The sequence below is a fragment of the Camelus dromedarius genome, chromosome 24, assembly GCF_036321535.1.
Source record: "Camelus dromedarius isolate mCamDro1 chromosome 24, mCamDro1.pat, whole genome shotgun sequence".
In the NCBI taxonomy this organism is placed as follows: Eukaryota; Metazoa; Chordata; class Mammalia; order Artiodactyla; family Camelidae; genus Camelus; species Camelus dromedarius.
The window spans coordinates 32,327,032-32,463,701 of NC_087459.1; the positions used below are offsets into that span (position 1 = coordinate 32,327,032).

Here is a 136,670-nt window from a genome sequence, read left to right on the forward strand (position 1 = left end):
GCAGGCATGCTGGGGATGGCATCAACTTAATGGTTCCTAGCCCATTAGAAATGCAAACCTTTTTTATTTCCTTGTAAATAAATCTCCGCTTATTTCCAAAGCCGCCCGAAAGGGGTGGGGCTGCCAAGGAAGGACTTTGTACTTTCTCCACAAGGTTATTCGCCGTTTCTTCCCAGAAAGCAGGAGAGCTCTGTGCCGTGGGGAGGGGGGCGGGGAGCCACCCAGCAGATCTTTTCAGTGGGCTTGTCACGAGCTGGGAAAGCAAGCCAGGCGAGGTCCTTGCCCCCGTGGGGTTACAGGGCCACCCACGGTGCCCAGGGAGGGCAGTGCTATGGGGAAAAGCCAGGAGTCTCTGGGCAACCACAGCAGGGACACCGCCTTAGGCTGGGGATCCAGACAGAGGCTTTCCGAGGAAGTGACATTTCAGCGGGGGACAAAAATCCTGACTCTCGCAGCCAAGATCAGGGTTTTTCTGTCAGACTCAGACCAGAGAGTCCCACCCGCTTTACATCTAATATGTGCAGATTTCCTGGGGAACAGCATAAACTTTGGAAGCCACGTCTCTCAAAACGCTGTGGCTAGATTCTGATTTTTCCATCGGACTTGATGTCAGGGAACCTCATCTTCATCTCTGAGAGCTGCTTGGCAGGACCCCCTAACTCTTTATTTCTGAGTTTCCATCCCTCTTCACCTCCAAATCACTCGGACCTGAAGTTCAGGTTTTTACACTCAGAACGAAAATGCTTAATAATCCTCCAGGTTGATTGCAAAAATGACCCCACTTCTCCACCCCCCACCTCGAAACCCACCCGCTTTGCCCCTCAGCTCCATGGCATCTCCCATCAAGAAGTGGGGTCTAGTTCCCACCCCCGGAAGCAGGGCTGGTCACGTGATTTGCTCTGGCCAATGGGATGTGGCAGAAGTGGTCGAGTGCGAGTCAGGAGTCCGGGCCTCAAGTGACCTGCCTGCAGGCTAGTTCTCTCCCTCCCCCCTCTCTCCTTCCCTATCTCTCTCCCCCGTCCCCCTCCCTCCTGCGCTCTCTCTCCCCCCCTCTGCCCCGCCCCTCCTCCCCGTTTCCCCCTCCTCCTCCCTTCCCCTCCCCCTCTCTGCCCTCTCTCCCCCCTCCCTCCCCACTGCCGTCACCATGACTACCAGCCCAGTCTCCCTGCTGGAGCCCCAGAGACCACCATGTGGCACAGCCACACTGCCGCTCCCAAATGAGCCACGGAGGACCCACAGCCAGCCAGCCCTGACACAGGTGAGCTCAGCTAGGCTCAGCAGAACCACCCAGCCCACCTGCAAGCCCCGAGCAATAATAAATGGTCAGACTGGGCGCCTTAGACAACAGAAGTTTACTTTCCCACAATTCCAGAGGCTGAGAATCCAACATCAAGGTGTCCGCAGGGTTGGTTTCCTCCAAGGCCTCCCTCCTTGGATTGCAGGCGGCCGTCTTCTCCTGGGGTCCTCACAGGGTCTTTCCTGCGTGCGCGCCCTGTCCTAATCTTCTCTCCTTCTAAAGACACTGGTCCTGTGGAATGAGGGTCCCCCCATGGTTCATTTTACCTTAACCACCTCTTTAAAGACCCCATCTCCAAATATATTTGGAGGTCCTGGGGGTTAGGACTCCAATATATGGATGTGGGGGACATAATTCAGCGCGTCACAGGATGCTTTGTCTCGCGGCAGTATGACAGCAGTGGGTAGCAGACGCCCTCGGTCAGGGCCAGGGGCCGCGTCTGCACTGGGATCCCAGGCCAGCACAGGGCAGGACGCGCGCCCCACCCAGCAGCTCACAGCCTGTGGGTTTTCTTCCTCAGTCGCCCTGCGCCCAGGGCCAACCACATACACGACCACATGCGCACCCCAGTCTGGAGCCATCCATCCCCGGCCGGCAGACTCACACCCAGCCTTTGCCAAACGGACTCCAAGACCGAAGCGGGGAGAGAGAAAACATTACCCTCCCCGTTGTTTCTTAACATTCAGTCATGTAAGAAGCAGTTACATTTTGCTGCCCCAGGCAACAGCATGTTTTGTTTTAATTAACTTGCCTTTTATTGAATTTCCATATCCGCCACCGAACACCAGCGCACCTTCACGTGCGTCTGCGGTGATCACAGCCCGAGGTGGTCTGGGGCGCGCGGGGCCTCTGATGGGGGAGGAACGCCTGGCTCACGTCCGGGAGTTTATTCGCTGTTTGATTGGCATGATTGGGGTGGGGGCTGCGGGAAGCAGGGGTGAGGAGGAGAGGAGAGCCGTGGGCGAGCGCGGAGGCCGAGGGTGGGGCGCTCCGCGGGGGGGGGGCACAGCACCTGTGGCTTGGTGAGGCGGCATAAGGGATGAGACCCGCCTGGCGCTGGCAGCTGCATGGAACGTGCACTTGATTTCTGCTTGTAAGAGCAAGAAACCAGAGGCCGCGGGGAAACAGCACAAACCAAACAGAAGCCCGGGGCCGCCTTCTCGGGTGCCTGCCAAGGCCTCGTGGGGCGCGGCTGGACTGACAATGACCAGGCACGGACCAGATGAGCGGTACAGACACGCACGGTCCACCCGGCCTCGGAGCGCCTCCCTGCTGGGCCGAACGTGAGGGTGCCAGCCCACAAGCAGAGGGTGCTGCCTGCCGGCGCCGGCGCCCCATCTCCAAGGCCGAGAAATGATGCTCTGCACCCAGCAGGTGCTCGGCGTTTCTTCCAGTGATTGCAGGTGACTGCAACACGCCCGGCCCCCCTCGCGCAGCTGAGTCTGTCTCAGGTTGGGCTTACCAGAAGCCCATCCGGAGATGAGGATTTGAGTGCTTGCAGGAGAAACTGGGGAGGGAGGGAGTAGGGTGAGTGGGGAGCCGGCAGGGAGAAGGCGAAGGAATCCAGCAAGGCCGGGGCTTGGGGGAAGCTCCAGACCATGGAGGGTGGCCTATGCCTGACCCCACGAGGATCGCAGAGAGTGAGTCAGGCCTCCAAGATGCCTCAGCCTGAGAGGGGGCTGGGCTTCTGGCTCTTATCCCCTTGGGTCCTGGCCAAGGGCCACTCCAGGGAACAGAAACCCCAGGTCAGGCAGGGCAGCTCTGAGGGCAGGGGCCGCAGCAGGCAGAGCTGCCTGGAAACAGGAAACAGATCCAAGGGCATCTGGGCGGAGCATGGACAGGACTGTAATTTGGGAGACTGCCTGTCAGTGAGGGGTCACTCACGGTCAGTTCACTGCCCCTGTGAGGGTTAACTGTACTTGTCAACCTCACTGGGCCACGTTACCCACACATGTGGTCAAACACCAGTCCAGATGTTGACAGGGTATTTTTCTAGATGAGATTAATATTTAAATCAGTAGACTTTAAAGAAAGCAGATTATCCTCCATAATGTCGGTGGGCCTCATTCAATCAGCTGAAGGCCATAAGAGAAAAGATGGACATCCTGGAAGAAAGAAGAAATTCTGCCAGCCGACTGCCTCAGGGCTTGAGGGCGTCATCTACTCTTCCTGGGACTCAAGCCTGACGGCCTGCCCTGCAGATTCTGGACTTGTGTAAGCCAATTAATGAATCATTAGATGGGCAGACAGACAGATGATTATATCTACATGTTTATGTAGACAGATACAGATTCAGACATAGATACAGAGACATGTAATATAAACACTATATCTATAGCTATGCCTTTCCAAAAGCTCCACAGGAGGCCAGCTAGAGCCGTCCCCCAGGGCCCGCTGGGGCTGCAGTGCCAGGACCGCTCGCGCACGTGGCTGGCGGCCGCTGCTCCCCGCACTCGGTGTGCCTCCTCACGCAGCTCGGGCTTTCTCACGACGTGGCGTCTGGGTTCTGAGAGGGCATATCCCACCCGTGGAAACTGCAGGTTTCTCAAGGTCCAGACGTGGAGGCTACATCATGTCCCGTCTGTGGCATCTGCTAGTCAGAGCCAATCACGGGGCCAGCCCGGATTTGGCGCGAGGGGGGGCTTCGCAGAACACGAAGCCCAGAAGGCATGGCTCACTGCAGGGAGGAGGGAGGCTCACCCTTGGAAAGCAACTACCATGAAGAAAAGTCAGGTTTGGAATTTTGTAAACCATTGTGTCTGCCCAGTTAATCACCAACTCGCCAAATGTGGTCTACCACCTGCAAGTTTGAAATCTCTGTTTCTGGTCCAACACCCTAATTTTCCCAGAGGAAGCCCCCAAGATCTGGTGGGATATAGAGACGGAAGGAACGTTTTTTAAAATCAAGGTGAAATTCACATAACTTAATCATTTAAAAATGAATGATTCATTGGCATTTAACACATTCACAATATTGTGCAACCATCACCTCTGTCTAGTTCCAAGACATTTGCATCACCCCAGAAGAAACCTCGGACCCATTAGGCTGTCACTCCCCACTTCTCTCTCTCCCCAGCCCCAGGCAACCACCAATCTGCTTTCTGTCTCTGTGGATTTACTTACCCCGAACATTTCATATAAAAGGAACCGTAAGACATGTGACTGTTTGTGTCTGGCTTCTCTCAGCGTCATATTTTCAACATCTCCTTCCTTTTTTGGCTGAGTAATATTCCACTGTATGGATATACCACAATTTGCATATCTGCTCATCCACTGATGGACATTTCGGTTGTTCCCATGTCTTGGCTCTTGTGAACAGTGTGGCTGTGAACATTGACAAACAAGTACAGGAGTTCACTTTTGAGACCATGCAGGCAGTGAGGAGCAGCTCTTCCACCCCCAAAATGGAGGTTCTCTGGCTCCCACCTCACACACGTCCTTAGACCTTGTTCGAATTAGATGCAGCCAACACATACAAGGATGGAGGTGGGCAGCCTGCCAGCTCCTGGCTATTTCTGAGCTGATTTTAACAATGAATCAGAATCAGAAAATTGCTGCCAACTCGGATCCTTCCCAGATGTTCAGACAAGTCTAATATCATACAAATAAAGCCACCTGGCGAAGAGGATTCAAAGAACCAAAGAGAGTTTAATCTTATTCTTTCCTTTTAAAAGATGAGATTGCATGTGTGCATGCACACACACACATACACACACATGCACACACTCCATGCTACCATAAGCTGAGCCTTCACAACAGCACCAAACATTTTAAATGCTTTAAATTGATTCTCAAAAGATTCCTCCCAGCGAAACCCATCCAGGAAGCTCCTTTGGGTCTGGGGATTTCTTTCATCTTCCCAAGCCTGGGAGAGAGCCACAGTAAATGACAGCTACTGAGAAAAGATGAGCATTGTCGCCGGAACGGAAAGAACCCAACGGCTCCAGCTTTAAAACCTCCGCATTTCATGGGCCCCCGGAACTGTCCGTGTCGCTGTATTCTGAAAGAAACGTTATCATCCCCAGGGGCACCGGCAGGTTGCAGGCTCTGACTTACGGCTTTGGATCTTGCTATCGGTTGGGATGCAAAATTAATTCTCTTGGTCATTTGAATGTTTTCCCCCAAACATAATGTAATCTCATTACAGACTGCTCCATCCCAGAGTGAATCTCGAGCCAGATTCCATTTAGGAAATTGGAGGTAGTTTAGAGTTATATGATTTGCAAAAAGAAAAAAAAAAAAAAAAAGAAAAAGCAGCAGCAGCCCCTTTCTCTGCTAAGCGCTAATTTGGTCTGTCTCGATCGTGCAGAAGTGACATTCGTTTGCTGGGGAATTGCTGTAAGTGCATGGAGGACTTGGGGCCACGGAAGGGCCAGCTCAGAATTTCTGAGTGAGTTATCTGAAAATAAATGACCGTGCGTAGGAACTCTGGGATACAGGCTGCGGAGGACAGGAGGCCAGCAGGCTTTGCAGAGGACGGCATTTGTCTGCTGCCAAGTAGGTGAGCCGGGGGAAATACGGCCCTTAGACCCGAGGGACAGCAGTGCAAAGAGAGAAGGCAGGGCTTGTGGGGAGAGCAGAGGGCCCGCACCGTGTGGGCTGGCCAGCTTCAGCTGGCACGGTGCATTATTTGCGGGGGTGGCCTTGGCAAAGCCCCTTAGGCCGGGCGGCAAAGCCCCACAGGCTGGGCAGCTAAGCGACAAATTCATTTTCTCACGGTTCTGGAGCCTGAAAGTCCAAGATCAAGTTGTCCGCAGGGTTGATTTCTCTTGGAGCCTCACTCCTCGGCTTACAGACAACTGTCTTACCCGTGTGTCTTCACGTGGTCAGCCCTCTGGGCACGTCTGGGTCCTAATCACCTCTTCCTATCAGGATACAGTCATAGATTAGGGCCCACCCTTACACCCTCATTTTACCTCAGTTACCTCTTTACAGACCCATTCTCCAAGTAGAGTCACGTGCTGAGGTCCTATGGGGTTAGGAGTTCAACGTGAATTTGCAGGGGACACAGTTCGGACCATAAAGAAGCGTGAAGCCCAAAGCTCTCCATCCAGCCACCGTCTTGTCTCGTCCAGATGTCCAGGGAGCTAAACCTGGCCTCCCCCTTTCTGGTGCTTTCTGCACATGGCAGCCAGAGTGAGCAATGTTCTTAAAACACCTATCAGGTGGTGACATTCCCCCAGGCTTTGGTGGCTTTCCACTGTGTGTTGAATCAGTACGGACTCTCCAGCAGGGGGCCAGCGGGCCCCTGCCTAACTCTCCATCTCTGACGCCCCGTCGCCGTGTCTCTTCCTGGAGCTCCATCGCTTCCACCGGAGAGCCTTCCCTGAACCTCCCTCCTCCTGGTTGAAAGGAGCCCTTCCCCTGCCTGGCCTGGCGTGGCACTTGATAGATTCTTGCTCACAGAAGAGGAGATGAAGGAAAGAAAGGACGAATGGAGCAACTGAGTGAACAATCAAAGATCTCCGAACGGTGCAGTGACTTTCAACCCCTCCAGTCAAGTTGACAACATCAACCATAGGGTCACGGCCTCAGCCTTGGTGTAGCCGAGTCCAAACTCCTGCTCGCCGTACAACAGGCCAATAAATCAGGAGACGAGGTGTTGGGGCAAGGGATAATGACTTTATTCAGAAAGCCGGCAGACTAACAAGATGGGGGAACAATGTCCTAGAGAACCACCTTCCCCAAGTCAGCATTCAGGCTCCTTTTATACTAAAAAGGGGGAGGGGTGTGGTTGCAAACTTCTTGGTGTCAGAATCCTTTGTTCTTGCAGCCGTCCACATAGGTCAAGCCACGATGTTCCTGTAAACCTCCAAGACAATGGTATTCTCTGTTCTGCAATTTTTAATCTCTTTTTAAATGGAAAAGTTTATACCCTCAAGGTGAGAGCCTTGAGAATGGGCTGTCCTGTCTATTTCAGGCTCCAGGCAACATTCTTTTACAAAAGGTGCAGAACCAGCAGGACTCAGCACAGCAGACAGAGCCCGGGGTTAGAGCCAGAGGAGCAGGTCCCATATGGAGTCAGATTTGCTCTTCCCTCTCACACTGGTGCAGAGGAGGCAGTCTTGGGGAACCAGGGGTGTTCACTCTCCCCACCCAAAGGGACCTGCCAGGAAGAGCTCAGCTCTCCCGCTTCTTGCCCTCCACAGCCCCCTGCCAGTGGCAAGCCTCAGCTGCAAGAGCTTGGGCGCTCTCTGGCCAGTGGCCCTCCCACCCAAACTTCTCTCCCACTGGATATATGAAATTAGAAATGTAAACCACGGAGAGTGAGGCTGAGGAAGGTTTCAGGTGGAGCTGAGAGTCCCCCATTAGACTTCTCCCGGATTTTTTCTTAAATTATTATTGTCCAAAAACCGATTCCAGTCAGTCACTCCTTCCACCTTGGAATGACGGCTGTGAGTTAATAAACAGCCCTCAAAGAATGGAACAGCCGTGCTCAGACTCAGTCAGTATAATTGTTAGTGAGATGTGAGGACAACATTAGTAGATGATTCCTTAAAAGAATGAATCTCATTCCTTGTGAAATGACACTGTCAGAAGTGAGGCCCTCACCCTGAGACAAGGAGGTGAGTGTGACTAATTTGCTGGGAAGGTGATTCCCGGAAGGGGAGGGGGTAGGTGGGAGGCTGAATAACGCCTTTGCCCCTGACAAGATCTGCAAGTCCTAAGCCCTGCAACCTGGGGCTGTGACCTTATACAGCGGAAAGAGACGTGGCAGATGTGGTTAAGTGAAGGGTCTTGAAGTAAGGAGACTGTCCTGGATCATCTGGGTGGGCCCTGAATATAATCACATGTACCCTTACACGAGGGAGGCCGAGCGAGAGCTGACTGTGGAAGAGGAGGCCCCGAGGAGACGGAGGCGGAGATTGGGGTGATGAGGCCATAAGCCAGAAAATGCCAAGGATTTCTGACAGCCACCAGAGACCAGAAGCGGCGAGAAGTGACTCTCCTTTAGAGCCTGTGGACGGACTGCAGCCCCACTGACACTTGATTTCAGCCCCATCACACAGATTTCAGGCTTCTGGCCTCCAGAACTATGATAGGACAGTGTCTGTTGTTTGAAGTCACCAAGTCTATGGTCATTCATTATGGAAACCACAGGAAACCAATACAGGAAAAAAGCCAACACCATGCATGGCGCCCAGCAGCTTGCTACTGTGGGCAACTGGGGCTCAGTCCTGCAGGGACAGCGGGACACGGTGTGGACCCCACTCCAGCACCGTCCCAGCTGGTGGAAGCAAAACTGAGGGGTTTACCCCAGTCTCACCCGTCATGGGTGAAGGGTACTCCTAGGAGCTTCCACTCTCTGTCCCACGTATGAACCAAGCAGGTGCCAGTGGCCAGAGAGAGCTGTAGCTCCTGCAGTTCCAAGCCAGCAGTGGGTCAGTGTGTGCAGGAACGAGGAATGCCAAGGGCATGTGGGCGGGACACGCACAATGTCTGCCACACATACGAAACTAAGCAAAAGACTCCAAAGTGGAAACCCAGACCAGGGCGCTGCGTTAAAGCTGCACTAGGGCCCGTTTCAATGAATAATCAGGAAGCTGACAGGCGAAGCTGAATGCCAAGCCACAGCGCCAGCGCCACCGACTGGAACCACCTAGAGTGGCGAGAAGAACTAGCACTGGTCGGGTGTGTGCGTTGATCAGACTCCTGCACCCATCTTTCAACTTACTGCGCCATAACTCTCTCTAGAGCGCTGTGCCAGTTTCCCGGGAGGCTGTATCAAATGACCACAAACCGAGTGGCTTCAAACAACAGAAATACTGTCTCTCACATTTCTGGTCAAGGCAATGGGCAGGGCTGGTTGCTTCTGGAGGCTCCGAGGGAGAGTCTGCTCCGTGCCCCTCCCCAGCTCCCAGTGGTTGCCGGCAGCCCTCGGCATTCCTGGCTTGTAGGCACATCGCTCCAGTCTCTGCCTCCATCTCCACGTGGCCTTGCCCGGCGTGGGTCTCTCTGCATAAGGACGCCTATCACTGGACTGAAGGCCCACCCTAAACCCAGGATAATCTCAAGATGCTCGACTACTACATCTGCAAAGAATCTATTTCCCAAAAGTCCACATTCTGAGGCTCCAGCAGACATGAGTTTAGGGCAGACACCATTTAACCCACTACAAGTACTTACTAGCTTTTGTATTTTTACGAACGAGGTTGTCTAAGGTCACAGGATCGGCGTGTGTGAAGACGGATGACTCTGGTCCAGGTTTGTAGGACCTCGAAGTGCTCGGGCCCTCACTGGCCCTTCTGCGTGGAGGCTGTGGGCTATCTGAGGCCCCGAGAAAAGGCTTCTAGCAAAACTGATTCAGAGTTTTGGCACAATTCAAGCTCAATACATATTTGTCACATAACTGAAAAGAATATTCCAAAAGGACCCTGACTTCCAGGTTCCAAACACAGGGAGTGCACTTCTCTTCCATGTCTACCTGATGGGGACTTCCGCCCCGGAGAACTGAGGTGGGCTGGGGGTGAGGCGTGATCACTGGCCCACAGTTTGCGCTTCTGTCTACTGCGATTGTCCTTGGGGTTAGAAGAACCCTCCACCACAATCAGTTCTATGTCTTATTGCCTGCTCACCTGGCTCTCAGATGGTCTCCAGCACACTGGGGTATCTTTTCTCCTTAATGGTCTGTCCTTCTGAAATTTATTTTTGGAAACAAATGAGTAAACGAAAGAAACCAAATCCAGCTTGATCCCAGTAACTCTGAACAAAACAAATTGGGTCTTCTTTTCCATTTCTTTGCTACTTACAAGGCTTTAGAGGGTCCCATGAGCCATTAATTTGTTGGCTCCTGTGGAAGTGTTTAAGCAGAGCCATTAAGTAGCACAAAGTGTGGAGAGAGGTTGGGATTCTTTATGAACGTGGCCTCTGACCTCACTGCCCGTCTCCTCTTAAGAGAGAAACACAGACAGGACTTTCAGGTCTGGGGCTCTCTGTTCACTGGAGCCTGGTTTTCAATCCCCAGACAACAATTTTCCAGCCGTAACCCCATCTTTAGTCAAAACCAGAAAACAAAACACAAGGGCAGAAGATTTTCGAAGGGGAAGAGCTGGGTCCCTGAGTAATGAATTAGTCACACCTTAAAAAGTGATTTCTCCACCTGAAAATGGAAAGTTCTCATCCAATTTGTATCCTCTTAGCCACGGTACGAGGAGGAGACACGTTATGACGCAATTCTGACGCCAGCTGCCCAGCGCTGGGTCAGATTTCACAAGTGAAGGCCGTCCTCACTTCAGACACTGCAAGCTCAGAAGTCCCCAGGACGCCTGCACTTCTGACCATCTGGCTGCAGATTCAGGGCCCCACACTGGTCCGTCAGGTTTGAGAATTCACTGGAATGCTGCTGATTACTCAGGAACATGCTGTTCAGACTATTACTGTTTTTTTTAAATAAAGGACAGAAATTAGGACCAGCCAAGAGGAGAGACCCACGGAGTGAGGGCTGGGAAAACCCCAAAGGCAAGCGTCCATGTCCTCAGATACTTCAGTCTCCCTGAACAGAGGGGCCTGACCACCAAACACCAGGGCAGTGAGCTCCAGTGGCCAGGGTTTTTACTGAGGTTTCATTACATAGGCGTTATTGTTTGAATCACTGGTCACATGACTTAACTCAGTCTCCAGCTCCCTCCCCTTCCAGGAGGTCAGGCTGATGTCACCTGGCTCAGGGCCCCAGCCCTCTAATCACATGACTAGTCTTCCTGGGGTGGCTGGCCCCCATCCTGCACCGTCTTGTCAGCATTGACTCAGGTGTGGTCTGAGGTGCCCACCATGAACAACAGACGCTCCCCTCACTTGGGAGATTCGAAGGGTTTAGAAGCCACTTCCCAGGAAGCAGAGACACAGGTCAACCAAATTTGTTCTTATACAACACAGCACATTTTTGTTATTGAAGTACAGTCAGTTTAGAATGTTGCGTCAATTTCTGGTGTACAGCACGTTTCAGTCACACATGTACGCACATATATTCCTTTTCCTATCTTTTTCATTATAGGTTACTACAAGATACTGAGTACAGTTCCCTTTGCCCTACTGGGGAAACCTGTTGCTTACCTATTTTATATACAGTTGTTAGTATTTGCAACTCTTGAACTCTCAATTTATCCCTTCGAACCCTCTTTCCTCCTGGTAACCATAAGATTGTTAACTATGTCTACGAATCTGTTTCTGTTTTGTAGATAAGTTCATTAGTATCTTCTTTTTCCTTTTTTTTTAGATTCCACATATGAGTGACATCATATGGTATTTTTCTTTCTCTTTCTGGCTTACTTCACTTAGAATGATGATTTCCAGGTCCATCCATGTTGCTGCAAATGGCATTATTTCATTCTTTTTATGGCTGAGTAGTATTCCATTGTATAAATACACCACAGTTTCTTTGTCCAGTCATCTGTCGATGGACATTTAGGTTGTTTCCGTGTCTTGGCTATGTACATAGTGCTGCTATGAACATTGGGGTGCATTTATCTTTTTGAATTAGAGTCCCCTCCAGATACATGCCCAGGAGTGGGACTGCTGGATCATCTGTTAAGTCTATTTTTAGTCTTTTGAGGAATCTTCATGCTATCCTCCATAGTGGCTGCACCAAACTACATTCCCACCAGCAGTGCAGGAGGGTTCCCTTTGCTGCACACCCTCTCCAGCATTTGTCATTTGTGGACTTTTGAATGATGGCCATTCTGACTGGTGGGAGGTGATACTTCATTGTAGTTTTGATTTGCATTTCTCTGATAATTAGTGATATTGAGCATTTTTTCATGTGCCTATTGGCCATTTGTATGTCTTCCTTGGAGAATTGCTTGTTTAGGTCTTCTGCCCATTTTTGGATTGGATTGCTTTGTTGTTGTTGTTGTTGTTGTTGTTGTTGTTGTTGTTGTTGTTAAGCTGTATGTGAGCCGTTTATATATTCCAGAAATTAAACCTTTGTCAGTCGCATCACTTGCAAATACTTTCTCCCGTTCTGTAGGTTGTCGTGCTGTTTTGCTTATGGTTTCCTTTGCTATGCAAAAGCTTACAGGTTTAATTAGGCCACATTTGTTTATTTTTGCTTTTATTTCTATTGCTTAGGTAGATTGCCCTAGGATAACATCGCTAAGATTTATGTCAGAGAATGTTTTGCCTATGTTTTCTTCCAGGAGATTTATAGTGTCTTGTCTTATATTTAAGTCTTTGAGCCATTTTGAGTTTATTTTTGTGTTTGGAGTGAGGAAGTGTTCTAACTTCAATGATTTACAAGCAACTACCCAGTTTTCTCAACAGCAGTTGCTGAAGAGACTGTCTTTTTTCCATTGTACATTCTTGCCTCCTTGTAGAGGAGTAATTGACCATAGGTCTGTGGGTTTGTCTCTGGGTTCTATTCTGTCCCATCGATCCATACGTCTGTTTTTGTGCCAATACCATGCTGTTTTAATTACTGTAGCTCTGTAGTATTGTCTGAAGTCTGGGAGGGTTATTCCTCCAGCTTCATTCTTTTTCTCCTGTAGTGCCTTGGCAATTCTGAGTCTTTTGTGATTCCACATAAACTTTAGAATTATTTGTTCTAGTTCTGTGAAAAATGTCCTGGGTAATTTGATAGGGATCACACTAAATGTGTAGATTGTTTTGGATAGTTTGGCCATTTTAACAATATTAGTTCTTCCAATCCAAGAGCATGGGATATCTTTCCATTTCTTTAAGTCATTTTTAATTTCCTTAAGCAATGTTTGGTAGTTTTCTGCGTATAAGTCTTTCACCTTCAGGCTTATTCCTAAGTATTTTATTGACACAATGTAATTGATGGGGCCCTTATTAAGAAAGTGTTCTCTTTCCTCTTGAACTGATGAAAATCTGTTTGTCATGGGGTCAGTTTCCAGCACCTAAAGAGAAAGGATTCTTGCTTGCTGGAATCGGGTCTATAGGACAGGCTGGGAAGAGGGAAAAGACGCCTCCCCTGGGCTTTAAGGCCAGCCCACGAGGGTTTTAGGTTGGACTCCCTGTAATATATTTGCAGAAACACAACTTAGGAATAAAATTCATTTAGATTTCTTACGACTGTGGACCTGTGCTTTTAAATATTGTCTCCCTGCAAAGGCTGAGCCACGAGGCTCATCCCCCTGTGTGTTTGCAGCTGACAATGGTGGGACCTTCATACCCAGAGTCATGATATACCAGGGGACTTGAATGGGACACTAGCAGCCTCCTCCTCTTTACAGCATGTTCAAGAGCATGCATTTTCTTTGCAAAAAAAAAAAAATCTTTTTCCCCCTTAGAGATAGCTGATCTCAGTTAGGGGACTCATGCAAGGAAATGATACCCTCTCCATTTCCCCCTAATCTATGCAAAAAAAATTTGAGGTCCATTTTGGCAAGCTCAAGAATGTGAGTCCCTAGAGGGCAGGAAGGAGAAAAGCAGGTGGTTTCTCCCCCTTTTTAGTCATAAGACCTCACTCCTTTCAAAGGTTCGGTAACCCAGCCCCAACTGACAAACGTTCCCCTCCGGGGTGGGCATTGAAGGGGGCGGGGCGAGGTGGTGGCAGCAGGTCGAGACTGCACCTTTGTCCCCATTTTACAGAAGAGAAACCAAAAAAGCTGCAGCCGGGGCCCAGGCTCCCACAATGAGTCACAGCAGAGCCGCGCGTTCTCCCACGCCCTTGCCCCGCCCGAGGCTGCGCAGACTCGACACCGCAGCCCCTGTGGGGCTGGCATCAGGTGCCCTCTGGCCGCCGGTCCCCACGAGCAGCCTTGAGAGTGGGTCCCCAGACCATCTCAACAGACTCGGCAGGCAAGTGTGAAGGGTCTCCTGTGCACGGGACGGGGAGGGAGGCAGAAGTGGATGAGACAGACCCCACGCCTGTGCACATCAGACACAGAACTGTGTCAAAAGCAGGGTTCAGACACTGCCGGAAGAGCCGGGGAGGGCATCGGTACACCGGCGTGGGGCAGTGGGAACCATCTGCCCTGAGGGCACGTGGCAGGGGGCATGCTCTGCACAGAGAATTTAATTTCTTCCTTCATTTCATCGTTGACCCATTGGTTTCTCAGTAGCACATTGTTTAGCCCCCATGCAATCGTTTTTTCTAGTTTCTCTTTCTGTGGTTGATTTCTAGTTTCATGCCATTGTGGCCACAGAGAATTTAAAAGCAACAATAAAACCAACTAAAAACCGGTCTGTTTCTATTATCACAGTCCACCAGCAATTCTGCCCAATGCCGGTGATAAACTGCTCCTCTGTGAAAAACATCGTTGGTTGCTCTAAGTTCTAAACAATAGCGGTGGTTACTGGTGGGTTTTAATAATATATATGGGAGCCTCAGATTAGCACGTTGTTTTTACTTGAACATTAACAAATATTGTATTCTCCAAGGGGTTTAATTTAGTTCTGCAGTCTGCCCCCGACACATACCAACCCAGCTACACAACGTGCTCATTTTAAAAGTAAGTTCCTGTGGGAACGAGACAAAGATGCTTGTCTTGGCCGCTTCTACCAGGGGGACCAGCCAAGGCAATTAGGCAAAAAGAAAAAGAAGTAAAGAAATAAAAGGCAGCCAGAATGGGAAAAAGGGGAGTAAAACTTTTCTATTTGCTGATTACGTTGATTTTGTACATGGAAAATCTCAAGGAATCCACTAAAAAAATATTAAAACTATGTCTGTATGGTTACCAAGGGGGAAAGGGGGGTGGGAAGAGATATAGTGGGAGTTCAAGATGTGCAAATATTAAGTATTATATATAAAATAGATACACAACAAGGTCCTACTGTATAGCATGGGGAACTATATTCAATATCATGTAGTAAACTATATTGAAAAAGAATATAAAAAGGAATATACATATGTATATGTACGACTGAAACATTATGCTGCACACCAGAAACTGACAGAACGTTGTAAACTGACTATACGTCAATAAAAAAAATTTCCTTAAAAAAATATTGGAACTCATAATCAATTTCAGCAAGATGGAAAGATACGAGATCGACATAAAACCAACTGTCACAAAGGAAAGGCAAATTAAAACCACACTGAGATACCACTCCGCCCCCATTAGAACGGCTGCAATAAAAAAGACAGTAACAAGTGTTGACAAAGAAATGGAGAAATTGGAACCCTCACACAGTGCTTGTGGGAATGCAAAATGGGGCAGCTGCTTCGGAAAAGAGTCTGCTAGTTCATCAAAATGTTAAACGTGAAACTTCCATGTGACCCAGCAATTCCACTCTTAGGTATCTTCCCAAGATTAATGAAAACATACAGCCATACAAAAACTTGTACACAAGTGTTCACGGCATTATTCACAATAGCCAAAAAGTAGAAACAACCCAAATGTCCATCAACAGATAAACAGATAAATAAAATGTGGCATGTTTATAGAAAGGAATAATATTTGGCAATAAAAAGAATGAGCTACTGATACATGCTGCTGCAACGTGGTGGAACTTGGAAACAATTTGCTAAGTGAAAGAAGCCAGACACGAAAGTCCACATAGTGTATGACTCTATTTATAGAAAATGTTTCGAATAGGCAAATCTGTAGAAACAGAGAATAGATTAGTGGTTGGCTAAATGTCCATCGACAGATGACTGGACAAAGAAACTGTGGTGTATTTATACAATGGAATACTACTCAGCCATAAAAAGAATGAAATAATGCCATTTGCAGCAACATGGATGGACCTGGAAATCGTCATTCTAAGTGAAGTAAGCCAGAAAGAGAAAGAAAAATACCATATGATAGCACTGATATGTGGAATCTAAAAGATGAAGACACTAATGAACTCGTCTACAAAACAGAAACAGACTCACAGAAGTAGTAAACAATCTTATGGTTACCGGTGGGAGGAAAGGGAGTTGGAAGGGATAAACTGGGAGTTTGAGATCTGTAAATATTAACTACTATATATAAAAATAGATTAAAAAACAGTTTTCTTCTGTATAGCACAGGATTCAGTAAGCATGTGCTGTAATTGATTTGCAGTCCTTCTCTTGAATATGAAAACGAATATATATAAATACATATATACATACATACATACATGACAGGGACATTATACTGAACACCAGAAATTGACACGTTGTAACTAACTGTACTTCAATTTAAAAAAAATGGTTAGTGGTTGGCTAGAAATAGGGAGAGATTTGGGGGTTGTGTAACCGAGCGGGACCCTGTGGGGCTTCCCATGGTGGGACAGACCCTCCCTGTATCCTCTGCCGCAGCTCCTCTCTGAAGGACCCAGATCATAGTATCTTATGTATATTTCCTGAGTTTTTCAGATGCTAAAAACCACCGCCAAAGGGAAGAACTTAACTACTTGATGATGGAGAGCAAGTGGCCTCAGATCTTCTGGCGCCTAGGGGTTGACAGTGTGACACCCTGTTACCTCTACATCAGCCAATCAGAGGATTGTGCACGAGCTGATCACAGACCCTGAGACCCCCCCCCCCCCATGTGGCCTTTAAATAGACTTTGCTGAAACCCTTCGGGGAGTTTGGGGTTTTCTTGAGCATAAGCCACCCCATCCTCCTTGCTCGCCGGCCCTACAGTCAACCTTTCTCTGCTCCAAACTCCCACGTTTCTGTTCCTTTGGCCTCACAGTACATGGGGCAGACCAACTTGCCTTTGGGAATGTGGAGAATGACTGCCCACGGGCACAAGGTTTTAGGGATGAAAACGTTCTAACGTGACCTTATGGTGTGACCACACAACTCTGCAGATTGACTGAAAAAACCCATTGAGTCACACACTTTGAAGAGGTGAACCTGATGATATGTAAATTATACCTCAATAAAGCTATTTAAAATGGAAAAGTTCCTAAAGGTTCGGAATTGTCTGAGCTCATTTCAGACTGGTTTGGTTCCCAACTCCAGCCCCACTCTGGTCTTGAAACAGTAGATTCCAAATAAATGATAATAGCACAGGGATTATACAGAACAAAACGGAGCCCAAGTTACTTCATTTTTGCCATTCCAGCGACCACTTGGAGTTTTTGTTTATGCTTAAAACAGTGAAACAGATCACAAGCTGTCATATTTTTTTCCTTTTAGTTTATATGTGCAACATTTTCCTGAATTTGAATGATAACTTTAACAATGAAATCCATTCTTTCTATAAGTGATCATTATTTTAAAACCAAGAAACAAACAAATAATGATTGTTACTGATTCTGATATCCTTACTGCTGAAAATAATTCTGAAATATAGAGGAGACTGTTAAAAGTGATCTGCTCCACGTGACAAACATGCTGGTGCTCCTGGGGTCGGGCATGTCGTAAACAGGTGGAAGGATGCACTTTAAGGAAACAAGCTATACTCGGGGTGATACATGCAGGTGCAATGGATCTTAGCAGTTATTAATAAGATACTGATATATTTCATGTATCTAGTCAAGTACTGTAGCATTGCATGGACCATTTCCACATCATAATTTAATCTCAGCATCCCCAAATACAAAAGCCAGTGCTAAAAAAAACTGCATGTATATATATATATACACACACACACACACACACACACACACACACACACACACACACACACACACGCACATATATATGCAATATATTACTGGCACGGGTGTGTGTGGTTGTTTGGCTGCTCACGTTCTGTTTCGTTTTGATTTTGCTGTGTGTTTCCCCTCTTACAAGCTCTCAGGGTGGGTGGCTCAGACCGTGTGAAGCCCTCCCACCTCAGCAGTGCTCAGTGTATTTATTCCACATGTTTATCTCTTGGCCTCGGGACTTTGGGCTGAATAGTTTTGACCCTTATTGGTTCTTCCCAACATTGGCTTCTGTCTGATCAATCCTAGAGAGAGTCCTTCTTCCTCTCATTTCCAATCATTCTTTCCTTTGTTCCTCGTCATGTTTCCTTCCCTCCCATTTGCTCTCTCAACTAATCCTTTATTAGCAGTGGCACAATTCCTCCACGATCTTAAGCAATAAACTCATCCATTGCGGTACCAGCATTTCAAATGGACACAATTCTCTGATTAAGAAAATCAAAGGTCAGAGAGACAAATCTTCCAGACGCTCTATGCACGGTTGAGTTCCAAGTAGATAACAATGCACTTAATTCTAGAGAATGTAAACTATTCGAAGACTAAAGGGCGAAAGGATCGCTTAAGAGCACGCTCAGAAATGCATACAATTCTTCCAAACAGTCCTCACGTAACTGTCAGCACTGGTGTCGACATCGATCAAGTGACAGCTGCCTTTCACATCAATCGCGGAGGGCTGGCCTCCTCCGCACTGGCTGGCGTGGGCGTGTGAATGCCGCGCCCAGCTGGCCCCTGGGGACACACACTGACGCAGGATGTACCCACAGATGCTGGGAGCTGCCACATAAACACTGTGGAACAGTCTGAGGACCACTGGTATGTGGGCGGCTGCGTTTAAAGCAGCCAATTCCATAAGCTGCAACATTCGTATTTTTAATGAGCCCTGACTTTCCTGCTCAAACACTGTGCTAAAAACAGACATAACTCAGAGCCATTTACATGCCTTGGGTGTTTCTAGTAGCTTTCTCTAAAAGCAAGGAGGTGGGGGAAGCAGTTGGCAGGCACTGTGATTGATGAGCATAAATATTTTCCATTTTCAAACAGGGGGACCTAAAGCAAACGCCAGGCCACTCCTAAGTTCTGTGCAGAGAGGAACGGACTCCAACGTGACAGAGCACCTTTCAGGCCTCAGGTAACCCAGAGCGTTTTAGAGCCTGATCAGTTCCCTGCTGGTAACACAGTCCCTGTGGACAAACGAAGCATCCGTTATGTGCCGGCCGCGCTAGCTCACGCGCATACGGAGAGTATTCATTATTTATCCAGAGCCGCCAGCACATATACCCACTGCAAAACGGATGTAATGTGCCCATTAGCCTAACGTGGATTAACTGAGAAAGAAAATGGTGGTCGAGTTTTGGAGACTGTCATCCAGCCCCTTGGAGAGGAAGAACAGGCAGGGCCCCGCGGTGCGCCGTGACCCGGGGGGAGGCTGCCTGCTGCACAAGGCGGCGCCCCCACGGCCCAGCACGAAGCCGCCCTCCTGGGCTCCGACCAAAAAGCCCCAAGCTCCGGGCCGCAGCGGTTCCGTCACGGGCCCACCACCGATTTGCACATTTCGGGTAGAAATGTCTCCCCGCCAGCTCTGTGGCAGAGGGAAGTTCAAGGCGCCTTTTCCCCCGTGAGATACCTGGATGGCTTTCATCATATTTCATGACTCAAGCAACTGAAAATTACTGAACGTGCATTACCAGCCTGCAGACGGGAACATTTTCCTCCTGGATTTAAGCCATGTTTTCTGCATTTAAAAAAAAAGTCAAGGGTCATTTAAGGTGTTCAGCATACGAGAAAGTAAATGGACCTTTCACTGGGTTGTTTTGTATTTGTGTGGGATAATGGAGATAGATTGATGCCTTTCTGGAATCACCTCTGCAGAGGGAGACGGCATAAAAAAAAATCCAAAATTAAGAGGAATGAGCTTGACGGGGTGGTGAGAACAGTAACTGTGTGAAAGTATAAAGGACGTGAAGTCAGAGCCCTGGGAGGGTCTGTCTCGCTCTCAGTGCTAGTTTGGGGCGGGAGGTGGGTATTACTGTACACAATGGCAGTGAGGTGTGGCCTCTGGGAAGAAAGCAATATATTCATTCTCAGATCAACCATTTGTGAAATACCTTTCTGCTGTCCTGAGCGTGTGACTGCTGCCCTGATGAGGCAGCCTTCTCAGGAGGTGAGTGCGCGCTGGAGGGGAGGGGAGGGGGCCGGGGGCGCGCGGCAAGGGAGGGGCGTGGAACAGGCAGAAGGCGCCTTGCCCTGGGTTTCTGCTCTTTCCCTTCGGCTCTCAGTGAAACACAGAAATGTCTCAAAACACCGCACTGTGGCTGCAGCCGAGGTTTGGCTCCAGGTAAAATCCATCTCATTTTTCCCCGTCTGATCTCCCAACTCTTCAGCTGCTGGGCACCGTGAAAACTTTCCAAGGGGGGAGGAGAATGAGAGGTGGGGAGCATTGGCAGACATAGCAAGACCTCTTGGAGAACGACAGTGAGAAACGGGCGCAGAAGCAGAGCCGACAATCCCGGGAAGGGGGCTCACTCAGCAAACTGCCTCGAATCGCGCAGCTATGACATGGATCCCTGCCGTTCACGACCTTTCCATTTCTAAGATGCCGGTTCAGGGTGACCCTGTGTTGAGAGGAGCCCTGTAACGCACACCCTTCCCTGGCAGCCCACAGGCAAGGGTTAACCAACCCCTGGAGCTCCCTCTGGGGCGCAAAGCCCCCTCCAGGCCTCCCGGTGGGACCAACTGGGCTCAGGGTGGCATCACCTTCCTGTTCAGCTTTTCCCCTATTGTCTCCTCTCCTCACTTCCCTCTCCCCAAACCATCGCCTCCTGAAATCACTCACACATGAACCCCATCTCAGGCGGCTCCCAGCCACCTCTGTTCAGATGGGAAGGGGAGACGCAGACAACTGCACATAGACGTCCGCTGGCACTGGGGAGAGAACCCCCTTCCCATCCTCAGCCGCCCTGTGAGAGGGAAAAATAAAGCACGCTGCCGCCCAGGATCAGATGGGACTCAGGGTTCTCATCAGCAACACCCAGTTATCTTCCAGCGACGAGATGATAAAGTGATGCTTCGGTGTTCTCAGGAAATTTAAGGAGGCTGGGTCTCCTGGAGCTTCGGATGGAGCAGGCAGAGAAAGGACGCTGAAAGGACCAGACGTGGGTGTGGGGCTGCCCCTCACAAAACCTGGTTGCCACAGCTTGTCCCGCAGAGGGAGGCTTTCCAAGCTCATCCTAAGCTCCAGGCGAGGGAGAGCCGGCTCCAGCTGGCGAGGTGACCCCACAGCCGAGGCTGCAGGTGGCCTTCCAGGGTGGGTAAGACTGGCAGATACTCCCCCAAGTCGAGGGGAAGCAGACCAGGAATCCTACAGGAGCGAGATGTCAGTGATGAGCTCCAGCAGGGTGAGAGGCAACCAGGCGAGAAAGAGGGACCCCCACGTCTTCCTCCAGGTCCTGCAGGCCGCGCTCCGCCAGCACACCCAGGCACCATCTTGGGGGGATCACAGAGGGTGGGGCCGCCGGGAGAGACTGAACGTTTCCATTCAGAATACCTAGAAGTACTGTGCACTTACTGGGTTTGGCGACACTTGAAGGCAGATAGAGCTAGAAGCTTTATTTGTCCAAGTAACATGGAGGGGAGGGCCAGAAGGAAGACAAGATTACTTCCAGATGCAAGAGGTTCTCTCTGAACACCAGTCAGGTGGTGTGAGCGACCCTAGGGCCCCGGCACGTCCCCAGACCACGATGACTCGAATGCAGGGAGATGTGGGAACTAAACTAATCGGTCCCTCCCCGCCGGGTTTTATTATTCAGGGGTTTCCCCACCCCTGTTTCTTGTAGAACTGATTTATTTTTACTATAACAGAATTACCTGATGTGGAAACATACAAAGTGCCTGGCAGGGCAGTGGCGGCAGGGAGGGTAAATTTCCAAGGCCTCCGCATGTCTAAGAACGTGTTTACTTTGCTCTCACACTCAATGGATGATTAGGCGGAATACAGAACTCTACGTTTAAAGTCCATTTCCCTGAGAACGCCGAAGCATCACTTCATTATCTCCTTGCTGGAAGATAACCCAGTGTAGCCAATGAGAACCCTGAGTCCCACCTGATCCTTGGCACCAGTGTGCTTTATTTTTCCCTAACAGATTTTGGAAACATCTCATTATCCATCTTTCCCTTTGTTTCCTTGCAGTGTCTGTGGATGTGTCTAGAGGCAGACCTTTTATTCATTATACAGGCTCTCGTTGCGGAGAATTACATCACTCTTCAGCTCTGACAAGTGTCACGATCATTTTGTAATTGACCCCTCCCTCGAGTAGGTGTCTCTTTCCCTGCTGGGGACGCTTTCTGAGCGGACAAGGGTCTCTTCGAGTTGATCACTTGGGTCTCAACTTTCCTCTCGTGCTTTGCACGTCTTGGTGGGTTTCATTTGTTTCGGCTTTGCAGCCTAGGAGATACGCTCGACAGACATCTTCGTCCAGCCCTTCTATTGAGTTTTATTTATTCATCCCATTATTTTGACAACTGTGTTTTTAATTTCCACGAACCGGCCTTTCTTCAGGCAGCCCGTTTCGCAGCAATCTGTTCTTATTTGATGGATGTGATCTCCGCTTGCGTCTCTCCGAGGATACTCATTAGATGGTTTTTTGGATCATTATGCTCTGTTCTCTCCTCAGTGTTACCCTAGGGAGACAGTTGCCCTATTTGTTCGTCGAGGGTCCCTCTCTTTCCGGCTGCTGATTCCTGTCCGTGTCTGCGAAGGCCCGGTTGACTGATGTCTTCCAACTGCCTCGTCGAAAGGCTGGCCGGGCTCTCGGGGCGGACGTGGTCCGCCAGCAAGGCTGCCTTTCCCCCAAGACAGTGACACACAAAGTCTGGCCCGTGCGCCAGCCCTCGACCAGCCGGATAAGCCCAGAAATCCAGACTGAGCACTTACGTACCTTCACAGCGTTTCGGCATTGCCACGATGACCAAGCTCAGTCAGCGGGCCTGAATCTTGAGTATCTTTTTTTTTAATTTGACTGTCTAGATTCATTTTTATTATATTTTACAAAAGCATCAGTCTGTAACAGATGAGAATATTTTTCAAAGGTAGAGGGTGGGAGGTGTCTTTTACTACAGATAATTCAGAGGGTGCTGCTTTAGGGGCCCAGGCAGAAGGAGGTCTAGGCAGGCGGCCACTCTGCTAGCTGTCACACAGGGAGGGGTGATCCACACACACAGCAAAGCATAGAACTTGGTCTGCACCCCAGAACCCCCTTGCGCCCGCCTACCAGTCGCCCCCGACCGACAATAGGTCACATTCTGATCTCAAACAGCATAGGTCAGATCTTGTCAGATCTCTTGCCTCTGAAGTTCAAAACCTTTATAAATGGCATGTGGATCACTGGGGCGTGTTCACTCTGGGAAAACTCATCAAGCTTTTTGCAGAATTTGTGTCAGTTTTTGTTGTTGTTTTAAGGCATGTCTACCCTCCCTCCCCTGCATAAGGAAGTTCTCCTTTAAACAACACAGCTGATTTAAGAGGCTCACCAAGTGCAGGAGTGACTCCAGCCGGTCGCTGGGGGCTGGGGACCTGGATGCTGTGGGCCTCGGGCGTTTATTTTAGGAACTTTCTCTCTGCGGTTCCTGGTGGCGTTTTTGAGCATGCTGTGCAGAAAGCAAACGCGTGTCTCCCTGAGTGCCTGGCCCAGACTTCAGGTTCTCTGGTGCTCTGGTGCTCGGACCACAGCACCATTATTTATTTACCTTCGTGCTTAGTTGCTTAATTGATCGAATGCCTTTGCCTCCGGGGGCTCCAGGAACTTTACTCAGAAGACTGAGAATGTGCTGGCAGGGAGGGTTCTTCATCTGCAGCGGTGGGGGGTCAAAGAGGGGAGGGGAGAGTGGTAAGCCGAGGCAGAGCAGGAGCCGAGTGGAGGCTGGGGAAACCGGTAACCCTCAGTCCGCAGACTAGAACCCAGTGTTCTCCAGAAGTGCCCAGTTTGTCCAGATCCTCAAGTTCACCATCCGGATAAGCCCTTGGGACCTTCCCACCCGAACAGCCCAGCCAGGGGCCTACGTCACAGCTTTGGGGGCTGAGTTATTAAAACGATGACACCCTGAAGTCACAAGTCCCCTTACAGCGTGGGGTCTGAGAGTGCCAGCCAGGGGTGGGGGTGGCGGAGGGCGTGAGGCTGGGGCGAGGAGGTTCAGGGAGACCTGTCACTATCAAGTGTCCAGGAGGGGTGTGTGAGGTCATCGGAAGGGTGCTGGCCGCCAGGCAAGCCCCAGGAAGCTTTCAGAACAGCCGCAGGGGGAGGGAAGCGGCCTGGGGGTGCCCAGCCTGCAAGACTACTTTGTGGGAAAAGCCTCCCGGAAAATCGCAGCGATGCCTCTGGGAGTTCTTCAAAATGGGGCCAGTTCTTCTAAAAGGTCGGCTGCCTCAATGTCCCACAAAGAAGCTACAGGGGGCGTCGGTTCCCCAGGCCGCTTCTGGGCTCTGGCAGGCTCTCTGAGCCGGGCTGGGGACCAGGTGGGGGGCTGAGGCCCCAGGGAGGGGTCCAGCCTCGCGCCACCCGCCGCAGGGCGCGGCCCCCGCGCCTGCCGGGCTCCCCCGGCCCGGGCCCACCCCTCCGCGTCCCCGCGGCGCCCCCACCCCAGGGCCCGGCCCCGCCCCACCTCATCGCCGCCCTCCCCCCGCGCCCGCCGGGGCCCAGGCCCCGCCCCTCCCCCTCTTCCTTATCACTTTTTCTAACCTTTTGCATTTTTTCAGTCTCATTTCCTGTCGGGTTTTGCATTTCCCTCCCCCTTCCAGCCTATGACACACTTTCTCTCCTTTTTTCTCTCTTTTGCCTCCTCTGGCCTCCGGACTCCTGCCCGGGTGGCGCGCAGCCCCCTCCCGGCCCTGCAGCCGCTGGGCGGGCGGCGCCCCTCGGACGGTCCGGGCGGCGGGGACCGAGGGCTGGGGCTTCGGACGGGAGCCGGTGGCCTGCGCGGAGGAGGCGCCCGCGGCTGGCGGAGCATGAGCGGCCCAGGTAAGCGCGGCGGACGCGGGGGTGGGGACACGGGGGACGGCGGGGGCCAGACTGGGGCGGCGCCGTCGTGGTGGGGGACGCAGCTGCGGCCGAGGGGACGCGGGGGGACAGGAGTCCGCGGCGAGCGGCACCGAGTGGGGGCGGCGGGCCGGGGTCTGAAGTGGCTCGCTCTGCTCGCCCGACGGGACTGGACCCCATCCCTGTCTCACCATCTCTTTCCCCTTTCCCCCCAGCTCCATCTCCCTCTCCGCCCTCCCAGCCTTCCAAACCTTCTTTTTTCCACCTTCCTTTCTTCCTATGTCTCGCCTCCGTGTTTCCCTCGGACCGTCAGTCTCTCAGTGGCTCTGCCTGGCAAAGTCCCCACGCCCCTCAGAGAAGAAAGGGATGAAGCGGGGGGGGGGGGGGGGAGGTCGGGGGCAGTGGCCAGGCAGGGCGCCCCGTGGTGCACCTGCCCCAGAGAGAGGAAAAAGAACTTTTTCTAAGACCTGAAAGGAGAGGAAGTTTCCAGACCACAGCCAGGCCTGACTCGGAGGCTCCTGAGAAGGTGGGGCTCCTGGGAGGGGAGGGGAAAGGACAGCCCCTCCCATGGGGAGAGCGTGGAACCAGGAGGGGCCTAGGTTCCCAGCAAGCCAGGATGAGGTCCTAGTGGGCTCGCACCTGAAGTCCCCTCCCCTGGGACAGTGACCTCCCCCAGGACACTGCCCAGGCTGGAAGGGCCCCCTCCCACGGTCTCCTGAGCTCTCTGCACAGGGAGGGGAGAGGGGTTCTCCGTCCCTTCAGAGTTCAGAGCACAGTTGGAGGGGCCCCAGGGAGACAGTTACGCTGCAGGGAGCAGGGCCCCTTGCTGGGTAGGGACGCTTGTCTGGGATCCCAGCACCCGCTCTGCAGAGCTGCCATCTGCACAAACCCGGTCTCGGACTAAACTAACCTCTGCCCAGCCTGCCCTCCAAGTCTTTGGTAGTATGAAAAAATTCCTCCTGCCATTTACAGCCTCTCCTGAAAGTGTAAGGTGCCCAGCCTCCCAGGAAAGAAAGAAACGTCAGTCTGTCACTGGACGATTATTGGGCGCCTCCTCTGTGGTTCATGTGACCAGAGGTCCCCAGCGCCATGGGTTAATGCCAGGACAGAAATTTAGCTGAAATTCTCCACTTCTGTCCTTGCCCTAAGTCTCCGCTTCTCCCCACCCGCAAGGCAGCTGTGTAGAGATGGTGGTCCCCCGAGGGCCAGGGCTGATCGGGGTGGGAGGTGGGGGACAGAGGGGGCCTGGGACTCAGCCTCGTTACATCCCAGCAAAATGGTTTGGATGTTTGTGGATTTTATCAGCACCCGTATCAAAAAGGAAGGCTGGGAGGCCTCCAACCCAGACAGTCTTGAATCTGTGCACTGATGTTCTTTTTTTTTTTTTTTTAATTGTGGTCAAAATATATAGAACATAAAATTTACCATCTTAACCACTTTTAAGCACACAGTTCAGGGGCATTAAGTACATTCACATCATTGTACAACCATCACCAACAGTCATCTCTGGAACTTTCCGCCTTAAACTGAGCCTCCGTCCCCGCTAAGCAACCCCCACCCCCCTCCTCCAGCCCCTGGCGACCACCACGCGGCTCTCTGTCTCTGTGAGTTTGACTCCTCTAGGGGCCCCGTGTCAGTGGGGTCGTATAGCATTTGTCCTTCTGTGTCTGGCTTATTTCACTGAGCATCACGTCCTCAGGGGCTATCCCTGTTGTAGCAGGTGTCAGAGTTCCCTTCCTTTTAAAGGCTTGAATCGTATTCCATGGCATGGATGGACTACATTTTGTCTATACATTCATGCTTTGTGTGATCTTTTAAAATGACTTGTAAACCTAACTCTTCCAAGAAGAAGGAGACGATCTTGTTTGAATCACTCAGTGGCACTGGGTGACACTGTACTGGGCGCCGTGGAGGGGGGAGGGCACGGAGAAGGAGCGTGAGACCCCGATGGCCTCCTGTAAGTAGTCCGGGCCCCAGAGTCTGTTGCCAGGACCGCCGGGAGGCAGAGACTCAAACTAGAGGGCGAAGGACTGAGGAAGGTGCTGGGACTCAGAGGGCCCAGGGGTGGACGGAAGGTTCCAGGCTGAGATGGTGCTGGTGGGGCCGTGTCCCGACTCCTTCTGCACTTTGCTACACCGTGTCTCTCCACACTTCATGTAGAAGCCTTGCTTCCTGGGACCGGAGGGCTGGGTCTGGGTTGATGACTACAGCGCTTCATGCACAAAAGGCCAAACCGAGTCCCGATGTTCAGATGGTTACGATGAAAAGCAACGCCAATTGCTGATAAACGGAGCTCCTCCTATCAATTCAAAACTGCCTTCCGTTCTTTCTTGCCTTAGCCCCGGATTCGGCTTGCAGACGGTGCCTCCCGGGAATCGGGACCGTGGTTAAGTCCCACGTGGGCCAGAATTCCCAGATGACCACCCCAACCCAGAGCGTGACTGCTGTTGCTGCTTGTCTTGCAAAACCAGATCTGTGAAACTTGTGTTCAGAAGAGGTCAGGCGAAGGGAGGAAGGTCCACATTCCACCTTTTGGGTTCAAGGCTGAGTGGAGGCTGGGGAGGAGTGTCAGGCTGTGGCCCCGGACCTGGGTTCCGGTCAGAACTGCTCACCTGTGCCGGCCCATGGTCACTTCAGTTCTCCGACAGTCACTTCTCCCCAGTGAGATCTAGATATTAATACTGATCACTTTCCGGCTTCTCAGTGACACCCAGCACAAAATGAGAAAACAGGAGACGCTGTGATGTACTATTACCTTTGCTGTTATTCCTGAGATCTGGGGCTGTAAACGGCTGGACGCTGAGGTCCAGACCTGGGGCTGGAGTGCAGCTCTCCCCCTCCCCCGCTGGATGGACCCCCCCCCACACACACAACTAGTCTCCTGGGCTACGTCCCAATCTTCTGGGGTGACTGTGAAGATGAAAGGAAATCTACCCTATCGATCTATTGCATTATCCAGTAGATCTAGAAAAATTCAAATAGACTTAAATATGGGAACAGAAAGATAAGGAAAGGACAGTTATCAAGGAAGCCCCTTAAAAATGCTTTTCTACTAAAGCAAAATTCAGTCTTCAGTTTCCTAGATGCCAGCCTGCTTACCCGCGCCGCGGTGCACGGGGAGAGCACGGCTGGGACACGCCATGTGCAGAGGTCACACCCCGTGCCTCGTCCCCCTGAGGTCTCCTTGAGCTGCTCCTGCTTGTGGGTCAGGGGTTTTGACGGGGTGACTGTTCTCAGCAGGGCAGCCTTTTTGGCTGTGATTTGTTCGGGTCTCTGAGATGATCATGGTTGCTGTCAAATTTGTGAAATGGCCCGGCACAAGGGGTAATGCAGGCTCCCCTTCTCGCCTCCTCGGGCCAGCGCTCTCTCTTCCCCGATCCGTCCCTGCAGCCAGGCTCCCCCAGCACATCTCTCACATCACAGTCCTCTGTTCCTCCAGCTGCTCACACACTGGCGGAGCCAGAGGGATGGTCTGCAAACACCGTACCCCAACAGAGGGCTCCATCCTCCCCGTGTGGTCTCTGTGGAACCTTCCTTCCACCCTCCACTCTGGCTCGGGAAGGTGCAGTCCTCATAGTCACGTGCAGCAGTGGTGGGGCGGGGCCCAGGCTCTGCCCCCACAGCACGGATGCTGCTGGTGCTGCAGCCACCCCTGCCCGACCCGCTTCGTGCAGTCGGCACCACCCTCCGCTGCTGGTCTCGTCCTTTAAGAGGCAGGATCTTCCAGTGGAAAGATCTATGTGCTTGGAGCCAGGCGGAAAGGGGGTCCATCCTGGCACTGCAACGTGCTAGCTGTATGACCTCAGGAAAGTCACCGATGGCTCTGAACCTCAATTGCCACGTGTGTAAAGTGGGTAAATAGGTATGAAAGACCACCCCTAAGTTAGCACAGACAGGTGTTTCCAGAGGAGAGCACTCTGCTTTCAACGGTGTACTTCTTGAGGAGGAGGGGTGCTGCAGCTCGGTGGTAGAGCGCGTGCCTAGCGTGCGTGACGTCCTGGGCTCAACCCCTGGTCCCTCCATTAAAAAATAAATAAGCAAATAAAATATATAAATGAATAAGCCTAATTGCGCCGCCCCCAAAACAGGTGTGCTCCACACTCGCGTAGTTTTGGCCGTTAGGGATAGGAGAGAGGACAGAGCGATGAATCTGCAGGACAGCGCTATCTCAAAAGAAATCAGTGAGATGCAGGAATCGGCAAACTTTTCCCATAAAGGTCCAGATGGTAAATATTTTAGGCTTTGAGAGCGAGACAGTCACTGTGGAGACAGCTCAGCTTTGTCCTTGCAGCATGGCTGGACTTGGCCAGTGGGCGCAGATCTGGCATTGCAGGGCTGGGGCCACCACTGCAGTTTGCCGACTCCAGATGTGGGGAGAAATCCGAGAGAAGACTGCTTAAAGGGTGTGCGCAAGCGGAATATGAACAGACCGACCACCAGGCTCCATCCATACTGAGCGCATGCGAGCTGGTCCAGCAGAGGGGTGCCGTTTACTTCCCTGTCAGACTGGCAAAGAGCAGAAAGTTTGATAAAATCTAATATTGCAGGGGACGGGGGAAGCCAGCAGTCTAACGTGCTGCAGATTTGACAATATTTAGCAACATGCTAAATGAATAAACCCTCTGGTCCAGGAATTCTGCTTCTAAGAAATTATTTCACGGGCAGACTTGGCCATCTTTTTTTTTTTTTTTTTCTTTCTTTTTCTGGCATGCTGATGTTAACTGTAGTATTGTTTTTATGGGAAAAAGCCTGAAACCATACAAACGCTCCTCAAAAGCCAGGTCTATCCACACAGTGGAATTCTGTGAGGCCATTAAAACAGGGACGTACAGGAAGTTTCTGGAAGAAAACACTAGTCCGTGCAAGAAACTGCGCTCACAGGACCCCTGGGGGACAGGATCTTGGTGCACGAAGGGGGAAGAATTTCTAGTATTTCTTTTATGTCCTTTTCCTTCGCTTGTTTTTCCACCCTGAGCGACTGTTACCAGTCTAATTAAGAACACAAGAAGGAAAAGCCAGGGGCCGCAGAGACTAGCACGGCGGCCCCGGCCCACAGCCGCCCGCGCTCCCCGCCTGCCGAGCTGCAGAAGGAGGGTTCCGCCTGCGGTGACCTCCGAGCCCAGCTGTGTAAGCGCAGTCAGCGGGCCTCCCCGCTCCTGCTGAAAGGCAAAACTGATGGGTTTAAAAAAAAAGGTTTGTTTTAAATTAGGGTCGCGCACACAGAGTAGACGGCCCACATGTGAAGTGGGCTGTTGACTGAGTTTCACCCACACCCACGTAGCCAGTCACCCAGCTCAGGACACGGTCCTTTCCAGGCCTGGGGGCGGGGCCTCGTGCCCTCCCCAGTGCCAGGCCCCGCCCCCTCTGCCGGCCCTTGAGCGTCACAGGAACGGCATCGCCCCGCGTGTGCTCTCGTGTCTCCAACTTCAGATTCCTCGGTGTGTAGCAGTCACTGGGGTTTTTTTCACCGCTGCGTAGTGTTGCGTGGTGAGAATTCAGCACAACGTATCGATCCGTTCTACCGTTGACGAACGTGTGTGCGTGTGCAGCTTGGGGCTGTTGTGAGGAGCTGCTGTGAACGTTCTTCTAGAAGTCTTGGTGGTGGTGACCCACTTTTTTTTTTTTTAGCTGAGGGCAAGCAGAAACCCTGCGCCAGCATCAGTGGAGGTTTAGTGAGTGGTTATTTCAGTGGGTGAATGTTGATTTGAAGTAAAACTGCATTTTAATCGACGTCGGTGCTTCGTTCCCTGCCTCTGAGTCAAGGTTCAGTGATTCACTGAAGTTTTCAAGGAAGAAATGACCTTTTAAAAAAAAATTGCACTCTTTTTTATCGAAATATAGTCAGTTTGCAATGTCGTGTCAATTTCTGGTGCCCAGTATCATGTTCCAGGCCTACATGAACACACATGCATTCATTTGAAACAGCCTTTTTCAAAGGGAATTGGAGCATAGTTGGTTTGGGGAGAGGCTCAGTTGAATCACAGTGACACCGTCTGTTTCTCTCCGCGGCTCCCGTCTTCAGTTCGCAGATGCTTTTCAAACCCAGCTTGTTAACCTCCACGGCCAGCCCCGCTGGCTGGTGGGCAGGGGGAGGCGCGCGGAGATTCGCATTCCTCGTGGGAGTTCTCCGTCCCCGACAGCTGCATCTTCTGTGCTCTTAGAGGAGGCTCTGGGTTTGGGGAGGTCAGGAAGGTTCAGGCCGTGAAGGAAGGCAACTTGCGAAGGAAAGGGCGGTTTTCTCTAACTGCTCCAAGCTGGGGGCACCAGCCGACCACAGCTGAGGGCTATTCCCAAGGGCTGGGTCAATCTCTTCCCCCTTAATTTTGTACAGAAATTGTATATAATGGTGTATCTTTCCTAACTCACTTTAAAATACACTTTTTAAACCCAGCCATCTCTGTCTGACTAACTGGGCCCAAGAGGCCCCTCCTGTCCTAACTGACGACCATCCTTCCTCCTGCTGCCTCCAGCCTCTCTGGGGCCTCGTCCACCCAGAGATGCTTCTCTGGCGCCGTCTCCCTTCTCTCCTGGTCATCAACTTTTTCCATCACGACAAGGATCATTCCCATCAGAGTACAGACACACGGCAGCTCCACCCGACCTTAGAGGAAAACCAGGCCTACCTGGATGTCATGTCCCTCGTGGCTCTTGCCGCCTCGCTCCGCTTCGCACCCCTTTTGCGTTAGTCCGCGGGGGCTGCCATAACGACACACCACAGACCTGGGGGCATCAGCAGTTTACCCCCTGGCTGTTTAGGAGGCTGGAGGTCCGAGAGCAAGGTGTTGGCGGGGCCTCTCTCCTTGGCGTGCGGACGGCCACCTTCCCGCCGCGGCCTCACATGGCCGTCCCTCTGTGTGTGTGCGCCCCAGTGTCTCTCTGTCTGTCCCATCTCCTCTTCTTACAAGGATACCAGCCCTGTTGGACGAGTGCTCAGCCCAACGGCCTCGCTTTAACGCCATCGCTCTTGGAAGGTTTTATCTCCACCTGCAGGTTGTGGGGTCAGGGCTTCTACCTATCAGTTTGGGGGATGCACCTCAGCCAGTCACACCCTTACAGACGACCCCTTTGGAAGTGCTGTCTGCACTGTCTGTCCCCATTTCCTGTCCTCCCCTTCTGTCTTGTACCCGCTTCAGTCAGGCTTTTGCCCCCAGCACTCAATTTAAGTAGCTCTTAACAAGGCCATGGATGGCCCGGCCTCCACGTCCCCGAGTCCAGTGGTCTGTGTTTAGTCCTCGGGGGCTGTGACCTCTCAGCTGCATTTGACATAGTTGCTGCCTCTCTCCCTCATCGGACGTGGCCTTGGTCCCCCCTCCCGCCTTCCTGGCCACACCTTCCTGGGCCCTCTTTTCTGATCCCTCTGTCTCCCCTGACCATTGAGGTCCAAGTGCCTCCAGATTCCTCTCCCTCCGCTCCTTCCTGGCTGGTCTCATCCAGCCTCAAGGCTTAGAAACCACCTCTGTGCTCACGGCTCCCAAGGTTATGTCTCCTCCCCGGCCTCCTCCCTTGAATTCTGGACTTCAATAGCCAACTGTTCTAACTTGCCCACTTGGCCATGGAACTGATCCAAAACCAAACTTCTGATTTCTCCATGCCTAAGTCCTCTCTTCCATCCTGCCAGGTGCTCAGCCTTCGAACCTTGGAATAGTCTTTGATCCCACTTGCTCAGCACAGAAAACCCATTTGCTCAGGCTGGGTCGCACAGAATGCCACACCTATGCCTCGCTGGTGCATCTTTTGGGGGACACAGCGTGGTGTGCTGGGGAGATCCCAGGGCTCAGAAGCGGGTGGAATCTGGGTTCTGGGGCCACTAACCCATTGGGCTGTCTTGGCCAAATCCTCCTCTGCTCTGGCCTCAGTTTCCTCCTAGGTGAAGTGAGACAGTGGTTGTGGCCCAGGTTGGGGAATGGGTTTCATCTTGAGGACCTGCTCCCGGCAACCGGTGGTGGCTTGCTTGAGAAGGCCCCGAGCTCTGCGGAAGAGAGCTCTGTGATCGACTGGCCATGTCTGCTGCGGGAGTGAAACTGACGCTGAAGCCCGGGTGCCCCTCCTTAGTCATCCCTGCCCTGCCGTGTGTGTCATGACCCAGCACCCCTCCAGCTTTAAAAGCCCGTGATCGCGCCGCCACCTTGAGCAAATCCCTTCACCGTCCCAAGATTTTGTTTCTTCCCAGGCAAGATGGAGAGAAATAACCCCTGCCTCCCTGCCACACAGAATTGCTTTTAGGAGCAATATATGAGCCAGTGGGTGAACAAAATTGCTTTGTAAACAGCGGAACGGTACAGAAATGCGAGGTTTCATTGTTATTAATTGGCCTCGCTGGTCGTGTGCTTGGGTTAGTCATGCCTTCCTCGGAACCAGCTTCTTGGGCGGGGCAACGGCCTTTGCTTTCCTGTTGGTCCCCACCTCGGGCAAGACTTGCCATTTGTATTTCTCTGGCGATGATGAGAAAGGATGTTGGGTGTGGGGTGTGATCTTTCTGTGCTTGGAAGATCTCGGTGTCTTTCGCAGCCCCTCGGGCGGGGCAAGGCCGGGAAGCCTTCTCCAAGGCACCTGCACCTTCCCCTCCCACCAGCACCCCACCAATTTGTGTGCTTCTCTACAACGGGCGGGGGAAGAAGATCTTCCCAAAGTAAACGTTTGCCTCCCTCAAGGGCTCATCCTTATCACTCAGATCTCTGGAGTTAAATTAATTCTCCTGTTGGGCAGTTGGGAGCAGTGGGTCTCCCTGGAGCCCTGCCTAGCGCATCTCTGGTTAATTTCCGGAGCGGGCATGCACCCTGCGGCCTGTGAGGGTCCAGTGGAGATGCCCAGATAGATCTATTTTTGTTACCTGATGAAGAAAAGCATCCTTCCCTAAATCTACAGGTCTCCCTTCTTTCACCTTGAATGTTGTCAGCGCCCTGTGTTTTCTGCCAGAATCCCAAGCAGAGTCTCTGTGTGCAGCTTCCTGCGTGAATTAACTTCTCCCAGGGACCCAGGGGAGCCATCTGTTCTTACACTATTTGGTTTAAGCAAAGCTTTGGGGCATTTCTTCTTGCCATTGGTACGTTCTGAGTCAGATTCATCACTCTGGCTCTTATCTATTGGCGAGCGTGTTTTATCGTGATGCGTTCCGTTTCCTTCTGTCTTTCACTTTGGGCTTCCTTCTGCAGCTTTTGTCATGAACAGTGTTCGGTGCGGTGTGAAATGAGAAGCGTTCAAAACTCTTCTAAGACATAGAGGTTTGATTTTTTTTCTTTCTTTTTTTTTTTTAAGGGGCAGAAAAATAAAGGACTTGAGTTTCCTGTAAGACTGGAAACAGTGAATCAGATTTTTGTTTTGCTTAAAACCTGAAAATCTGAGGCAGGCGTTGAGAGCCTCTGGACAGAGCTGAAGGCTGTGTCTGGGGCTTTGGGGTGCCGTCCCTGCCCCACGGGCCATTCCATGGGGGAGGGGGTGGCCACCCACGGAGGCTGATTTGAGAGGGACCAGAAAGGCTGCCTGAGTCACCGCACTAGTGGGCACTGGCGCTTCCTCCCTTGCCTTTTCTGCTCCGTGGGGCATTTTAGTGATTCAGCGCCTGGTGTTATTCACAGAATAATGGGCACAGTGAACGTGGGCTCTGTCTCTACCAGCAGGCGACCTTGGACACGTCCCTGAACGCCTCCTCATTGGTGAAAAGGGCAGCATGCGTCCCACAAGAAGTTAGAGAGACCGTCTACTGCGTGCCCAGCGCGTGCAGCAGGCACATTTGGGGAGGCACGGTTGAGGGACAAGTGACACAGGGATGTCGTGCTCGTTAGCAGGGTGCCCCAGAGGAAGTTCTGGGGGGCCCCCGCCAAACCTCAAATCTAGCATGACCATTTGCAAAACACTTGCTTCTGTTCCTTGCCTGATCCCCATGGGTTAATAGCCATTACTGCCTTTATCCACTTACCCATCCATCGCTTAACAAGTACCCAGTGTCTGCCATTTGCAGGCACTCTGTTAGGTGCCAGGGGTAAAATGATGCAGAGGTGGGGTCCCCATCCCGAGCAGCCTGTAGTCGGGTGAGGAGACAGTCAGTTGCAGGGTGATGCAGTTTCGGTAAAGGAGGCGCACACTGGAGACGGATGTGAGATGGAGGGGCACCTGGGGCGGCACGAGGGGGCAGAGAGACCTCCAGAGATGACTGAAGCTGAAGTGAGACTTGGAAAATCACGAGGCTTTTGCCAGGCAGAGAATTGAGGTGGGGGGAGTGGCCTCTCAGCAGAGAAAACAGCACGTGCCAAGCCATGGAGGTGTGATGAGTGTCAGTGTTGGAAAAAAGCTGTGAAGATGTGGGGACAGGAGAGGGGGGCCACTGAGCGCCCCCCAGATGCTGTCCTGCGGGCACGGGCCAGCTGCCGGGGCGTCTGAGCCGTGGCCGGTTGCCAGGATGGATGTGCAGGTTCGAAAGATCACCAACAGCGGTGCGGAGAACAGATGGGAAACTCGGGGCCAGCAGCGGGGAGGGCCTTCCTCTGACGGGACGTGGGCCAGGACTCACTGTGTTGTGATTTTAAGTAAACTTTGTATTGAAGCATAGCATTCATGCAGGAGACGTGCTCACGTCCTAAGTGTGCAGCAGGACGGATTTTCACAAAGTGAACACACTGCGTCCCCAGCACCCAGATGAAGAAACAGAACACGACCGGCTGAAAAATAATATTTAATTAATATTAACTGGGTACATGGTACATTCATGTTCTGAAACATTACTGATTGTTTATTCAAGATACAGATCTAACGGGGCGCCCTGTGTTTCATCTGACAACCTTGGCTCCATCCATGTGGTTGCAAGCAGCATTAATTCTTTCATATTTTTATTACCAGTAAGAGCCTGTTTTTTGAATATTCCACATTTTATCTGGACTACCACTGATGGAAGGCTGGGTTGGTTCCAGTTTGGGTCCATTGTGAATAAGGCGCGATGAGCATCCTGTACTTAGCTTTAAAGACACGTGTCCAGGTATCCACCCAAGGCTGGATTTGCTGGACCGTAGAGGAGGTTTGTATCTGGCGCTAATAAATCCCGCTGAACGGCTTCCCAGGAACGCTGTTGCAGACCACACCCCCGTCAGCAGCGGGGGAGGGTTCCAGTTTCTCCACGTCTTTTCTCACCTACAGCAGCGTCTTCTCTTCATTTTAGCTACTCTGCTGGGTGTGCCGTCAAAACAAATGATTCTGTGGTTTTAATTTGTGTTTCACGTGTGACTAAGTCAAGTGCCTTTTCATGTGTTTATCGACCGTTTTGGCTGCCCTCCTTGGTGAAGTGTCTGTCCGAGTGTTTGCCTTTTTTTCTATCGGCGTGTCTTTTTCTTATTGAATCGGAGTAGTTCTTTATATATGATAGGTAGGAGCCCTTTGTCAGATGTACACGTTACAGACACACCCCCTCAGTTTGTAGCTTGCCATCTCACTCCCTTATTAGAGTTTGCTGATGAGCAGACGTGTTTAATTTTAATGTAGTCCCATTCCTGTGAGATTTTTCCTCGTGGTTCACTCTTTTTTGGGTCCTGTTCAAGAAAGATACGCCTACCCCAAGGTGTGTGCTTCCTCCTAAAAGGTTTACTGTTTCATCTTTCACATTTAGATCTATAATGCATCTAAAATGGATTTTTCCTTTAAAGTCAACTTTATTAAAGGGTAATTTATGTACAGTAAAAGGCACTCATTTTAAGTATACAGTCCAGAGAATTTTGATAAAAGATGTATGCCCGTGTAACCCCTGCCACAATCAAGATACAGACGGTTTCCGTCACCCTGTAAAGTGGCCTAAGGTCCCAGAGTGTGGTCCGTGGACGGCAGCGTCAGCCTCACCTGAGAGCTGGTTAGGAGTGCGGACTCCCAGGCCCCACCCCAGACCGACTGAATTAGAATCTGCACTCTAACAAAATTCCCAGGTGCTTGGCATGCACATGGAGGGTTTAGAGACTGAGTTCCTCTGAGGAAGGTGACAAGCAAAAAGTGCTGTTTCCATTGTTATTAATGGCACAGCCTGCAGCAAGGCGAGGGAAGTGATGGATTATCGAGTTTGGGGGAGGGAAATGAAAGAGAAGAGAGAGACTAAGTTGGGAAGAAATTTTGAAGTCATTACAGGAGCACCGTCTATTCTGTGCACCATTTCCTCTCCTGAAGGCTGGCCCCTCCTGGGGCTGTGGCAGGGCCCGAGACCTGCCACGCTGGGGATGAGATTCGCTGCCTGGGAGGCGGTGGGCTCTCAGGGCCGCCGCCTGCTGGTCTGTGCCCTGGACCAGCATGGAGAAAGCCATCTCATGACCAGGTCCGGAGAGACCTTGATTTTTGGTTTGTTGTTGATTTCACTTCTTTTTTGTAGTTTAATTTTTATCCTTATCTAAGTAATGTATGTGTTGCTTTAAAATGTCGAACACCGCCACGTGGCTTACAATAACAAACGTCCCCAGCCCACCCCTCATACCCCTCTGACATGTTAATCACCTGCTTTTCAGATGGCCTTTTTTCCTTCCAGCTCTTGTACCGTTAAACACTCGAGTTTTATCCTTCTCTACTCTCATTCTTTCAACATTTTGAAATTTTAAGTTAAATTCCTTTTTAAAAAATCAAACAAAGAATATATACATATATTAGAAAGAATACTAACCAACAGTCTTCATATTTCAGTCAGTGGAATTTATTCTTGTGAGTCGTTTGAAATCCAGTTAAATGTGGTCAATTAAATTAAATTAATTTCCAAAGAGCTATCCCAGCCCCATCCTTTCCCCTCTGACCTGCCGTGCTGAGTTTCTCATATGTTAAATTTCCGCTAACTCCCTGCCTCTAAATCTAAGCTCACTGTTCTGTTCTTTAGGTCTGCTTGTCCTTTGCAGCAAAAAAAAAAAAAAAAAAAAAAAATGCAGGCTCTCTCTTTCCCCCTTTGTCTCCCGCCTCCTCGGGTTTTGAAGGATCCTTTCGTCGTCTCCCTTTATGCCGTCTCCCAGCGTTTCAGTTATGCTTGTTTTGGGGGTGTTTTTAGTGGCTGCCCTCCAGTTTAGAAAATACATTTTTAACCTGATCTGAGTCCCTCTTGAAATGACGCTCTGTGGTTTCACGTGCAGTGCAGGCAGCGCATGACCGAATGTTCCCAATCCCTCCCTCCCGACGCCCTGCGATCACTGTCCACATCTCACTCAGCCACCTGCTCTGCTGATGTGGTACGCTGTCTCTATAATTACTTTCAAAGCAGTTAGCTTGTGGATCAACTAAGAATCAGAAAAACGAAAGGTCTTATTTTCTTTTATTTAGTCCTTCTCCTGGGCCCTTCCTTTCTTTATATTGCTTTTCTTCCGCCTGAAGATCCTGTGTTAACATGTTTTGCAGAGCTGGTCTGTTGGCCATAAATCTCCTTTGTTTTTGTCGGAGAAAGCCTTCATTGCTCCTTCACTTTTGAGGACAGTTTCGCTGGATATGGACTTCTGAGTTGATGCTTTTCCTTTCTCAATACTTGCAGTGTGTCACTCCCCTCCCTCCTTACATGAGTGGTTTCTGATAAGAAGTTCACTGTCAGTCTTATCCCTGGTCCTGCGTAGGAGAGGTGTTTCTCCCCACTCTGACTTTTTCGGGATTTCGCTTGTCTGTGGATCTCTGCGGTTTGGCTCTAATGTGCCTGAAGTGTGTTTTTCCTGTCGCTAACCTTGCTTAGTCTCTCAGCTTCCTGGGTCTGTGTGGTTGGTGTCATTAACCTGGGACAGTTCATGGCCATAATTAGTTCAACCATGTCTTTGGCTCTCTTCTCTTTCTTCTCCCTCTGCTCATCCAGTTATGCATTTACTCCACTTTTTTTTAATTGAAGTCTAGTCAGTTACAGTGCATCAATTTCTGGTGTGCAGCACACTGTCCCAGTCATACACGTGTGTGTGTGTATATACATATGCAAATATGTATATATTTGTTTTCATATTCCTTTTCATTAAAGGTTACTAGAAGATATTGAATGTAGTTCTGTACTATACAGAAGAAATTCGTTCTTCATTTATTTTTATATATAGTGTTTAACATCTGCAAATCTCAAACTCCCAAATTTATCTTTTCCCACCCTCTTTCCTCTATAACCGTAAGATTGTTTACTATGTCCACAAGTCTATTTCTGTTTTGTAGGTGAGTTCATTAGTGTCCTCTTTTTTTCTTTTTTCTTTTTCAGATTCCACACGTAAGTGATATCATATGGTATTTTTCTTTCTTTTTCTGGCTTTCTTCAGTTAGAATGACAACCTCCATGTTGCTGCAGATGGCATTATTTTATTCTTTTTTATTGCTGAGTAGTATTTCATTGCATATACTACACTTTTGATTCCTCCCAGTAATTCTTTTCATTACATTTCAGTTTGAAAGTTCTTTTCATTACATTTCCCTTTTTCTTTTCATTACATTTCAGTTTGAAAGTTCTATTGACCTATCCTCAGGCTCACTGATTCTTTCCTTGGCCACGTCCAGTCTACTGAGCTTGTCAAAAGTGCTTTACTTCTGATGCCATGTTTTTGGTTCTCGTTTAGCACTTCCTTCTCTCTGCGTACGATACCCATCGGCAGGGCGTCCAGTTTTCCCATTACAGCCCTCAACATACTCATCAGAGTTATTTTAAATTCCCTTTCTGATCGTTCCAGCACCTGTGTCATATCTGAGTCTGGTTCTGATCATCGTTTTGTCACTTTGAAATGTGTTTTCCTTGCCTTCTGGCACGCCTTGTGCTTCTTTGTTGAGAGACGCACCTGCTGCACTGCACAGGCACCGGGGCAAACAGGGCAGTGTGAGTGTGAGGGTGCGTGTTAATCTGGCCAGGCTTCAGGCTCTGCTCACTGCCGTGGCTGTAGCTGCTCAAAGCGTCGGTTCCTCGAGCGCCTTGTCTGCGTCTCCCGTCTTGACTCTGGGCTTCCCTGTGTGCCCCGCCTTAAGGAGAGCCTGCTGTCTACAGTGCTTTGCACTGCGCCCCCCGGCGGTGCCGGGGGCCTGTGCTGCGGCTTCAAGTCCCGGGGAGGGGGCCGGTCTCCTCTGCGATGGGGCCAGTCTCTTCCTGGGCTGTGTTCCAGGGCTGTGACACCCACGAGCGGTTCCCCAGTGACAAAGCTTTTCCCCCTACTCCCTCCCCAGCTGTGGCATTCCCAGTCTGTCTCCATGAAGCCTGATCCTGTTGAGTCTGGCCTCCCCCCCCCCCCCCGCCTCTGGTGAGATGGGAGGGCCAGAGGGGGCCAGAGAGGCGAGGAGCTCCTCCCCCGGGTGGGATAAGGTTTCTGAGCTGCATCTGGCCAAGTCCTCTCCCCCAGAGAAGAAGCCCCTGTCCTGATGATGGCTCTGGGTCTGTCTCACAGTGGTCTTCTTCCCCTCCCTCTGCCAGAGACACCAGAGGGCCTTTCTGGGGTCCTCGCTGTGAAAACCTGGGGGAGTTCCTGGGGGAAAGCCTAGAAAAGTGTGGTGGCCTCCTAAGCTGTGGTCCCCACTTTTTCACTGTCACACTAGTCCTCACTCAGCCCCCAGCAAGTCATCAGAATCACCACCTAAGCGTTCCTCCCAGTTCATAGCTCCCGCGGGCTCTTCTCCCTATAAGCGATCTCAGTTGCTGTGTCCCTCTACATGTCCCTGTCTCTCAGGCTTTCAGGGTGGCTGTTTGGCCAGTGACCTTTGTTCTCTGATGATTCCAGGAAAATAACTGATTTTCAGTTTGTCCAGCTTTATTTTTTTGTAAAGATGAGTGTGACAACTTCCAAGCTCTTTCATCGCTGTAGTGTACTAGTTAGGGTAGGCTATACTGTGTAACAAATAGACCCCCCCAGCTATCAAGGTCTTAAACAACAGGAGGTACATATTTTTTCTCATGTAAAATCATGATGGGTTTCCAGCCAGCAGCACAGCTGTCCTCCATGCAGTCACTCAGGGACCCAGGCCCTTTCCATTGTGTGCCCCACTCTACCCAGGCTACGGAGTTGTTTGCATCCAGGTAGCAGAAGGAGAAGGGCAGAAAGGTGCACACATGGGAGGCATATTGTGGACCTGGCCCAGAAGCAGAGCACAGTGCTTTTGTTCACATTGCATTGAGAAGAACTCAGCCCATGCACCCAGAGGAAAAAAGAATGGCCTGCAGGAACAGGAACCATCCTCACCACTTACTGCCTTACATTAGATCTTAATGCCTGGTGGGACCAGTCCACCTGGCCTTATTTATCAGGTGTGTCTCCCCTCTTTTGGTCCTTTGCTTCTTCTTATCTACTTTAGATCCAGCTTCTCATGTTCTAGTAAACATTCTGTTGGGATTTCCGTTGTATTGAATCTGTAGATCAATTTGCGGGGAACTGGCATCTTTATGATAATACGTTTTTTCATCTATGAACTTGGTTTAGCTTCCCATTTATAAAGGTCTTCTATAATGTCTTTCAGTAAAGTTGTAAAATCTTCTCCATAACGATCTGCTTCGTTTTTGTTCAGCTTATTCCAAATGTCTTTTATGGTTTTTACTGCTATTATAAAGAATGTCTTTTAAATTTTTGCATTTATGTTTGTTACTAGTGTAGAGAAACACAGTGGATCTTTTTTATATTTAACCTTGTATTCATAACTATGCTGAACTCTTTTTTAAATTCTAATAATTTGTCCCTATGTTTTTTAAATTTTTCTGTGTAGATAGTATCATTTGTGAATTATGACAGTGCCTTTTTTCTTCTTTTCCATTTCTTATTCTTTTCTTCATTTACTTTTTACTGTGCTCGCTAGCATCTCCAACAAAACGCTGAACAATAGCAGGAATAGTGAGCATCTATGTTTTGGCCTCAATCTTGAAGGAAAAGCTTTCAAAGTTTCACCTTTAACTGTTATGTTCACTCAAGGATTTTTATGGATTTATTTAATTAGATTAAGAACATTTATTTCCTTTCCATTCTTAGTTTGCCACTATATTTAATTGCAAATGCATGTCAAATTTTATCAAATGCTTTTTTCTACACTTACTGAAATAACTATACAGGCAGAGCTGGGAGATACTGCAGGTTTGGCTCCAGCCCACCTTAGTAAAGCAAGTCATACAAAATTATTGGTTTCCCAGTGCATGTCCCAGTTACGCTCACACTATGCCGTAGGCTGTGGTGTGTAACAGCATTATGTCTTTAAAAAAAAAAAAAGTACATACCATAAGTTAAAAACACTTTCTTGCTAAAAATGTTAACTATCATCTGAGCCTTCTGCAATTCACAGTGGTAACATCAGAGACCACTGATCACAGATTATCACAAATGTAATAGTTATGAAAAAGTTTGAAATATTATGAGAATTACCAAAATGTGACACAGAGACATGAAGTGAGCAAAAGCTGTTGGGAAAATGGCGCCAATAAACTTGCTGGACCACTGTTGCCACAGACCTTCAGTTTGTGAAACACGCAGTGTCTGTGAAGCGCAGTGAAACAAGGCACGCCTGTGCACGGCGCTTTTCCTTACCCTGTTAATGAGTAGCAGCGTTTTCTAAAGGGAAACCAACCTCGTACTTCTGGGACAAACCCACTTGGTCGTGATTTTATTTTTTGTGGCTGGATTGTTTTTTCTAGTTGGACAATCTTTCTGTTTAAACTCATTTTATGCTTTCTCTAGTCCCCATTAAGGTTTTCTTTTTTTTCTCATTTCTTCAGAATTGATTGGGATTTCTGTTTTGTTTCCCTCCTAATTCTATCCCCCGCCTACCCACCAACTTCTGGTTTGAAAGTTACACTCTATTTTTCATTCAATTAGTGAATACTCTAGACACATCTAACATTCATATTTAATAAACCTTAACAAATCCTGAGCAGGCCAGTTCATGCCCTATTGTCCAGTACTTTAGTTTCATTATTTTTAAACCACCTGTGCAGAGCCCGCCCGTCCGGCATCCCACTCATGCCCCAAGAAACCTGTCCTGGCTTCTCCTCAGCACTGCTGCCTGCCTTCTCTGAGTTCCCACTGCATTCTGTGGTTAAAAAGAAATCGTGGTGGGCATGTAAAACGGTGTGCCACTGAGGAAGACAGGCAGGTGAGTCCTCAGAAGGTTAAACGAGGACTACCGTATGACCCAGCAATTCCACTCGCAGGCGTGTACCCAAGAGAACGGGAACCAGGTGTTCATACAAATCCTGACACAGATGTTCACAGCAGCACTATTCACAACTGCCAAAAGGTGGGAACAGCGCACACACACGTTAGCGGATGAATGGATAAACGAAGCGTGGTGGCTCCACACGACGGACTGTTACTCAGCCATAAAAAGGGTACAGTGCTGGCGTGCTACAGTGAGGAGAAGCCGTGATGGATACTTTCACTGTATCCCAGCACACAAGACCACGTGGTGTAGGACTACACTCACACGAGGAGTCTAGGAGCGGCAACTCCATGAGACAGAAAGCAGGCTAGTGTTTGCCAGCGGCTTGAGGGGGAGGACCTGACTGCTGAATGGATTTGGGGTCTCCTTTAAGGGTGATGAAAATGCTCGGAATTAGGTAAAGGTGATGATTGCACAATCTTGTGAATATATTAAATGCCACTAAATTGTACACTTAAAATGGTTCATTTTATGTTATGTGAATTTCACCTCAATAAAAAGGAAGCAACCATGGACTCTTAGAGCCAGAAGGAAATTTCGTCCAGTCCAGCCTTGTATGTGAAGTGGGAATCCCCTGCAGGGTGTCCCCGACAGACTCACTGCCTAGTGACCCCCGCTGCAGGAGAGGCGCCACCTGACGAGAAGGGGCCCGGGCAGGCGCGTCTGCTCCCGCAGGACCGATGCTCAGGGTGGGGGCGGCCCCTCCTCCTGCCCTGCCCCGTCTTCCCTCCGTCCCTCCCTTGCCCGGCAGTTGTGCGCGAAGGCACCAGCGCTTCCTTTCACCTTTGGTTTCCCGGCAGCGGCAGGTGAAGGAGCAGCAGGGCTCAGCGAGTACATTTGTTGACTTTGGGGCTGGGCGGCTTGGGTTTATGTCTGGCCTCTGCCGACAGGAGCTCTGTGACGGGGCCAGGTTCCCAACTCTGGGTCCTCTCTTCTGTGCAGTGGGGATGACTCTGGTGTCTCGCGGACAAGCTGAAGTAAGCCATCGGCTGTGAGGGGCTCCGGGCCACGCCTGGCCCAGGGCTCACCGACAGCAAGGCTCATGCTTGTCGGTGTCTGTGATCTCAGGTCTTCCACTGTCCTGGTTTGGGTCTGCATGTTAGCCCCCAGCTCCGCCTTCTCCCTGGATAGTCAGGGTGACCATATAACTTCTTGTCCAAACCAGGACACTTTTTTTGGTCTTAATTAACATATAGAGAACAGACTCCCTTCAGTGTGTAGTTCTATGAATTTTGGCCCATGTATGGATCCAGGTGACCACCACCACCACCATTCAGATGTGGAACAGCTCCATCGTCCCAAACAGTTCTCTCAAGCTGCCCCTTTGTAGGACACCCTCCCCTCACCCCAACCCTGGCAACCACGACGCGTTCTGACACTGGAATTTCCTCTTTTATAAGAATATCGTGTAAATGGAGTCATTCAGCTTGTAGCCTTTTGAGACTAGCTTCATCCATTCAGCATAACACCTTGGAGATTCACCCGTGTTTTTGCGAGTGTCGGCGATTTGTGCCTTTTATTGCTCAGCAGTGCTCCGCGGTGTGGGTGTGCTGGGTGTGACTGTTCACCCGTCAGTGGACGCTGGGGTTGCTTCCGTTTGGGCAGTGATGGAGAGCTATTCTAAACATCCGTGTACGGGCTTTATGTTTGGGGAACAGAAGTTCTCGTTTTTCTAGGGTGAATACCTAAGAGTGGGCTTGCTGGGTACGTTTACACTTAGCTTTATCAGAAACTGCCAAGACTGTTTCCAGAGTGGCTTGTGTGTGCCATCTCTCAGCCCCATCAGCAACGTGTGAGAGTCCCAGTGGCTCACACGTCTCCCCCAGTGCCCGGCACGCTCCCCAGTGATTTTTATTTCAAGGATGCTCATGGGGGCGTCATGGTATTTCGTCATGGCTTTACTTCCACATTTCCCTAGTGGTTAACAACACTGAATGTTTTTCATATGCTTTTTTAGCATCCATAGATCCCTTTTGATAAAGTGTTCAAGTCTTTTGTCCATTTTTAAATTGGGTTTTTTGTTTTCTTAGTGCTAACTTTCGAGAGTTCCATTAATATTTTGGATACAAGTTCTTGGTCAGACAGGTGACATGCAAAAATTTCCTCCCACTCAGTAGCTCATCTTTTCATTTTTTTTAATAGTACCTTTTGCGGAGCAGAGTTTTTAATTTTCAAGAAGTCCAATTTGTCCATTTTTTCCTTTCATGGACTGTGCTGTTGGTGTCTTGTCTAAGAACTTGTCTAACCCATTGTCACAAATTTTTTTTTGTTTTTTTCTTAAAGTTTTATAGTTATATGCTTTATGTTTAAATATATGATCGATTTTGAGTTAACTTTTATGCATATGTATTTGTTGAAGTTCATTTTTTTTGCCTAGGAATGTCAATTATTCCATTTCCATTTATTGAAAAGACTGTCTTTCCTCTATTGAGTAGCTTTTGAACTTTTGTCAAAAATCATCTGGCCATATTTCTGTGGGTTTATTTCTGAACTCTTTTCTGCTCCTTTGATCTGTGTGTCTACCCCTTCACCAATACCATACTCTGTTGATGACTGGCTTTATAGTAGTTTCAAAATCAGGTTTTCAAAATCGTTTTGATTATTCTAGTTTCTTTGCCTTTTCATATAACTTTTAGAATCAGCTTGTCTATATATATTTAAAAAAAAAAAAAAAGGCCTGCTGTGACTTTTATTGAAATTGGATTAAATCTAAAGACCAGTTTGGCAAGAATTCACATCTTGACCATATTGATTTTTTAAATCCATGAACATGGTATGTCTCCTCCTTTACTTAGGTTTTCTTTGATTTCTTTCATTGATGTTTGTTCCATATATAGATCCTGTCTGGGGAGATTTTTACCTAAGTCTTTTGTTTTGGGTTTTGGTTGTTTTGTTGTTGTTTTCAGGGGGTTGGGGCTTCTTTAAATCAAACCATGAAATTCTTCAGAGCAAGAAGGGGCACTGTTAATAATTACACCAGGGCAACAGGCATAAACCAAGGCTGTCCTGGGCAAACTGGGAGGTATCCTAATAGAGCGTGATGCTCAGATTGGACACACAATTCCACAGACAGTATGTTCACTGACACACAGTGGGGCTGTTACATCTTAAGACCTAGACACTGTGCTCCCACTGTTATGAATTAGCCAAGACTACACTGGTGTTTGGGTTTGTTTTATGTTGTTTTATATTTTATTTTTTATTTCTAAAAAATTCGTATGTGAAAGCATTCTTTTAAATTTTTCAAGTAATGTAGACAAAGCTGTTAAGTCTCTCCTTACAAGCATGTCGTCGAGGTGCTGGTACACTCCCCTGAGGAAGCCAGGGCTGCCAGTGCGGTGTGCCACCTTCCGGACCTCTTTCTAGGCATGTGTATGTAGCTACCAGAATACACATTTTAGTTTTGGGGTGGTTGTTTTCCTAAGTGGCATCAAACAGCACTTACTGTTCTGCAACTTGCTTTCTCCACTGAAGGATGTCATTCTAAGTGAAGTAAGAAAGAGAAAGAAAAATGCCATATGACATCATTTATATGTGGAGTCTAAAAAGAAAAAAAGACAAATGAACTTACTTACAAAACAGAAACAGACTTACAGACATAGAAAACAAACTTATGGTTACCTGGGTGGGAGAAAGGGGGTGAGACAGGATAAACTGGGAGTTCAAGATTTGCAGATACTAACTACTATATATAAAATCTATCAACAACAAGTTTCTACTGTTACAGCACAGGGAATTATATTCAATATCTTGTAGTAACCTATAATGAAAAAGAATATGAAAACAAATGCATGTGTGTTCCTATAGGGACTGAAGCATTGTGCTGCACACCAGAAATTGACACAACATTGTAAACTGACTACACTACGATATTATATATATTTAAAATATATATTTTAAAAAGTCTCAGGGATCTTTCCATGTTAGCATAAGCTCCACCTCATTCTTTTTTCTTTAATTGAAGCACAGTCAGTTTACAACGTTGTGTCAATTTCTGGTGTACAGCACGAAGTTTCAGGCATACATATGCATACATACATCCACCTCATTCTTATCAACACCTAGAAGGTCTTCCATGGCACAAAAGCACCCTGTTTGATGTAGTCAGTCGACTATTGCTGGGCATTTAGGATTCTTTCCCACCTTTGCTCTTCTTATTTGCACACGCCTCCTGTGCAGAGACATGAATGTGCCTCTAGGTTAGGTACTAACATGGAATTGCCAGGCATAGGGTACATGCATTGTATGTGTTAATGGATATTGCCAAATTGCCCAGTAAAATCGGCTGGACCAATTTACATTCTCACCAAGACGGTGTGAGAGTATTTTTTCCCTCACACCCTTGCCAAAAACCTTATATTAACCAAGCTTGACAATTGCAGCCGCCCAGATTGCGGCACTGTGCTAAAGATAATAATAACTCATGCTTCTAGATGGTTGGGTGTGTTCCAGGCACTGCCCCAAGAGCGTTCTTGTATATACTGGCTCATTTAATCCCGAAACAATCCTGTGAGGTGGGGCCTCTATCATTCCTCTTTTATAGCTGATGAAACTCAGGTGCAGGATGCAATCTTACTGTTCCAGCTTTTTCCTTGATTATTACTGAGCCCGAGTGTTGCTTCATGTTTACTGACCACATAAAATCCCCTGCCTTGCTGGCTCATTTTCCTAATTTCCTTTGCTACCACATTCCTTGTCTTTTTCTTACTGCTGTTCTGCACATTAATCTTTATTTCGTATATTACAGATGTTTTCCTGGAACGTAGCGTACACTTTAACTTTGTTGCACTGGCTTCCATCACACAAAAGGTTTAAATTATGACGCGCTCAAATTCATCCATCTTCTCCCAGATGACATGAGCATATATGCCTTGCTTAGGAAGGCTTTCCTTATCCCAAGGTTATAAGCATATTTTAAATTTTGTTTCCTCTAAAACTTTTGAAATTCATAATTTCATTTTTAAGTCATTGATCTATCTGCAGATTATTTCTGCCAAGGGGCAGGGTAGGAATATAATCTTCTCCAAATTGTTGGCAAATTATCCCAGCTTTTTGAATACTCCTTTTATTCTCTGTGTTGATTTGAAACATCACCCTAATCCTGCACTAAATTTCTACACATGAGTGAGTTGTTTACCAGGCTTTTATTCATGGATCTAATCTAATTATCTGTTTCTGTACCCTGATGGCCTGTTGCTTCTCAATATGTTTTAATATCTGGAGAGATGTAAGTTGATCTCATGTTTAGCCACCTTGCTGAACTCTCTTATTAGTACTAGCCATTTGTGATCTCATTATTGTTCCTTTAAAAGTAACTTTTAATTTGTATTTTTATATTTCTTTGGTCTGTAGATTAGGGATGGTATTCTTCTGCAATTTTTTATAAAATTTTATATTTCATCAGTAAATATGCCACATGGTATTTCTGCTTTTCATTATTGCTTGAAATTTCTTTTGTGGCTAATACATGGTGAATTTTTGTAAAGTTTCCTTGTGTCTTTGAGAGAATATCTCTTCCCTGTTTGCTGAGTATAGAGCTAGCTCTGTGGATCCGTTAGCGCAAACATGTTAATTGTTTTTAATCCTCTGTAACTGTATTTATTTGTCCGCTTCTTAGGGGCTTTATGAAGCCTCTTACTATGACAGCATCTTCGCCCGCTTCTTCTTGTATTTCTCTTGGTTTTGCTTTATGTGCTTCAAAGCCGTGTTGGGAGATACCTGAACACTCATGGTAGGCGATAGTTCCTCTTAATAACATAAACTCTCCTTTTAATATTTTCCCCCTCAAATTCTATTTTTTTTGTTAACCCTTTTATGTTTGTTGTAATTTATGATACATTGGGCTTATTCTTAATACCTTGTCTTGTGTTTTTTTTTAAATTTCTCATGATTTTTTAAGCTTCTTGCCCTTTGCAGAATTAATCACATTTTCTTTGTTCTGTTTTTTTCCTGTAATGCTTTGCTCATCACTGTTTTTTACTGATCACCTGTCTAGTTGTTCTGTTCGTTTTTAGAAGTCTATTATTGAAGTCTCCACCTATCATTGTAGCGCTTCTGTCCCTCCCTTTAGTCTGTCAATTTTTGCTCCATATGCTTTGGGGACTGTTATCAGATGCATATATAGTTATAACTTACATTTAGTTGATTGATTGACCCTTTTGTCAATATATAACACCCTCCTTTGTCTCTTGTAACATTTTTCACTTAGACTCTATTTTGTCTGATAACACTGTAGCCCCCCCGGCTCTCTTTGGTCACTATTTGCATGGAACATCTTTTGCCATCCTTATTAGGACCCCATCCTAACAGCCTCATTTTAACTTAATCACCTCTTTAAAGACCTTATCTTCAAGGATACTTACATTCTGAGGTACAGGGGGGTTGGGCTGTCAATATATGAATTTGCAGGACAAAATTCCTATCATAGCAGGCAAGAACCATTACTTCTTTTTTTCACTTTTACATAATTTTATTTTATTCTTATTTTTCATTCTAACCTTTGCATATTTTTAAAACAATTGTATTAACCTGAATGATTAATGCTAGCTACCACATGTAACAAATACCACAAATCTTAGTGACTTAAAAATAATACATTTCTTAAACTCAGAGTTCAGTGTGGGTGTTCTCTATCAGATGCTGTCTTGGCAGCTGCCCCCTGGGCGGTGATGCAGGCAGGCTCCTCCCGTTGTGGAACGGGCCTTCTGTGGCCGGCCGGCAGAGGGGCTGCTTGAGGGAGATTTTTTCTTCTTTTATTAAAGTGTAGTTGATGTACCATGTTGTGTTAGTTTCAGGTATACAGCAAAGTGATTTAGATGCACTTTTTTTTCAGATTCTTTTCCATCGTATGTTATCACAAGATACTGAGTCCAGTTCCCTGTGCTGCACAGTGGGTCTTTGTGATTTATCTGCTTTATGTGTGGTAGTGTGTGCTGCTAGTCCCAAACTCCTCATTTACCCTCCTTCCCCCTTTCCCCTTTGGTAACTGTAAGTTTGTTTTCTATGTCTGTGAGTCTATTTCTGTTTTGTAAGCAAGTTTATTTCTATCTTTTTTTCTTTTTAGATTCCACATATAGGTGGTATCATATGGTATTTGTCTTTCTCTGACTTACTTCACTTAATATGATAATCTCTAGGTCCACCTATGTTGCTGCAGATGGCATTATTTCATTCCTTTTTATGGCTGAGTAACATTCGATAGTGAATATATACCACATCTTCTTTATCCACTCATCTGTCGATGGACATTCAGGTTGCTTCCGTGTCTTGGCTACTGTAAATGGTGCTGCTGTGAACATGGGGGTGCATGTATCTTTTCCAGTTAGAGTTCCCTCTGGATATATGGCCAGGAGTGGGATTGCTGGATCATGGTAAATCTATTTTTAGTTTTTTAAGGACTCTCCAGACTTCTCCATCGTGGCTGCACCTTTTACATTCCCACCAACAGTGTAGGAGGAACCATTGTTTCTTAGCTCCTGTTTCTTCCCCTTAGAATTTCTTTCTTCCTTACTGATGTGCCTCATTTGGTGACTATTTCATTAAGGTCTGTGGATTGGTAAAGATTTTGAGTCTTTGCATGTGTGATATATGTTTTTTTTTCCCTTTTTTACACGAGTCATTGTTTACCTGAATACAGAGTTCTAGTTTAACAATCACTCCTCCTTGACGCTTTGAAGACAATGGCCCATTGTCTCCTTCCATCTGGTGCTGCCAGTTAGTCAATCTAACTCTATTTCTTTGCAGCTAATGTGTCTCTTCCGGGGTTTTTCCCTCGTGAGTCTCGTATCCTGACACTTCGTCACAACGTGAACAGATGTGGTCTTTTCTCTTGCGTCTTCCTGGCTTTCTGTGTGTCCTATTGAGCTGAGGACTCGTGTCCTTTTTCAGTTCTGGAAATGTATTTCTTAGAATGTCTCTGAGATTGTCTTCCTCCTCATTCTTTTCATTTTCCCCTTCTGGCTCACGTCCGAGAGAAAGTTGGAACGTCTGGACCTGTCTTCCGTTCTCTTGACTTTTCTTGCATTCTGTCCAGCCTTCGTTCTCCTGGATCCTGGGAGACTCCCTCCCTTCAGTCTCCCAGCCCAGTAACTCGGGCGTGGCCTGCGTCTATGCTGTGAATTCAGGCCACCTGCTGCCTTCTGATTCAGTGATCTTTGAAATCTCCGTCAGCTGAGCCGATACCGCTCGCGGGACGTTGAGTCTGCACGGTCCAGTGATCTGTTCTGCTGACTGTGCAGGTGCTGTTTGTTGTGCATGGTTGTTACCCTGTTGTGGTGTTGACTTTTCCCAAGATGTCTAGTGCTTCCTGGTGAGGGGACTGTTCCCGTTGGACATCCGTTCTCCATAACCTGTGTGCCTCGGCTGCTTCTGTTCATGGCAGCCTTCAGTGAGGGCAAGGGGATCCCAGGTGCATTGTGGGGAAAGATGCTCCAAGAGCTCCTTTCCTCGGCTCTGAGGACCCTGTTCCTCCTGGGTCTTGCCCGCACACCCCCTCCCGTACCCCAGGTACTGCCCTGTCTCCCTGACACCAGGTCCCCAGTCACAGCTCCTACCTGCAGGAAGGTCTCCCCGCGGTTTGCTGCCCGGTGGAGGGGCTCGCGGCGGGTCAGCCAGCCCGGCTGCTCCTGTCCCGGGCAGGGTGCTAGCTCACCACCCTGGGGCCACCCCTGTGTCTGGCACTTTCAAGCTTGGAAGTGGCCTTTTCTGCTGCCATTTGGACGTAGGTTTCCTCTGCAGTGTTCTGGTTACCAAAAAACTCTCCCTAATTTCTCCTCCAGCAGGCTGGGGACGGGCAGAAGAGGAGAAGCGGCACCACGTACAGGTTCCCTTCTTCATGTTTGTTAAGTACCCGCGTCACATTGCTGTGTCACTTCGAACACGAAGTTAATCGGAGAAGCCCGCCGTGTTTTTTGCTTCCGTTTCCTCTCCCCCGCCAGCCCCTGCCGTGCCGGTGGCCCGCGCCTGTCCTGGCACACGCCGTAAGGCGGAGCCCGCGCGCCACGTCCAGCTCCGCTGAGCTCCGCGGCGTGGCCCGGGCCGCCTGCGCGCGCCTGTCGAGGCCCTCCGCGGGCTGACGCGTGCGTTTGCCACAGGACCCACGGCTCCCCGCTCCGCGCGGCCGGCGGGTCCGACGAGATCCTCCTTGATGCCTCCACTCTCATCTTTGCCAAACATGTCGAACACGGCGGGGCCTGGAAATGAGCTCTTGGGTTTCCCGACTTGAGACCTTGCCCGAGGTTTATACATCCCCTCAGCGAACGCTCATGAAGACGGAGCTGCAGTCGGCACCCTGTAGGCGACGCTGTCCACCAGCTTTTGAGTCCCCGTGGCAGGAAAGAGCCAACCCAGGGTCTGTCGTCTTACCCTCAAGGTTGTCATGAAAAATCAGAAGTGGCCATCAGGATGGCCTGGTTGTTAGTCCCAGCCAGTTAGCCTGTGATTGCCCCCCCCCCCCGTTTCCCGGCTGCTCTGTACCTTGGTTTGTCCCCCCGCCTAGAGGACGGGTTTCTTGGGGGAGGGGATTGATACCACTTCCCGGGGAGGGGGGAAGCAGTTACGCACATACGCTCATTGTGACATGGAAGCTATCGCAGTCAAGGCTTCATAAGTGCTAGTTCCCCACGCCACCGGGGAGCAGACGTCATAATTTCGATTTTATAGATGGGGAGCACCTCGCCTAAGTTACGCAGCTGCTGACGGCAGAGTTTGCTGGACTGGCTGACTCCCATGCCCAGGTCTCTGCGTGGCACATGCTTTCTGCAGAAAGCTCGTGGTGGCCTGGGACCTAGAGTCCTGGGATGTGGCCTCTCCCCACAGGGACCCGGGGTGGAGACGTAATTGGAGAAGTGGAAGAGAGGAGGTCCCAGTGCTTTCTGGGGCAGATTGTAGGTGGGGCACCCATTCCTGTGCCTTCCTGACTTTGGGCTCTTAACCAAAAACGCATCACTGAGCTGATGTGACAGTGGATTAAGGTTAGTGAGAGGCCCTTCCGGCAAAGATCCATTATTAATAGGCCAGGCTGTGATGACTAGGTAGACAGGAGAACAGCAGACCACACAGGGAAGCTCATGCAATCTGCTTCGAAGCACGTGGCCTCCAAACGCCCGGGGACTAGAGCCAGGTAGGACTCTATCAGCAGGCGGGCATCGTTGGCCGAGCTCTGGGCCAGGCAGTGGGGATAGAGGGGTGGACAAAACAGACGTGGTCCCCAGTATCAAGACACCTTCAGGGTGGTAACAACAATAATGCCTTGCGTGCACCCGCCATCTGGTACCTGACAAAGTCGTCTTGCTCCGTGACAACGGTCAGCCCTTCCGCGTCCACGGTCAGCATCCGATGTCCAAGGTCACCAACATCCCTTGCCTCCCAGGTTGTCCCCTCATCTCTGCACTTGTCTCCCCGGAGTCTGTCCCACTCTGAGCCTCCTCAGTCTGTTTCAGATGCGGATCACATCATGTCACTCTCAGACCCGAAACCCTCCAACAGCTTCTTAGTCTGAGAATGAGAAAAAAAAGGACACAATCTCATCAACGTTTTTTATACTGATTGCATGTCCAAATGATCATATTTTGGATCTGTTAGATGAAATACAATACATTGTTAAAATTGATTTTACCTATTTCTTTTGACTTTCTTTAATGTGGCTGTTTGAAAATTTAAGGTGGCATCTGTGGCCCACATCCACGCCTGACATCTTCCCATTGGACATCGCTGCCCTGGACCACTTTTTTCCCATACCTTTATGCCAGGACCCTTGGTGCCCTGATGCTTCACTTAGTTGGCTCCTCCTCGTCATTTGGGTCTTGAATAAACACCGATGCTGGGCTCCCTGACCGCCTCCTCTCAGTGTCTACCCCTCTGTGCAGCTCTCTGTCAGCACCTGTTTCTTTCCTGGCATCAATCGCACAGCATAACCGTTGCAACTTACTGTCTCTACTCCCCGAACACACTCTGTGGCAAGCGCTTTTCTAAGTCTTTCACGTGTATTCGCTCTTTTTTTGTGTTCACTTTCTTTTTTGCATTCTTTTTTATTGAAGCATAATAGTCAGTCTCCTGTGTTGTGTCAGTTCCTGGTGCACAGCATCACGTTTCAGTCGTACATACACACACACGTCTTCCTTTCCATATTCTTTCTCATTCTAGGTGATGACAAGATACTGAATATAGTCCCCAGGCTATACAAGAGAAACTTGTTGTTTATCCATTTTATGTACAGCAGTCAGTGTCTGCTATGTTTTTATCAATTTAAAGTACTTTTTTTAATTTAAATTTTTTTATTGTATAATTTTTGTACTCACTTTCTAAAGCCTCGCTACCACCCTAAGAGGAAGATATGCCCCCATTTTATAGGCGGGGAGACTGAGGGTCCCAGGTCTATGGATTTGGCCCCAGAGCCTGCTGTTCCGGCCCAGTGAGGACAGGGACCCTGCTTGCCTCGAGTTGTATTTGTGCCAAATAAGTATTTGCTAACGATGCAAATGTCCATCGACAGACGGGTGGGTGCAAAATGTGGTCTGTCCCTACAACGGAAAATACTACTCAGCCATGACAAGAAACGCATTGCTACAGCGTGGATGGACCTGGAAAACGTTAACTGAATAAAAGAAGTAATGCCCAGAGCGGACATCCACAGAGACACAAAGCAGATTAGCAGTTGCCAGGGGCTGGGGGACAGAAGGGGTGCGGAGTGTCTGCTGCTGGGTGTGCGGTTTCCTTTGAGGCGTGATGAAAATGTTCTGGAATGAGATGGCAGGGATGGTGACACAGCCTTGGGACTGACTGCACTAAAAGGCACTGACTTGTACACTTGAAATGGTAAGTTTTATGACATGTGGATTAGAGCTCAATTAAAATAAACAAACATGTAAGTACTGCGTTGATCGAATGAGTGCTCTCAGAGGCAAAGGGGGGAGCCCAGGGTTCGCCACCTTTCTCCAGGAGCCGTCCAGAAATGCTGTGCGCAAAGTGAACTTGCACCGGGTCGTGTATTCAGCACATGGCTCTCACGCGTCTGCACTTGCCGGGCACTTTGCCAGGCATCGTGCGGCTGCTATGAATGGGGCAGGCGGGGTTCCTGGCCTCTGGGGGCCTGCAGGGAAGACAGGTGGTTCTGCAGGTGCTTCCAAGGAAACGGGTGGAGTGTGACCCTGGGGCAGGGGTTCCTCACCCGGAGCCCAGGGCCCGACGCCTGGCCCTGCCAGGGATCTATGGACAGACTTCAGGGGCCCCGTGAGCTTGGAGGGAAGAAATTACGTCTTTATTTTCACTAACCCTCATGAAAAGTTGCCATTTCCTTCAATTATGAATTCAGGTGACAGGCCATCGTAGTGTCGGAAACACTTTTAATTTGTTGCCAACAGAAATCACAAGTATTTTCACCTCCCACGTGGTTCTTGCAGATACCTCGGAATGTTGTTGGCCTCTCCTTTCAAAACCACGTGTTAGAGGTTATTTGATGCATTAATAAGAAGGCATACATATTAGAAAGTCACAATTTTAAAAATATTTGGTAACTCTATTTCAGTATAGTTTGTAATCCACTGTGTGTTATTTCATGTGTTTAAAACCATTATCCCGGAAGTGGTTCCAGATACCAAAGGGACTCCAGAGAGTTAAGAAGCACTGCCCCCCAGGGAAGGTCTCCTTGCGCTGGAAGCATCCCAGGTGATACCTGCAGTGAAGAGAGTAGGTGACCCTGAAAAGAGGCAGAGGACTGACAAGGGAGGCCCTGGGGGCCACCAGGGAGGGTGCAGCACCAGGGACCATAGGAGTGAGGCTTGCGTTCTTAAAGTGGCCACAGGGGAGAATGGAGAGAGCTTGTCATGTCTGGTCCTCAGCGAGCCCAAAAGGATGATGTGAGTTTCCATGTGTTGAGTGGCGGACAAGATGGCCAGAGAGTTCTGGGGTCCTAGAACGAAGGATAACTTCTTCAGAAGGAAATGATTGTTCTAACCAGCCTTGGCTTGGAGGGTTGGGCCTCTGTTGCTTGAACACCACTTTGAGATGTCCATTGACAGATGACTGGATAAGGAAGCTGTGGTCTATTTATACAATGGAATACTACTCAGCCATAAAAAAGAATAAAATAATGCCATTTGCAGCAACATGGATGGATCTGGAGATTGTCATTCTAAGTGAAGTGAGCCAGAAAGAGAAAGAGAAATACCATACAATATCACTCATATGTAGAATCTAAAAAAGAAAAGAAAAAAAAGAAGAAGAAAGAGGACACTAATGAACTCATCTACAAAACAGAAACACTCACAGACATAATAAACAATCTTATGGTACCAGAGGAAAGAGGATGGGAAGGGATACATTTGAGAGTTGCCAATATTAACCATTATATACAAAAATAGATTAAAAAACAAATTTCTTCTGTAGAGCACAGGGAACTATATTCAATATTTTGTAATAACCTTTAATGGAAAAAAATATGAAAATGAATACATGTACACATATGCATGACTGGGACATTATGCTGTACACCAGAAATTGACACACTGTAACTGACTATAATTAAAAAAAAAAAAAAAACACCACTTTGAGGAAGAGAAGATGAAGGAAGCTCCAGGGAACCTTCTAGAATTCACAGTCAGGGCTGGTGGGCCATCGTCAGTTCCTTCCAGAGTAAGAGGGGAGCTCCACGTGGGGACAGTGGGGAAGCGACCCACGTTTCTGTGAGGAAACGGGCGAAGGGAGGCGCATTACAAACGGCGCGTCAGCTGCAAATGTAAGTTTCTTGGTTTTATTGGACTGTGTCATGACCTTAACGTTACTTACATGTGGTTTGGTGGTGTTTTTATTACTGTCTCCCCTTCTTTTCCCCATGGCTGCTAATATTTCGTGTCTCCGCTCCCCTCTCTCCCTTGTCACCCGCTATCCATTACTGTCTCTGCCCTCCCGGGATGTCCTTGGAGGGGACTCTTAATGGAGCTGTCCTGGTTAAAGAAATTCAATGTGATTGAACTGCAGCGAAGAATCAAAATCCAAATATCTGAAAGGGGTGAGTAATAACTAGGTATTAAGGCATATTGGTTATTTATTACTGGCAGAAGGCAGGGAAACATTGGCATGTAAAAAGCTGTGAATTAATCATGGCTGGGGATAGGAAACCTGAAAAAGTCACCTCTATCTTTGGTAACTCTGTTTTGTTATTCTTGATGTGTTCTCGCGTCCCCCCTTCTGTCCTTCCGTGATGGACTGTCACCCCAGCTGGCTAGCTGCAGGCACGAAAGGGGTGATTAAACCCCCCCCAAAAAAACCCCCAAAACAGTTAATCTTACGTCACCTGGTGTTTAAAAGAGGATGACCGGGCAATGTGCATCTGTGAGCTGACCTAGATTCAGACTCACTCACTGTGACCTCGGACAGGTCGCCTGACTTATGTATGTGCTGAGTCTCCAATCTGTCAAATGCATATAATTCTAAAGCCTTCCTCATAGAGCTGTCATAAGGATTAAATGAGATATTGCCTTTCCTTGTTCAGTTCCGTGGCTAGTGGCTGCTATTGGTGACCGACAAAGGGACAAAGGCCTTGCCACTCAAAACGCTGTCGGCGGTGCAGCATTAGCATTTATATGCGGGTTCCCAGGCCCTGCCTCTGGCCGCCTGCATTAGAGGCGGCGTCAAACAAGACCCCTGGGACAGACAGGGAGACGTGGGTGTCTGCGAAGCACTGACAGTGTTCTTGTATGTACAAGGAATTTTTTAGTAAACTGGAGAAAGGGCGTCTGATAAAACCAGGAAAAAGATTATTCATGTTAAAAGAATGCAGTGAAACATTTGAGCTGAAAGCTATGCTGGAAATCTTTGAATCCTACTCTCTTTACCGTTGAGGACACTGAGACCTGGAGAAGTTCAGCGTCTGCCTGATGCCACAGAGCTGGTGTCCAGGTTAAGTGTGTTTGCGTACTCCAAAGTGTAGTGACTTTAAACAACAGCGATCATTTGTTTGGCCCATGAATGTGCAGTCTGGGCTGAGCTTGGCTGGAATCCGCTCCTCCAAGAGGGCACACTCGCAAGGCTGTCGGCTGGAAGCTGGGCCTGAGGACCGGGAACCTCCATTCCTCTCCACATGGGCCTCTGGACAGCGGACTCTGCACCCTCCCAGCATGGTGGCTGGGTGTGAAGGGTGACAGGCCGTGGAAGCTGCCAGTTTCTCGCTGCCTGCGTCCCGGCACGGGCTTGCGTCACCCTGCTTCTTCTTGTGGATGAAGTCACTGCACAGCCCCGACCCCAGGGAGGGGATGTAGGCCCTGCCCAGAGGTGGGAGGTGTGGCAGAGAATTGGGGTCGTATTTTAAAACTGCCACAGGTTCCCTTTCAGAGAACTAGCAGCCAACACAGAGCCCTTACTACAGCTCCAAGTTCCAACTTCTTTTTTCTTATTTTAATTTTAATTTTTATTATTTATTTACTTTCTATATTGAAGTGTAGTCGGTTTCAGTGTGTCCATTTCTGGTGTGCAGAACCATGTCCCAGGCACGCATATACATGCATATACATTCATATGTTCGTTTTTGTATTCTTTTTCATTAAAAGTTATTGCAAGAGGTTGAATATAGTTCCCTGTGCGGTACAACTTCCCTTTTGATCTTTCTTGGGTAAAACTGGACCGTGTCAGCTTGATTCTGCATAGAAACAAAAATAACCCCGTCTTTTCACTCTACGGCGTGAGCTGAGAGCCCGGACCTAGACCGCCGTCCTGTTCGCAGCCCCCAGGAGCTGTTGTGTGTGGGGGTCACGGCTCCGGGAAGCTTGTTTCTCACAGCGCAGGGAGGGGTCTTCCCTGCTGTGGGCCTCCGGGTCTCAAGACTGTATCTGAGTTGACACAAGCCTACAGTAAGTCGTGGTCCCACCCTGCACCAGCCCAGGGCCTGGCACCACCTTCCCACGTGGGCTAGGCCACAAGGCTTTCTTCTCGCTGAGAAATGGTGTGTGTCCGTCTCCCGGAGGTGCTGGTTTAAGGACTGGGGGTAGGGCCTTGTGTGTGTTGTTTGGTTTGAATCCAGCAAGCTCCAGCGAGCCTTCATCGGAGCTGAGATTTGAGCTCAGCTCTGTCTGCTGTTCCAGATCATGGCTCCATCTGGGTTCCCCCAAAGCAGTCCCTGAGACAAGGATTTAGTAGGGATCACAGAGCAGGGAAGGGAGGGCAATTGATCGATGAAGGCCTTGGTTCCACTGGTGAAAAGGCGGATCTCCTGTCTCGAGGACAAATGCTTGAATGGAGGAGACACATGGGCCAAGCACAACCCGGTGGTGGCAAGCGCTGCTCTGAAAGTCAGGGTTTGGGGGACACTGCTGCGAGGGGGTTCAGACAGTGGCGGCACCGGGCCCTGACGGGTGTGTAGGAGTGTGCCAGACAGACAGCTAGGACAGACGCTCCAGACCCAGGGAGCAGCGCAGGCCAACGCAGGGGCATGGCTGAAGCGCCTAGGCAGGGCTATCGTGTGGGTCCTGTACCTTTTCCAGGGTCACACACACACAATGCCTGGAGGGCTTGCTCTTTGCGATTGTCTTCCAAGCTCTGGACCGTGGCTTCTAAAATCACTGAGAGCATTTCAGAGAAAGTTCCACCTACTGTGCTGAGCGGTCGTGGCATTGTTGAAAAGACTGTCTTAAAGGATTGTGTTCATTTGGGTGTTATCAGTGAAGTCTCCTGTGTTTAAAAAAGTCTGTCTTGGTTCATACATCTTGTCGTGTGCAGAGGAGAGGCGTGATGCTTAATTACCGTTATGGACTGAATTCACACGTCCGTGCCTTACAGCCTCAGTATGACTGTATTTGGAGACGGGGCCTTTAAGGATGTAATTAGGATTAAATGAGGTGCTAAGGGTGGGGCCCTGGTCCAGTAGGACTACCGTCCTAAGGACAAGAGGAGGAGTCAGCAGGAAGGCACACACACGGAGGAGTGGCCACGTGCGGACGCGGCGGGACCCCGGCCGCCTGCAAGCGCAGGGAGGCCCCACGAGGAAGGACCCTGCCGGCACCTTGCCCTCGGCCGTCCGGCCTCCAGAGCCGTGGGAGAGGCTGCGTCTGGGTCTCTGCTGCCCGTGCCGGGTGCTCTGCGACGGCAGCCCGAGCTGAGCGGCGCAGTTGCCGGCAGGGCGCTCGGCACTTCTGACGGGGCACCTGTGCGCGCTTCTGCGGGCCTCCGAGGCCCGCCCGCGGGGCGCCCCGCGCACAGCCCGCCCCTCCCCGCGTCCTCGCGGCCCCGCTTCCCCAGGCCAGCTCTGCCTGCCTCCCCGCCTCCCCGCCGGCGCGCGCGCGCGGGTCCCTGGCGTCTGAAAGTCCTCTGTCAGGAAGAGCTGTTCTCACTCTTCCCAAGCAGGTGTTCGTAGAAGAGGTGACCCGTTACACGCGGCCAGAGCCGAGACCGCGACCTGGAGCTAGACGGGCCTGAGCGGGCGTGGGGCCCGGCCAGTCCCCGCGGGTCACTAGGGCCGGGAATCTCTGCATCCCGGGGGCGGGGGGCGGTTCTGAGAAGGCGGCGGTGGCTCTCAGTTCCCCTCCCCGTGCCTTTCCTGGGAGAGGCGCATGATGCGACCGGGTTAAAGAGGCATAAGGACTCTCCAGCACTTGGTGGAGAGAGCGGGGCCCTCCTGCCTGGAAACGGAAGCGGGTGTCGGGTGAGTCAGGGCAGACTTACTGAGAACCGGCTCTGCAGCCAGGCCCGCACGGGGTTTCCCAGCCGAGGATCAGTTTTTCCTCCCTCTAAACGTTAATCCCTCCGTGGAGAAGAGCAGGAAACAGAGCACGGGGTTAGAGCCAAAGGAGCAGATCTCATGTGGCGTCAGGCTTGTCCTTCCCCGATCCAAGGGGAGCCCCTCGCTGGGGAACCCGCGGGTGCTGGTGGCACGGGGGAGACCACAGGGCCAAACCCAGTCGGTGAAGAGAAGCGGGCTTGATTTTCCCAAGCTTCGTTTACCTGGAACGTTCCGTTCTCGAAGCTGGCCGCACCCGCTGGGACTGACAGGTGCACCTGAGAGGGGTCAGCCTCCAGCATCTCAGACAGCTCGCCCCTGACCCAGGGGAATTCCCCGTGGAGCCCCCAGGGGCCAAAACACCCGTTCTTCCTGCTTGTTCAGGAGCCCACACGCCAGCAGAATGGCAACAATCTTCAGTTTAAAAACAATAAGCAAGAAAAACCACCCTCAAACTCTGTTGCCTTCTGCCGTAACCTTTTTTCTGGACTGTAGTCCCCCATGCCTTGAGTGCAAACTGAGCCTGGAGTTGGACGCTGCAGATCCCGTCGGGAGGGAGTGTGGCCCTTTCTCATGTCTGACGGGTATTCATGTTCGGGGAGTCCGTGCACCCGCTCCCCTGTTCGCGTGTGGGGTGCGTGCATGGCTGCGACCTCTGCGGGTGTAAAGGACACGTGTCACAGCACCCACACGTACTTGGACTTCAGACACTGCACACGGAACACACTCTGATGTTAGCGTTATTTCACCTCCAACCCCGTGGACTGGGTTTCTTCCCCACCACGTTTAGGAAATTAACCATTGTGTTTTAACTTCAGCTCCCTGATTAGAGCACTTGGATCAGCGCATTTCTTCTCCGTAGGACTTCAATCCTTAGTGAGTTCTGGGCTTTGGGTTTAACTAATGAACTCACCCGAGGATGATGTTAATGAAAGCTCTCATTTATTGAGCACCTACTGTATTCCAGGCAAGTGTCTAGAAATGTGTTTAGTCATCACTAAAATTCTGCCAGCTGTGGGCATGATTATTTCCAGTTTACAGATAAACTGTTTATGGATCATTTCTGGGTACCAGGGCAGGGGTAGTTGGAGGGACAGGGTGGATGTAGGTCTGGTGTGTTCTGTAAAGTGTGGCTATCAATAAGCCGCTCACCAGGGATGCCCAGCACCAAGGAGGGTAACTGGGGTCTTTCTAAGCTCTAGTGGTTCTTCTCGGCTTCTTGGCAGAGACTTTTTTTCTTCCCACCCCATTCCTTCTGCTGTGGAGACAGAGCCGGGCCTCTGACGGGGCCACGGGGCCAGCGTGCCTGGGAACTTCCCACCAGCCCAGGGAGGGGACATCTGAGCCAGAGCCACATTCGACTCTCTGCCTGTGTGAACGCCTGGCCCTGACCCTCCCCAGCCGGAGGCTGCCCCTCCCCAGGTCTCGCGGTGTGAGGGGCAGAGGGCGGGGGAGGGTGAGCAGGTGGTGGGTTCTGCTTTACAGGGACGTTCTTGTCCCCTCTCCACATCTCCAGCGCCACGGCCACTTCATTAGCTGCAAGCTGCTAATTAAATTTCATATTTATGATCAGAAAATAAAATCACTGGACCTTTTGGAAATAGTATTTTATGAGTTTTGGCTCCGGCAGCTGAGTCAGCAGTGAAGGGCCTGCAATGTTTAGAACCACGGTTTCAAGGCGGAGGTAAATAAAACAGCACTGGGAGGAGGTTGAACTGAAGTCCTCAGCCGGACAGTCGGGGCTCTGGGACGGGCTTCGTGCACCAAAGCCTCCTGTCCACGTCCGCGGTGTCTCGTCGCCAGGGTCACCGAGCTCCCGCAGGGCCAGCTTTATTGCAGGGCCGCTGTTTTGTTCTCTTTCCCTTCTTGCTGCACTAGAGAAACCTTCGCCCACAATCTCAGACTCAAACCTCGCTGGGTGTGTGTGCAGGAAGCTCTCAGATGCTACTTCCTTTGACATGTGACTCAGTCACTACTGCTTCTCCGAGGGCTTTCGGGGCACCCTTTCCACCGTGGCCTCTTCTTGGCAGCTGTCCGGGAGAATTCGGCTCCTTCTGCTCATGGAAAAGTCTGCTGTCTATGCTTGGTCCCTCTGACAAGAGGTGTCGCAGCATCAGAAGGGACTTTGAGGGTGCCTGGCCCCACCCTGGGACATGGCTGGACATCATTCTCCTTGAAATCCCCCCCGGACTAGGCAGCTGCCCTCTGCTTGCTTTTGGCAGATTTAAGCTTCCCTATGTCATCACCGCCGTCTGTCCTACCTGAGCTCAGAAGAGTCACTTTCTTCCAGGGAAGGAAAGGAAGGTGCAGTTGATGGAGGGGTCATCTTGCAGGGCTGTGTGAAGACCAGGGTCTGTCCCTGCTCCTCCCCGCACTCCCTGCGTTCAGTGCTGCCATCTCCAGACCCTATTCTGCCACGCGGAGTGCAAAGGGTCCTGTTCCCCAGGGCGGCTGCTGTGAAGCAACTGGAGAGGACGCAAGCGGAGGGCCCTGCAGGCCCTGGGCCATCCACGGATGGTTGTAATTCAGCGAGCCCTCTGCTTCCCCTCGGGTCTCTCCAGTCCCTCAGCTGTGACGTGTTGGTGCTGAAACTGCACCCGGGACCCCTCCCAGCTCTGAAACTCCATAACCTTGTGCTCTGATCACACGAGACCGAATCTTCAAGCCGGGCTTCCCTCCCATCAACTGGCTCCGAGAGCCGTCACTTGCCAATAACATCTGAGTGACGCTGACAGCACAGTGGGTCACAGGGGGCCCTGACCCTGTGGGGGGAGCGGTGTGTGCCCCTTTCATCCTTGCACAGCCAGACCCTAAGCACCTCCCACCACGTGTGTGTTGTGGGCTGAACGCTGTGCCCCCAGAATTAACGTGTGTAAGCCCAAACCCATGATGGGTTGGGAGGCAGAGGTGGGCCTCTCCGAGGAGGGGTAGACAGTGTCCGAGAACAAGAGATGCCAGAGTACTCCCTCCTTCCACAAGCACTCGGCGCGAGGACAGAGCTGGAAGCGGCCTCACCAGACGTCCCCCCATCGCCAGCACCCTGATCATGGACGCCCCACTATTGCAGAAAAATGTGTTTCAGCTCAGTGTTGCAGCTCAGTTGTGACAGCAACCTGGATTCGTGCAAGAGACCAAGCAGCACTCGTAGGGTTGGAGAACTCAGGTTTATTACACAAACGCGCACAGAAGAGTTAACACTCCAAGCTTGGGACCCCACCTGTAAGTTTACACAGGCCTTTATAGGCTGCCAGTTTTACACTTTGCAACATCATATGCAAATAAAGTATAACAGAAGTTGACCAACCAGGAACAAGCTTTGTAGAAATAGACCGGTCAGGAGTGAGACAAATAACCAATCAGGAGTGAGGGGAATGGGCCAATCAGGAGTGAGAGTAATAACCAATCAGGAGTGAAGGAAATAACCAATCAGAAGTGAGCTCAGGGAACCAATAGAATTTTAGGGGTAAGCCGTTTCAGAGGCAAAAAGTGAGAGAGAGCCTCTGAGCCAGGGAACCAGATGGTGCTGGCAGGAGAGTAGTGACCGTGCTTGGGGGTCCTGCCAGTCTTTTTATGGGGCTTCCCACCTCACCATCTCCAGGACTGGGGGAAGTTAGCCCTGGGCTGTTTAAGCCGCCGCTTCGGTGGTGGTTTCATGTATAATCCCCGGGGACTAAGTCACCGTGTGACCTCGAAGAACTCCTGCAACTTCTCGGAGGCTTGTTTTCGGGACGTCCAGGAGAATCACAGGAGGTGCGTCTCAGCAGGGCTCCTCTCCGTGGGGGACTGCTCTCAGAATCAGAGGCTGAGGAAAAGGAAGACCCATCACCTCCAAGAGATCCTGCTGAGGCTGGCCCCTGCCCAGCGAGGATGCGGCTCACTGCTGCTTCCTCATTTCAGTTCAGGGCAGCAGTTGTGCTCTAAAGCACCTAGAACGTGGGAGGATGACCAGGAGAAGCGGGAAGCTCTGCCCCTGGGGAGGAGGCTGGGAGGCTGAGCAGAGCCGGGCGGGCGTCCGTGACGGAGAGCACACAGCCACTGGGCCCCACGTGCTCCAGGGGCAGCTGCTGGCCTGTCGTCTCCAAGCAGCAGCTCCTCGTCCTCACGCTCCCCTGCAAGGTTGGCACTGTCATTGTCTCCACGCGACAGAGGAGAAACCCAGCACTCGGAATGTGCTGAAGGCCTCCCTGTGCCCTGCAGACACACCCCCACCTGCTGTGCCCAGAGGCTGAGCTCAGTGACCCCGTCCGTGGTTCCCTGACTTTGGCTTCTAGTCGGGTTTGGCCGATGGACAGCACAGGGAGGACAGAGGTTGGGCAGTTAGTCCCCTGGGCCCTCCCTGGGGGTGACTGGGGGCTGCAGTGCCCACTCCTGCCTTCCTCCGGCCCTTCAGTCCAGCGGGAACTCCAGTGGTGGCAGCCCCAGGGGACAGCACCACCACCACATCTTTGCAGGTTGGCCCTTTATCACACTCTCCCCAGACCCAGCTTTAGAACATCTGTGTCCTGCCAGCCCCTGACTTGCCCAGGGTGATGCAGTTGATCAGTGGTGGCCACAGAGTCCTGCCCATAGCCACTGGGGGTCCTGTCTGCAGGTGCCTAGTGGGGAGGAGACACATGAGATGAGGGCAGTCAGGGAGGGCTTCTCAGAGGAGGAGGCTTTGCTGAGGGGGGCCTTTGAGGCTGGATAGGAGTTTGACTGGGAGATGTTAGTGGGTGTGTTTGTTTCCTGAAGCTGCTATAACAAATTCCCATGAGCTGGATGGGTTAAAACAAACGTGTTCCCTCACAGTCGGACCAGAGGTCTGAAATCAAGGTGAAGTCAAGGCAGGGCTGTGCTGCCTCCAGAGGCTCTGGGACCCTTCCCTGCCGCTCCCCATTTCTGGTGGCTCCAGGGGTCCGTGTCTCCGTCTCTGCCTCCATCATCACGGGGCTGTCTTTCCTCGTCTCTGTATGTTGTTGGATTTAGGGCCTGCCCTAATCCAGGAAGACTTCATCTTACCTACATCTGCAAAGACTTTCTTTCCAAAAAGTGGTCCACCCTGAAGTTCTGGACAGACAGGCTTTTGAGGGATGTTATTCAGCCCAGGACATGTGGGGCGTGTAAAGGGATGGGGGTCCCGTGGGAGGGAGGGGTGGGTGGGAGGCAGGAAGTCACGGGTGTGCCGAGTAGGGGAACAGTGTCACTAGTCGGCGAGTCAGCCTGAGGTAGAAAACCTGACCGCCAAGCGCTGACGAGGGCTGAACTGTCCACTGCTGGCAGGAAGGCAGGATGGTAGCGCCACTCTGGGAAAGGGAGTGGCCGTTTCCTACAAAGCATGCACCTGCCGTGTGACCCAGCAATCCTTCACTCAAAAGACAGGACGACGTACACCCCGCCTCCTCCAGAGATTCATACAAGGGTGTCCCAGTAGTCAGGTTGGGGCAACAGCCCAGCTGTCCGTCAGCAGGTGAATGGATAATCCAAGGTCCAACGTCAGGGGACGGACAGGGACAAGGCGCTGCGGACGCACCTCCAAGTGCCCGGCGACACAAGCCAGGCCCCAGAGAGCGCTAGCGGTGCTGCTCCGCTGTCCTGCGATCCAGGAGGCGGCCAGGCTGATAGCAAGCACAGGCGCGCCTGCTCGGGGAGGGGGGGGGTGGGCAGGAGGGAAAGGACCGCTCCGTTTTTTGATTTGGGTTTTGGTGACGGGATGTCTTCTTTTCAAAACTCATTAAACTGGATACTTAAGATGCAGGTAGCTTACTGATCACACTGATTTTTTTTTTTTTTTTTTTTTTGGAAAAGAAAGGGAGTGGAAAGGCTTACAGGCTGAAAAATAGAGAGGAATTAGGCTGAAATGGTAGATCTGGGCTCTGCTATGCAGGGCTGAGGGGCTAAGGGTGAGAAACTGGCCCTGTGGGATGGAGGGGCATCGCCGGCTTCTAGGAAAGGGGGCGGGGCCGGCCTTTAGGGTCACCGCTGGGTGTCGGGACCGGCCACCTTCGCACGTCTCCCCGGTCCCCCACCCACTCCCTTGCTAGCTCGCTCTCAGAGCGTTGTGTTAACCAGTCCACCTCCAGGCGTCTATACCACAGGGCCTCCCCAGGGAATCGGGTGGTCCCGGCCGTGCTGCAGTGAGGTCCAGGTGGGCTGGTCAGATAGGAGACACCATTGTCAGAGGAGCTGGGTCACTGTCCACGGAGGGTGTGGACAGGGGAGTCCGAGATGTCGAGAGGAGAAAAGAGTGACGGTGGGTGTGGCTGTGGGCAGCCCAGTGCGAGGCTTACGGAAGCACCTTCCCTGGAACGTTCTAGGCCCCGCATTTCCCCCCAGCCGGCCTTCCTCAACACCTCTCCTAGTCAGGACCTGGTGTCCCCGGTGAGGTCCGGCACTGCAGCAGGGGTCAGCAGGAAGTGTGGCGCTGGGTCGAGGCTGAGCCCTGCCTGTTCCCCGTCCCCCCCGCCCCCCATCCTCGCCGCCCCCCAGGGCAGACAGGACCCCGTTCTCTGCAGCGCCCTGCCTGCCAGAGAGGGCACAGCCCCTCCTCTCCTCCTAGCCCCACCTTCTGCACAAAGTCACCCACAGCCTCTGCTCAGAACAAAAATAAAAAGGGAAGTACTGCGCCCACCCCAGCCCCCACCTCTGCCCCTGCTAAAAATAGAGGCAGCCTCTGAGTGGGGTGTTGTGCGGGCTTCCGGGGGGGGTGGCTGGCCAGGCTCCCTGCAGCATCAGCACTTTCTGGGGGCCCGGCAGCCAGCGCGCTGGAGGAGAGGGAATCTGAGAGGACGGCGGAGAGACCCCCAGCCGGGCCTGGGGCCAGCTAGTTTGCAAACACGTGAGTATACTTTCCGACTGGCCGGCCCTCTGACTCTGACACACGGGTGCCGAGCTGGGGAGTCCGCAGCCTGGGTCAGGGAGGATCTTCTGCGGAGCTCGGGGGGTGGCCTGCGCCCCCTGCCCGCTCGCCCGGCAGTCGTGCCTTCGGCCGCGCCGTATGCTCACGGCTTCACGGTGCTCCTTTCCTGTCTTAATTTCCTGAACGACACGGGAGACCCTGGACAGCGGGGCTGGGGCAGCTATTTTATGCAGCAGCTTTGACTGCGCAGAGCGTGGAATTGGGCCCAGAGAAGCCCTTCAATAAATGCCTGATGATCGACTTGGACCAGAACGCGCTCATTTTTACGTGCTGGGTTTTTTAACTTTCTTCCGAGGGAGGACGCTGCAGAGGGCCCAGGCGTGGGGGCGGGGCGTTCCCGAGGAAGGAGAGAGAGGCCCACGGCCCCAGCTGGGCGCAGAGGAGGTGTGTGAGCATCTGTCCCCGAAAGCCAGGGCGCTCGCCTTCCCCCGGAGCTCACAGCCGCACCGCTGTGTGCTCTCTGGGGGTCCTGCCCTCCCCGGGGAGCGCCTTTCAATCAGCTCCTCCGAGGTTTATTAAGATTCCGTTTGCAAAGAAATGAGCCTGTTGCTAAACCGTCCTCCGACAGCTAACCGCAGGCCCAGCCTCTGACGCCAGCAAAATGCGATGAGAGACAGACTGCGGGCCGAACCAGGTGGGAGACCTCTGACCCAGAGCCCCGGGAGGAGCAGCGCCGTGTGGGGTGACCGGCTCCTGAGCAGGCAGAAGGACCAGGCCCCCCGGAGGAGGCTCCTCCTCCCCTGTAGCATCTCTCAGAGGCGTCTGAGAAGGTTCCTCATTTCCTAATAAAATGCTTCAGGAATCCACTGAGTCCTGGGGGTTGAAGGAACTTTTGCAAACTTACAGCCCCTGCAGGGTCTTTTGTTTATTATAGCCTGGAGACTACTTTGGGGTGGGGGGCGGTGTTCAAACTGACATCACTGGTCTGAAAAAGTCGGCTTGGTCATGGAGGTGTCCTTTACAATGAGAAATGGATAAACTCATAGCCTCTCGTTCACACAGCAGACAACATCCCTTGATGCAGAAGGTTGCAGCCCCAGCCACCCACAAGCCTGGCTTCCTGCGTGGACTCGTTCAGTGATCGTGAAAGCAGTGGGGTCCCCCCACTCCACTGCTAACCGAAGTCGTCCCTAACGACCTTAAGTCCAAAACCATCCACAGGGTCTGGGTGCAGTTCTAATGGGTGCCTTACTTAATTATTGGTGACTGTATCAATTGGCACATGCAGAAAAAGTCTCTCTGGTTTGCATCTGACTTATAAGCTTTTGCTTACGTGGCAAGAAGCTATCCAGATTCCCGGATTCCCGTCAGTTACGTTCTGTGGGGACTCGGGAGTGTGACTCCGTCACAGCTGTGCAGGAGGCGTAAAACAGCAGGAGAGCACGGCTGGTGCCCGCCGGCGCCTGGTGGCAGGGAAAGTGGAAGGCAGCGCCCACCAGCGGGCTTGGGCAGAGGCACTGGGGCACGGCCACCCGTTCAGAGGCGCGTGGCTCACGCTCCTGCGGAGGGGAGTCAGCGCGTGCGAAGGTGCTCCGCGCATAGCCTTCCCTGCCCTCCTGAGCTCGCCCAGACACGTGGAAAATGTGAGTCTCAGTGTTTACATGTTTCGACGTGGCGCGTGGCTTTAAAGCAGGTGGGCCGGATGGCGGGAAGTGACTCAGGTTCCTGTGCGGTGTTTACGGGCTCGGGACCGTCAGAGAAGGGACATGATTGACCAGAGCAGCCCCCCGCCCCCGCGCCTCCCGCGCCCAGGCTCCTGCCACCCGCTCTCCTCCCTGTACTGTGTCTTGCTTCATTTCTCCGTCCCTTTCTCAGCCACACACCTGTCGGTATCAAACAAAATGCTGAGTTCCTGTTCCCTTTTCTCCATCCCCATCCTCTCTTCAAAGCTTCACCCCACCTTCCTCGCCTGCCTCTGCCTCTCTCTGGCCATTTCCTGGACACAGGGACCTCTCCTGATTCCCGTCTCCCGGAGCCTGAGGTTGGACGAGCCAGCGGCACGAGACCGCAGGACCCCTCCGCTCCCCTCCCCACGGCGCCCCTCCCCGGCCGCAGTCTCCTTATTTCTTCCCCAGAGTTCACAGTGCCTTCCAGCCTGGCTGTTGAAGGCTGGGGAGGGGGGGTTAGTCTTGGTGGGTGGCCTGGCACATCCCCCGTGCCCAAGAAGTTGGAGCTGTTTTTGTTGATTTGATTTGATTTGATTTGATTGAGGTGAAATCTGCATAACAAAACTCACCAGTTTAAAGTGAGCAATTCCCTGGTATTTAACACGTTCACAGTGTCACGCAACCACCACCTCTATCTAGTCCCAAAACGTGCTCGTCACCCCCGAATAAAGCCCTGTGCCCAGCAGTGGTCACCCTCGCCGTCCCCCACCCCAGCTCCCGGCCACCGCTGGCCCGCTTTCTGCCCGTTTGGAATTGCCTGCTCTGCATACTTCGCCTCAGTGGAATCACACAATGCGTGGCCTTTGGCGTCTACTCTCTTTCACTCAGCTAATGCTCTCAGTGTTTCGTCCGGGTTGTAGCGTGGATCCGTACTTCGTTCCTTTTTCACAACCGAACAGTATTCCATTGTGCGTGTGGGATGTCTTTGTTTTAAGGGTCCCTGGCACTGAGGGTTCACAGGGGAGCTGGGCAGAGGGAGGTGGGAGACACGGGAACTTGGCCAGTGGCCCTCACCCACCCCTGGGGCAGCTCCATCTTGTGCAGATAACTCTGAGCAACCCCAGACTGCAGCGCCGGGCAGCCTTCTCCAGCTGCCGATAGTTGGTGCATTCTAACAACTAGTTACAGGCAGGGCTAGGTTATCCAAAGTAATAGGGAGCCAGAATAACACAGAGCTAATTGAAACGTGGGCTGCGGGGGTGGGAGGGTGGGAGGGGCCCGTTCCACCAGAGAGCTGTTTACTTCGGGGTTAATTTTGAGTCGAGAGACCCTTCTGAGTCTCTCTTCCTCCTCCTCCCTCCCCGAACGTGAAGCCTGACGTTTAACTGAACACACAAGCCTGTTCTTCTCCAACATGGCGGATGCTGAACAAACGCACTTCAGCTCACTTGCTCCCTTGCCATCTCTTTGGCAGAGCATCTCAGGAGAGGAATTCTGGTGGAATTTCACTCCGCTCCCATGGAAGCGCTCACTGTTGTTAAGAGCAGGGGCAGTAAGAGTGCTGGGTGGAGGCGTCGCGCTGTACGCATCTGAAAATGTCTCCAGTGAATGGCGATGTTGCCACGAGACGCAGAAGAGCGGGGGTGGGACAAGCCGGTGCCGGGAACCTCCACAGGCCCGGCCATCGGTCCCGGAAGGACCGGGAGGTTGCTGTTGGCGCTGTTCCCCACTTGGCTGTGCGTGAATCCTCTTCCAGAACGAGCACATGTGCCGCCCAGCGAGCCAGGCGCCTGTCTTCCTCTCCTGGCCAGTTAAAAACGAAAACTCGCTGCTGGACCCTGCAGTGTCCCACCCACCGCGTCTTGGTGGTTCCTCTTCTGCCAGGAAGAGGGCCGCGGTCTAGAGCAGCCCTGCATCAGGCGGCAGCCCACAGCACGGAACTCGTGGAGGGCAGGTTTTCCGGCTCTTTGCACTCCAGCAGTCTCCTCTGAGACCCCGCCTGCCTCCACCCTCGCCGTCTGCTGTGGGTTTGGGGACTGAGTCGTTCGGGGCCCCTCCTCTGATCTGGAGCGAGTGCCCGCTGGGCGTCGGACACCCACAGCGCCCCAGGCGTGGTCTGGCCTCAAGCCTTCCGAGGGGCAGCTGGTGCGGAGGTGTATGTAAACCTCCGTTACCTTCCACGGTGATGGAGTGACGCGTTAGACAGACTCCCAAAGATGCTGGCTGGTGGTGGGTTATCCATCCTCAAAGGATTAGGATTCCACAAATGAAACTGAACTCCAGCACGCCAGCAGTTAGGCTGGGCTCTCCTTGAAGATGCAGCAGGTCCTTCAGACTCCGAGAGTGCCCCAGGGAAGGAGCACGTTGCAAAAATCCAGTTGCACACAGATGCGATGTTTGGCAGCCCTGGCAAGGGAAGGCTTCTCCCCAGCAGCACGGAGGGCCTGCTGGCTTTTCCACGTTTCACCCAGTAGAGGTAATTTGTGACAAGATGGCTCTGTCCCTGCAGATCCGAAGCTGGAGAGAAGGGTATTCTAAACTTCCAGTCCATGACTGATCGAGGGTACCGGATGGATGGGTGCTCAGATCTGAATTGCAGGCGCAGCAAAACATGCTGGGTACGAATGAAGGGCATGTGATCCTGTCAGCGGCTGTCACGGTGAAGTCCCTCCCCACACACGGAGATGAAGGTCTTAGCCGCTAAAGAGAGGAAACTGTAACAAGGAAAAGAGAGCCAGTACTTACCATTGGAAATCAATCACTTTATAAATATTAAACGCCCGTTTGTGAAGGACGCTTACTAGGCCACCGGGCGGACAAGGAAAGAGGAGATGGTCCTGCCCAGGGGATAGTGAGCAACGTGGTGGACAGATGCTAACAGCACCAGCGGGGTGAGCTGCAAATCAGAAGCCCAGAAAAAAAGGATTGAGCATAGATCTTTAAAGCTGTTCTCGAAAATCTGTTTCGTGTGGAGGTAACTATGCAGGATGCCGAGGCAGAGGCTTCTCCCCCATCGCGAGTTTGCCACCGGCTTCCGAAGGGGTCGACTAAGTGCTAGCGGTTAAGTGCCTGCCACGTGCGCCGCAGCAACCCTAAGAGCTGGGTGCTGCGTGTCCAATTCTACAGGACAGTAAATGGGGGCTCAGAGAGGTTGAGCAACATGCCCAAGGCCACACAGCCAAAGATGGCAGAGCCCAGGACTCCCCCACTTCAAGACCACCCTTTCCACCAAAACACAGGGAAGCAGAAGCTGCTGGTTTTGTCTCTTTATGGAAAGATTTTTTGATTTGAGTCTTTTTGTTTGACAAGAGCAGAATTCCTGCAATCCCCCCCACCACCACCACCACAGCCCCTGTCTTTCTTGGGGAAATGGTGTCACTTCACAGCAACAAGTGCAATGTATTTTAAACTCTCGAGGGAAGGGGCTACCTCTTGCTTGTTGGGGGACCCTGCGTGTGGAACCCCAGCCCTCCACCTCTAAGGGGATGGTGGAGGAAGTCTGCAGAGACTGCCCGTCTTCGCGAAGCCCCTCTCCCCCAACTTTCAAACCAGCTCCCACTTTGCTTTCTTCTGCTGCCTGGAAATCCGCCCAGGGACGCGGCATGAGAAAGTACAGTTCTGTCCTCGAGCCTTGAACACCTCGGGCTGTGCACGGATGTCTGAGGTCTGCGTAAAAGCCTGGCCTGCTGATTCCTGCGCCAGCCCGAAGGCCTCCCGAGAGAGAGGCGCTGGGGGCCCCGTGTGCAGGGAGGCCGGAGCCCCGCTCCCCTGCTGTGGCCGGGGTCACCTCCCTGACTTCAGCTGTCACTCTTCGCCTGGACAGTGACGGGAGGATTCGGAAGCTGGGGACAGAAGCCCCCTCGCGCGCCGACGCCAGCACCGCATGCCACAGAAGGAAACCTGGAATGTGCGTTTTTCTCGATACCAGCTTCCTAGCTGGTTGAAGTCGCTGGCGGTTATTTTCAAACACGTGGAAATGTGTTTAGAAGTGTGACGGCGTTTAACTGTCCCTGTGGCGTTGCGTAAAGCAGAAGGCCCCCCAACTCGAAATGCATTTAAATCGATCGCCACGTCCATCCTAAATGGACCTTCAGTGTGTCTCACATGTACAGAGGGAAGAGACGCGTGTCTGCTGTGTGTGCAGCTCCCTCTGAGGCCTCAAAGGAGGCTGGCTCTGGGCCCTGGAGATAACTCCGTCTGAGCTGCAGGAGGTGCCCAGAGGCCCGCGTCCCCATCCCCGCCTCGCTGTGCCCTGCCTCTGATTTGCATCCTCGGAGCTGCTGCTCACCTTTAAGATCAGGGCCAGGCTGGGCTGCCTGCCAGACTCCGCCTGACGCCTCTCCCTCCATCTCCCTCCCGCCTCTTCTTCCATGAACCTGCGAGACTTTCTTACCTTTGTTCCTTCAAGTTCCTCTCTCTGCGTCCTTTGCTCTGCTCTGATCACCCCTCAGTGTGTGTGAACATCCCAGTGTCTCATCCTCACCTGTCTTTCTCCCTCCTGGACCTTCTTAGTCCAGTGGATGAATGAATGAGTGAGTGAATGGGCTTCCTACCCTCCTGCTTCAAGTCTGCTCTGAAGTGCCCTCGTTACCCAACTCCACAGACACCCCCCGTCGCTGGCGTCCAGAGGCCTCGGCCGCCGCGCAGCCCACCGTGTAACCTTGTCTCAGGCTCCTGTGGGATGCCGGTGCCAGCCAAGCGAGACGGAAGATGTAAGTCTGCACGTGGCTCCCACAGACCCTTCCAATTGTCGTTCTCGGCCGCTTCCCGAGTGCGCTCTTATTTGATGACGCTGGTGACCTTTCCTTCAAAATGCAAGGACCCAACCTTTCCACTTAGAAGATTCTCAGGGCCGCTGGGCTCACCCCGCACTCACACGCCGTCCCCAGAGGCTCCCAGGAGTGGACGCTGCTTGTAAGTGCTCGCGTTTAGGGCTGTGCCTTCCCCGTGTCCTGTTCTGTCCCTTCCAAACTGCCTCCCTCAGACCCCACACCAGAGGGAACTTGCGGTCTCCTGTGCCCACCTCTCCTGTGCCAGAATTTAACTTCTCCAGGGTTTCTGCACCAAAACATACACTCTGTGTCCCGCTTCGGGGCTGCTTCTGCGTGATGGAACCGCGTCTGTCTCCAGGCTGGACTCTGGAAGGAGACGGTGGCCGCGTTCAGCAGGTGTACGGGGAGGTCCCCGTGTGCCAGGCATCGGCTGGAGATTCACAAGTGAGAGTGACAGTCCTCCTCTCAAGGAACTTGCAGCAGACACAGAAGTAAGGACAAACCAGGGTGGAAAGCACGGGGGTCCGTGCACAGCCTGCTGGCGGCGTGAACGGGCGGCCGCGCTGCCCAGGGCGGGGCGCGGCACACAGAGCGGCCGGCCCGGGCTGGTCACACCGCTGGCGCTCGCTCAGTCCCTCCAGACTGAGTGACTCCTGAAAACAGTTCTGCACCAATGGAATGTTTGCATCATAAAGCCTCAGATAGTCAGAGCAGTCAACTCAGCAAACATGTATTGAAAACCCACCACACGTTAGGTGGCATGGCTGTGACCTGAGTCTTCAGACCAACCTGGAGATCTCAGACAGGGACCGGGGACCCTCCAAGTTCTCCCCACCCAGATACTGAAGCCAGGTAATAAAACGATAACCAAGATGGTGAGGAATATGTCAAAGGTGGAGAATTTATCAAGCCCACAGATGAAGCCAAGGGTCTCTCCCTGAAAGCACAGAGGGGTCCAGAATTTGAACGAGCTGTGGGCTCGGTGACTTGACATCCCCTGGAGTGAAGGCGGGCTTGCTGACCAGGCTCCGAAGGCAACTGCAGGGAAAAGAGTATTTCGTTACCGTCAGGGCTGGCCACAGCAAGGCGGCAGTTCCCGAGAGGAGAGAGGGCGGCTGCACTCCGGGATTTGGGTTTGGCAGAGGGGGTCCGGCCACGGTTCACAGAGACCATCGGAGCTGTCAGTCTGCTGTGTGCATGGCTCTGGAATCCAGACGGAGCAAATGCTCATATAAAGAGCCAGTGTGATAAATTGATACACATTTCAGAACGATTGAAATCTGTCGTTCCTAGCTGTGCTTTTCACGAAGCTCCCCTGCAGTAGTGGCGGGGACGCGAGAGCTGCAGAGGGCGGGGAGGAAAGCAGTATCTGTTGGCAATGCAGGAGGGGTCTGCCCTCCCTAGGCTCCCTGCCCTGGGGGGTGCAAGCTGGAAGCGTGGACTTGCGGCAGGGGCTGGGGAGGGGGAGCGTTCGCCTTGTGCTTGGTTCCTGGGTTCAGTAAGCGTGCCGCGCCCCTGCCCACCCAAATCCTGACTGCCTGCTGCCGCTTCCTCCTCTGCTGAAAGCTGTCAGGGTGAGACATTTTCATCCCAGGGAAGCCACTGGCCCTTTGCCCAGGCCACCTGCAGGGGATGGAGGGAGCACCTCGAGAAGTACTGCAGGTGGCCTGGTGCCCGAGGAGATGCCCGGGGATGGTGGGCAGTGCCCTGCGCTGAGGGCAGGACGTTCCTGGGATGATGACTGGGAAGTTTGGCTGTCACTCGAGATGGGGTCGGGGGTGCATATGGGATAATGAGGGCTAAAGAGAAGAGACAGGCTCCGGTGGATGTGGCAGAGGCTGGAGCCGTGACCAGGGGTGGGCTGAAGGGAGAGGGGCAGCGCCGAGGATCCGAGGCAGGACGTAGCGCGGCAGGCCGGGGATTGCCCACCTCCTGTGCGCCTCCTGGAATCGCGCCGTTTGTTTCTGCCCCCGCGGGACTTTGTTCGCGGGCTGTACTCAGTCCTGGCTGACTGCTTGCTCACTCTGGCTTTGTATCTAGAAAAAAGCAGCAGCAACCAACAGATGAGGAATCGCTCCGACTGGAGGTCTCGGAAGTCTGTGGCTGGGATCCGTGTGATTTTCTCGGGAGGCGTAGCTCTTATTTGGCATGTATATCTGCTAGGATAATTTTTGGCTACAAGAAATAGAAACAGAATCAAAGTTTTATGCATGCGAGGGACTTTATTCTTCTCGGACCCAGGACCGCGAAGATTCGCTGCGACCCAGCGTCCTTATAGTGCCCCGTGCAGCCTTACCGAGAGTGTAGCCTTTGTCTTTGTGCTCACAAGGTAGCTGCTCTGCTTCCAAGCATTGCATCCACATTCCAGGTAGGAAGAACGGGACAAGTAAAGGGCGCCTCTCATCTGATGCCCCCTCTACGGTGCCTTCCTAGATGCCTCGCCCAGAAACTCGCTGGCCAGAACTGTGTCACACAGGCACACTTCTAGCTGCAAGGGAGGCTGGAAATGCGGCATTCAGAGATGGGCACAGTAACACTGCAGACAAAACTGGGGTTCTGCTGCTAAGTGAGGGAGAAGGGGTGTTGGGTCAGCACCTGGCCGTGTCTGCCACTCCACCGCGCGTTTAAAATGATAATTGCTGCTTTCAAAATATGTATCAGTGATGCCCTGCTGACTGCTCTCCCCGTGTTCATTCACGCGGAATATTACCATCTCGATATTTCTGTTGGATGAGCTGAGACAGAGGTTGGACAGTCGGCTGGGCTGCCAGGGAAGAACTGTGCAGGGGGGTTTTCTAGCTGCTTCTCTAAGAGCCCTTTTTGGAGGAATGAAAGAGACTGCCGAGGAAGGACCGGCGGTTCTCTTCCACAGAGCTCTCGGAGACGGCTGAGCGCTGGCGCATCCCAGGGTCTCCTCAGCCCTTCCTCGCAGGCAGTAGATCATCCTGTGCAATCATCTTTTTCCCCTTTTTTTTGCCAGAAGTCCTTTCAATTAAATGGAGCTTTCATTGGAATAATTAAACCCTCCATCTCAAGCCTCTCACTGCAATCACCCAGGCAGATCAATTAACCAGAGACGCATTTATCTCACTGACCATTGACCCCCCTCTCATTCCAGAGCTTCTATGCCGGGGAGGCTCTCGGAGGGAAGAGGCGTGTGTCCCACAAAGACAGCTCGTTTCCAAAGGGCTTGGCAGTCTCTGACTTGGAGTGATAGCAGCCTCGTGGTTTATTTTAATCAGCATCTGATTTTCATTTATTCACCCAACAAATATATATTGCACACCTACTATGAGTAAGGCCCTGTGCTGAGCTCTGCTTGGCAGGGGAGGGTGGGCAGGAGGAAGCGGAGCTGAGGCAGACAGGTGGCAGGCAGCCGGACCGCTCTCGTCCTGTTTCCTCTTCTATAAAATGGGGGTAGTCATAGTTTCCACCTCATAGGCTTGTTGTGTTAACTGAGATGGTCCACATGGAGCATTTAGCACAGTGTCTGCCTGTAGCACCTGCCTTTTCCTCGACAGCTGTTAGAGGACATGCTCCAGCAAAATGAGGGAATAAAGCAAAAAAGAGGAAGATATGGAGCTAGGAAGCAGGGTATCTGGTTGGTTAGATTGGATGCTGTGCTTAATAAGTTAAGTGTTAGCTGTGATGATTGCTAGTTCAATTAAGATTAGATGAGTCAGTGAGGGTTGAGTTGGAATCCCTGCTCTGCCACTTAGTGGCTGTGGGATCTCCCCCCATTATTAACTCTCTCGTCTGACCTCCTCATCCTAAAATGGGAATAATAAAACCTACTTTATCAAGCTCCTGTGAAGTTTAGGCAAGATGGCATCTGTAAAGTGCCCAGCACACAGTCAGCGCTTCTGGTTTACAAAGGGCTGAGCTGTCTCACTAGCATTAACCGAAGATAGAATACAGCACATGTGCACGGGATGGAGGTAACTGGTTGGTTGGTTGTTTTTTTTTTTTTTTCAGTGGGGGAGGTAATTAGGTTTGCTTATTTATTTATCTCTAGAGGAGGTAGTGGGGATTGAACCCAGGACGTTGTGTGTGCTAAGCGTGCGCTCTGCCACTTGAGCTATAGCCTCCCGCCGATCGGTTCTTTATACTTAAATGCGTTGTCCAGATTTCCAACTATTGGTGTATGTTATTTTTATTTTTTTAACAGGATAATACATATCCAACTATTGGTGTATGTTATTTTTATTTTTTTAACAGGATAATACATATGTCACGCATACAGAGTTAAAAAGTAAAGTAGGATTGTAATGAAAAACATCCATTTCCGACTTGGCCGGCACCGTCCCCAGTCCCGACCCCCAGAGGCAGCCACTGCTAACTCTACCTCTTCATTTCTAAATACTGTACTTACATTGCTGTTTATTGATATGTCAGCTTGAAGACATTATTTATTGGCATACCATTAGGTAGATGATAATTTAGCTCCATTTTACTAGTACCCACTCCATGAACTTCCCTCCCTCCATTCTCTCCGCACATTTAGGTCAGTTTTATGTGTTACATTATCATGACTGCGTAAATACTGTCCATGTTGAGGCAAGTTGTATGTTGTGATTATGTTTCCTTTCTTATCTCTTTGGTTTTTCCCAAAGTTAGTATTGTCTCTCTTTTTTGTTTGTTTGTTTGCTGAGTTTTTTTTAACATCTCTGACCTCAATTTTTTTCTGACTCTCAGACCCATCATTTCCCTAATAATATTATTTCTTAAATTACCAAATACGTCAGATAACCATTCAACGTTTTCCCTGGGCACTCTCCCCTCTAGTGGTCCCGCTGTGATCCCACCGTAATCGTGGCCAGCTCCTTCTTGCTGCATCCCTCTCATCTTGGAACTGTCCTTGCTGCTCTGTCTCCTGGCCTCTGTACCTCCCTCTTTATTGTTTTATCCCCTCATTTTACTGGAGCACATCCTCCAGTAGCTTCTTAGAAAAGGTGCACGGGAGCTTAATGTTTATAGAGTCTTCACTTTTCTGAAAATAACATCGTTCTCTTTTCACAAGTAGTAGTTTGGGTCGGTACAGAATCCTAGGTTTAGAAGTATTTTCCATCAGAAATGTGAAGGCATCACCTCATTGCCTCCCAGCTTCCAGTGTTACTCCTGAAAGATCTGGAGCCAAACTTACTCCTGGTCCTTTGCATGTGACCTGACATTTTCTCCCAGGAAGCCTTGAGGGTCTCTCTCAAGGTTCTCTTACTCCCTGGCGCCCTAAAATTTCAGAATGACAGCCTGAGAAGGTTCTTCTCCATTGATTGTACCGACACTGAGCACCCAAAGGCCCTTCAAACCTGAAGACTCTCGTTTTTACGTTTGGAGAATCTTCTAATACTATTTTCTCTGATAATTTCATCCCATAACTGGTATCATATCCCCAAAAGATATACAAGAAAAGAAGCATAACTTCTGTCATCTCTTTCTAAGATTTCTATTTATTGGATATTAGACCTTCTAAATTGAACTTACTTCCCATCCCCCCCCCCTTTTCTTATCTTTCTTCTCTTTAAACTTTTTATTAACTTTTGGGTAGATATCCTCACATCTAGCTTCAAGACTTTCTATTGATTATCAACTTCTGCTACTTTAATCACTAAGAACTCTTTCTTGTTCTTTGATTGTTCCCTTGTCAAAGCACCCAACTATGCTGCAACATCTAATCTCTTCATGGATTTTAATTCTCGGATGGTGTTTTTTTCAGTTTTCTCCTATTCTGTGCATTGTCTGCCTCCTGCAGGTTCCTGGCATCAGTTTGTCTCTTTTGATCTCTTCCTTTCCCGTGGAGACTTTCCTCAAACATCGAATGATCCCTGTGTGTCTGTTTATTCTTCTGTGGAGGGCAACAAAGACGGTGTCCGAGCTCTGCTTGTTCGCTAATGGGCCTCACCGCAGGGTGAAGGATCGCTGGCTGATGGTGCTTGAACAGCACCTGTGATGGGGAGCTCGTCTCTCACGAAACAGCCGACTCTTCTCTTTTTACCCAGAGTGCCATCTTGGAGCTTTCTTTCACTTCTGTCTCAGGCTTGTGTGTTAATGTGATATTTCAGTCATTTAGAAGATAAACTTTTTTTTTAAAAGGCAATCCTAGGAGCCGTATAGCAGTGATTAAGAGGAGGTCCAAATCCTGCCTCCCATAGTAATTGCGTGACTTTGCGCGTCTCCCAGGGTTGATTTTCTCAACGATGATGGTGCTGATGGTGGTGGTGATACCGCCCTTCTCAAAGAGTTCTTGAGCAGTCAGGCTTGGCAACGTGCCTGGCACAGGAAACAGACTGCAAGGCGGGGGTGACGTCTCCCCCAGTTGAATGTTGTACCTGTGAGTCAGTCTCTACATTTTCCTCGACCTTAGGACCAACTTCTCAAAATTCCAGGGGCAGAAGTAGAAAGTCCTGCCTCATTACTGGGTGCCTTGTGCCTTGGTTTTTCCCAGCCTCTGTGGCATGTCAGGTCGTTATACAAACCTGCTTTCCCTTTCCTGCAATAAAAACCTCTCTGACAATTAATTTTCTTAAAGCTTTTCCTTCCAATTCTAAAAGAAGAAAAACGCAAATGCAGAGACCTATCTTCTCCCTGTGCCTCTGTTCCTCGGGCTGATCCAGGCTGGGGCCTTCGGCCGGCCCTGCACATCCCCTGCCCCCCAGCCCTCGCCTGCCCAGCCGCGGAGCAGGGAGGCCGTGAGGAGGCCGAGGAGGCGGTGTCCTCCAGAGAAGCACGTCGCCGCCACCCCCCAGGGCGAGGGTCTGTGACAGCTCGCTCCGCTCCAAGCTGACACCCTACAAGAAGAGCTTCTGTCGGCCCCGGGAGGTCCGGTGTCACCTGCGGTTAATCCTCAAAGCCAAAACCAAGCAAGTTCCTGGTTAAATGATGGCATCCCGGGTTCCCCGTCACCCCTGAGTGGTGCCATCCCCCACCAAGGGACCCTGGCAGCTGTCAGGACAGGTGCCGGCCTCTCCTCGCCTCCTCAGGGTGTGTGCCTCACCCCTCCCCCTCCCCAGCCTTCCTTTCTCCAGAAGGAGGACCAGCCCTTCCCCCAAAACTCGCAGCCACGGCTGGGCTCCTGGAGAGGCCGCCTGGGCCGTGGCCGGCCGTGACCCTAAGGACGCCGCCCTGGGGAGGTTACGGCGTGTTCCTGCCCAGACCCACGGCAAGTGGGGCTGAGACGTAACTCACAGCGAAGGTGTGGCTGGAGACAGGGGCTTGTCTCGTGCAAGAAGGGTTCAAGAGCGAGTCATGACAGACTGAAAGCAGGTTTATTCAGGGAGATACACACTCCATAGGCGGAGGGGGGCCGTCTCAGAAGGCAAGAGAGGCGGCCGTGGAGATAGACACTCCGTAGACTGAACGGGGTGTGGCTCAGGAGGGGAGGGGCCCCGAGGTGTGGGCGTGGTTAGTTTTTATGGCTAGGTAATTGCATATGCTAACCAATGGGAGGATGATTCCAACTGTTTTGGGGAAGGGTCGGGGATTTTCCAGGACTTGGAGCCCCGCGCACTTTGGGGCCTCTCACCATCAGCCTGGGAACTGTCACGGTGCCTGTGGGTGTGTCACTTGGCAGCTACTGTATTGCAGTGAGCGTACAAGAGGCCCCAGGTCCACTGGGAGCGGCATCTTCCACCATCCTGGCTCTAACCAGTGTGTCCTATCCTCAGTGGCTGTGTCCTTCCTTCAGTGCTTGTGCCCTGCCCCCTTCCTTCCTATCACAAAGGGACTCTTCTGGGCCCAGGAGTGTGGTTGGATGCTTTCGACCTGATGAGCTCATCGCTGATCAGAACATTTCCACTTTGCCAGTCTGCTACCCAAGACCCCTAAAGTGCCTCCACCCGGCCATGAGCAACCCCAAAGTCACCACCTGGCCTCCTCTCCAGCCCCAGAGTCCTGGGACCTGGGGCCATGGTTTCCAGGCCCTCCGGGGGTGGGAACAAAAGCCCTTCTCCCCCAGCAGTTGCAGGCCGTGGTCCACTGCAGCAGTGTTCCCTGGAGAGATGCAGGTCCCCAAACTGTCTGGCCTCCTCTTCTGAAGCAGGGCGCCCCTTTGGGCCTTGAATGGTTCTCTTTTCCCAGCCCCTGCCCTTGTGCCAAGTCAGATTATCTTTCCTCTTACAGACCCTGGCCATCACGACTCCACATCCAGAAGGAGACTGGCTCAGGGAAGGACCAGCCCCAGCCAGAAGGAGTAGAAGTCAGAGCTCAGGAGCAGGAGGGCAGCTGCTGTCTGCTGAGCACCGACCACATGCCAGGTATGCCACACATCAACTCCTTTGTGTGAAATCAGTATAAAGTGAGGGCGACCTGAGGCTCGCTGGGGGAGCAGCGAGAGGAGGGTTCCAGGCAGAGGGAGGCGCTCCACGTTATTTATCTTCTCTACCGTCAGGACGTCCGTGTGGTGTCCAGGTGTCTTGGATACACGACGCCACTGCTGAAGGCACGCGTCTGCCTGATGGACGGGCTGGTTTCTCTAGGCATCACAGCAAGGCGGGAAGGCTGTGGTGTGTGACGTGCATGCTCACTCCTACTAGGTCAGGTCAGCGTGTGGTCCAATCCGAGAGCTGCTGTCAACCACTGACAGGTGCCTGTGTGTGAGTCACTGAACCCCTTAGTCTTCGGTCCCCCAGTGGGAGCAGGTGGCCCAGCCATGTTCCTCCCAGCTCAGCTTCTGCGCAGTGTGAACGCTAATCCTTCACTCGGCTGCTCTGATTTACCTCCACTTGCAGAGCAAACTCCCCCTCAAAATGCCAGCTGCCGTGTAAGGAGAGGAACCTCAGAGCAGAGCCTTGGCACCAGGGAGGTGCAGGTGGGAACCCAGCTTTGTACGCGCCGTGTGGCCTCGAGCAAGTTCTTTGGGCTGTTTCCTTGTCTTTGTCGGCCCTGGCCACCAGAACAAGATACCAGAGACTGAAAGGCTTAAACAGCAGACCTTTATTTCTCACTCTTCTGGAGGCTGGAAATCCAAAATCAAAGTGCCAGCCGATCTGGGTCCTGGTGAGAGCTCACTGACTGGCCGACATCTGCCTCCTCGCCATGTGCTCCCCTGGCGGACAGGGAGCACGCTCTCCAGGGTGCTAATCCCGTCGTGGGCCCCATCCTCGAGACCTCATCTCAGTCTGACGCGCCCCAGAGGCCTCGTCCCCAGATACCCACGTGGAGGGTTAGGGCCTGAACATCTGGATTTGGGGGGACACAGTTCAGTCCACAAGGAGACTGACGGGAGGGGATGGATATTCAGGAGGTGACTGATACGGCGGCTGGCACACAGTAGCTGTCCAACCCTGAGGGCGCTTCATCCCGCTGGCAGGGTTCGCCGCTGCCCCTTCCGCAGGTGCGGCGCAGGCACCCACTCTTACCGTCAAACTCTAGTGCCCCACAGGGCAGGGGCCACGTTGGCCACTTCTCTGCATTCCCTGCCCCCAGCACAGCACTCGGCGCGGGGTGGGCGTTCACGCCTCCGGGAAGAGTAGGCCCCGCTGCCGGAGCACTGACTCAAGCAGTCAGCTCCAGAAGTTCTGCGTCGCCAGCATCGCTCGCGGCTGAGATGCACAGGGGTGTTATTGATGGGGCGGACTTGAACTAGATCGAGTCCCGTGATTTCCTTGTGGATAAGGTAGGAGGGTCCCTTCGATCTCTGTTTTGGAAAAAGGGCTTTGCCACTCCCCCAAAGCAGAAGCATGCTAACACCTGACTCTCAGTTCTCCTGTGCACTCACTGTGCTTAGCAAGTCTCTGTACTAAGAAGCTGCGTCTACCAGTCGGGAGGTGTTGTGCTGCAAGTAACAGGAGACCCGATTCTAAACGGCTTAGGTAGGGCAAAGGGCATGTCATCTTACATGTGAAGTTCTCCAGCGGTGGGAGGGATCCAGCGCTGGTTAGTTCAGTGCCCAGGAGGTGACATCATCAAAGACCCAGGTTGTTTCCATCTCTTTGCTCTGTCATCTGCGGCTGTTAGCTTTTGTCCTCAGGTCACAGGATGGCTGCAGCAACCCCCAGCATCACACATACCTTCACATCCTAACATCCCAATGCTCGATGACCTTATCCTTTCTTTGTGTTCCTGTCAAAGGTCAAGGAAAGCACCAGAATTGCCCCCAGCAGACTTTCCTGACGGTTCTGCTGGCCCTAAAGCACTTCACATGCTTATTCTGACACCGCTGGTAGAGACCAAACAAGATCTGCTCCTGGCAGCCTAGAAGCTGCCCAACCTCCCAAAAAGCACGAGGCCACCTGATTCCTGAAGAAAACAGGGACTGCACAAGCAGGAAGGGCAGGGGGTGACTTGTATAAACAACGCAGTGCCAGCCACACGTTCAGTAAATCACTTGTGCAATCAAGGTCTTGGGATGTTGGCGTTTTAAAGGTAAATGTGTTTTCCTCTACGGAAATGACTGTTCTGACGCGATGTCAGAGTGATTGTCGGGGCATCGTCATGTTGCACTGAGCCACAGTCTCTCCCCAGGTGACCCAGGTGGCCGGTGCTCTGCGTGAGCAAAGGGGCTTGTAGAGTTCAGGACTCCTGGCTGCAAAGTCGCTGCTGTCCGTGCACAGTTCGTCGGAGGGAGCGTCCTCATTTTTAACCTCTTCACATCAGTTGTTGCTCATACAGCAAGTGTGTATTTTTACTCAAGGCCCTTGAGTTGCACATAGCCCAAGCCCACTCAGGCCAGCCCAGACTAACGGCGAGGTGACTGAAGGCCTCAGCAAGGACCGGACGTCACCTGTGGCCAAGGCTTCCATGGCTGGGAAGCTGAGCTACCCACCCAGAGAGATGATTTCTTCCACTTCGCGTGGCCCCTGGGGTCTCTCACTGCAGCTGCACGCAGCAAGCCAGCTTGCTCTGCCCCCTGGCACCTTCTCTGCCCTGGTCTCTGCTTTACAGTGGCCAAGTCCTAGCCTCCACGGCCACCCAGACGCCACCCGCTAGCTCCCTTCCCCCCAGCACACTCGCCCGCCCCACTGTCGCTCTGGCCCGTATGAAATTCCCAGGCCAGGGGGCCTGACCAGTGCGACCTGCCGGGCCTGGCCCCCCCCCTGGGGCGGGGCGGTCAGCCGTGGCCGGAGCGCTTACTCGATGCGACCGAGATACCAGGGCTGCCGCCATCGGAGAGGGTGTGAGTCGGAAGGCAAACGTTGCATACTGGTGTATCTGTTGCCCTAGGCCTGGCTTCTAATGTTTGTTCACTTTTCTTTTTTTCTGTTTTCAAACTATACAATACATTGATGCGTGTTTGCTGTGAACACTGAAACGTGTAATGTCCAAGTCCTCCTTGACCGCTAGCCTCGGATCGGAATTCATTCCTCTTCTTAGATGTAATCAGGGTGATCACATCCTCTCAAACTTTTCCCCTCCTGCCTCTCCCGCCCCTCCCCTCCCCCTCACTATTTCTCTCCTTTTCACACGCGCACACACACACCCCTACATAATTATAGGTGTTGGATTACAGAGATGATTTTATACTGTATTGTGATATTTTTCCAACACCAAATGTGCAGTGTTTTTCTGACACCAAATACGTGTTATTTTTTCATGCATCAACCAATTCTCTGACACCAACTGGGTGTCCAACAATTCAATTCTGGCACTAACTGCCCAGAGTTAGAAAGATGCCACGGGTTACAGGCTCCAGCCCCCACTCCAGACACCAGCTCCAGTCCCAGGGCCACCTGCACTGTCACAGTCGGCAGCTGTAAACAGTGTCTCTCACAGCCTCCTCGCCAGGTTCAGTAATTTGCTGGGATGATTCGCAGAACTCAGGAAAACAGTGTACTTAGTATAGCAGTTTATTTTAAAGGATCCAAATGAAAACACACGTGAGGAGGTCTTGAAGGGTCCCGAGCACAGGAGCCTGTCCCCAGGGAGCTGAGGAGTGCCTCCCCCCGCCATGTGCATGCATTCAGAGGTTTGGATGCTCTTTGAGCCCCACTGGTTTGGGAATTTTATCAAGGCTTTATCACGTAAGCATGATTGATTAAATCATCCGCTGTTGGTGACTGGACTCAGTCTCTAGCCTCTCTCCCCTCCCCAGAGGTTGGACTGCGGGGCTGAAGGTTATAGTCACCTGCTTGGTTTTTCTGGCTACCAGCCCCCATTCTGAAGCTCCTAGAGGCCCCTTACCCAAGAGTCATCATGCAAAATACATTCACACTCATCAATCTGCAGATTCCAGGAATTTTAGTAAATTATCGCATATTTTTGCAATGGAATAATATATACAACAGTTTAAAATGAATAAACCAATACAAATTAAGTGGTTGTCAGATTAGATTAAAACAGCAAGATCACCTGTATACCGTCTACAGGAGAAAAAGCTTACACCCAAAGGGACGAAGAGGCTGAATGTAAAAGGCTGGAAAGATACACTGTGCTAACAAGAATCATAAAGGAGCTGGAGTGGCTAACATCAGACTAAACAGACTTTAAAACAAAAATGTTACTGGAAATAAAGAAGCCGTTTCATAATGACTGAGGTGTCGATCCACTAGGAAGTTGTAACAGTTATAAATATTATAACCCTCACCCAAACAACACAGCCCCAAAACACTTGAAGCAAAAACTGACATAATTGAAGGGAGAAGTATAAAATTCAACCATCACGGATGGAGATTTTACCCCCCTCCTTTCAATAATGGATAGAACAACAGACAGAAGATCAACAAGGAAATACTCGGCTTGAACAACTCGATAAACAAGCGACCTAACAGCCATGTCTATGCTGCGCACACGCCGCACATGGCAGCAGAACACGCGCTCTTCTCAAGCCCACGCTGGGACGGCCTCCACGGGCGAGTCCATGAAACAAGCTTCAATAAATATGAAAGGGCTGAAGTGATACAAGGCATGTTTTCCAAGCACAATGGAATTAAAAATCAGTAACAAAATAACTTGGGGAATTCACAAACATGGGGAAATTAAACATTGCACTTCGAAATAACCAGTGGGTCAAAGAAGTCACACAAAAAAAATAGAAAACTTACTTCGAGATGAAGGAAAACGAAAATGCAACATACAGAAACTTAAGTGGTGTCACTAAAGCAGGGCTCAGAGGGAAGCTTATAGCTATAAATGTTAACATTTAAAAAGATCTCAGATCAATAACCTAACCTTCTACCTTATGAAACTAGAAAAAGAAGAGCAAACTAACCCTGAAGCAAGTAGAAGGAAAGAAATAACAAATATTAGGACAAAAATCAGTGAATTAGAGAACAGAAGAGGAACAGAGAAAATCAATGGGACCAAAAGTTGGTTCTTTGAAATATCCACAAAATTGACAAACCCTTAGTCAGGCTGACCAGGAGAAAAAGAGAGAGAAGACTCAAATTACCAGAATGAGAAATGAAAGAAGGGACATCACTACCAGCCTTACAGAAATAAAAAGCAAAACAAAAATAAAGGAATAATAGGAACAGCTGTCTCCCATAAATTAGAACTTACATGAAAGGGACAAATTCCTAAAAAGACACAAACTACAGAAACCGACTCAAGAAGACAGGAAGTATGAGCAAGCCTACAACAAGCGAGGAAGGAGCAATTAAAACCCTACCCAGGAAGGAGCGCCGAGGCCCAGACGCAGCCTCTACCAGACAAAACACAGAAGTGCGCCAGTTCTCCGGAAGCCCTCCCGAAAGGCAGAAGAGGAAGGAACACATCCCGGCTTATTCTAACGAGGCAGACATCACCCTGATAGCAAAGCCATTCAGACATCACACGGAAGGAAAACCACTGACTAGTATCTCTTATAAATATGGACGCCAAAGTGCTCAAAAATATACTAGCAAACCAAATCCAGCAAGTCCGTAACTCACAGAGATTTATAGCAAGGATGCAAGATGTGTTGAATACCTGAAAATCAAGTAATGTAATATACCATATTAACAGAATCAAACCCAAAAACCACATGGTAATCCCAACGGGTGCAGAAAAGTCATCGACAAAATCAGACATCCTTTCATGACAAAAATACTCAGGGAAACATACATACACTTACCTGAGTAACGGCATACTTAATGGTGAAAGTGATGCTTTCCCCTAACGTCAAGAACAAGATAAGAACGTCCTCTCTTGTCACTTCCATGTAACATCGTGCTAGAGGTTCCAGCCTGGAAAATTAGAGAAAAGAAAAGAAAAGGCATCCAGGGTGAAAAGATAGAAGTAAAACTGCCTCTAAGTGCAGATGACATTATCTTACATATAGAAAAATCCTATCATAAGGAATTCTACTAACAAATTTTAGAACTAATAAATGGTTTCAGTAAGGCTGCAGGATGGAAAATCAATATGCAAAACTCAGCTATATACCTGTATGTTAGCAATGAACAATCAGCAAATGAAATTAAGAATACAGTTCAGATTTACACTGTCATCAAAAAGAATCAAATTCTTAAGAACAAATTTAGCAAAAGAAGTGTGAGACTTGTACACTGAAAACCATAAACCATTGCTGAAAGAAATTAAAGATCTAAGTTAATAGAAACACATCCCTCATTCATGTTGTGCATAGCAATTGTTAATTAGTAAGGTTCTCCAAACTGATCTACGTATTCAGTGGATTCACTATCAAAATCCCAGCTACTTTTCCTTTGCAGGTATTGGCCAGCTGATCCCTAAAATTCATATGGCATTGCAAAGGGGACTGAATGGCCAAAACAATCTGCAAAGGGAAGAACAAGGTTGGAAGACTCATCCTTCCCAATGTCAAAACTTAACTACACATCTACAGCAATGACGACAGTGCGGTCCAGGCACAAGGACAGACAGAGGGACTAGTGGGATAGAACTGAGAGTTCAGAAACCAACACTTACGTTTACGGTCAGTTGACTTCTGACCAAGGTGCCAAGACCATTCAATGAGGAAAGAATAATCTTTTCAACAAATTGCGCTGGGACAGCTGAATATCCACATGTGAAAAACACAGCTGGGCCCTTACCTCACACCATATATCAGAATTAATTCAAAATACACCATCGGCTTAAATATGAGAGTTAAAAGTACAAAATTTTTAGAAAAATGAATAGATGTAAGTCTTTATAACCTTCAATTAAGCAATGGTTCTTTAGATACACACCAAAAGCACAAGTGAAAAAAGAAAAAATTCATTGGACTATATCAAAATTAAAAACTCTTGTGCTACCGAAAATTCCTTTAAGAAAATGAAAAGATAACCAACACAATAGGAGAAAATCATACAGCTAGTAAACAAAGCTCTGGTTATGGCCGGGGGAGGGGCAGGGGATGGGAAGGGGGACACTGGGAGCTCGAGAATTGCTCATATTAGCTACTATATATAAAATAGATTAAAAAAAACAAATTTCTTCTGTATAGCACAAGGAACTATACTCAACATCTTGTAGTAACCTATTACGAAAATTAATATATGTATATGTGTGACAAACATTATGCTGCACACCAGAAATTGACACATTGTAACTGACTATACTCCAATAAATTTTTTTTAAAATCGTACATCTGACTTGTATCCAGAGCACATAAAAAACTCCAAAGCTTAGTAATAAAGACAAACAATCCAATTTTAAAATGGGCAGAGGATTTGAATAGACATTTCTGAATGCACAAGTGGCCAATATGCACATGAAAAGATGCTCAACATTGTGAGTCATTAGGGAAATACAGATCAAAACCACAGTGAGATACCACTGCCCACCCATTCAGTTGACTATAATAAAAAAAGATAGACAATAATAAGTGTACAAGAATGTGGGTAAGTTAGAATAATGTGACTGAGTTAGGATAAGTTAGTGGATAAGCTAGCTAGAATGCAAAATGGTGTGGCCACTTTGAGAAACCATTTAGCACTTCCTCAGAATGTGACACAGGGAGTCACCAGATGGCTCGTCAATTCCACTTCTGCATATCTGCAGAATAAAAACGTGTCTACACAAGAACTTGGACATGAATTCATAGTAGCATCATTCATAACAGCCAAGCAGCCCAAGTGCTCATCAACGGATGGGTCAACGAGATGTGACATATCCACACGATGAAAAAGTATCTGTCAGTGAAAAGAAGGGCCGAAACATGCTACAGCATGGATGAGCCTTGAAAACGTGCAGTCACAGTGAGAAGTGAAAGAAGCCAGTCACGAAGGACCACCGGTTGTGTGATCCCATTTATGTGAAATGTCCAGAATAGGCAAATCTATAGAAACAGAAAGTAGATTAGTGGTTGCCCAAGGCTGGAGGGGCAGGTGCTGGAGGGAAATGGGGAGCGCCTACTAAGGGGCATAAAGTTCCTTTGGGGGCTGATGAAAATGTAAAATTAATTGTGTTGCTGGTTGCATGACTCTGAATATACTGGAAACCACTGAATTATACACCTTTAAAAGGTGAATTGTATGGTACACGAATTATATCTCAACAAGCTGTTTTTAAAAATGAATGAAATAGGTTTGTATGTATCAACCTAGATAAATCTCAACAAATGCAGGTAGAACAAGTTGGAAAAGGAAGCAGGAATGCATACAGCCTGACACCATTTATGTGAAACTGTAAAACAAAAAGTAATAGCATATATTGTTTTTGGAAAGACAAGTCCTCAATAAGATATAAAACCTTAGATGCAAGAATACACCCCAACTGCAAAATGTTCCCTCTCTCCATAAAGGTTTTGTTTTTATTTTATGGCTTTCTCCATCATTTATGTTTAGTCCATAAAGAAATATATGCCTACGTTCATATCCTTTCCTTTCTTAAATAAAAGACAAAAGACTATCCTTTTCTCTACTTTTTTAAACTGAACAGTATATACTGGAGACCTCTCTAAAGTTTACAGAGCTGGTCCAGTGGGGCTCTTTGGTTAATCTTGTTGGGGTTTATGTCTAAAAGGAGGAGCGCCAGAGATGGACGACTACACGGAGACGCTGAAGGATGAGGAGGACGCCTTGTGGGAGAATGTGGAGTGTAACCGCCACATGCTGAGTCGCTACATCAACCCAGCCAAGCTCACCCCCTACCTGCGCCAGTGCAAGGTCATCGATGAGCAAGATGAAGATGAAGTGCTTAACGCTCCCATGCTGCCGTCCAAGATCAACCGGGCAGGTAACCGTAGGGGCCGCGCTGGCAGAAAGGGTGGGCTACCTCTTGCAGCAGCTTCAGTTGCTGTAGCAGAATGAAGTTTCTCTCAGTCACGGGTTTTGTAACTGGGGTCTGTAGACCTCCGCCCACCCCTGCTTCCCCACCTAGCTGTCCATGTGTAGAGAGAGTCCATGAAATTGGAAGGGGGCGGAGGGCTACGTCTTTATTTTACCGTCCTTCACTGAGACTGAGCGTCCCCTTCAGTTACGAACGATGGTGATCAGCGGTACCTGTGTCTTTGTCAACAGTGAACATTACAGATCTCTTCTTGTCACGTTACAGCTGTCACAGACCTTCCAGAATACTTTTATACTCATCTCCCCTTGAAATTATAGCGGTTATTAGACCTGCCAAGAGATTGGGGTCTGATGCATTAATAAGGAAGCCCATTTCGTACTGAATCACAAGTTTAATACTTGATAACTGTACCTTATTATAATTGGTTCCCTTTGTAATCCTATGCATTTGAACAGATGGTTGGAAGTATTATTCTGATAAAGGGTCTGTAGGCTCTTCCAGACTGCCTAGGGGTCCACGACACTTTATCACATTCATTAAAGGTAGTAAGTGTGGTTTGTGAACATTGTTTTGGTTTCATATACGTCTGTGAGTGTGTGTACACATACAGGTTTGTACATTTTTCTTTGTGTGTAGGCATGAGGTCACAGTGTTAAATACATTTCCTTCTGTGGCTCACAGTTTTAAAGGTCTGAAAGTCACTTGCCCACAGCATGACTGGAGATAAGCAGCTCATAATGCTGTGGCCGTCTTTTGCACACACGACAGACATCACTAAGCACAGCGTGCTTTCCTGCCGAGCACGGGTGTAGCCTTAGGACCCTTCTCAGCACAGTGCTCGAGGCAGCTCTGACAGTCAGTTGACACAAGATGAAATTTATTTATTATGTCTATCCTGTGGGAAAGGTAGAGTTTTAAGACCTCGAGGGGAGAAACAGCTGAAAATAAAATGTTCAAGGAAGGAGCAAGAAAAGTAAACAATAAATGGAACCAGTAGGATAAAAATTGAAAACTGCCAGGCAAATTACAGTTAGATTAGATGCTTCCAGACCATGTGATGACCCCATAGAAGAACATGGAGCTGTCCTTGCTTCCTGTGACTTTTCCTAGCTCCCCACCCAAATATTTGTCTTCCTGGTCTGAATCCCAGAGAACCGTATGTTATTCTGTAACTGCTGCTGCACTCCCACCCTCCCTCAATCACAGATGAGCTGACGCTTGTACGGTTAATTTGTGCTGTGGTCACTTGGGACACGCTTTAAAGCCAGTGGTTTCCTATTATGGCTGCAATTCCATTTATTCTGGTTCTACCAATTTCTTGGAGAAAGGAAACTAACACTCACTGAATCCCTGCTGAGGGCCTGGCACTTTGATTTACATCATCTGGCCTCCAAGATATAACTCAGGAGTGACAGGACGCGGTAAGACTGTCTTCTTAAGAGTGTACTGAGGGATGTTAGCCAGGCTAAGACTGGACTTGGAGACTTGCATCCAATCAGACACGCACTCTTCTTCTCACTGAGTGGTTTGGACTTTGCTCTAGGCCGACTCTTGGACATCCTGCACACCAAGGGGCAAAGGGGCTATGTGGTCTTCCTGGAGAGCCTGGAGTTTTACTACCCAGAACTGTACAAGCTGGTGACCGGGAAGGAGCCCACTCGGAGGTTCTCCACCATTGTGGGTAAGTGGTTTGTCATCAGGAGCATTTGGACTGTGGTAGGAGGGGTGTGTGTGTGGGTGTGTGTGTGTGTGTGTGTGGGTGTGTGTGTGTGTGTGGGTGTGTGTGTGTGTGTCTGTCCAGTAGTGGGACAGTTCTAAGGCTATGAATCTGTGACATCAGGACAGTGCCCTGGTGGCACTTGTGAACTGTCAACCACTTATTTCTGCCCATTGATGAAAGGTAGGTGATAGAGGAGCAAACTGAAGCAAGAGCCAGGAGAAGCGGGTTTTCATTGGACATCCCCCATGAATGCTGGTGGGGTGGAACAGAAATTCAAACTGCCCCCTGGATCTTGTCCTTGCCTTGCCTTCTCTCTTGCCAGTATCCCATGAACCAGAGCCCATGGTCATCGTATCTTAATCTTCCTTCCTAAGTATTCTTGAATCAGTCTTCTCTCCATCTACACCACTACCCTGGCGGAGACCCTACAACCTCCTCAACCCTCTACATCCATTCCTGCTCAGCACCAGGGATTTCTCAGCTCCTCGTGTTACCCGCCCCACTACTTAAAACCTTTCAGTGGCTTCCCCTTGTTTCCATCCAAAGACCCAGGTGCAGCCCACCAGGACCCCACATGGCCAAGCTCCTGAGGACACTCCCAGCCTCACCTTTCTACCTCTCCCTCTCTCTAGGCTCCTTCCATCTCTGAAATGTGCCAGGTTCCTCCTTCCTCCCCATAAGGCCTTGGCAACGTTGTTCCGCCTTCTTAGAATGCGTTTTCTCTCCTCAGCGCTTCAGCTCAACCATCGGGAGTCCTCTAGTGCCTCTGTCCACTGGGCTGGATCCGGTTCCCCTGTCACACAGGCTCATGGCCCCCCTACCTTTACTTGGTGAAATCCTCTCCATCTGTACTTGGGCTTGTGTGTGATCGTCTGCTTTTTTAATGTCTGTCTCCCTTACCGGACTGTAAGCTCTCCGGGGAGCAAGACTGTCTTACTCGCGCTGAATCCCCAGTGCCTAATGGGTAGTAAAAGCTCAGTAAAAGGCTGGTGAGTGATGAGTGAACGAATACCCCCGCCCCCACGTCTGGAACCCCCTTCTCCCCCTCCCAGTCCCCGGGCCTGACTGGGCGCCCCCTCTCCGCAGTGGAGGAGGGCCACGAGGGCCTCACGCACTTCCTGATGAACGAGGTCATCAAGCTGCAGCAGCAGATGAAGGCCAAGGACATGCAGCGGTGCGAGCTGCTGGCCAAGTCGCGGCAGCTGGAGGACGAGAAGAAGCAGCTGACGCTGATGCGGGTGGAGCTGCTGACCTTCCAGGAGCGGTACTACAAGATGAAGGAGGAGCGGGACAGCTACAACGACGAGCTGGTCAAGGTGAAGGACGACAACTACAACCTGGCCATGCGCTACGCCCAGCTCAGCGAGGAGAAAAACATGGCGGTCATGCGGAGCCGGGACCTCCAGCTCGAGGTGAGGGGCACGCGGCCGGGCCTGCCGGGCCAGAGCGCGCGGGGGTTGGCGGCGGCCGCTGGGGCCAAGACCAGCAGGCGGGCAAGCGAGAGCGTCACACCTGGCCGGGTGGAGGAGACTGGAGGGCGCGGGGGGGCTGGGGCCCGCGATCCGCTCTGCGCGTGCGCGCGCCGACCCAGCAGGGCTCCCCGATTCCCCCGTGTGCATGTCTGCACGTGCGCACACGGTCCCGGTGGGCTGGACTTCCCACTGGGGGAGCCCGTGGAGCCACGTGCGCATGTGCAGACATGCGCACCTGGACCCAGTGGGGTTTCCCTCTTGCTCCGGAACCTGTATCCACCAGACACGCGGCACACGGGCCTTGCACCGCGCCGGTTGAGAGGGGAGACGGAGGACCCAGGGTCGCAGACAGTGGTGGTTGTCAGGAAAATCACCGAGGAGATGGGTGCAGCACCTGTCCCGTGGAGTCACGAGGTCCTTGAGGCCAGGACTGGGCCCTTCACAGCTGTATCCACAAAGCCCAGCATGACACAATGGAATCGTCAATACAGTTATCACTGAATAGTCCAGTAGCCAAATGATGGACATCATTAACGAGTTTACCTCCAAAAGGGAGAGAAGGGAATTGGCTTAACTCGTTCATTCCTTTTATTTGTTGTGCACCGCCTTGCACCAGGCACTTTCCCAGGGGTGCATAACTCAAGACCAAAGCCCTGCTGACATGGAGCTCACATTCTAATCAGAAAACAAATACATCAATACCTGGTAGTCATAAGTGCTATGAGGAAGAGAGAGAAGAGTGCGGATGGTGCATGAGGAATGCTGTTTTAAATCGGATGGTCGGGAAAGGTTCCCGAGAAGGGGACACAAGAGCGGAGATCTGCAGAAAGGGAAGGAGCCAGCCAAGCAAGTCTCAGGGGAAGCACAGAGAGCAAATGCAAGGGCCCCAGGTAGGGGTCATGCTCAGTGTTTTTGAGAAACGGCAAGAGAACCAGTGGGGCTGGAGCCAAATGAGCAAGCCGCATGGAGAGCTGGCCAGGGTCCAGATCATGGGGGCATGGTAAGAATTTGGAATTTATTCCAGTTGTGATGGAAGCCACTGAAGGACTGAGAGCTGAGAGTGACAACTGATTTATGTCTGGAAGGACCACTCTGGCTGCTGGGTGGAAAACAGACTCTCAGAATATTTATGAAGCACCTGCCATGTGTAAGGCACAGTGCTAAGCACTGTGGGGGACACGGGGATAAATAACCTGATTTCTGCTCAGGTCACTTTCAATTTAGTTGAAGCAGACAGATTAGTGAACAATCCAGTGGAATTCAGGTGAATTGAGTCAGAGTGTTTCTATAAAGAACATTAGCTTTTAAATTCTTTGGATTTGAGTTCAAATCTGGCTTCTGGCTTTAGCGCTTAGTTGGTTCTTGGCCTCAGTTCCCTTCTTTGTAAATGGCAATGAGGTGAAAATGGGAATAATTCCTGTGCCTTAGGATTGCTGAGATACTGAAATAGAAGTCTTTGGCAAAACAGCAGACCCAGGAAGCACCTGCTTCATGTCCACTTGGATGGGACTGGGGATCTGGACCCAGAACAAGGCACTTGGGTTCATCTTCCAAGATGCTGAAGAGGGTTTTTTTGTTTGTTTGTGGTTTTGCTTTGTTTGTTCGTTTTTGCATGATTAGGAGGAAAGGTTTCTGTGCTGTTTTATCTAGGATTTGGGGAAATTAACCTGTGGCAGAGACTTAGAACTTTCCCTCCTAGGACTTTCGCCTGTTTTTTGTTTTCCTGGACGTATGTCAGTAGTGAGAAAACATGTCTAGAACTTGAAAGAACATCTGGCCAGCTGAGTCTTGGATCAGTCCTCAGCTCCAGGCTACTTCCCTGCCTTCCTCTTTCTTTCTTCCCCCCCTCAGGCCACCGAGGCACAGCCACAGTCCCTTCCTTGCTAAAGCCACCACCCTCTACCTGCCAGATTTCTTGAGATATTCTCCCCATAAGCCTAGACTTGAAATAGGACACTCACCACTTTGGTGCCCCTTTGCTTGCAGCCCTTGAAAACAATCTTCTTGTTTTGAGTGTTTTGCCAAGACTGATCAGTTTGGGGAAGCAGACATGCTTAGTCATGGAAGTTTAAGAGGTCTTCTTCTGGTCCCAATTCTGATACCTCTTGAGGGTGACACTCAGCACATCTCCAGTTGTCCCATTTCCAGGGATAGTAACTGCCTCCTCCAGGAAGCCACTCCTTCAGCACTAAGTCTGGGCAGGTCCTTTAAGCCAGAGATCCTGTCGACCTACAGTCCAGTAGATCCCAGGCTGTTCTTTTAGCAGCAGTGCCATTGGTTCAAATAAAATTTTGTGTGAAACCCAAGAGGCCAAAACACGTGCAGGCAGAGCTTCTCTGGGACGTGAAGTCAGGGTGGGGCCCAGACGCCCTTCCCCCATCTATTTACTCACTTTGATGACACCAGGGTTCTACTGGGAAACCTTAACTTTGAGGATCAGAGTTTGAAACTCATACCCAGCTTGGGTATCTTTTATCCTAATCTGTAACTTGTTCCCCGACACACACACAGAAATTGCCTGAGGGGGCTTTTTAAGGGACATGACTGCTTTAGAACTGTTCTCTTCCTCGGCAAGGAGATGGTGGTTTGTTTCACTGCAAAAGGTTTCTTTGAGCCCTTCTCGGTCACCGACTGGAGGAAGGGGAGAGGGGGACCTGACAGAGGTCATGCTGGGAAGTTCAGCGGGATCTGGAGAGGCAATGCCTTTTCTGAGTGTCTCCTGCCTGCGGCATTCTCCCCTCGGCACCCTGGGGGGTGTTCCAGATCGACCAGCTCAAGCATCGGTTGAATAAGATGGAGGAGGAATGCAAGCTTGAGAGGAATCAGTCGCTGAAACTGAAGAATGACATCGAGAATCGGCCCAAGAAGGAGCAGGTTCTGGAACTGGAGCGGGAGAACGAGATGCTGAAGACCAAAATCCAGGAGCTGCAGTCCATCATCCAGGTGAGGGAGGGGAGGGGCGGGGCGGGGCGGGGAGGAGGGGGCGGGGCGGGGACCAACAGCCTGCCTGCGTGTGCGCGGCACAGACCCGTGCTGACTGCAGGACAACAGATAATTCATGTCATCCTTAGGGGTCTTACTTTACTTCTCTGTCACCGGGGTGACCCCCCCCCCCACTTCTCAGACTGCCTTCTGTGACGTAACACTTGTGACACTGTTCCCTTCCTTGAAGCACTCGGTGAAAAATCACCATTCACACCAAATCAGTGCCCCAGGTGCTGTGGGCAAAGTACATCTAGGAGACATTCTTGCCCTTACAGATTCCAAGAAACTCACCTCTCAGCCCCATGTGACATGTTAAAACTTCAAGCACCTCCTCACCTTTGTCATCAGCGAGTCATCTGTGGGTGTGGAGGGAGAACATCCCAGAATTTATCTGCAGCAGGGAGAAAAGGCGCCCCGCCCTTCCCCCAGAACGACCCCCGCCCGCCAGGATTGGCTCCTGGTGTGCCAGGGTCTGGTTCAGAGCAGGGGTTGGGTCCCGGTTTGATCGGAGCAGATGCATTGCTATTTCAGGGGAAGCATCTGGAAAGCAGATGAACCATTCTTGGTTGTCACCTGCAAAGTGTCTGGAGGAGCAGCTACTGCTGCTCTCGGCTCTGACAAGAACAGGGGCAGCACAACAGGCATTGGGACGTTTCTGAGCGGAAGTGGGTTTGATGCTTCTTTCCAGGTGATAAAAGTCATAAGTAATAAGCTGCTTAAGGACCCTGCGTCCCTGGCACAAAACCTTCTGCTCTCTCAGTGTGTGTTACGGGCCCCTCCGTCTGCCACCTTGCTCCCTGCCCCACCTCCACCCCAGCATCATTAAACGTCCCCACCCGCCCGTCCAGGCTGGGAAGCGCAGCCTGCCGGACTCTGACAAGGCCATCCTGGACATCCTGGAGCATGACCGCAAGGAGGCCCTGGAGGACCGACAGGAGCTGGTCAACAAGATCTACAACCTGCAGGAGGAGGCCCGCCAGGCGGAGGAGCTGCGAGATAAGGTGGATCGCTCGGGTGGCATCCGCCCAGCCGGCGCCCTGGGCTGAGGGCCCCTGTGCACTGATGTGTGTTGGTGGGACCTCCAGACCCACGCTCTCTTCCAGGGACTAGGTCTGACCCCTGGTGTGAATTCCCCGTGCATCAGCACAGAACCTGGCAGTTACTTGGGAATTATTGTCAGGGTCAGTGCGGCCCTGTCTCCCCTCCTGACCGATGGCCACAGGAGGGCCTGCGCAGTGCATGCCCTGTTCCTTGCTGTACACCCTGTCACATAGTAGGTCTGCAGCAAATCTCAGTTGATTGACTAGCCTACTGCCGTGGTCCCTTCTGATCAGATAGCTGACTCTGAGAGGGTCAGGCATTGTAGGGAGGGACAGTCCAGCTCTGGCCAGGCAGCAGAAAGACACAAGTGGAAAACAGCTGTCAGCCCTGACTTGCTGACTGCGTGAGGCGAGTATAGATTTCCCACTGTTGCTCGCAGTACCTGGAGGAGAAGGAGGACCTGGAGCTGAAGTGCTCGACCCTCGGGAAGGACTGCGAGATGTACAAGCACCGCATGAACACGGTCATGCTGCAACTGGAGGAGGTGGAGCGGGAGCGCGACCAGGTACAGGCCTGCCCGGCTGCTGCTGCTGCTGCTGCACACGGGGCCGTGGGCTCAAGCCACTGGGGTCCGTCAGGGTGTTCTGTCCAGTGGAGTGGCATTAACTCTGCGGGGACTACTCATGAATCCATCTTTCCTGCTTCTCTTCCAAAAATGAATCGTATCCCAAAAGGCTTTTGGAATTCACAGGCACTTGAGTAGCTTGGGGGCCTGCGCTCGGCTCCAGCAGCTCATAGGACAGAGAATGGTCCTCACACGCCTGGTCTTTAGAGTAAGATGACCAGGTCCAGGCCCTGTCACTCTTCAGATGTGTGACGGCAGACAGGCTTCTACTCCCCGGAAGCCTCACTGTCCTCATCTGTGCCGTGGGAATAGTACTAACAGCACGACTTTGTAGGGCAGAAGAGTGGGCTCTGCCCTTGGCACGGAGCCTGGCCCACAGCCAGGGCTGGACAGACGGGGGTTGTGACACGTGTTACTGAGGAAGGCAGAGATTGAAATGCCCGAGAGTCAGGGTCAAGAGAAGGGCCGCGGACAGCGTGGCCGGCACGTGGCTGGGGAGCGCGCGTCCTGAGCCGATGTGGGTGTGTCCAGCGAGCAAGCCAAGCGGCTGCCTTGTTCCCTCCCCGTCTCCCACAGGCCTTCCATTCCCGGGACGAAGCCCAGACCCAGTACTCGCAGTGCCTGATCGAGAAGGACAAGTACAGGAAGCAGATCCGCGAGCTGGAGGAGAAGAACGACGAGATGAGGATTGAGATGGTCCGGCGGGAGGCCTGCATCGTGAACCTGGAAAGCAAGCTGCGGCGCCTCTCCAGGGACAGCGGCAGCCTGGACCAGGTGGGCGGGGGCTGGGCGGGGGCTGGGCGGGGCCCCGCCTCCCCGCCGCGCCTGCGCAGTCCGCCCTGGGCCGCGCGTCTGGGTAGTGATGAGTACCAGCCGCTCATTTGAAGCTGGAAGGTGCGGGGCAGGTCCCTGGCTTGGCCGCCTGCTGGCTAGGCCATCTCAGCTCCCTCTCAGCTGACCCCTGACGGCCGTCAGCCCCCCACTGGGTTTCCTGAGACCCACCTGGATGGTCACGGGCTTTAAGATGCCCGCTCCCGTTAAAGTCACTGGTGCCTAGGAGGACACAGCCGTGTCCGGGCGATAGGAGGTTCAGAGAACATGTCACGGCGAGGCCCCAGGCCCTCAGACGTGAAAGACGCTGCCGTCAAGGCAGATGGTATCCCCTTCACAGCTGTGGGTCTGGGTGTACGGTCAACAGGCCACGGTAGGCAGCTCTGTCGTGTGTCGTGGCAGGCAGGGACAGGCGGGAGGTGTGGCTGGCACGGGCAGCAGCAGGGGCAGGGTGGGCCTGCAGGCTGAGGAGTTTGGTTGTCAGTTATTCTCGGACCATGAAGGATTTTGTGCGGCAGAGTGAGGCCCAAAGCTTGGAGCCTAGAGCGAGTGTGGCATGAGGGTGCTATGTGGCTTTGCGGGGGTCATCGGGAAGTTACATAACGGGCCTGAGCCTCAGCTTCAGACAACAGGGTGAATCACTCAGGACGGTACCTGGCACTGTTTTCATGGTTGTTCAGTCATTCAGCAATATTTTTTTTTTGGATAAGGGAGATAATTAGGTTTTGGTTTTTATTTTTAAATGGAGGTGCTGAGGATTGAACCCAGGACCTCACGCATGCTAAGCACTGAGCTATACCCTCCCCACCCCAAAGTAAAGTTTCTTGGGTTTTGTTTTTTTAAACAACAACGTAGTGGAGGTGCTGGGGATTGAACCCATGGCCTTGTGTGTGCTAAGCATGCGCTCTGGCACTGAGCTATCCTCCTATCCCCGGGTAATATCTTTTATATTTGTAGCTTAGGCACAAGGCTAGAAATTGGCGATCTGATGGTGGCGTACCAGTTAAGGGGCCAAGTCCAGCCAGGAGGCAATCTCTTTACTATTACAAAGGACACAGGGCCTATTCCAGGCCCCTGGCGGAAGGGAGATGGGGTTGGAAGGCTTGTGAGGAGGACACTGGAGCTCGGATGATAAGTTCTTTTTTCTTTAAGATTTTTTTACTGGTTTATTGAGAATAACATGTATATAAAAAAGAGCATATGTTGTCATGAACAACTCAATACATTTTCATTGTGAACACACTAATGTAACCTCCACCCAGATCAAGACATAGAACATTACTAGAACTCTAGAAGCAACCCCTGTGCCTCCTACGCGTTACTACTCCCTCACCTCAAATATAGCCGTTATCCTGGTTATGATGTAGGTCAGTTTTATTGCCTCTTTCAGAGTTTTTTATAAGTGGGATCCTGCAGTAGGTGGTCTCTTGAGCCTGGCTTCTTTTGCTCAATGTTATGTTTGTAAGATCTTACCATGTAGTAGTTCATTTATTTTCATTGATGAATCGATCATAATTTAGAACGATGTTGGCGTCCTGGTGGACGCAGGGGTCAGGAGAGAAGAACAGGCCGTCCTGAGTTTCAGGCGTGGGTGCCCCAGGGATCAGCAGCACCGGCAGCAGAGCCGTTTGCCCGTCCGGAGGCTGCTCCTCACTCCCCATCACTGACGCGGCTTCTCCTTGCCGCCAGAGTCTGCCCAGGAACCTACCAGTGACCATCATCTCTCAGAACTTTGGGGACAGCAGCCCCAGGACCAACGGTCAGGAGGCTGACGATTCTTCAACCTCAGAGGAGTCACCGGAGGACAGCCGATACTTCCTGCCCTACCACCCCCCCAAGCGCAGAATGAACCTGAAAGGCATCCAGGTGCCTGCTCGCTTGAGTGGGGGTGGGGGTGGGAGCCCGCTGCGGTGAGGCAGGGCGGCGAAGGGGGGCATGCTGCCGCGGGGTCGGGCGGGGAGCCGGGGGCCCTGCAGGCCGGTGAGGACGTGGCTCGTGGTTCTGGGGCGGGACTCAGACCCCAGATGCGACTGGACATGTTTCGGCCCTATGAACGGAAATCATGCCAGGTCATGCTTTTTTCCTGTTTGTTTTTTTTTTAACCAATTCTCTTATCTCGTGAATGTAGTGGAAGTTGAGAGAGAGAGGAAGAGAGAATGAAATAAGCATTATTCTCAGTTTTGTTCGTTTGTTCAACAAATGGGTCCTGAGTGCCTATCCCGTGTTCGTTAGTGTGAACGGCCTGTGAGGAGCTGGGTGACAGTTCTCATCTGTCGTCCATGCTCGGTGTCTCGTGCAGCCCATCTGCTGAGGAATGAATGAATGAGACAGTCTCCCACAAGGGCCCCTACGTCGCCTCTGACCTCCCCACACTCACACACATGGAGCGGGGAGGCCAGCCCGGGACCCACCAGCCCCTGTCCTTCCCCCAAAGTCACCCCATGTCGCATCCTGGTTCTGCCCGGCTTCATGCTCCCGCCGCCTCTGCCCCTCTGGGCTCTTGTACCCTCCAAGCCCCGTGCCGCTGCCGCCCTCAGGCCGAGCCTGCCCGCACCAGCCGCTGCCTGTCAGGGGCCGCCGGGCCACAGGGATGGGCAGCATGCACCCCGTGATTCCGGTGGCCGCGGGCTGTGGGCTTGCCTCAGTTTATTTCTCTCCTTAGCTCCAGTGACATGTGTCTCAGGCCTTGTTTGATTTGTGTCCTCTGTCTCTTTCCTTCCCCGCCCCCCTCTTCCAGCTGCAGAGAGCCAAATCCCCCATCAGCCTGAAGCGAGCATCAGATTTTCAAGGTTAGTGAGCCACCCGGATCCCTCCCCAGTCTCTCTCTCTGACGCTCAGTCCATCTGTTTCTCCCGTCGCAGCATCAGTCCTGTGAGGTTAAGCCAGGATGGGTCTCGGGGGCCCTGGGGTTCCAGTGCGACGGGCCGTCCAGATGGTCATTGACATTCGCTGTCACGGGAGAGGGCAGGGCCCCCGACCACGGAAATGTCATGTTTATGGTCTCCTCGCCGTGGGTCTGTCCAGAGCCGCCTGATGCTTCAGCTGAACTTGCATTTCTGCTCCTGGCCTGTTGGCCGGAGGACCACTTGGTCTCCCTCCCAGCCTTACGGCTGGGCCGCCCCCGGCGCATTGAGGCCGCCGGTTCAGCCGTGAGCCCCTGGTTCTCCAAGAGACGCTGTCTTCTGAAGTCCTCTCGCTCCTCCTCAGCGCGACGCTGGAGTGACGATTAGCTAGCAAGGGTTGCCCAGGTGACCGAGCACCTGCTGGCTTCCAGGTGCTGGCAGGTCCACGTAGACACTCGCACAGCCCCCGCACTCGGGCAGGGCCACTGGTGAGGAGGTAGAAAGTGGCTCTGGAACCCAAGAGAGCAGTCGGGAGCAGTCGGAGGAAGATTGGAGAAGGATCTGCCAAGAGGGGGACGTGTAGCCTGTGCCCGGAAAAGGGAGAATTGAGGCCGCTGGGCCGGGCTGCTGGAAGGGCCCACCAGGATGGAGCAGGAAGCAGAGGCGGGGACGAGGAGCCTGCAAAGCGCACGGTGCAGAGAAGTGTGGTGCCTTCTGGGGCTTGGAGCCTGACAGCACTGGAAACAAGCCTGTGGAGGGTGATGGCCAGGCCCAAGTTCATGGACTTCACCCCTCCAAGGGGCTGTGAGGAGACAGGGGCACCAGGGTTCCAGTTTGGGCTTGACCTGGTGGGAGCAGAGGAGGGGCACCGGGGAAAGGGCGCCCTGAGCTGGGGGCTTGGCCACTTCCTTAGTGACCAGATCAGGTGGTGCGAGGGTCCTGGGGCCTATAGAAGTAGAGAGGGCATTTGTGCCCAGAAGGGAGGAAGGGGTGCAGTAGGGCCGGAGCCTTACTGGCTGCCTGGCATGGGTGCTGGGCCAGGGAGGGAACGTGGTTCACCCGCTCTGGGGGGGGCACAGCCTGGGGCGCTTGTGTGGGCCTGACACATGTGCACGTGCTGCAAAGCGTAGGGCCTGGGAAAGCTGACCGCTCTCCTGCAGCAGGAAGAGGGCTAAGAGAGTACGTAGGGGCCCCCCGGGCAGCGCCGCAGGAGTGGGAGGGGCGCCACACCCTGTTCCCACGGCCGACCCCAGTCAGCCTGTTTATGGGGCTGGTGGGGTCCCATCCGACGTTGGGGTAGCTGGGCAGGGATGTCCCTGCCCCACAGGAGACACATCCTCCCAGTACCCCTGTTCCACAGAGGGCCGACTGGGGACGCCCGCCTCAGTCCTCCAGACACAGGGCATCGTGCAGCCCTGACGGAGCCCCGTGGGCCTGGCTGGGGGCGGGACGTGTTTGGGGAAAGACCAGGCTGCCCTCCAGGAGCCTACAGCTGGGCGGGCAGGTGAGAAGAGAAGGTTTCGAGAGCTCTTCCTCCAAGGAGACAGGAGAGGAGGCTGCCTCCCACCCTCCCTAGGAGGACGCGACCCCAGACAGGACGTCCCCACAGGCATAGTGCTCCGGGGGCTCCCAGTGACCTTTCCCTCCCCTCTCTACCCCCTCTCTTTTCTCCCTCAACCCCGCCTCCCCCCGTACCTCCTGCCCGTCTCACTGAGGACAGGGAGGGGACATGAAGAGGACGGCATGGACGTCAGCCCCAGTTCCTCCAGGTCCCTGCCTGTCACCAACTCCTTCTCCAAGATGGTGAGTGGGGTCCTCTCCCTGGCTTCGTGTCCCTCCTGCCACAGGCCTGGCCCCTTTGCTTTCCTCTCCCAGGGCTGCAGCCCAGGCCCTCCTTATGTTTATTTAAAGATGTTTCCAGGGCCTCCCTATGTATTTACACCTTCTTGCCACCTCCTTTCCCAATTTAACACTTGGTGGGAGGAAGAGATGGGCCCTGGTGGGGCTGCCGCGAATGGCACAGACGGCTGAAATGCCTGCCACAGCTCCCCAGCCCCGGGCAACTCCAGCAGCCGGAGACGCGGGTGGCTGGCAGGGCCCGAGCAGCTGGAGACACACACACATGCACATACCAGAGCAAGGCCTGCCTCAGTCAGGCCCACCTGGGCAGGACCAGGCATGGTCCCCACGACCCCTCCAGGGAGGCAGCAGAAGGCGTGGGATTAGAAATTCTAACCCTGAGGGGAAGCCCTGGGAAGCCTGTCAGCTCAGCTCAGAAAATCAGGCCCTGGGGGAGGCAGAGATTTGATAAGGAATGACTCCCGACTGAGTGCGGCTCTGGGAGGTAACATCCAAGGTTCTTATTTAAGGCAGCCCTTGCCAGGAGCCAGCGGGCCTGGTTTCAAATGGTGGCCCTCCAGCAGCTGAGTTCTCTGCGTGGGCATCCGTTGCCCCCACCCCCACCCCCACCCCCACCAGCCTGCAGGTGCCCGAGGCCGGGCGGCCCTGGGGACAGGGAGCTCAGCCTGTGCTGGGCACAGACAAGGCACCACCTTGAGGGTTTCCATCCGCCTTCCCCTGCCCGCTCCCAAGACAAGCAGATGTTCGAGCAGATGTGCACCAGGCTCGTCGGCTGCGGCCGCCCCAGGCTGAGCGCGAGCCTTCTCTGGCCAAGGTCACCGCTCGGGACCAGAGGGCCGGCCCGCACTGCCTATGTAGGAGGCAGGGACACATCTACATTAAATGTAGCCCCAGCGTGTGTAACACTGATGCCTGCGGAGGCGCAGCGCGTAGACACCCGGCCCCCGTAACACACCGTGTGTGTCTAAAGCAGCCGCACAGGAGCCGTTCCAGTATCATGTCAATCACCGCCGAGCCCCCAGGGAACGACTCCATCGTCAGACGCTATAAGGAAGATGCGCCGCATCGGAGGTGGGTGACAGGTGGAGGGAGGAGGCAGGACACCTTCCCGGTGCCTGCCATGCCACTCGACACTAACTGAGCCATCCTCAGGGACCTGGAAACACGGGGGGCAAGATGGTGTCCATTGTAGAGTTGGGGAGGCTGGGGCTCAGAGAAGGGATGTGGCTTTCCCAGGGTCACCTGCCAGCTAGCCAACGATGAAACCTGCGTCACTCTGCCCCATGCCACCCGGAAAGCAGGTTTCTCCATCCCGTGGTTCCAGGCTTGGCTTTTTCTGCCAAAGAGAGACCCTTTGAATGTCCCCCATGTTCCTACTCCCTCCTGCCTTTTGGAAGCCATCTGTGTCCCCAACGAGGACACACTAGAGATACACCTGGGCAGCCTGGTGCTCCCAGTCAGCTGGGTGTTGAGCATGCCACATTCAAAGTCAGAGCTTGCTGGTGTCTCTGGAAGGGCCGAGCACGAGGAGTGGCCGGTGGGGCCAGATCGACACCTCTGGCCCTGCCAGCAGCCTGGTCCGGGCCTCTTCACTCCACCGCAGGAACCACACAGAAACAGCTCAAAGCTCAGGGGACACACTCATGCCTCACTCCCTCCCAGCCCTGTGTGAGGCGGGCCCAGCTGTTTCAGGGCCATCGCATGATGCAGCCCGTCTGAGCACAAATGATACTGTGTTCTTTGTGTCAAAGAAGAGGAGTGAGTGGGAGATAGCGGGCAGGCCGGCAGGGACTCCTCACCCCGGCTAGTGTGGCCTCTGCGGGCTGCCGGGGCTGCCGTGCCCTCCCCGCAGAGCATCCAGCCTCGGGCAGCCCTTCCTTGGCCCACAGCCCTCCACCCACCTTCCTCGCCCACCTGTCCCACCCTCTCGGAACCAAAGCTTCTCGGGCAGCCGGAACATTCCAGAAGCTTCCTGCACACAGTTAGGAGAACTCATTGTCCCCTTGCATCTTGCAGCACAGTTGAAGAAGACAACGACAGCGGTGGGTTCGACGCCTTAGACCTTGACGGTAGGTGCCCAGCAGACCTGAGAGGCATTGCCGGTGTGGCAGCCACATCGACCACGTCCCGAGCCTCCAGCGGGGCCTGCCGGGGGCAAAGCCTTGCACACAGCAGGGCCCTGGGACACGCGTGTGGGACGGACTCCGGGAGAGCCGTCTGTGCACGTGGGGTCAGGCCTCCGTCCTGGGCCGGGAAGCGCCCGGGGAGTCTGTCCTTTGTTTCACAGGGGTGGGGCCCGCCCTGATGCTGAACCCGGAGTCCGAGTTAGGTCTGAGTGTCTAAGAAAGAGTGGCTCTTGTGATTGTCGCCGAGCAGCGTGGCAGTGCTCACCCTGGGCCCCTCAGGTTCATGGACTCTCGACAGCTGTCCGCAGAAGCCCCTTACTGGCCCCACTGTCAGACGAGGAAGCAGGCTCCTAGGGAGACGGGAGCAGTGTGGTAGGGGTGGCCTCGGAGCAGGGAGCCCTCTTAAGAATCCGGATGTTAATTAAGGTATTAACCAACCTCAACAAGACAAGTGGTGGGAAGGGGGCGGGGACCCAGGCATGGAGATGGGGTGATCAAGGCTGGTGCTCATCCCCCAGAACTGGAGGTGTGGGGCTGGCAAGCACTGGGGAGGCTGGGGGTGCGTGGTAGCCCCAAGCCAGCCCCAAGGGCAGAGCTGGTATGAGGAGGGAAGACAGTCCCTTGTCCCAGAACATGCCACGCACGGCAGGGAACCAGGGCTCTGTGTGCAGGGAGTACGCACATAGCCACCACCCCTTACAGCCGGGAGGTCCGGTTCAGCCCAGGGCACGGTGAGCCCCAGCGCCTCTCCAGGCCTTCCAGGTGCATGGGACACAGAGACTCGTGCCCCCAGGTCCTCGCTGCAGACTGTGGTGGTGGAGCTGTGAGCCAGTGGAGGAGGCCAGCGCAGGTTTGCAAAGCTGAGCTTCTGACCGAGGCAGGAGCAGGGCGTGTTCAGGCCTCTCCGGAGTTGGCCTGGCGCCTTGGGATGTGGCAGCGTCCCCGGGCCTCTCCGGAGCTGGCAGCATGGAGACTGGCTCAGAATCCTCCGGGCGTGGCCTGCCATCCCCCTTGGCTCCCCACACCTGGCCTCCACCCCTCGCCAGCTCAGGCTGCCAGCAGATAAAACGGGAGATGAGCGGCCCTCCTTAATTGGGGACCATCAGAAGCTATCAAGTGTTAAAGAGAGGTCGGCACCTCATAGATGCTGGGCCGTGGGAGGAACTAAAGGAGTGTGGGGAGGGAGAGCTGGGAAGAGAATTCTGGGCAGCAGTCCAAAGTGTTTTGCAGTGTGGGGACAAATTCCCTTTGCAGAGAAGCCTTTGTTATCAGCCCGGAGCAGGGCTTGCTGATCTGCCATCCCAGCAGCCTGCGCTGTGTGGGCCGGGCGTCTCTCCCCCGGGGTCCTCAGGGTTTCACTGCGTTGGAAGGAGAGGGGCTTCTGCACTCGGTCCAGACCCCGTTCTTCTAGCCACACCCCCATCTCAAAGAAGCCGGTAGGTGGTCGTGAGACCTAAGGTTCCGAGATGAAAACACGGACACCAGTTTAAAAGCAGAATGAGCGCCTGCTGGTGGAGACCCCTTTTCCAGATACAAAAAGAAAAAGTCTTAAAAAACAGATGGCTGGCGAGGCATTCTACCGAGAGGGGACTCTTGTTTGGAGGCAGGAGAATGGCTCTGTTGGAGAGGATGCAAGGACTGAAGCCCCTGCCCCCAGGGTCTCAGGGACCGGGGACCGGCTAACCGAGGCTGCCCTTCCCCAGGCTCCCTCGTCTGGGGGGTCGGGCAGCATTTCCCGGGAGGCAGGCAGGGAGGAGCAGGGGCTGGTGGGCCCAGGCTGACCTCCCTCGGACGTCCCCGCAAGTCCGTGGGCTGCCCTCCCTGCTCCGCCAGCCACCCCCTGTTCCTGATGGGCCCATCACTCTCTTGCAGATGACAGTCATGAGCGGTGCTCCTTCGGACCCCCCTCCATCCACTCCTCCTCCTCCTCTCACCAGTCCGAGAGCCTGGACGCCTATGACCTGGAGCAGGTCAACCTCATGTTTAGAAAGTTCTCTCTGGAAAGGTACCAGGGTCGTGGCAAAGGGCAGGCTAGGGTGGGCGGCAGGGAGGGGGTATCCCCTGCGAAGGAGATCGTCCCATCGCCCAAGAATCAGAGTCCGGTAATCACAGCCCCAGAGTCAGCAATCACTTCCCCTGAGCCCTGAGCAGGCCCAGAGAGGAAGGGGCTGGAGTCCGACATCTGACCAGCCCCCGGCCCCGTTGGTGTGGGCTGTGCCATGCAGCGCTCGTGGTGTGCAAGAAGGGACAGGCATCCACTGCACCTGGCCCGAGCGGTCCAGCGAGCGTGACCTCAGGCTCACAGCAGCATCGCCCATGGCCCCTGCTTCCTGTCTGGTGTCACAGTGGGAGCCTGTTGCCAGCTCTCTCCCAAGGAAGCTGCACCCCGCGCCCCGCCCTCTGGTGTCCTGGCAGGGGTCCCGACGACGGCTGCCTAACAGCCGTCTTCTCTCCCGACCCAGACCCTTCCGGCCGTCGGTCACGTCCGTGGGGCACGTGCGGGGCCCGGGGCCCTCGGTGCAGCACACCACGCTGAGCGGTGACAGCCTCATCTCCCAGCTCACCCTGCTCGGGGGCAACGCGAGCGGCACCTTCGTCCACTCTGTCAAGCCGGGCTCCCTGGCCGAGAAGGCCGGCCTCCACGAGGGCCACCAGCTGCTGCTGGTAAGGGGCTGGGGCAGGGGGTTGGCAGCACAGCCAGAGTGCCCGGGGCTTCCCCTCCATCCCCCCTGCAAGTTGGCTGCTGACAGCGCGTGGACCCCCACCGCAGGCCTCGCAGTAAGCTGCGGATCCTGGGCAGGAGGCGGGAGCCGCAAGGGGCAGGTGGTCAGCTGCGCCTCTCCAGTTCCTTCTCCGAAACTCCTCGTTCATGTTTCTAGAGCCTGTGCATCCGCACACGTGTAGCACACGCGTACACGCCCAGCACACACACACACATGCCCTGCACACGCGTGCTCCAGGCGGCGGACAGGAGGCATGTGGACCCCGCTTGGAGGGGTGCTCTCATCCCGCGGGGTGCTGTGCTGGTCCTCACTGGGGGCAGGCGCTTTTACTCCCGGGGGGAACGTCTCACCCCGCAGCTCCGCTGGCCGCAGAGCCCAGCAGAACAGCGTGTCTCTGGTATCTAGCTAGAAGGCTGCATCAGAGGCGAGAGGCAGAGCATCCCCTTGGATACGTGCACGAAGGAGGAGGCGCACTGGACCATCCAGAGATGCAGTGGCCCCGTCACCCTGCACTACAAGGTCAACCAGGAAGGTGAGGCCGGCAGGACACCAGACGGGGTGGGACCTTGCATTGGCGCCCTCCACTGCACACCTACTTGGGGAGAAGCGGCAGTCTTGGCCCTGCCAGGAGGGCTGGGGGGCAGGTGTGGGACAGCAGGCAGGGACAGGCAGACGGCGTGAACACACCTGCCCCGCGCGCCACACAAGCAGGCTACCAGCCCGGGGCCGCGTCCCCGCCGGGCTGAGGTTGGCTTCCTCTCTTGGGCAGCTCCGGGGTGGCCCCTCCGACGCCAGCGGGTCCACTGGGCCACAAGGCAGCCAGGCGGTTGGTTCCGGGGCTCCGGCACCAGGACAGCCAGGCCGCACCTCCTTCTCTTCTGGCCTCTGGCAGCTTTTTCACGGAGCCTCCTCTTTCTCGGCCGAGACTCCTGGGCAGTGTCTTTCCTCTTCCAAAGCCTGAGCTCTCTTTCTCACCTCTGGGTTTTTTCCTGCACGATTATGTCTGCAGCTGGGTCTTATTTTTAACCACCCGGGCTCATGAATGTTTCAGCAGAGCATAAATAGCCACTCTCTCCCTCGCCGTCCCCCCGCTGCCGTCTGCTTGCCCGCACTCCTTCCCGGCAGCGCCTGGTCGGTGCGGAAGATAATCAGGAGGCCCCGACCCAAACGCAGGGCGCGGCCACCGCCTCCCGCCTACGCGCTCCTCCCCGCTGCCAGGCCTGGCGTCCTGGGCCCCCCCCGCAGTCAGTCTCGGGGCCCCGCCCTGCGCACCCACGGAGTTGTAGAACGCGGTGTGGGCGGCGCCCCCTGGGTCTGTGCAGCAGCAGAGCCCTGCGTCTGGAATGAGACGAAGGAGGGGGTCCCTCTGGCAGGGTCCCGGGTGGTGGTGATGGGCGTTGCCTCCAGCCAGGTGGGTGGAGGGGCCTGGCTGGGCCTCCCTGGTCTCTCCGTGGAAGGGATCAGAGCCTACGGGCTGCAGTCTCCCTGGCACGTGTGGTGTGGCCACTTGACAAGCTATTCATGGGCCGGCTGTTGGGACTGTTTCAGCTTCCACTGTGTTATGTAGCTCTCCACACGTGGGGCTGATTTCGGAATTTACTTACGGCTTTACGTCACGGACGTCTGCAGAAAGTTCATGGCATTTATTGCATTCGTGGTTTTATGCCCTGCTTCCTTCTGAAGGGGGTTATAAAAATGTACACTGAAGGACAATGGTGTTAACTAAGGTTGAAACGTGTGTGCCGTGCTCCCAGCACTTCGGGAAACCTGTTTGACAGCGTCTGCAAAGCTACTCGTGCACATAATCAGTGACCTAGTAATTCTGTGCGTGTCCCCAGGAGAAGTGGGTACACACGTGCACAAAGGTGGGGGTAAGAATGTTCACGGCAGAGTTACCCACAATAGCCAGAGCTGGGGGCGGCACAGGTGTGCACCCCTGGAAGGGGTGAGTCCACACCTCGTGCAGGACTGCACGTGATGAGGAAGGGCGCACGATGCTACGTTGCAGCATCTCGGGCGACCTCACAGGCGTGAGGCTGAGCAGGAGAAGCCAGGCACAGAGAGCACGTACCATCTGCTTTCGTTTTCGTGAAGTGAGGCGAGCTTACCTGTGCTGCCAGCAGTCAGCCTGGCGGTTCCCCGTGAGGGGTCCTGGCCGAGGGGGCAGGAGAGAGGGTTCTGAGTGGTAATTACCCAGGTGTACACATTTAGGAAAATTCGTAGCTCTGGATACTTAAGGATAATGGGGTTTACTATGCGTAAGTTATGCATTGAGTAAAGGAAAAAAATGAGAAAACACAAGCACCGTTTAACGGTGGGGAAGGACATGGGGATCGTAGCGGAGATCCTAGACTTGCTGCAACTTGGCACAAAATTTCGCTCTGAGCTTCCTGGCAGCTAGGATGAAGAGGGGAACCCATCAGGGGCCCAGCTCCTTATTCACTGGAGGATAGCTGTTTCCCTAACCACTGACCCAGGGAGGAGTGGCGTCATCAGAGTGGTCCAGTGGCGGGAGGCCCTTCCCCGACAGCTAGCTGGTGCTGCTCTGACCTCCTGCCCGCCTGCAGGGTACCAGAAGCTGCTGAAGGACATGGAGGAGGGCCTGATCACGTCGGGGGACTCCTTCTACATCCGGCTGAACCTGAACATCTCCAGCCAGCTGGACGCCTGCTCCATGTCCCTGAAGTGTGATGACGTCGTGCACGTCCGTGACACCATGTACCAGGACCGGCCCGAGTGGCTGTGCGCACGGGTCGACCCCTTCTCGGACCACGACCTGGACGTGGGCACCATCCCCAGCTACAGCCGGTGAGGCCACAGCCGGCGCGGCCGAGGGGGCCGTGCACAGGGGCTCGCGGGGAGCTGTGGCCTGCAGAAGAGCGAGCCTCTCCCCATTCCCTCTTCCTCCACGAGGCCCTCCCTGCCTGCCTGGGGTGTTGCTCTCTTAAATCCCGTTGCTTCAGTAAATCTCGGCGTGCCCTATTTCCATCTTACTGGTCAGCTTGGCGCTTGATTTTACGTTCTCTTGTGTCCGCCAGTCATCTCCCCCGTAGTGCCCCCACCCCCCGCCCCCAGTATCGTTCTGTGAGTAAACAGCAGCGCTGCCAAGGGCTGAGTGTCCGCCCCCACCCCCTGCCTGGCCAGATGCCCCAGGCAGCTATAAGGCTCCCAGAGCCTCTAACACCATTGCCCAGGACAGCCCTGCCAGGTCAGTAGACCTGAGTTACAGATGAGGAAACTGAGGCTCAGGGAAGTTAAGTGACTTTGCCCCAGTGCCACAGTGAGTCAACGTTGAGTCCTCTCTGGAGTAGCCCGGGGTTCAGAGCCCACACCCTAAATAGGGACCCTGCCCAGGCCAGGCCCCCATCAGCTTCCCCAGCCTCAGCCCTGGGGTCTGCTCCAGCCCGAGGCTCCAACCCGCCTCCTCGCCTCCCCAGAGCCCAGCAGCTCCTCCTGGTCAAACTGCAGCGCCTGATGCACAGGGGCAGCCGGGAGGAGGCAGACACGGCCCACCACACCCTGAGGACCCTCCGGGTAGGTCAGCCAGCACCCTGCTGGCGGCGCACCACCCCCTGGGGCCTTCTTCGGAGAGGGTGCCAAGTGGGAGGCATCGATCTCGGGATGGTGGGTTGCTGGGGACTGGGTTCCTTAGGAACACGCCACTCTTCCAGAAGGGACTCTGCCCTCTGCGTCCTCCCCCAACTGCGCTGCGGCCTCCTCTTTGCTCTCTGGTCTCTGTTGGAACAGGTCCCGCGGCCCTTCCTCCCGCTGAGCTTAACTCCTGCCTGGAGTGCATTCCGCCTTCAGCACCGAGGCGGGCTGGGGGACGTCCCGTTCTCAGCAGCATTAATGTGCTCATGTGGCCGACCAAGCCCAGCAGTTCTGATGGGATGACAAACTGATTTCAGAACACCCTGCAGCCAGAAGACCCGCTTCCCACCACGGACCCCAGAGTCAGTCCCCGCCTGTCGCGAGCAAGCTTCCTTTTCGGCCAGCTCCTGCAGGTACAGCTCCCCCGCGTGACCACTGACTTTTTGATCACATTTTGCTGTGGCCCTGCCCTCTCCCATCCCATTTTATCCTCACAGTGACTGGTCGCTACACAGTCTCTGCACCTGTTGGAAGCAAACCTCACTTTCATGAAAGATTTGAGGAAACTTAGGGCTAAAAGAAATTTAAACATATTAGGTGTTCAAATATTAGTAGAAAAATCAGAAACAGTGAATTAGGAGAGGAAAACAAGCATTCCAGAGACCCAGGTCAGTTTAGTCCCTTAGATTGAGCATTCAGTTTCTCTCTGAGCATCCCAGCAGCCAAGGGGAAAAGGGAAACCCACAGATTATTTAAATCTTATCTGACACAGAAATGTTTTAGCTGTTTGGGACCAGAAAGAATCTTTTCCTTGTACTTAATCCTAAAAGGAAGGATTTTTTTTTCCTTTTTGGCATAGATCACTACGTGAGGAACGTTGAATAGCCTAGTTGGTGATGTATTCAGGAGTGATTTCACATAAACGCAAAAGTATTCTGTACAGCCTTTCTATCACCAGCCAACAAAAGCTGAGGGAGTACTATTAAGATGTAGCCTTTCAAGGATGTTCCTGTGTTGGCACCGTGCTAATTAGGCCCCAGTGGAGCTGGTGTGTCATTCCACTGCTCCATCCTAATGGTGGAACGTAGGGAACCCAGAGGCATGGTTCATGATGTGACCCTAAAACCCAGGGAGAGGGGAACAGTCAGCAGGAAGACACTCACGGAGGTGGAAGGGAGCCCTTGTGAAGTCTGAGGCCATCCCGAAGGCAGGACCACGTGAGACCACACATTGTTGTGTCTACACATCACACATGAATCCAAAGCCCTGAGCTTCCGGGTGACTAAGCCAAAGGCCAGTTAACAACAGAGTGAGGCCAACATCCCGGCTCCCTGGAGTCTCCTCCCTGCAGAAGGAGGGCAGGGAGAGACTCAGAGTAGCCCAGGCAGTATGGTGCCCACCCCTCCACCCTCCGGGACTCAACTCTGAGTTATAGAGGGATGCAGGCACTCCCCTAGACCACTCGGGGATGCTGAGGCCAGAGGTGAAGTCACCTGCTCCCACCCACCAGGTGGGCAGTTTGTCGGCGGTCGGCCAGTGGAGGCTCCCAGCCAGGGGTCTTCTGCAGCTGGGGCGCTCCAGGCCCCATGGTGCCAGCAGTTCCCCCAGACATGGGTGGGATTGCAGAGGGCGCTCCTTGGAGGGCCTGTTTGCGACCAACCCCCTCCTCCCGCCGCCATGGCAAGTCATGCCCACCTAGGGAGGAGAGAGTGGGTGTTTATTCACTTACTTACCTGCTACCAGCATCCCAAACTTGAAGAACTTGTGCCACCTGCTAGGGTTCCGCTGTCGTTAGAGGGGAGGTGACTGACCCAGGCCCCCAGGGCAGAGCTGAGACCTGAACAGAGGTCTGCCCCAGCGCGGGTCGGGAGCCTCCCGCAGCCCCCTCTGCCTCCAGTTCGTCAGCAGGTCTGAGAACAAGTACAAGCGGATGAACAGCCACGAGCGCGTGCGCATCGTCTCGGGGGGCCCGCTGGGGAGCCTGGCCCGGTCCTCACTGGACACCTCCAAGCTCCTGACCGAGAAGCAGGAAGGTGTGGTGCCAGCCGCCCGGCCCCTCCCCACTCCCCATGTCCGGCGGCCTCGGGGGGTGTGGGTGGGCCACGAGGGTCCCCGAGAGCAGCGCTGGAACGGCTGCTCTCCCGTGGGGGGCTGCTGCCCTGGGAGGAGCCGGCCGGCCCAGGCCGCGAGGCCCTCACGGCCTCCGGGGCAGCACCCCGCCACTCGCGTCCCCAGCTGCCGCTCGCTGTGCTTGGCTCAGATACCCGCGTTAACTGCAGCTGTTTGCTGTGAGCGTGTACTTACCGACTCCTCTCCCCACTGAGTGCTGCTCACTGTGTATCATAAAGTGGGCCAGGGGCCACCCAGTGCATGGTCCCCCGTGGGAGGCCCGCCCCCCAGCCTGCCTCCCAGGGCCAGGCCCCTCCCTGGACGGCTTAGCACCTTCTCAGTTGTGTCCCAAGGGTGTCACGCGCTTCTTGTGGGCCTCCCGCCGCCACTGCCTCCTCCTCCACCACCTCCCCTCCTTCCCCACTTTCCCCTCCTCATCCTCCCCCACCCGCACTACCGCCCCTCCTGGCACGTGAGCAGGGCTGTCTGCCTGGCTTGGTGCTGTCGCCCCGGCTCCCAGAACACAGCCCACAGCTCACTCCGCAAACTTCCTTGGGCGGCCCAAGGGCGGCCCGGGCTATGGGCTCACGTTGCACTGCGCAGTGGTTTTTGAGGACTACACCCCCAGTGTCCTCCAGCCCCCAAGCAGCTTTCCAGCAGGGCACCCAGGGTGTCCCTAGCCCCAGCCACCCCTTCCCTGTCCACCCTCCCAGAGCTGGACCCGGAGAGCGAGCTCGGCAGGAACCTCAGCCTGATCCCCTACAGCCTGGTGCGCGCCTTCTACTGCGAGCGCCGCCGGCCCGTCCTCTTCACGCCCACCATGCTGGCCAAGGCACTGGTCCAGAAGCTGCTCAACTCGGGGGGCGCGATGGAGTTCACCATGTGCAAGCCAGGTGAGCACCCTGCATGCGGTACCCACCCCCTCCTCCTCCTCTACCTCCCCCTCCTCCCCCTTGTCCTCCCCTTCCTTTGTCCAGTGAAACTGATTGCTGAGAAGCCACATCCTGAGTGTTTATTAACCAGATCTTCTACGGGCTGCCATGGGGAGCTTAAAATGGGACCCCAACCTTGCCCCCCATCGAGAAGCCTCTGGGTCTAGTGGAGGAGTCAAGGTTCATTTAAACGTGGCCAGAAAGGGATCGGACACGCAGCTCTGTGGAGCTCTGTCCCTGGACGGGACGGTTGGCCCAGGACCACCTGTGCTGCCCTCAGGACTGGCCCCCTCTCCACAGATGTCGTCACGAAAGACGAGTTCCTCAGAAAGCAGAAGACAGAGACCATCATCTTCTCCCGGGAGAAGAACCCCAACGCCTTTGAGTGCGTCGTCCCTGCCCACATCAAGGCCGTGGCGGACAAGGTGAGGCAGGCCGGGGCCGGCGGGGCTGACGCCTCCTGGTCTTGCTGCGAGCCGCCTGGGCCACGGGCCAGGGCGGGACGCAGACCCGCCCCCGCTCCTCGCAGGTGGACCTCCTGCTTCTCCCTCTCTCTCTCTGCTGCGAGCGGGCGTCTCCAAGCCCTGCTCTCCAGGCTCTGACGTGCACATGTGCTTCAGAACCTCCTCCTCTTTCTGAGAGCTTCCTGGTGCTGGCGCTCTGGTTTGCGTTGTTCAGGGATGTGTGTGCCCGGCTGTGACAAGGGCCAGGGATGCGAGCGAGCAGGCCAAACGGGAAGTGGGGCATCAGGAGGGTTTTGGCTGCGATGCAGGAAAGGCGTCTGCACACAGTCCAGAATCTTCTAGAGCCAGGCTTTGCGACCCTGACTGGTCCTACGTGTGGAGTTCTAACCTTGCTCCAGCGCCGGGTGAAGGGGGGCTCTCAGCCTCCAGAGCCCGGGCCTTGGCTCCCCGGTGGGCGGTGACCTGGGGGCGGCAGGAGCAGGTGTCCAGCCAGGAACTCCGAATTTGCTGTCCAGCCATCGGTCACTCCCACGCCCTCCCAAGTCGTCACATGGATCAAATCACGGGCAGAGCTGTCAGCCAGCCTTGAACAGTTTATTGGGTGTGAAGGTTAGAGTTCTGACAGCTGGAGTGGAGGGGGCGCGTGGGCAGGGTTGGAGCTGAGATAGTTTTAGCTGCGAAGGTGATGCCCTCCGAGAATCTGCGCTGTTAGGAGTCAAAAGTAGCCACGCTGGCGAGATGGGAGCAGCGACTGGAAAGAGCGCAGGGGGCTGGGCGGTTATCTCTGCCTCTGGACCTTCCAAGTGGTGTCCACCCCTCACCTGGCACCCCTGGTGCCTCCATAGGCCAAAGAGAGTAGCATGTGTGCTCCATGCTGACTCTGAGTCTTACTAAGTTTCCCTGATTCACCCTGGGCCAGGGGCCGGGGCTCTGCCAGCACCCATCCCTGTGCGCGGCAGGGGGGCCGGGTGTCCAGACGGGCAGGGCCTTGTCTCTCGGAGGTCAGGTTCCTCCCAGGTCGTTTTCTGGTTCAGCCAGGGATGCTCCAAGCTCTCGCTGCTCTCGTCCCCGGCTCCGTCCTGGGGAGCCTGACTCTGCGTCCCGGACCCCTCCCCAGGCACCCACCCTGGCGGGAGGAGGTGGTGGGCCCCTGCTGACCGCTGGCCACTGTGCTTGCAGAACAAGCACTGTCTGCTGGAAGCCGGGATCAGCTGCACCAGAGACCTGATCAAGTCCCAGATCTACCCCATCGTGCTCTTCATCCGGGTGTCAGAGAAGAACATCAAGAAGTTCAGGTGGGGCCCTGAGACTCCCCAGGGGCCCCCAGTGTCCGGCCCCGCTCCCCCCACCCCACCAACCAAGAACAGCCGGTTGCTGCGTTGGTCCCCTCCCCCGCTCACCCAGGGTCACACAGCCCTGACCTCCAGCAATGGAGACAGTAACACACACACACACGTGGAGCATGTCCAGGAGGAAAGATGCTGGGAGGGATGGGCGGGCATCACGGGACCCAGGTGGCCCGGGAAGTGGACGCTGAAACAGGCGTGCCGTGGGGAGGCCAGGCCAGGCAGGTGCAGAGGGCACAGCGGGCGCCGAGGCCCCGAGGCGGGGACGGCCCGGAGGAGGCTGGTGCTTGGGCATGGTGGTGCGAGGTGACTTCGTGGCCAAGGGGGTGTCCAGACCACACCAGGCCATGTCGGCCATGGAAGGAGGTGACACTTCTTTCCAAGTGGGACGGGAGCTACTGACGGTTTTGAGGAGTGACAGACTGACTCTAACGTGGGATGGAAAGCCCCCACTGGCTTCTGTGTTGAGACACAGCTTCATGATAGCTAAGCAGGGGGTTGTGATGCTGGAACCAGATCCTGTCTGGCAGGTAACAAGGAAAGGTCTGATTCTGGGCTCAGGTTCAAGGTCAAGCCTGTGTGATATGTTGAAGGCTGAGCTGTGGGATTTAATAGAGGAGGTCAGGATGATGCTGAGGTTGGGGGCCTGCCTGATATGTGGCATCGTCTCTGAATCCCATGTCTGCTCGCACAACCTGCAGTTGAGGCTAAGAGACGTCAGGCCCCTCCATTCTTTCCCCAAATATTTACCCAGTGCTCACGAAGGGCCCAGCCTGGGGACCCATGAGCAAGCATATGAGACCAGGATCCCACCTCACATGCCTTAGGGCAGCTGTGTTCAAAACACAGAAGCTAACACATGTTGGCCCAGACAGGGAGAAGTTGGAGCCCTTGTGCCCAGCTGGTGGGAATGTAGAAGGGTGCAGCTGCCACAGAAAGTAGTGCAGAGGCTCCTCAAAAATTAAGCATAGAATGACCATGGGATCCAGCAACCCCACTTCTGGGGCTACACCCAGGAGAATTGAAAGCAGGGTCTTGGAGAGATCTGCACACCCCCACTCACAGCAGCCAGAGGGTGGAAGCAACTCAAGTGTCCGTTGACAGATGATGGATAAACAAAACATGGGTCCGTCCATGCAGTGGAATATGATACAGCCTTGAAAAGGAAGGGAATTCTGATACCTGCTACAACATGGATGGACCTTGAGGGCATTATACTACTGAAATGAGCCAGACACAAAAGGGCAAATACTGTGTGATTCCACTTATACAAGATCCCTGGAGGAGTCAGACTCACAGAGACAGAAAGCAGAGGGCGGGTGTCGGGGGCTGGGGGAGTTACTGCTTAGTGGGTAGAGTTTCGGTTTTGCAGGGTGAAAAGTTATGGAGACAGAGGCACAACAGTGTGAATAACTTAACAGGACTGAACTATACCCTTACACACCGTCAGGATGGTAAATGTTAGTTTATACGTCACGTCCTTAACCACAATTAAAATTTAAAAAGACTTTTTTTTTAAATCCCGCCTCTCGGGATTTCCGTAACGAACAAAGTAAAAAGGCACCGCACACGGGATGCGCAGGGGTAGACACTGTGGAGAAACAAAGCGGGAAGGTAGCGTCAGTGGGGCGGTCATGGGGTAGGCACAGTGGCGTGGCCGGGCTCTCCCAGGGGGGCAGACAACAGTCCCCAGCACCGGGTCCGCCCAGCCCAGCCTCGGCCCGGCAGCCTCCCCCGTGACGCCCGCCCGGATGTGTCCCTCGCCCTCCGCCCGCAGGAAGATGCTGACGCGGCCCGAGACGGAGGAGGAGTTCCTGCGCCTGTGCCGGCTGAAGGAGAGGGAGCTGGAGGCCCTGCCGTGCCTGTACGCCACGGTGGAGGTGGACATGTGGGGCAACGTGGAGGAGCTGCTGCGCGTCCTCAAGGACAAGATCTGCGAGGAGCAGCGCAAGACCGTGTGGGTGGACGAGGACCAGCTGTGAGGCGGGCGCCGCTGAGTCTGAGCGGGACTCGGCCGGGGTGTCCAGACCCCACCGGGCGATGCTGTGGCGAGCCGGGGTACCCTGCTGCGTAGACGGCCGAGGGGCTCCGTCCTCCCTGGTGACGGAGCCCCCACCCAGGAAGCGCTGGGGGCACGTGCAGCTCGGCAAGGAGCAGGGAGTGGTCTTCGCCACCGGGGGCTGACCTGCTGAGCAGGCCAGCCCGGCCGGCGGGAGGAGGGAGGCAGGACCCCATGAAGGACACAGAGCCAGGTCTGAGGTCAGCGGCCCCAGGAACCTGGGGCAGCAATTGAATGTAACGCATGGGACAGGTGTGCTGCCCGTGGGGCGGGGACCCTGAAAGCCAGGGGTCTGCCCGCCCGCGGGACGCAATGCACATTCACACGCAGAAGGGGACATGTGCCATGCTACTATTTTTCTTGCATTAAAATTTCTCTATTTCCTTGTTTTCAGCCATTTTTTTTAATGTAATAGTTTGCAGGGGTTTTCAGCTCTTGCCACCATCCTAAACTCAAACGGCCTTCAGCGAGCTCAGTTCAGGCCCTGTGCCATGTGCAGGGTGGAGGTAGGATGACCGTATGGCCCAGTTTTCTCAGGACAGGCCTGATTAACCCTGGGGGTTGGGACTAACTACTCCGGTTTGACTAAGACGTGTCCTGATGTGAACGATTAATTATATCATGACCCTGGGAAGGGCCCCCTGTCTACACGCCTGCATCCCTGACTCGAGCCCGAGGCCAGGCCCCGCGCCCTCCCTGCACGCATCCTCCGTGTGTCTGTGCGGGTACTGCTCCTGCGTGGTGCAGCCTCGCACTGTCCTGCCGGAGGGAGCATGTGGGTAAGGCCCTCTGGCGGGTTTGCTCCCCGCGACCCAGGAGCCACACTCCCTCCACGGAAGACAGCAAGGGCCCTGTGGGTCCTTGGGCCATTGTTCTCATTGTTCTCCCGTCAGTGCAGACTTTCCAAGTATGGACCACCAGGCACAGCCAGACCAGGCCAGCTCCCGCCTGGCACCATGCCAAGTATCCAGCAGCTGGTGGGTGGCCGGCTGGGGTTCAGACCTAGGTCTGTGTGTTCCTGGGAGCTGTGGGAGCAACCACTAGTTGACAATCCAATATCCACACTTGTTTCCTCATTAACAGCATCTTGATTTTATCCTGAGAAACTGTGCACAGCTTAAAGACTATAGCTCCCAGCCTCCCTTGCAGCCAGAATAATCAAGGAACTGTAAGGCAAGTTTGGGGTAGAGACAAAACAGCCCCTCCTTCAGTTTCCCGTGTAGAACACAGACGTGATGGCTGGAGCTCCAGCAGCCATATGGGATCTTGAGGTGACTTTGAAGATAGAAACCCTGCAGAGGCTGGTGGAACAAAAAGATAGGAGAAGCCAGAGTCACTGATGACAGTTTGGAGCCCAGGACTGCTGCGTAGGTTTCTTTCACATGAAACTGAAATAAATCTTTATTTTGTGTTAAATGGCCATTATTTGGGTTCTCAGTTACTTGCAGCCTAGAGCAATTCTTAATGACATAGGAGCAACACTTTCCTTTATAGTTTCAGATACCATGGATGTGAGTTGACTGTCTGGTACGTTTTTGCCACATATTGAAGATGTGAATTATGAATAAAAGAACTCTTAGTAAAGACCTCATCCTAAAAAACAATGCCGTGTGTCCTATAGCATCGTCTAGCGTTACACCCCTTAGAAGCCACATCAGCACCACGGAACCCTGGGAAGTGTGGGACGGGGTGGGAGGTGAGGGTCCTGGGGCAGGGGCCACTCCTCTCCCCACTCCGCCTGGTCTAGCTCTACACCACCAGGTCTGAGTTTGACAGTGAGGGTGACACCTTTAAGAAAAAGAAATCCAAAAACCAGTTAGCGATGCTTTTCTCCAGAACAAGCTGGATGCACTGGGTCTGGAGAGGCCGTGATTCCGGGGTCCAGCCGTGGCTATTCAGGGCCGGACAAGCCACCACACGCAGAGACGGGAGAGCTAGGAGGGCTTCTGCCCCCGCCCTGCTAGAGCTGTAAGGTGAACAGTCTGCCTTCCCCAGGCTTGGAGACCATCGCTTCCTCGTGATGCACTTGGAGCCACGGGGGCAGACGTGACTGGACCAGAGCCCCAGCGTAAAAGGCTGGCTGACTTGTTTGTATCCACTTACTTAACTGCAGAATTCTCAGGCATTGTGTGGGATAACCAAACCCACAGCTTGCCCAGTTTGGAGGGTGAGTGGTGGACAATGATGGTTAAAAACAGGCCACCCTCGGAGAAATACATCTTAAAAGAATTTGTGAATTTGCCTTGGGTTTTTTCCCAAGTAATTTTCTCCAGGATGCAGGGCTGGGGGTGGTGGGGGAGGGAGAAGGGGAAGGAGGGAGACATGAGTTCCATGTTCTGGGTCACTCCCTGGATGAAAATTGGATGCTGCCGGTGGGAGGCTGGGGCTTGGCGCCCCGGGGAAGTCGGTCCACTTGAAGATTTCAAAGGGGACCCCGACATCATCTGCTCACGCTCCGGGCCCTCAGCTGCCAACAGCCCAGCAATGGGCAGGAAAGGGGGGCCCGAGGGGCTGGGCGGCGGGGTCGCTGTGCAGAGCTGCCTGCAAAGGCTGCAGCTCGAATGATCGCACCAGGGCCTACAAGCTGAGGGTTTCCTTTGGAGCCAGCCCAGGACTCAGGGAGGCTGCACAGTGGGGCCCACCACCCGCACAGCAAACCCAGGCCCCAGGCTCTGGGAAGGCCCCTGGGCCAGGCTGACAACACCGGTGACAGACACTCGGTCTGCCTCCAGGGACACCAGCCACGCAGCCCAGAGACCTGGAAAGCACATTGTGTGCACAGACCTACACTGTTCCAGGGAGAAAGTCCAGGTGCCTCAGGGGTCCTGTTGTCCCCCAAAAGAGGAAGGAAATTGCTCTTGGGTTGGTAAATTTCTTTTAATATTTTACTTTTTATTTACCCTTTTTCTGACATCTGTCTTTTCTTACGTGAATATGTGTTTTTGACCCATGTCACTTGCCCTCTCCCTACAGTTTCCTTTTTTTTTTTAAATGGAGGCCCTTGTGCATGCTAAGCACGCGCTCTACCACTGAGCTATTTCCCTCCCTCACCAGGTTAGGCAAATGTTAATTATTGTTTGAGCCCCTGCTCTGGACCGAGACCTTTATAAATGTTCTTTTATTTCCTGGTCCCTGATTCCTGATCCCAAAACTCTTCAAGTCTCCTCCGAGGTTTGTCTTCATTCAGGAGACGACTGAGGCTCAGAGAGGTTAAGTAAGTTGACCAAGACCACACAGCCGATGAGCTGGAACCCCACCCAGGCCTGGCTGGTTTGCTACCTGCAGGCTCTCGGCTAGATCTTCCAATTCAAAGGAGCTGTTTGGGGCCCTGGTGGCATCTGTTGTGCCTCTCCTCTGCTCCTCTAGGGACTGGGGCCGTGGTTGGTGTCCTGGGTCCAGGGCACTGTCTGGTTTGAGGCCAGGTCGCCCAGTGATCAGATTGCGAGGGGCGAGGGTGCGGGAGGGGAACGTCTTTGAGCTCCGGCCTCATGCCGTCATGCTGCTCCCAAAAGGCCTCATTCTCCTACAAGTTGTCCACCTGGGTTGGCGTCCCTCACCCAGCCCTGCTTTGCTCTCCGAGGCTTGTCTGTGGCGGTCTCGCCAAGGTCCACCAGGATGCTGTGGCTACTTCACGGGGAGGCCTGGCCTCCAGCACCTGCTCCAGCCCCCTTTATTACCCAAAGTGTTCTGCAGGGGCTCCAACAACATCCAGAAAGCCTTGCCTCTGTGCTCTGAGGGCCTGGCACCAGAGAAATCTCCAGAAGCTGAGGGGCCGCTCCGGCTGAGATCTGAACCGAGGCTCCCAGCCTTGGCCTTTGGTTTCAGTTTCAAAGCCCAGGAACCCAAACCAAAAGCAACAGGAAGTGCCCCGCTCTCCCCCACCTCCCCGTCCTGGCTCCCAGCCCCCACCCCCTAGGCCCACTGTGACCTCCGGGGCCACCAGGCTGCAGGTCACTGGGAGGAAAAGAAGAGAGACCCTGTGAACAGCCCTGTCCTCATGGGTCTGTGACCAAATTGACGGAGTCTGCAGCACAGAACACCTGCCAGGCCTGTCCCCAAGCAGCTGTGGACGACACAGGGACCTGGGGCATCCACCCATCACCTCCCAGACCAGCTGCAGAACTGGGAGCCTCGGGGTGGGGAGAGGCTTCGAGCAAGATGTGGTTCACCTTCATTTTTAATCTGGAACATTTTTTATCCAACTTTAATTGATAAAACATTCAAAGTTCAAAAGCTACATGTTGTAAAAGGCCATGCATTTAAAATTCTCACCCCTCCATCCCCATGACCCCCCTCCAACACACAGGAAACTACCTTTCTCAGGTCTGTGTTCCTGTCCCGTTTTCACGCATAGAGAAGTGCGCACTCCTAGTCCCCCTTCGCTGGACAACTGAGAGCACATTATTCACACTGTCCTCTGCTTGCTTGTCTATTTTGACCTGAATCGTGCGTCTCAGGCCCTTTCCTTTCTTCTTCTGACAGCCGTCTAGTATCCCCTGTCTGGACCCCATCATTTCCCCGACCAGCCCGTGCCGATGGCCACCAGGGCTCCTCCCAGGGAAGAGCAGTTCCTCTGCGTCACTTTACCCGGAGTCCCTGCAGGACACGCTCCCCCAAGCTGCTCCCTGGCCTGGGCCACACTGCCGTCCACCAGGGCGGGGCCAGCTCTCACGGCCTGGGGCTCCCGCGGCCTGGGGCTCCCGCGGGTGGACAGGGTGGGCCTGGTGCTCTGGTCTGGGACTCTTCCATTCAGGCCTGTCCTACCTGCAGCGGCCACTGGTGTCTGGAGGGGCTGCTCACTGCCACCCTCCTGCCTCGGTTGCACTTGGCAGTTCCAAGACCCTGACATGTGGCACTGCTCTTCGCTGTAAAGCGGGGCATGTGGTCTGTGAACTGTGGTCCTTCCCAGGGCTCGGTGGGGAGTTTGGTGCTGGGACCCCACTCCACATCCATGAGATACAGACCAGCCCCTCCTCCCATCCTCTGAGAGACACTCATCCACACAGGCCTAAAACCAAATTTACTCCACAAACCTGTGTGCCCACCCGCCCCAACTCAGTCACTCAGCCAGGAACCTGGCTTCCAATCTCTCTGTCTTTCTGTCTCCATTTCTCTCTCTCTCACACACACACACACACACACATCACCACATCCTCAGTCACCTCGTCTTGTTGATTAAACTCTTAACTCCCTACTGAATCCCTTCACTGCTCCCTCACCCCACGGCCACCACCCTGGTCCAGGTTGACCTTGTCCCTCACAGGATGCCTAGGACATCCTCCCATACCGCACATCCCACCCTCAACTACATCAGCTGTCTCACTTTTCCTCTGGCTGCTGGGGCTTCACACACACTGTTCCTCTTCTCTGAAACACTGTTCCCTTCACTGCCTGATTAACTCTTACTCATCCATCAGGTGTCAGCTGAACTGTCACTTCTGGGAGAGGTGCGCCTTCCCTGACCTAGGCTGAGGGCCACACTCTGTCACAACCCTCATCTTCCCATGTTGGAATGACTTTCTTGGTTGTCTGTCTTGACCTCTTAACTGTGAACTTCCCAAGGGTGGAATGCATGTCTGGGTCATTCACCCCTCACCCCTGGGGCTTCTGTGGGTCTCTGGGGAGTGGGCCCAGCTGGGCCCCTCCCCAGGGGCCAAAGTCCTGCCCTCACAGGCCTGGGCGGCAGATGCGGGTGGCCAGTCCGGGCCTCTTGCTAGCAGAGCTGTGATGATGCGTAGCAGCACCTGCGGGTCTGGGGCCCCTCAGCCGACGTCGGCGGGCCTTCCTGCACACACACGGATTCCCCATCACCTCCCACGAGTTATTTGCCCGTGCCTGCCTCTGAGCATGGCTTCCGGTGAGCAAAGCAGCCATCGCCCTCTCCCTCCGCTTTGGGGGCCCTGGACCTCTGACCTCAGAAAAGACCCTCCGAACTAGTTGAAAAGTGCAGGCCCCTCCAGCAGACAATTGAACCTACTATAAGCTGGGCATGTTCACCTGTGTCATTTCCAAACCTGGCATCCGTTTGTGCCTGTGGCAAATATCACCCCCATTTAATAGATGGGTAAACTGAGTCTCAGAGGGGCCTCACTGCCAGGAAGGGGCAGAGCTGAGATTTGCAAAGGGAAACTTCAGGAAGCTTGTCACAGCTGCCAGGGGCGGCCCTGGTGTGGGCGCACCTGGAGCTCATCAGACTGCAATATAGGAGCAGGGCTCAGGAGGACTGGAGAGCTCAGGAGGGAGTGTTGGAGACGGAGAGGGATGGGCACCCCATGCTGAGGCGGAGAGACCACAGGGGCCGAGATGCAGGTGGGCCTTGCCTCCGTCCCTCCCTGTCCTCTCACCTGCCACTCATCTGAGCTGACCCAGCGCCCCCCCCCCCACTCCCTGCACTAGCCCTGGTGTGAACAGAGCACCTGGGCCTGGGTCCCTAGGTCCCTCGGTCCCCTGGTGGGGCCACGGGGAGGCTGCCCCACCAGCGACAGGAAGTCTGGGCTCTCGGATGTGGGCAGAGCCACAGCCGCCCGGGAAGGGGCGGGCAAGGAGGGGGCGTGGAGGAGAAAGAGGGGAGGTTTGGGCTTTCTGGTTTGTTTGGATGCTAAAATTAGCCGTTTGTGAATGAGGGGGCCGGGGGCTCACACACTCCTCCTGGCACCAGCCGCTTCGAAACCCCAGGTGCTCAGCTAAAAATTGTATTGAAAGTTTCCGAACCTGTTGGGGGAACTGGAAATGAGTCTGCTACAGGAATCTCTTTCTTTCCTATCACATGTCACGCTCGCTGCTGACCTTGTTTTGATCGATGCTGCGTGTCTCCCCCGGTGCTCGTGTCTCTGACTGGACTTGCGTGTGGGCGTGAGGCTGTGCACTTGCATTTGCCCCGGGGTTGGGGGCTGGGGAGAGACAGAGAGGAGAGAAAGAGACAGACACACGGAGAGAGACGGAGACCAAGACTGACAGACCACCCCCAGCTCTTCCAGAACCACACCCACTCGCACACTTCTGTGACCCCAGCCCAAGGCCCGGCAGCCGTCGGACACCAGGCATCTTGGTGACAGCTGTGCTCGGCTGTGGCTGCACAGCGAGGGGTCGTTGGGCACCTGAGGGCTGGAGGTTCGGGATCCCCGGGACAGGACGGGGACATCTGAATTCTAAGGCAACTTTCTGTAACTGCCCCGCCCCCTCCAAAGGTCATCTGCAAAGTGAGGCTATAAACCTGGGCGACGTGCCACAGGGGGCCGCTGAGGACCAAACAAGCTCATGCAGGGAAACCTGCAACTGGCACCTCCAGCGTGGCTGTTGTTAACTGCACATCTGGTGAGGCCAGGACCCCTTGGCTTCTCCAGTGGGATTTGCCCAAATTAAATGTTCAAACAAGTGTGTCATTTTTCCCCTGAAAGCTCTTCCTCTTCCCCCATCTGTACATGGCATCACCCCACCAGTCACTCAAGCCGGACACCTGACACTCAGCCTCAACTCACAGCTTAGCCCAGCGAGCACCCCAAATCCCTCCGCTCTCTCCAGCCTCCCCCTGCCCCGGCCAGCACCCCTGACTGGATCGGCCCCGACGGGCCGGCCAGCAGCGATCCTCATCCATTTTTGTGCCATGAACCCCTTGGGCCTCTGAAAGCCCAGAGACTCCTTCCTTCTCAAAATAGCATTTTTAAATGCATAAAATATAACAGGATTGCAAAAGGAAACTGCTGAAATACAGTTATCAAAATATTTAAAGAGCGAGCCCGTAATCTGGTCATTTACATGCTTCGCGGCGAACGCGCTAAATAATGAAATTCAGCAGGAGAGCCGGGGCGGGGCCAGCCGCTGTCACCCTTCCAGAGTTGTGAAGAGCGTGCTGGTATTTCGAGTCACCCGGAACCGCGGCAGGAGACACAGCGACGGCCGGGCTTCCGCGGGTGATCAGCTCCCCAGGGCCGCGCCCACAGCCCACAGAAGGCAACGCTGACTTTCAGTTAGAGGCTGGAGAAAACGAAGACGTCATTCTTCCAGTCAAAACTCACAGGTCCCCGGGCTTCTGTGCTCGGACCCAAGTGCAGAACCCCTGACAGGGGGCTGGGGGGGTCTTCCTGGGACACGACTGGATCACATCCCTCGCACCCTTTAGACCCTCCCACTGCGAGATGCGGATGCCGATGACAGTGACTGACCTTGGCCCCATCCGGCCCTGCCGGCACCTTCTTCCTCCTGCTCCCCACACCCAGCCATGCTGGACCTGCCCCCCTGGGTCCCCCAAACTCTTCCTGTCTGAGGCCTGCACAGCTGCTGCTCCCTCTGCTGGGGCTGCACCGCCCACAACCCCCCCCAAACAGGTTGAAGACCTTACCCCCAGCACCGGTGAAGCTGACCTTATTTGGAAATAGGGTCTTTGCGGGTGTAATCGGGTTAAGATGAGGTACAAAGTTTCAGTCTTGCAAGATGTATGAGTTCTGGGAATTCGCGTCGGGCACAGTGATGGTGGTTAACCATGCTGTGTTGTGTATGTGAGTTTACTAAGAAGACAGGTCTTAAATTAAGTGTCCCCACAACACACACACACACACCAGTGGCCATGCAAGGTGATGGATCAGTTATTTAACTTGATCGTGGCAATCTTTTCATGAGCATCTATCAAAACACCAAGTTGTCCGACTCCCATAACTACAATTTTTATACATCTGAGAATTTCCCTGAATATAAAAAAACGGAAGGTGAGGTCGTGCTGGGTTAGGTTGGGCTCTAGTCCGATGACTGGTGTCTTTAAAAAAGAGAGGGAGATTTGGATGCAGAGACAGACAGAAGACGGCCTTGTGAAGACAGAGGCAGGGGTGGAGTGATGCAGCCGCAGGGGGAACCTGGGGACCACCAGAGCCAGAAGAGGCAGCAAGGTTCCTCCCCTAAAGCCTCTGCAGAGAGCGCGGCCTGCCGACAGCTCGATCCAGACTTCCGGCCCCCAGCACCATAAGAGAACACATTTCTGTTGTCTTTAAGCCACGCGGTGGGAGGGGATTTGTGACAATGGCCACAGGAAGCTCAGACATGGAGAGCGAAGTCCAGCAGAGCAGGGCCTGCTTTCTCGGTCACTTAGTCACGTGCCTGCACACAGTCAGTGCTCACTAAACATGTTCTCAGAGATGTCCATCTCCGTCCCTGGGTCTCGGGGCTGACCACCACCTGGCCCTCGGGCCACCTCCCCGCTGGGTTTGCAGTCAGGGTTGGCTCGGCTGCTCCCCACCCCGCAAGAGCCCCTCCCGAGTCCCGTTCACCCTTGGGTCCCCAAACCTCGCAAAGCTTGGATCAGGCAGGAAGTGTTGCGGAGACAGGGCCAGGGAGGAGAGACAAGGTCCGGCGTGCGGGGAAGAGCTGAGGCCGGGACCAGGGCCCACCCTGGATGCTCGGTCTCCAAGGTGCCGCGCCAGAGGCCCCACAAGCCTCCTTACAAGAGGGTGTGTCTGACCTTGAGTGTGGCTGGGGGCTCCCAGCCGGGCCCCCTCAGCTGGAAGAAAGGCAGAACTTCAGACAAAGTTTAAGTCTAGGAGGCCTGGCCCAACTCATCTCAGAAAGCCCACCTTCCCCTAACCTGGGAGCCCTGACAGCGTTACATAAACAGCTACCCGGACACTCGCCGTGGCCCCTGCATCAGGCAAGGGTCAGGTAAGAGCGCTTCGTGAGGAGGACGAGGGGCTGGGCGCGGCCTGCGCTGTATCGCCCTGGGCCGGGCCGGGCCGGGGACGTCAGCCGGGAATCCCGACTCGCGGGCGGCGACACCGCGGGTCCAGTTTCCTGCTGCGTTTCGGGTCACCTGTGGGAAGAAGGACGCCAGCTGCGACCCAGGGGACACTGCGGTGGGAAATGCGATTCCCGATGCCCCAGCGCACCCCTCCCACCAGCTCTCAGAGGTCCCGAGAGACGCTGGGAGGGGGCAGGGAAGGAGGAGCCCGGCTGCCCACACCCGGAGGCGGGGCCGGCGGGGAGCGGGGTCCCCTCCGGGAGAGATCCCGGGGCGGCCTGCTGCGCCAAGTATCCCCGTTAATCTGGCACAGCTCCGTTCTGACTTCATTATCATCAGCCCCCAGGATTTACAGCCGTCGTCCGCTTGAATTACCGTCAACTGCTCTATTTTTTTAGAGATTTTCTTTTTTTTCTTTTCTTTTTTTCTTTCTCTCTTTTTTTTTTTTTTTTTGGATTGTGGGTGCGCGCGCGCGCACAAGCGCGAGCCTGCATCAATTTCAGCAAATGAGCTTCAGGGTGGGAAGACCTCTAGCACCCCCTAGTGCGCTGTGCCTGCGTGTGCACGTGTGCGGGTGTGCGGGTGTGCACACGCTATGTGCATGCGAATGCATGTGTGTTGGGTATGCGTCCGTGTTTGCGTGTTTGGGTTGCGCATGTGAGCACTGTGTGTTTCTGTGCTCGCGTACACACGTGCACGTGTGTTTGGGGTGGGTGTGCCCACATGCATGTAGGTGTGTGCACACACGTGTCTGCTCATGCTGGGGTGTGGGGTGTGGGGTGTCAGGTCTGTGGTGGAGCACACTTGGGTGCTGGGCCCTCAGTCATAGGTCACACAGGTGCTTGGAGACCCCACCCCGACTTAGGTCCATCACCCCAGCCCCACTGGTGGCTCAATTTTCTCCAGGCTGTGACTGCCATCTGCTCCAAATGCAGCCCACCTTCTTCAAATTCTCCCAAACAGGATGCTGCCAACTTGGCAAGCCCAGCACTGCCCCCAACAGACCCTCTCCCTCAGGCCCGCTGACCCACCTTTCCATCAGAGGGACAAGGAGGGGTGATTGGGACCCCGTTCCCCCAACCTGGACCCCGTTCCCCCAACCTAGACCCCCGCAACCTTTGGTGACGTAAACCTCTAAGCTTTCCCTGGACCTGCAGAGAAGGGGCCTCCTCCAGTCACCCCCAGGGCTGCAGGCTGCCAGCACTGGCTCCTGGAGCAGGGCTCTCTTCTGGGAAACAGAGCCCAAAGGGCAGGCTCTTCGTGGCTGCTTCAGCCCCAGAGGTCCCAGATCCTAAATGTCACCCCTGCAAATCCAGCGCCCCCCATCGCTGGCCCACGGTGGCCCGTGTGGAGGAGAAACTTGTCTCCAGGGCCCCCCTGTGATTCCTGAAGGCCCAGGAACAGCATTTGAGCCTGGCTGACCCCTCACGTTGGTGTGAACTTGAACTTGTACAGCTGTCCCCGTGTTTCCAACCGAAAAGGGACATGGGTCTGTATGAAACTGGAAAGCCACACCACATCTATCATTTATGGCTACATACGTTTGCAGCAACAATATACTTTCGTGCAACTGAGAGGTAGATAATCAATGGGGAATGCAACTCCTTCTCAGGAGGGAGAGAGGGGAAAGGATGGGGTCAGGTACCTGGGGAGCCTCAGCCGTGTCTGTCACAGTCTAGTTCTTTCATAAGATCCCAGGAAACCACCTGCATAGGGAACCCTCAAACCCCAGGAAGCTGGAACACGGGCACACAGCTTTCTGTATGTTTGATTTATTTCAGGAGAAGATACTAAAATGAAGTGGGGACATTAAAACCCCTCCGAGAGCTGCTGGGAGGATGGAGGCAAGGCACCCAGCCCAGAACCGGGTGCTCGTGCGACGCCCAGCCCCCGCCGTCCCCCTCGCCTTCAGCCAGCATCCCACCCCACAGCACCCGCCAGCCCTGACCTGGGCCAGACTGTCCCCTTCCAAACTCAGTGTCCTCCCTCCCGCCCCAACCCCAGCAGAGCCAGCTGCTCAGCTGGTCCTTGTGTGAGCAGATTTGCCTGCATTTGAGCTGTGCATGTCCTAGCAACATCCTGGGCCGTGACAAGACCTTAACCCCAGAGAACCGAGCCACAGGCCAGACCAGGGAGTTTCCAGCGTGTAATAGGCAAGTGACTTGAGGAGGTATGTGGACTTTTTTTAATAGTATAAAATACATGGCATATATAGGTGACTTATACAAATAATAAATATACACATGTACATATATTGTATATGTGATACATATTATAATGTAACCCTACAAGATGGGGGAGGATATAGCTCAGTGGTAGAGCACGTGCTTAGCATGCACAAGGTCCTAGGTTCCATCCCCTTTACTTCCATTTAAAAAAAATACTGTAAGATATGTTGGAGACATTTGTTTTATGTTACTGTCTTTTTTTGGCAAACAATGCTGGTTTCCCACAAATCACAGCAATGCAAAGTTTCCTTTTACCCTCAGTTTGTGTATATTGAGAAAAAAAGGTGACAACTTCAAAAAAGATGCAGCCAGGGTTCGGGATGGTGCAACAGTGCTGATCCACGCCCTTTGGGCCCTTCCGGGGCCCGAGTGGGGCTGACGCTCTCCGTGCAGCTGCTCCCCACTGGCTGTGGCCGCGCAGAGGATGCGTGTCTTGTTCTGCATCCCAAGGATCCATCCAGGCACCAGAGATTGCGAGGGTGGAATTTGAAGTCTGGGAGAGGAAAGGAAGTTTAGGACGCCCGGCCGCCTTTCTGCCTGCTGGCTTGGGAGCAGCCTGCCTCTCTCCCGTCCCTGTCACTCCATGGGACCCACAGGCCTGATGGTGCCACACCCAGACCCAGCCCCGGTGGCCCGGGCTGGCCCCAACTCTCCCACTCACTTGCTGTGTGACCTCAGGCAAGTGCCTGTCCCCTTCTGGGCCTGTATGTCGCCATCTGTAAAATCAAAGGTAGGATCTGGTTTCTACTGGTTTTTAAAGGTGCCGTAACACAGTCTGGGGATTCCCCCCACCGCCCCCGCCATGCGCACACCTGCATTTAAACCAAGGGACCAATGAATCTAAACTTGACAGATCCAGCCAGCAGAAAACAGTTTCTACCTGAAACCAGTGATTTATGCCTCGCTCATCAGCCGCAGCCTCACCAGCCCGTCCCAGCTCACTGAGGAAGGCAGCACTGCCTCCAGGCCCCTCCACTGGCCCTGAGGCCTGCAGGGGGCGCTGCAAGCAGGACTGGCCCCGTGGGTGCCGCAGTGGGCCCCCAGCAGGGCACAAGGGAGGGAGGGGCACAGAGTGGGAGAGGCAGAGAAAGGTGTGCACGTTGCTCTGGCCTCCCAGGCCGGTCAGGGTGAGGCCTAGCCCCTCCTAGCTCCCCCAGCTCTGCCCCTCTGTCTGGCCTCAGCAAAGGGGCTGGCCCTTTGGCCCTGCCCCCAGCAGGGATGACCCAGTCTCCCGGGATGATGCTCTGTGAAGTCCCTTCTCACCACGCCCCAAAAAGACCCTCGTTCTACCTTGGCCACAAGGGTGGGTGCTGGTGGCGCTCGACCCTACCACCCACCATGGCGTCCAGTGAGACAGGAGCAGCGTCTGAGGACTCGCCATTGAAAACGTGGCCTCCGCTGTGGGCCAGATGCTTAGAAACACACCTCCCCAACCCCCAGACACCCTGGGCTGAAGGGACTCTCACCACCTCCAGCGGATGGAGGGGAACTGAGGCTCAGGTGGGAGACGCTTTCTCAGGGCAGGAAGCTTGCTGCTGGGAGCTGCCACCAGGCCGGTCCCACCTGAAGTGCTGGCTCCGCAATGCAGCCCCGAGAGCACATGTGTGACGTGTGTGCACAGCAGAGGGGTCAGTGCCACACGGATCCCCCGGGGAGAGTGCCCCTGCCCTTGGCAGGACTTCGAAAACACCGCATTGGTGTGGCAATCAGCAGCAGCAGGTCTGAAAGCATCACTTCTGGACATCTGGCAGGTGAGCTGGGGACTCCCAGAGAGTCACTGACCCTCCCCTCCTCCAACTTCTCGTCCCAACCTGGTCCCAGCACCTGGCGGGGCTTCTGGTGCCTACGCGGGGGCGGGATAGGGCCCCTCTGTTCACTGCTGGAGGTTTCCACGATGGCCCGATTTAGGGGAGGTGACAAGGCTCAGGGAGGTCCCACAACTTGTCCAAAGCCCCTGCTGGCAGGACTTTGAAACTTTGGGGAGCAGATCCCACCCTGGGACACCCATCATTGCCTCCTGTAGGATTTGGGGCAGCCCCCCCTCCACAAAGGAGCCCCCATCCTGGGGCTGAGCCCACTTCTGAGCAGGCATGCCCTCCACACCCCACCGGGGGCTGGGATATAAATTAAAATTCAATTTCATTAAGCCAGTGAGCAATCAATCCCTGGCTCTGGCTAACAATGCTGGGCAGGGGGCCTCGCTTCCTCCTCGGCTGTAATTCACTCAGCCTCCCCCGCTCTTGTTCACAAACTGCTAGAGCTGCACTTTCCGCCCAAATTTATGGCGCTGGCAGCGTCTGGGGCCTGAGTTACAGCTGCAGGTTTGATCGGGGACTGCATTATTCTGCATCTAATCCTCACGCCCTGACAGCCAGGGAAGGGCCCGCTGCTCTCTCGGAGCTGGGCATTGTCCTCCAGCCGGCCAGGCCTGGGTGGGGGCCGGGAGCCTGGACCCTGGCCCGGGCCACCCACGCCCAGGCAGAGACCCAGAATCAGGGAGCCCAACCCACATGGGCGCTGACATCCTGCCGGACACTCACCCCTCTCACCCCGTACAGGAGGGCTTGGAATCCCATTTCTCAGATCAGCAAGCCGAGGCACAGAGTTACGTGACCTGCCAGGGAGACTGGGGCCCCAGCCCCGGGATGGCTAACAGCAGAGCTCACTGCTGAGCCACAGCCCAGCCAACCGACTCAGCCTCTGCGCCATCAAAATACTCGCCTGAGGCACACTGATCGTGTCCAGGGTGCCCACTGTAGCGTGACTTGTAATTGCCCAAAGTCAGAGAAAAAAGAACAATTCAGTAGGCCACAGAGCAAAGTGAGGAGACCCACGAAATCCAGGCCCATGAAATGAACAAGGCAGCCCCATGGGTCCTGACGGGCAATGATGTCCAAGATATACTGGCACGTGGAAGCAGCAAACTAAAACTGTGTGTAATGCATGTGCCAAGCACGTACGGTGTACATCTGAGTGTGCAGGCTCGCGCGTGCACGGAGAAGGCCGGGGGTGGAGACTCCACAAGCCGACAGGGCTAACCTCCGGGCTTAGGGATTGGCAGAGTATGGCTCACTTCCCGCCTGGCACAGGACTGAGTGCTGCGACGAGCACAGAACGCTTCTGTGAAGGTGAACCCACAAAGCTTCTCTCCAGACCCACGTTCCCACCTGCAGAACATCTGGCTGGACCTGAAGTTTCCACACCCCCATCTGGGCATCAGATGTTCATGTGGGTCCATAGGAGGAGGGCTCAGAGTTAGTGCCCCCCCCATGCAGCCCTGCTGGGACCCCATGGGCACTTCCCACAAGGACTCGGGTGCCCAGCCAGCCTCCCTGTCCTCTGACCTCCTTGGCTGGCCTTGGGGGAGGGGGTGCTGACCTGGGGACGGATGTGGGGCTGGAGCAGAGCTGGAAGCACCAGGCAGGGAGAAACGAGAAGCGGAACTCATGCAAAGCGCAGCCCTGAGGCAGCCTCTCCCAACCTTGTTCAGAGGTGCTATGGGTCCCGAGTCATCGTTCCTGCTCCGGCTGTCCCAGCCAGGCTTCCGCTTCTGCCCCCAGCCTCTGTGAACTGGGCCAGTGATTCCTACCGCTTCAGGGAGGCCCTGGAGCACGGCAGGCCCTCTCGGTGGGGCGGGGGTCCTTCCCCGTTTCACATCTTTCTGTTTTGAAAGCCCGTATTTATGAAAGCCTCTTTTGCGTTCCTGAGCACTGCAGTTTCCAGACAGGATCTCTGCCCTCTAGGGACTCACAGCTCAGAAGAGAAGCAGAGCCAAGTCAGGGACCCAGGGTGAGCCCGTGCCAGCCTGGGCGGCGGTCCAGCCACAAGGGCCCACAGCGCAGGCGTGCTGAGAGGAAGGCTCGAGGTGGGGGTGCCACGCACAGCCCCTCTTTCTCCACCATGGCTCCCACCCTGAGCCGAGTCCACCACCACCTCCTGCGAGACACAGCAAGGGTCTCCTCCTGCCCAGTCTGGCTCCCCCCGGGCCTACTGTCCTCTCTGCAGCCTGAGGGGTCTCTGCATGCACATCCCTGTCCAGCACAGAGCCCTCTGGGGCTCCCCCAGCCCTTCCCCTTCGCAGACCAGCTCCTGCTGGGGGAGGGGACAGGGCAGGGGGCTGGTAGACATGGCAGCTGCCCAGTCAGTACCCGAAAGGCACCTGCCCGAGAGACACGTGGACCCTTGGCCAACCAGTGTGACCAGGAGAGATCTGAGCATGTTTGTTACTGCAGCATAGCTGTGGCTGAAGCTGACTATCACACACATCCATCAGGTGTTTTTGCCCCCAGAGGCTCCCTGCTCCCCATGCCTTCATCCCCCACCACAAAGCAGGCTGGATGCCTTCCTCTGGTGCCCACAGCCCCTGAACTTTCTCCCTTCCACGCTCAGCCTGTCCTATGGGCGCCACCTGATCCAGACGGCTCTAAGCTGTGAGCTTCCTGAGGTCAGGGGCTTGGATTCTAGATCCTCCTGCAGGGGCCCAGCACAGAGCAGGGGTTTGGTAAATGACAAGCTGGAAATGAGCTAGGCTCTGAACTATGGGCAGGCGTTAGAGACAGTGAGGAGGGCATTCCCAGTGTGGTGGGGGATACTGCACGAGCAAAGGCAGGGTGCAGAACAGGCCTGGGGTGGGGGCGGTGCACGGGGGGACGCTGAGAGGCCAGCAGGCTGGTGGGGGAGCAGCAAGGGGGACGTGGGAGATTCAGGGCAGACTCCCCTCCATGAACGTCACTGAGCACAGAGTGTGACTCACAGTACCGGCTCCTCCACCAGATAATCCTGGAGACCTGGTCCCCAGCCTGGAGGCTCAGAACCCCAAGAACCCTCTGGCAGGGGAATGGCCAGGACGAGCCAGGCTGGGTGCAGGGCAATCCCACCCTCTCCCACCAGGGCTCTGACATCCTTCAGGGTCCTGAGTGTCCTTCAGTGGGAGGGGCGGACTGCAGGCTCTCCCCTGAGTGACAACTCCTGGTGGGGACGAGACGTTCT

At 53.1% G+C, this 136,670-nt stretch overlaps 1 protein-coding gene and 2 long non-coding RNA genes across 9 annotated transcripts; 2 read left to right on the top strand and 1 right to left on the bottom strand.

Annotated features, from left to right (window-relative positions):
- Positions 1-1,337: 1,337 nt before the first annotated feature.
- LOC135319248 (uncharacterized) lies at positions 1,338-25,348 on the bottom strand. 4 transcript variants are annotated; one of them, XR_010377734.1, is made up of 6 exons: positions 25,104-25,348; positions 23,567-23,668; positions 23,351-23,467; positions 4,724-6,162; positions 2,049-4,621; positions 1,338-1,528 (listed from the first exon to the last, which is right to left on the bottom strand). It is a non-coding gene; the product is annotated as an uncharacterized LOC135319248 (long non-coding RNA). The 4 variants fall into 4 exon arrangements; XR_010377733.1 differs by lacking the exons at positions 23,351-23,467; positions 23,567-23,668 and adding an exon at positions 9,874-9,933 and having other exon boundaries at positions 2,049-6,162; XR_010377732.1 differs by lacking the exon at positions 23,351-23,467 and having other exon boundaries at positions 2,049-6,162.
- On the top strand, positions 18,871-23,396 carry LOC135319250 (uncharacterized). Its single transcript, XR_010377735.1, has 3 exons — positions 18,871-18,953; positions 19,910-19,985; positions 22,495-23,396. It is a non-coding gene; the product is annotated as an uncharacterized LOC135319250 (long non-coding RNA).
- On the top strand, positions 24,601-120,125 carry CARD11 (caspase recruitment domain family member 11). 4 transcript variants are annotated; one of them, XM_064478734.1, is made up of 25 exons: positions 24,601-24,834; positions 82,015-82,148; positions 90,739-90,951; positions 92,549-92,686; positions 93,812-94,137; positions 96,961-97,140; positions 98,031-98,183; positions 98,663-98,788; positions 99,425-99,622; positions 101,369-101,545; positions 102,417-102,468; positions 104,243-104,325; positions 105,353-105,453; positions 106,399-106,451; positions 108,381-108,513; positions 108,971-109,172; positions 109,637-109,763; positions 111,799-112,039; positions 112,669-112,765; positions 113,140-113,235; positions 114,720-114,855; positions 115,645-115,824; positions 116,164-116,288; positions 117,507-117,622; positions 119,451-120,125. In XM_064478734.1, exons 2-25 carry the CDS (start codon positions 82,142-82,144, stop codon positions 119,653-119,655), a joined length of 3,465 nt encoding a protein of 1,154 aa, XP_064334804.1. In that variant the 5' UTR covers positions 24,601-24,834; positions 82,015-82,141; the 3' UTR covers positions 119,656-120,125. The 4 variants fall into 4 exon arrangements, with proteins under 4 accessions (XP_064334804.1, XP_064334802.1, XP_064334803.1 ...); XM_064478732.1 differs by lacking the exon at positions 24,601-24,834 and adding an exon at positions 64,263-64,375; XM_064478733.1 differs by lacking the exon at positions 24,601-24,834 and adding an exon at positions 64,263-64,375 and having other exon boundaries at positions 105,356-105,453.
- Positions 120,126-136,670: the final 16,545 nt, after the last annotated feature.

What these genes read in the sequence shown, in the direction of transcription:
- CARD11 (XM_064478732.1), top strand. Translation starts at nt 64,278, where the DNA reads ATGTATAATCCCCGGGGACTAAGTCACCGTGTGACCTCGAAGAACTCC. An exon ending in GTCCAAGATCAACCGGGCAG is followed by an intron (nt 90,952 to 92,548) that starts GTAACCGTAGGG and finishes ACTTTGCTCTAG; the next exon opens with GCCGACTCTTGGACATCCTG. An exon ending in ACCATCCCCAGCTACAGCCG is followed by an intron (nt 112,040 to 112,668) that starts GTGAGGCCACAG and finishes TCGCCTCCCCAG; the next exon opens with AGCCCAGCAGCTCCTCCTGG.